At 44.7% G+C, this 144,179-nt stretch overlaps 1 protein-coding gene across 1 annotated transcript; it reads right to left on the reverse strand.

Moving 5' to 3' along the window:
• Positions 1-18,759: 18,759 nt before the first annotated feature.
• On the reverse strand, positions 18,760-90,756 carry TET2 (tet methylcytosine dioxygenase 2). The gene is made up of 10 exons (XM_074147396.1): positions 90,665-90,756; positions 37,236-40,626; positions 34,887-34,977; positions 31,416-31,509; positions 30,084-30,292; positions 29,118-29,268; positions 26,885-26,974; positions 24,262-24,399; positions 22,411-22,771; positions 18,760-21,137 (listed from the first exon to the last, which is right to left on the reverse strand). Exons 1-10 carry the CDS (start codon positions 90,692-90,694, stop codon positions 19,726-19,728), a joined length of 5,967 nt encoding a protein of 1,988 aa, XP_074003497.1. The 5' UTR covers positions 90,695-90,756; the 3' UTR covers positions 18,760-19,725.
• Positions 90,757-144,179: the final 53,423 nt, after the last annotated feature.

Genomic DNA, 144,179 nt, shown 5'->3' on the forward strand with positions numbered 1-144,179 from the left:
ACAGGGAACTATGTTTAATTCCCACATCCTGAATGAGTGCTCTAACCGCTAAGGAAGGGTGAGGAAACTGCTGCTTCCCCTGGCCACGCTGTGTAGTAAAGATGATGTCCTTCCTCATGAGAGCAAAGGGATAGGCAGGGCGACAGGGCAGAGCTACGTGCTGAACTGCAAATGAAGAGGAGGGCCTCCTGTTGCCCTGCATGAAGAGGCTGAGCCCCCAGAAGAGGTGGTTTTAAGGAGCTTCTCTCTCCTCAGTGCTTCCTGGTGCCGGTTGAACCAGCTTACCATGCAGTGATCTGTTTTGCATGGATCGTGCTCTGCAGCATCAAGCCCTTTCCTGCACATTGCACGGGGAACCTACTTGCTGAAATCACAACTGTTGCTTCTGCTGCAAAATCTAGAGACTAAAACAGTTAAGTGCTCTCGTGTAGCACTGCTGTGCTAAAAACCTGGGGCCACACATAAAATAGTTTGTACCTTAGGGAGCATTAACACCACAATACTCTTGAAGTATGTGCTTGTACAGAGAAAAGGTAGCATTTGGTACTACTTTCTTCCCAAACCTTCCTCCCAGCAGTCTGCATATTAAATATACATTAACACACATCCCACACCGCCCCAATAACTACACAATTATGACAGCTGAAACAGAATTACAGGAGCTAACATGAAGTCAGACCCTGTGTCCCACCTGCACTGCAGGCTGCTCTCAGAGCACCTGTCAGTCAGGATTTGCATCTGCGTGACAGTTTCTTTCCTGAAAAAAGGCAAAACAAAAAGCAGGCTTCCTTCCAGCCTGCTACCCTGATAAAGCTTATCAGTCATAGCGACAGCAAAGGCATAGCGAGGGTAGCTTATAACGCTTGCATCTCTTTGCTCTTAGAAGTATAGATGGCACAGCACTGAAAATCAGTTCCTTGCATCTCATTGCAGTTTGACTGCTGGTGGGACATTTACCAGGACATTTACAAAAAAAATCCAGCTGTAGCATATGCAAAGCCTGTGCTGACATTTCTGTGGACCTAACAATCAATTTCTCAGTGTTCTGCTTGTATATGAAATACATAATAAAATATTCGTACAAGAAAAAAACAAGTACAGTTTCTCTGGAAAGCTCTAAGCTGCCTGGGGTGGTCTAACCCCCAAAGTCCTGGTGGTCTACGCATTACCAGAATTCAAGAACGGAGGGTATCTTTCTCTTGAATAAGCAGCATGCTTAGCAGGAGAAATAAGAAAAAAGCACCTTTCCAAATGGCTGGTATAGTGCATTGGCATTTTCAAAGGTTGTTCTGGACTTTCATCATTGACTCCAGTAGCCCTGGACTCTGAAATTTCAGTGTATTGCATTAATTGCTTTGGATGGATGCCTTCTTTCTTTCTAAGCTAAGACCAAGCACTGAGGCCGTTGTAGTTTCAAGATAATAACGTCTTTAGTTAAATAAACCCAAAACTCGGCCATTTTTTTAAACGTAGCTCTAACCCATTTGTTGCAAATGATGGCTTTCTGTGTTTGCACTGCTGTGACTACGCTGGTTCCTTATGTGGGCTCATTAATAGATTATTTCCATGTTAGCTGTAGGTAAAGCTTTGACCTAGAGCTGATTAGGGAAAAGAACTTCTGTATCTATTATCTTTTCTCTCTCATAATTAGTATAATTATGCTTCTGTGCCCTAGACAGAAATCTCAGACAGTCTGCTGTGGAGCCACAGAAACCGTCTGGACAGCAGGAATGGGAATTTGCTGTTGAGCAAGGGATGGCCGGGTTCTGTAGTGTCAGGGAAAAGCTGAGTTATGGCATTACACAGAAGGTAACCAAACCAGCGGAGAGAGAGGTCCCTTCCTCCCCACCCAGTTAAATTCAATTAAGTGGGAGGAATGCAAAAAGCAGGTTCTGTCATTTCCACTTTTTTTTTTTTTAAGATAAACTGTCATGCCTATGAGACAGAATCATTTAAGGGCACAGTATTTCAATTTATAGGTGGAAATCACAGACACCTTTGAGGAGGAAAGCATCCACACGAAACCACTCTGGTTTTGACACAATACTACAGCTTTTTAGTAATGCATTCACCTGCTCCTCGGTGACTGGGGCTGGTTGGGAGCGTTTGCAGCTGTGCAGAGTGGGTGTGACTGGGACTAATTGAGCACTGGGGTGGGGGCTGCTCTCCACAGGTGTAGGTAGGGTTCCCCTTCCCAGGGTGACCTGCAAAGGCCAGCTGCCTCTGGAGTTCGGTTATAAAGCAAAGGAGGAGAGGATGCTTTTCAAGGTAGATCTTAGCAGCCTTTAAGGGGAAACAAGTTGAGAAGGTGAGTTCAGTTTAGTACCTTTTTTTTATAAAGCTTCAAAGTTTTTTGAATGTAGTGCTTTGTTTCTGAGTTGTTGAATCAGCCTAGTTAAAGTTAAGGCTCATTTTAAAAAAGAACATGAGCTACCGGTGTGTCTGGAAAGCACTGAGCAGATTAACTGGCCTATGGGAAAGATGAGAACAAACGTTTTATCAGGGCCTGTTGTGATAGGACAAGGATTAATGGTTTAAACTAAAAGAGGGTAGATCTAGACTAGATTTAAGGAAGAAACTTTTTACAATGAGGGTGGTGAAACGCTGGAACAGGGTGTACAGAGAGGCAGGTAGTTGCCCCATCCCTGGAAACGTTCCAGGCCAGGTTGGATGGGGCTCTGAGCAACCTGGTCTAGTTGAAGATACCTCTGCGTGTTGCAGGGGGGTTGGACTACATGACCTTTAAAGATCCCTTCCAACCCAAATTATTCTATGATCCTATAAGAAAACTTGAAGCTTAAACTTGAATGAGTTTAAGCTTCATGTTGGAGAGCACCAACTGCTGTCTCTGTTGCCTGTTACGCTTCCCGCTGTGTTTGTACCTGTGTTGCTTTTCCTTGTAGTGCAACTGGACTGACAGGATTGAACAGGATTATTGTTCTTTATGGCCATCTCAAATATCATTGCTATGGCACTATGGAAGTGTAATTCTTTTCATAAAATGGCAGCTCTATCTTGGCACTTCCCAGTAGGGCTGAGATGCAAAGCTCAATAGAAGGAGAAAGGAAATGATGGTAGTAGATAATTGTGTGGGTGCAGCAAGCATAATTATTTCCTTGGACTCAGGGCTTGGAATCCCGGAATCCCCACCTCATGCCTCGCAATGGAGATCTCTGGTGAGGAGAGAATGGGTTGTTCTTCAGTAGAAGCAGCCTTCATCCATCCTTCTGAATTAATCTTGCAACCTGGGAGAACTGCAGCTAAGTGCCTGTATCTGATGTGGAGAGGGAGGTTCTAGTCTTTCGTGCTCTTATCTGTATAATGATAAATGTATGAGCAGCCCTTGGAAAAGAGGAAGAAGCTCAGGCTCTGGGATACTGTTAGCTTAAGTGTTAGGATGCTTTCTTGGGAACTAAGAATTATAAATCTGGATCCTTTCCAGAAAGAGAGGAGCTTTAAGGCCTAATTACCGCACCTCGACTAAATGCTAAACTAGTTGTGGTCTGAAGACAATTACTCCTGCTCGAAGAGTAGGACTAGAGGTGCTTACTTTTAATCAGAGGATGTGCATCATGAACCAGTGATACTGCTTCTTAACCCCTGAAGGCCCCGCACAGGCTGTAGGAGCTTCTGCCAGGGATCCTGGGCTGTGTCACTTGTCTGCCCCTGCATCTTCTCTTGAGGTACCTGATTGTCCCTGGGCTTTGGGCAAGCTCAGTGGTTGTGTTAACACAGTCCCAAGTTCCACCAAGGCTTGGTGATCAGTTAGATTCTGTAACGCTGCTTGTGGAGCTGCTTGAGACCCTCCTTGGGGTAAATTCCTTGCTGTTAGCCATCAGCCCTGACAGGAAAGAAATCACTGAAATGTGTGAAAATACTTTGTGTAGTGGAGTTCATGGCAACTGACAGGGGATAGCTGGACTTCTTTTGTTTGTTTGCTTGTTTTCACTATATTGCTTAATTAAATGAAAAAATAATTCAGTTATAAATGGCAAAAGCATTCTGGATTGTGCTGCTGCATCCTGTGGTGTAACTATCCATGTTCTTTCTGTGTTCTGTATGTGATAAAATGATTTGGGAGAGAGTGGGGTGTCCATAATCCCATGTCCCTGGCTCCCTGCCTGGAGGTGTTCCATAAGCAACACCAAGGATGAGCCGTGATGTGGGGTGTGTCATGTGTTCTGGTTTGATGTGGCAGGGGATGAATGTGAGGCTGTGATTAAGGCTCTTGTGATATGCCGTGAGACAGTAAAAAGCTTGTATGTGCTATTGGTGGAAACAGAAAAGGAGTTTTGTGATGCCCAGAGAAAGCCGCTCCTGCCTTGAACAGTTTTCAGGCTGTTGATTAAATGCTCTTGGAGCTAATGATTGTCTGAATTTTTAATATAGCATTAATATAACTGTTGTGTTAGTGTAATAATTAACACATTTTGGAAGTAAATACGTGGTTGAGCACAAGAGCTTGTATGTCTAAACTCGTTTAGTGGCTTGGGGCCCAAGAAAACAGGTAAAACCTCTTGTCAAGAGGAATGATACCGTTTAAGCTGGTGTTACCAAAGAGAAATTTGAGATGGTAAGCAAAGGAGAAACTCCCCACATCTGGAAATGTTTCAGGCTTCAGCTAGGTTTTTACTAATTTTAAGAGACTGAGTTCCAGCTAAGAAGTGTAATTGGTTTATTAACTGGCTGTTACTGACCTTTCTCTCTGTTTACCTGCGTTGCTAATGCTTTCTGTGCATTACAGCAAGAAATCATAGCTTAAGCTTTCTTCCTGTGGAGCTTGCGAGCATTTACTTTGCAGCATGAAACCTCTCCTTTCAGCTGATAAGGAGCAAACTGGCGTTGGAAGTGTAGCCGTTCAAACTGAGTCACAGCTCCCAGTTGTGCTGGGTGAAGGCTTAGGACTGCTAATTAGCAATGGTTGAATAGGCCCACACTTCAGTGGGGACAAGCCCAGTGTGAGCAAGGCTGGCACAGAGCAGGTGGAGGAACTAGATGATCTTAGCTTGTTTAGACAACTCACTGACAGTTTACCAACCAAATAAATAAACTTGGATGCTGACTGTATCCAGAATGAGTCAGGTTGTTTTACAAGATGTCTATTCTGGTTACAGAAGTGTATGTGTTTTCTCCTTGTGAAAAAAATATTGAAAAAGAGTGAGACTTTCTTTTAATGTGTGTGGAAGTTCTGGCATTCACTCCTGAGGTTTCCTTACCTCCTGTTTCCTTGTTAGGTTAAAGTGTATTACTTTTTTCTAGACTTTCTGAGTATAACTTCTTTTTATGAGCGATCCAGTCATCGTGCCATCTTCCAGCCTAAGGGAATTAGTCATTCCCAACTCCATTTTTCCTTTCTCATTTTCAAGGCACCTTAAAATCAAATATAAACCCCCACAGTTCGGGTGTGGCTCCCATGTGAGAGTACTTCATTAGATTAATTTGTTGTTCATTTGACTTTCCTTTGAAAGTATCCAAAGTGAGGGGCTTTAATGTTCATATTTTCGTGCTTCTCTTAAAATGAAGAGATGAAAGGCTCAAAATGCTTATCAATTAATTTTGAGTTCTACATACTATCTCAGTTTAGATCTCATTCTTTGCCACTCTATGAGAAAAGCCTTTCTATTAATTTCCTTACTGGTTACAGCTAATAGTGTTGGCTCCTATAGGTATGGTAAACTGGTTATTGAGTTGCTATGAGGGGATGTAGAAAGGATTTAAAAAAAAAAAGAGGAGGGGGATAAAGAGAGATTATAGGTATATTTTTCTGATCTTCTGGAAATGCTTTGAGTCACAAGCACCGAGAGCTGCGTTTCAGTGGCTGCAGAACCTGGTAGGATGTTCCCTGCCAGAGTCACGTGTGAGCTCCTGTCAATGGCAGTTCATTGTGTGGAATTAATATAGGTGGTCATAGTAATAAAGCTCCGTGAGACAAAAATACATGAAAGCATAAGCAGGTTGTTTTCTGGACCTCTCTAAATTTCTTTGCCATCTAATGCTGTGGAGTCAGGGTGGTGAACTTCATAGAAGAGTGGAGAGCTCTGAAAGGGTGCTATGGCTCCTGCAAAGCTGCAGTTGGTGTATGAGGGGGTTTAAAGTGCTGAGACTGTTAGGGGATGAGGAGAGCATGATTTCATAGTACAAAGAAGAGGTCTTGTTACTGATGCAGGAAAGTCTGGGCTGTTACAGAAGTAACAGCCTGGGTAATGGTGCTGACTTAATTCTGTTTCTAACACGTTGAGCAAATAGATCCCTTCAGCACCTGAAAAAATGGACGCAGAGAAGCAAATCTTGAAATTCCTGGAGGAATTTGGAAACTGCAGAAACTCATGTGGCCCCCAAAGAGCATTGAGACTTTTTGCAGTCATTATTGATGTCTTGGTACTGGCACTCCGGGTGCGGTGCCAGCTCTGAAACCTGTGTTCTGGCTGCCCAGATCGATTTCTGTGCTGTTCCTGGGGATTCACTTTACACCTGACCTCCTCGTGCTCCATTCCCAGGAGTGCACTCTGTAGGTAGTATTGTCTGGTCACGGTTTGCATTCAGGTCCCAGCTTGTGGAGCCTATCAGATATAGCCTATGTTATAAATGAGAAACCGGACACTCTGTAGATTACCTTGGCTGTGTAAATGGTCCTCTTTGCCTTGGCCTCACTTCCTGCAGCATTGCAACAGGCAACTGTAAAATCGCACTCGCAGCAAGAAAGTGTTGCAATCTCTCTCCTCAGACTGTCCTTCCTCCCTCACCACTTCTGTATTATGCCAGGATTATGCTGCTTTTCACTATATCTGTGGGGTTTTTTTATTTTCTTTTAAGGAGGAAATTGAATGAGACAGAGCATCTCCATTTTCTGTCTCTCAAGCTAGTCTTTCCTCTGTCACATATATGTCCAGAAATCCTCAGTCCATGTCTTGCTTTGATTGGTAGCAGTTACAAGGTGGTGCTTCTTGTTCAGTACAGCTTGTGTGCATCTTGGAGTAAAAATTGTGTTGAGCCTGGCTGGAGTTCTGCAAAAACTGATAAATAGGGAAGGGTGAGTGCAGTTCACTTGCTTTTGTGTCATTTCTTACACCTTCACAGTTACTCTGTAGTTCTCCGCAGAACGGCTGCATTGTCTTGCCTTGAACTTTCCCACAAGTCCTGTATCCAGTGTAATCTCAGTGCTTTAAAACTTTATGAATTGCCTTTTGGGAAGGACCTTTGGAGAACGAAGCTGTTGTGATGGTTTCTTGCATCTTGAAAGAGCGAGAGGGTCACGGCCAGCACTGTCTTAAATAGCTTTCACAGCCTGAGCCCAGCCTTGTAAGCAGGGCTCTGAGAAAACAGCACATTTTATAAACTACCTCCCAGAACTTGTACTACATATATCCCAGGTTTTGCAGTGTACCATAGACTATTTTGTGAGCAATCAAAAATTGTATAAACAAGGTCTACCTTTGTAAATATGTAATTGGAGAAAGAGGGGAAAAAAAAAAAGTCTCAATAAGTGTGGAAATAGATGTTTATGTAGTCTGATCTACAGTTGGTCTGCACTCAAATACCTTTCAAAGTGGCTCGCTGAGTGTTGGATGGTTAATGTGAGACATTAAAAAGAAGCTGAAGTACCTGCCTATGTTCCAATAATCAGGTGGCTTTAAAAGGTTTCAAGCTGTGCACTCTGAAAACCTTGGAAGGCTCCAAGAGCTTGTAGCTAATTTGGCCACATACTTTCTACAGACTTCAAGACATTGCTTCATTCTTTCCCTTAAACCATAGTGATAAGAGTGGGGGAGGGGGAAAGAAGTGGGAGGGTTGCTTTCTACATACTTAAATTCTCTTCTTTAGTTTTCATATATCTTCACCTCTGATTACCTTACCCCTGATGGTCTAGAGCGTGTTTGAATAGAAAATACCCTTTGCCCCAGGGCCATTTGAAATCCCCAGCAGCTCTTTCGAGATCCCTGCTGATTAGTTGGGATACGGCCCTTCTGCCTGCAGAGCTATGAACCAGTGGTAAGAGGCACTTCTCGCCTTTACACTTGGCAGTTCACTGTAGATGGCTTGGAAAAGTTTTGCACGGCGGGCTGTTTTGTTTAGTGTGTTGTGTGGTTTTTCGGAACAAGTTATTTCCCAACAAGGCAATGCAGTATGCCTGTGAAGCTGAAAGCTAGGTTTTTTTACATTGAACCTGTTGTCCAAGATGACTAGAAGCATCATTGCTGAATTGCGTGGCGCTTCTATAGCTGAAAGTTGATTCTGACCAGTGGGTTTGGGTTTTTTTTTCCCTCTTGTAGCCAGTACTTGATGTGGTATGATTAGAATCAGAAAAGAAATCATGGTGTATGGATTTTGACTGGAAAAAAGTAGTCAGCAGATCTGCACTTCTGGGGGAGGGAGGGGGGTGTGTGGTATTTTTTTTTTTCCCAGACATGACAGCATCTTTCCCATCTCTTGATGATGCAAATAGGATTTTATGGGTCATAATAAAATATTTTATTGATCATATTATGAAAAATCAATGAAAAAGTTGCCCTGGCTGTCGATTGTATGCTCCCTACTATGTGTGCAGTGACAGGTTTGACTGCTCACCATTGTGGCTGAGAAGAGAATACCTCGGGGTGCCCAATTATAGCAGCAGTGAGAGGAAATTCAGAAGAGTAATTTTGGTTTCCTTCATTGCCTTTATGTTGGCCTCCAAACGAGTGGCCATTCCACTCCTTTCAGATTTCACAGCAGCAAGAGCACTAATGGCAACTATGTGCAATTTTGACTTCTCGTGTCCGTGAGATTGAATCAATGCTTTTCCTTCCACATCTAGTAAAACAATTTTCCATGCACGCTGAGCGACTATTCTTGTCTATACCTGCTTTCAGATGGGCTAGATGAACTGGAAGATTTTATAGAAAGCCTTCTCTTTCATTCTTTCTCCCCCAGTCCCCTTCTCTTTCTTTTTTTTTTTTTTTTTTTTAAATAAACTGCAGATTGACAATGGAACAACTCTCTAAAGGGGAGGTATTTTTAAGGCAAAGATGAGGAAAAGCCGAGTGTTTTAGTAGGGCTTATCTCGTAAGGGGTGGAAGTTTAAGCAGGAAAGAAGAAAGTTATCATAAACAGAAAAAATAGCAGCTGAGCTCTCCCAGTTCAAGGATATGTAATTCAGGTGCTGTTACCATAGCATCTGAACATTAAATTTTTAATGTAGTTATTGTTATAACATTCCTGTGTGGTTTAGAGAAGACCCTTTTGCAAGGGAACTGCGACTAAGAAACCCAGTTAAGGTGCATGGATACTTAAAGCAGGTTCCAAGCAGAGTTTAGATGCTGAAATCCAGAACTGTGGTCTGTATATTCCCTGTTCAGTCACTGCTTACCCCTGGAGGTGATGCATCTTCCTGACATCTATGAACAGCTGGATTTTGCTTTCAGACTCACTCAGGGCTGCTCAGAATGGGAGTCCCACAGAATAGCTCATAGGGAAGCGTGACCTGACCCTAAAACGAAGTGTTTAAGTTCTCATCAAAGTGGGCTCATTGCTCAGGGGAACTGAGCTCCCGACAAGCATCATGCCTCTGTTTTGGCCGCTTCTAAATCGAAGCTGGGGAAAGAGAGAGCCTACTGGGGAAGGTGCTTGCCTATGAAGAGGAAGGCAGGGGTCAAGTACTATCTCTGAGCACTGTCTTTTAATGTGCTGTTTAATATTAACATCACATCCATAAGCAGAAATGAGAACAGGCAGCAGAGCTCTCCATTCCCGTACTACAAAGTCACACTTCCCCTTAGGCATAGTTCTCTCCCTCTGGCCCAGCAAATACATTATAATAATTTGGGCTGAGTGGCAGGAGGAATCCCCTTCCTTAAGAGCATTAGTTCAAGACATGCTCCTTCTCATGCTCTCCTCCGCGTTAAAGGCTTCGGTCTCTTCTGGCAGTTGTTTTAAAATGTTGGCCATGCTCCTGACAGGAGCCTAGATGCGGTTTTGGAAAATGTTTGCGTGTGTGGTAGGCAAGAGATCTCTTTCCAGCCTCTGTGGCAAGAGGTCATGTGCAATGTATAATCTCTCAACTGTAATTGATTGATCAGAGTTAACTGAACAAGCAAGAACTTTCTTTGCTCTTTACCAGGAACTGTTTGGGAATACTTGCTAGCAGCAGGGCCCTCCATGGATCAAACAATGTCTGCTCACTACTTATTCTGTGCTCTAGAGGCAAGCAGGCAGACAGCAAATCCCTTTGGTGTGTTTTTATCAGCACAAGTATAACACAAACCCCTGCCCTTCCCCCCCACCCCCCCCCCCCCGAAAGAGGGCAGCATCTTTCCTAGAGTGGTAGTCCATAAATTATGCTGTGGGGATCTACCTACGGACACATCTAACAGCCATGTGTAACTGTTGACTGTCAACTGGCAGCAAACTACTTTCTTAGGAAAAGGAAGAAAATGGCTGCTAATGTTCCCAGCTATATGTCAGCTATATATATTTTTATATATATAAATAAAAGTGTCAGCTATACCACTTAGCTATGTATTTGAGTAGTTCTATAGTGTCTTACTACAAACGCACAAAGAGAGCACAATAGCAATACTTGTTGGATCCATGGAAATTTGTGAGGTCCTCTACAGACTTTGTGAAGTTTTCTTTTTTTCTCTCACACTTAAAACGGGGAGGTTTTTTTGGGGGGGTCTAAGTATGTGTAAGCAAGCTGCTTTGCCTGCCTTTCCCAAGGAAGCAGCTGCTGCTGTGTGGCAATAGTGAGTGTGGAGGAGGAGGAGGCAGCACTGCTTTCTTCATGTAACAGGCACAGCTGCTGGAGCTCTGAAACCTTGTGGCTACACTTGACCTGGTTTCCTTGACAAAAGCACATCTGGTTTTCAATTTGATTTAACCTGGAAACCAGACCTCTGCCTGCGCTGGGGCTAGGAAACCTGCGTCACAAATCCGTCTGTAAAACGCCAGGCTGCTGCTGGGAAAATTACCAAGACAGCAGATCTAATACATTCCCTGTGTCCTCTTGGTAGTCCTGTGAGAGAGGTTCACCTTTTGTCTTATCACCCTATGTGTCTGCGATCTGCAGCTGGCAATCTGAGTGCTGTGGGAACTGTCAAACCCTCCTTGTACTGCTTGGGTTTGGCTGGTATCGCCCGGCACCTCCTGGCAGTGTCACTGTCTCGGTACAGATGAGTTCCCTCTGTGCTGCCATTAGATAGCTGCCATTTGTTGCCTGGGGTTTTGGACAGGAGGAGCCCAGGGTGTACTCTGAGCAGTGTGTGTTGTGCCGTGGCCTTGCTCCCTGTCTTCCCTGGAGCTGCTCGGCTGAGGACTTTCTGCAGCTCGCCCAAGGGTGAGGCGGGAGCCTGGGGCAAGGCGGGAATGGGCTGCTCTTGTTCGCATCCCGTGCCAGAGACATTGGAGCAAACACACAGTCGTTTTCATCTTAAGAGCCGGGATAATAAATGTCTGCAAACTACAGCCCTCTGACAAAATGCACGATTGCTTCTGGTATGGAGAGTGTTAACAGCAGAGAGACAAGCAGAGGGGAGATTTGCCAGGGTTACTGATTATAAGACTGTATAAATTCTTGAAGAGCAGGCAGGCAAGCCTGAGGTTTTAAAATTCTGCCTTATACGGTCCCTTCCAGTATCCTGTCCTGCCCTGGGAAGGCTGCGCGGATGCTGTGAGGGTTCAAATACAGATCCAATATGTGGAGTCTTGATCGTTTTAAACCAGGGCCTGAACTGAAGGGCTGTCATGCAAAACAAATGTGCTGGGGGTGGTGATGGAGGAGGGAACAGCTAATAGATGTTTTCCCCTTGCTTGACATCTGTCACCTCCCCCCATGCCAACCCTTCCTCTGTTTATAGCAAACCATTTGCTCCCATTAATTAGAACTGGATTCCTGCCATCTGACCAGCTTTATGCCTGTACAAATGTCAACAGAGCCAGGACTACACAGGTGGGGAGAAGGGCTAGTCAGAGGAGATCTGTTGCATCTGTTTGCGGAGGGATGGATGGGGGGGGGAAATGCCACACACACGCACCCCCCTTTCCAAATCAGGCATGTTAGCTACAACAATAATTGAAATGCAGACTGGGAGCCCCAGGATGCCACTTTCCCCATCTCTTTTCAGAGCAGACTGCACTTTAAGCCATCCCCTCCAGTTAAATCTCTTTACCAAAGTGGTCTGTATGAAGGCTTACATACAAAAAGATAATGGTGCTGTCATTTTTACAAATAATCACAACAGGAGCAGAAAAATAAGAGGAAGATGATTACGCCTGAAAATCCAATGAGGTTCCAGTTGCTAATGCGGTGGAAGCTAAAAGGAAGCTAAACCACAATCCCGAGCTGTTCCTGCCAAGCACCGGGCTGGCTTTTCTGCTGTGATTTAGGAGCGTACAGCTGTGTTGCCATGACATTAGAAGGAAATGTGCTTACCCTGGGATGGTTTTCCATGTGTAAAATACTACGAAGACAAAGTATTTAACGTGCTAGTTGAAGCAAATCCTGAGTGGGAGAAGCAGGTTAACCTTGATTAGCTTGGCTGGATTGTAAAAGAAAAAAAACCCCAACCTACAGACCCTCTCGTGGCCTCCTCCAGCAGCGAGTGCCATGTTTCTGCTGGGGTTATGAATCAAGACAGTGGCATTGTTTTTACATTGAGCATTAAACCCCACCTGAAAAGGAAGTGGAACGGCCGGCTATCCCTCCCCCTGCTCCTTTAAATAATGATTTGAAGTATTTTTTTTTATATGATGCGGGAAGGAGGGGGATGATGTGATGAGCCTGTGTGTATCCCAGAATATTTTAAGCCTTTTACATCCTGTAAGATGGTGCTCTGAATTTGTTCAGGCAAGGAGGACCTAAACATCAAGGTTGTGAGTAATCAAACTGAACTAATGGCAAAATTATCTGGAGGAGAAAGTAGGGGTGCCTTCTTCCTGCATCTCAAAGAAACAGGTGCAGGCTCCAAACCTGGAAGCAAACCTGTTCCTATTGAAGTCAAGAGTAAGGAGATTTCTAAACAGAAAGGCCTTGGGCGTGTTTTTATACCATGTTGTAGGAAGTATGTAATTCCCTTCCCCATGGCCTGGCATCTGAGGATTCCTCCCTTGTGTTGCCCTGGGAGGATGGGGGCCAGCGGGACCCCGCTCTGCTGCAGGGTGGCTACAGAGAGCCTGGTGTTTGCTGGGGGATCGAGTGCCTCGTGCTGCAGCGTGCAAGTCAAGTGCACAGCTTTCAAGCCCCAGTTTTCTCTGTTGATCAGACAGAGTAGAAAGGACAGCAGTAGATCTTTAACAGACCTTTTTCTTCTTCTTTCTCACTTTCTTACCCCAGTGCAAGGTTTTTCTTTCCTCTAAATGGAAGGATTTTCTTTTTTCTTTCAATCGGCAACGCTTTCTGTCCTGACTTCAAGCACATCAGATATTCCCTTTGCTGGTTCGAGGCGAGGCAAGTAAAACATGGAGCTGACTGACTCATTTGCAAGTTCTGCAACAATCCCTCCAAGTGCAATATTTGCCCTAATTAACTTAGGGAATAATTTACAGGACAAAGTAAAGGGACGGACTTAATACATAAACTTAACTGAAGAACAAACTCTCTCATATGGAGGGAGAGCTGTCATTGTAGCTCCTAGGCGGTGGGGGTAAAATTGTCAGTCCTTTAAGACAAAATGGTCATTTACTGAATGCCTCAATTATTAGTTGTGTCTGCGTTGGGTAAACATAGTGAGTCTAACAGAAACTTGACAGATGCATGTTTTTCAGGAGGAAAAAAAAAGTTACTGTGTCAGTTAAATAGCAGAGCATTAATTTACTGCTGAGATGATGATATCTACCAATTCTAATCTCGGTGCTGCTGGACTATCGGCAAGCTTCGGGGAGCTCAGCGTGATGCTTGTCACGCAAGTGTAGAAGTAAGAGAGAGCCCTGCCTTGCAGCTCTGCTGACGGGCATGGTGCCCTGCTCTTCTGAGCAGCCTACGGGCAAGAGAATGTGCCTTTCTATAAGCTCTGTTTTGCAGGTAGGTGTAAACCACAGGGTTCATGTTTAAATCCAAGGTCTTGCTCTCCTGCTTGGAGTTTTACTTGAGTGAAAATATTTGAATTTTTAAAAAATATTTCCTAATTCGTGTTTGAAAGCAGAGGTGAAAATGTGCATGTGGAGAAACCACCATTACCCACCACTTCTTAATCCCTGCCTTCTTCTGTGAGGTGCTTTGCTTCTCCAAAAGAAGCCCCTTTGTTTAAGTGTGGTTTTCCTTTTCCCTGTTCTTCCAGGCTGGATACTTTTCAGCATGTTTGAGCACAATCACCTGTTGCTCTTAAATTTTGCCTGGGGTTTGTTCACCCTTGGCTTGGCTTGTCATCACAGGCTTTTCAGTCGTTCCCATAAAAAGCTGTATTGTCATCTCACAGAGATGAGAAAAGGCAGAAAATGACAGAGCAGATGGGTAAGAGAAGAGGAAAGGCAAGGCAGAAGCTACCTCTGGGAGCTGGATGCCCAGCGGGGCATTAGTTACAACCCCAGCTGTAATTAACTTATCAGGGCTAGCAGCCAGGGGTTTGGGTGGAGATGGGGAAGTGGTGCCTTGGTCATGGCCACCGGAGGCACAGGAGCAAACTTCCCTTGTCTCAGGGAGAAGCCTGTGTTTTGGGAGAAACATGGGCAGCAAGTATGGTCTGACTTCCCAGTGGCACGGCTGGGAGCGCCTTGTGCCAAAGTTAGCAGGGGCTCTGAAGTGAGATCTGTCGAGTGCACTGAAGGGAGAGCGGCTTATGTTAAAAGGGGGCTGGTGGGAATGTTCATTGAGGGCAGGATTTTTTTCTGGGGAAGGCTAAAGGGGTGACGGACCTCTGTTAAAGCGAGTGCATCTGTCGGTTCCAGCTGTCTGATGCATTAGAGTGCACCTGCGCACAGAAAAGAGCAACACTTGGCTGCTGCCGTGTGCTAGCCTGCCTCAGGACATTCCCAGCTGGGAATATGCTGGGAGCTGGTGTGTGTGTGTGTGTACATTACAGATTTTTTGAGTTTTAAATCACTGCTTCCCCAAGATGCTCAGCTCTAAGAATGTACGGAGTAGGGGGGCTGTCCCGAGGTGCGTGCCATTGATGGATGGGGGGTAACCAGGCCTGGCAACACACTCAGTATCTTCTAGAAAGCTTGAAAAGCTTTCAAGTAGCAATTGTCACAGAAACATTTTGCAGCCGTGGAGAGAGCAATTTCTGTCTCTTCCCACAAAAGAGAATATTTCAGGATTCAGTCTTGATATCCCTTGAAGTTAAAAGAAGGGACCATGAAAACAAGCTTTTGTCCGGTGCCTGCAGGAATGTATGTCCTGGTATTGATTCAGACACGTGTTCGTATTGCTTCTGCTTGTCTCTAGATTATGTGTGAGTTAGAGTGTAAGGTTTTAGGCTGTTTATAATTTTGTTTTTTCTTAATTGTAGAATCACTTAGGTTAGAAAAGACCTTTAAGATCATCAAGTCCAACTGTCAACCCAGCACTGCCAAGTCCACCACTGAACCGTGTCCCTAAGCACCACATCTACACTGCCCCTGGGGATGGTGACTCCACCACTTCCCTGGGCAGTCTGTTCCAATGCTTGACAACCCTTTCATTGAATAAATTTTTCCTAATGTCCAATCTAAACCTCCCCTGGTGCAATAATACTATCTATTAGAGCATCCCACCATTTGGGAGTAATTTGAAATTAACCGAAAAATGCATAAACGGGTCCAGGTAAATACCCTGAACTCCCCTTGTCCTGCCTCTGCCAGGTGTGCATTTGTGGCTGTTACTCGAGTGGCGAGGAAATTCCAACAGTGAATGTGCCACATTCATCTGTGTCCACAGACACCAGTAGGAAACCAGCAGTGATGCTCTACACCCTCTTCCTGCCCATAAAAATGCCTCCCTCCTTCCCTGTAAACACCACACACTTTATTGAGCAGCTGCCTGGGCTAGGTATTGATGTCCCAAAGCAGAGCTAGGAGTAAATGTGATGCCCAGATCTCCTGTTCTGAAGTCCCTAGTGATGCATTTCGTTTGAGCATGTTGGTTGGGTCAGGGAAGATGGAGGTGGGTGCGTGGGCCTGCTTCATTGAACAACTTGGGTTGTCCTGGTGTGTCAGTTGATGCATTCAGTTTCTAAGCTGCTGAAGTGAGCAACTTCCTCCGTTTCTCATAACACAGTTTTCAATGTCAGTTCCCCAGGCTAGTGGTTTCCCCAGCCCTCTAGCCATTGCCCGGTTCCCTGGGGGCTCTTGACCCATGGCTGGTACTAGGGGCCGCATTTCACTGTGCCGGCTTTGATGTCAGCTGATAAAAATGACAGAGAAAGACAAGTTTCTGCAAGACAGACTTAGAGTGCATTAAATAAATATAAATTTTATTAAAAACACCCACATCTCAGCGTTATCAGGAATGATATAATAATAAACAGCTTTCAAATAACCTGCATTACATTACAATACTTACAGTATTTATAACCATCCTCAGATTCTTTTTATAGACATACCAAACATTTCATGAAAATGAATGAAACTAAAGTAAAAAAAAAAAAAAGTAGAACATAAGCATAGAAAATGCACACAGAAGTTCATTACCTTAGTGTCAAACTGCTAAAGTTTCCTACACAAGTTAACCACTAGCTTTAGAAGTGAACTTTTTACCACTGTGCGTCAATCAAGATGAAAAATTCATTCAAGTAAAGTTGACACCACTCAGAAGCATCTTCAAGTATGGCTATAGTCAACCTGATAATCCTATACAAGCAATTTTATGTCTGCTTTGTCATTCGTTCCAACTGAGGCAGGGTTCTGTACACCAAAAATTACAGTTCAGGTATTTACAATACAAAACTGATTCGCCAACTCAGTTCCTGCTCCGGCTGCCAGCAGTTTGGCAAATGACGGTGCATGGCATATTAACCAAACATCTACTATGGATTACATGAATAACATAGGACTTAAAAAAAAAAAAAAAACCTAAACCAAAAAAAATCACCAAAGGATGAAGATTTATAAGGATTTAATTAATCTGACACATAACCATCATTAATTTTTTTTTTTTAAAAAAAGACGAAACTTTTGTTTCAATGCAGTGGGTGAAGTCACAGACTGAGAATTAAAAAACAAAATTGCCATAATAAATATTTGACCATTAAACCCAAAGGCCTCCTTTGATTTACTCGAGTTAGGTTGTGATTCTGTTAGATAAAATTTCTTTCGACCAAACTTAATCTTACAGTATATTGCACAAGATATATCTGGGACATGGAGGTTTGCGTGTTTAGGGAAGCCCTTGTACAGACTGTACCTTTTTATATTCTATTTTATTCATTACAGTATTCAAGAAGCCTTGTTTAGAGAGTGACTTGAACAACTCTAGCAAACAGTCACTTGCCAAACCCCTGCCTTACATTTTTCCCTTTAATCAGCTCAGTGCATTCTACTTTCTTTTTGTTTATTCGTTTGAAACAGGCAAAACATTCTAAATCTCTTAAACACTTTCATTACAATAAAAAGAGCTAACGAATTTACAAAATTAGTTTTAGTTACATCAGTACATGTACAAGAAAAATTAGAGAAGGGATTCAAAAGAAAAGCATTAAATCCCTGAAAAAAGAAAAAACAAAAACGAAACAAAAAGCCCAAGAATAATATATTTAACCTATAACAGCTTTACATACACACAGGTGACACGTTGGCATAGGAGAACATGAGCTGAAATATCCCTGAATTTTTAGAACCAAAAAAAAAAAAAAAGTTGAAGTTCAAGTTATACTTGCTAAAATGTCAAGTATCGAGAGAGTTTTTTTTTGTTTTATTTTTTTTATTTGTTTTTTTCAAAGGCTATTGGGGGAAAAAGATGGTATACAATATATAAACTTTCACACTCAGTTCAATATCCTATTGCCAAACTAGTGTTGAGGTATATGACAAGTAGGAACATCACTCAAACCTTTTAATGTATTTTTTTTTTAGCTCACATTATGATATATTTGTAGCAGGCTGAGTAGCACCATGATGTGAATTCAGCTCAAAACCCAAATATATATAGATTTAATATTTTTACAGTACTAAAATACTAAAGCATTGCGTTAAAAAAAGTTTTGTTTACAATTTAATTTACTATACAACTCTCCTGCTTTTTTTTTTTTTAATAGAAATTAATGATTTAAAACCACCACAGCAAGCCAGCTGCCTATTTTTTTTTTTTTTTCTATTTCATCAACGGAATCACACAGAACTAACCCTGTTTCGTTCATCTTGTGTAGGCATCGGTCTGCTCAATCTTCCTGGCAAAGAGGACACTTGCACCAAGAAATGACTTACACCACAATGTACATAATTATCAACACAAAAGCGATCTGCCATTCAATATTTGAAGAGCACACAGATCTTTAGAAACAGCAGAAGCCCAAGCTAACTAGTTGTAGTCTGTCGCATGCTGCTAATTATTACCTGTGGTTAATATAAAATTCTTTCCTTAAAACTGTACATATTTGAGCAATGAACTTGTCATAATAATTGTAGAAAACAGTTTACAGTATAGCTGTGTGAGATGAGCACCAGAAAAACATGTGTTTTGTGTACTAAAGTATTCCCTTATATCCAGTAAGCCCCATTTTTGCCATAACTGACTGTATTAAAAATGGATATGTAGCCCACTAGCAGATGCATGGCTAAAACAAAAGTATTTAAAAGCTTTTTTAGTCTAAAAAAATTATCTTTGCATTTTAAAATCAAAGTAAACTTTTTTCCTTTTTTTTTTTTTTTAATGTCTTAGTACCTTAGCATTGTTCAAGTTGCCAAGCTTAGGTAGACAAAGTGCTTTTGAAACACTATTTAAAAAAAAAATATCTCTCTCTCTCTCTATTTTATTGTCCTTTTCTAGGACTTGACTGGATGAGCAAAATCCAGAGGTCTTTGTAATTCCCATATGTTAAAAAGTAAGCTTATTTTAACACTAGGTAAATTCAATACATACATGAATGAAAAGGTCCTCCCTGTTGTCAAAGAACATTTGACTACATCATTAACATTTTGTTATAAAGGCATTAACTGTTTGACTGTTAAAATAAAGACACCATTCTCTTAGATAGCACCATGGTTTTAGAATATCCAAACAAATTCAGTGTTTTGCTGTCTATTCATTATGTTTTATACTTATCTACTTTGTTAAATAAAATCAAGAGACTAATAAGATTACAGTAAAAACTGCATGTTAAAAAGCCATAATTCCAGTATTTCAGTACATCGTAGATTCAGCACCAGATGTTATTTTAAGATTCCTGCAGTTGTAATACTACAGTATTATTTTTTTAGGGTTTTTTTTTTTTTTTTGCTCCTGTTCCATGACTATGCAAACTTGATGACATTAAAAGTGGCCACAGATGTGGAAAACTGTAAGGAAAAAAAAAATCATCTATCTGCAGATTATCTCTTTCAGTAATGGAGCCAGTGTTTTCAAATGTAAATTGTGAAACACTTTTTTCTTTTGCTTTTGTTTTTGCATAGGATGCTTTGGTCTTGTTTCCTACATGCCATCTGTGACCACTTAAAAATCAGTGGAAAATAAGTGCGCTAGGGAGATTACCTCTTGTTGCTGGTGTGCTGAGGCTTTTTCCACTGACGGGTTTTGTGAAAACACTGTTTTCTTCTTCACCCTTGCCTTCCCCAAAACCTAAAGAAGAACTACCCTACTGACAAGGTGTTTTTTCAAATGAGGTAACCAACAAAGGTGTGAAGTTAGATATATCGGTTGTAAGGCCCTGTAACCCGTGTAAAGGCATATGGAGATGTAGTTACTGTGGAGTCTGTGGTGACCGACAGTGTCCTTTGTGCAAGAGACTTGATGAAGCGCAGGTACGTTGGCTCTGAGGGTTCGTGTGGCTCAGCAGGCTCCCGCTTTGCTTTTTTGCCGTAAGATTTCTGAGGCACGTAGTCTGGACCGTACTTTTCACATTCCTCCTCTTTCTCTCTTGCCTTCTCAGCCATCTTTGCCTCCCACAGAGCCAGACCGTGTTTTGGCTCATTCATACTCTTGTGCTGGTAAAAGACAAGGGATATTCTGGTGGGATGGTTCCTGTTGGGGTTTTTTAAGGGAGTCGTTGCGTGGAGCTCACGTTTTGCGCACTCTATGAGAATTGACCCATGAGATGGAGCAACTGCCACTCCTCCAATTTCTGGATCCAGAAAGCTCTGCTCGCTATCTGACCAGACTTCATCGGGATCCTCTGCTTTTTCTGGATTCACCACTTCAGTTTTATCTAAACCACCCTGGGGAGTAGTCCTATCATGGTTTTGACCTGGAAGCATGTTAGACAAACCATTAACTGCATGTGAAATCATTTCGCTATCCTTATTTTGGAGATGCAGTGAATTAGGAGGACCACTAAACATGTTTTGAGCAGAATGGTAGTCGTGTGCTAAATGTGGAAGGGGTTGCACGTGATGATGTTCACTGCTTTTACTCATGGGGGCATAATCCATGCTCGGATTACTCAAATTAGATTTTAACCTTGAGGCAACCTCCATAAAATGGCCATCAGCCTCATGGGTGGAATAAGAGGAGAAAGACCCCACGTGGTGTACATTTGGTCTAATGGTGCAGTTACTGAAGGAGTCTACCTGCATATTTTGGTTTCCGTAATTCAAGTACTTGGGACCAAAACTCTGGTTATTCCCGAACCTATGCTGGTATAATGTTTGAATGGGTGGTAGACTTAGTTTAGACATATGGTCTTGGCTCTGGCAATTATACAAGTCCACGTGCTGATGCTGAGAAGAGTAGGATCCCAAATAAGGGGGGCAGTTGTCCATAGGCATGTTTCCATTGCATTGGTAGGGTGGATATTGGTTATTTTGACTTAATGATCCTGAATAAGGGTTCATGGGACTGGAAGAATTCAAATAAGACCCCGCAGGCTGTGATGAGGTTGTGTAGAGGTTCATGGGACTGGACCCTCCATAGGGATCTGAAGTGTATGAAGAGCTTGGATAAGCATTGGCTGGATTAGGCAACCTTACATAGAGATTTGCAGAACCTGAACCCGAGTAAGAGTTAACAGGATTTGACTGAGGGTTGTTAGGGAGAGTGCGCTGTGGATGTTGCTGCTGCTGTTGTTGTTGTGTGGCTGGTCCTGAAAGACGTAAAAGATCTGTAGAAGTGAAAAGAAAAAAAGAAAACCATACAACAAACAAGCTTTTTTTTAAAAAAAACAAAAAACAAACCAACAAACAGCATATTTATAGACTTTCATGATACATATCTATGAAATTTCTAAGAAAAGTATATCATATGATACATTAACAGAGGTTTCCTTTCTCATATCTCCAATACCATCCTTTAAGAAGCTGAATAAATACTAAGGCTACTCATTCTTTTTGGCATGTATCCAGTGAGATCAGATGCTAGCGGCAATGGGGAAAAAAGAGGACAGCGCAATCTGTTCAGTCACATGCTCAAAATCCAAAGAGTTGAATCATCATTTAAGTAGCCCATGAAATGGAGCATCAAAGTCCTCCCAAACAGCCGTGCACAAGGTGACCTTCTTTTCCCTAAGAATAAATAATTCTTCTCATCTATATTAATAGAACTGTCTCAAAAAAATGTCCCTGGCTTTATGTAAAAACAAGGGCGACATTCACTGACAGAGAGAACAGTTCAGTAACAAGTGAGATTAACCAAAGACATGAGAGGAAAACCATCATTCATTAAAGTGAAATGGCATCGTTTAGTGGTTACAACCCTAGCCTAGGTCATGGGACAGCTGACTTCTATTTATAGGTATTTCAGTGACCTTCTGCGTGGCCTTGGATATATCGCTTCTTTCCTCTCTGAGAAAGTTGCTGTAACAATAAAATAGTCATGATGAACTCCTTTGCTCAGGACTCTCAAATCTACTGATGAAAACTGCCAGGGGTTGTTAAGTGGATTTTTAAACTCTTACTCCACTATGGAACCACCTGCTCTGCTTTTGGTCTTGAAGCAGAGTATACATAGTGGTAAAGAGGTTAGGCTTGAATCCCCTCAAATTAGGAGGTTCTCGGTAACAGTGGCAGACAAGTGAGTGATGTGTAGGTCATTCTTTCTTTGGCAGCAGCATCACACGCTTCTTTTTGTGGCTTCTAGGACTACTAGTCCTTTAAAAGTACTTTACAATACCCTGGATGGCAAGCAGAGTTTGCAAAAGCACCAGATTTCTACCGGTGTTAACTATCCAACAGTAAAGGATTTCTCATACAATTTGCCAGTCAAGTATTTATAAATATACAATATTGGTATTTACTTTCAAGAATTCTCTTTCCCTTTTACTTTAAAATGTTCTTGGGCTGAGAACAATGGTTTTCGTGAGACTCATTATAAATAGCCCCAATTTCTAGGAAGTTCCCCACTGTTGACAAAGATCCCGATCAGGTTCATGTGTTTACCTGCTAGCTGCTTTGCATGACCTGCCGCCTCAGAGTTGCCTTGCTTGTTGCGTGCTGCAGCAGACTTCTCCCTTTCAGCTTTGCTAGACCCGTTCTCCAAGGAGGAAAGCTTTTCTGCAGCTGCTTTCTTTGCTTCTAGCTTCCTTTGCCGACATGTCTTGACGGGCTCTGCTAACATCCTTACTTTTCGGCGAAAGGAAGTAAGGACCTGGATGCTGCCATTCCTCTTCTTCTCCTCCTGGCCTTCAGTGCTTCCGAACTCATCCACATCAGAGACTTTGTATAACGGGAGCACGTGGAGCTGCTCGTCTTCTGGTGTTTGGCCGATTTCACGATTGTCTTCTCTCGTTAGTGTGCAAACCTGTTGGAAAGGTGTGTTAGAGTAACTCTCTCAAACCAGTCTGAGAAGAGCAGCTCTGAAATACTAGCCTGTGCTTTTTACCTTGCCCTGCCACTGTTGGCGTTGGCATCCGGCAAGCTACTTGTCAACTGTAAGCTTCTGTGCAATTTATGCACATCACAACAAGCCTGCAATTTCATTTCTTCCATTGCTCTATTGGACAGTGTCAATAGAAACAGAAGGTGCATATATATCTATTTCTTGTGCTGAAATGAACAGTATAGTTAGGGATTATCCTAATGTGAAATAAACTGTGTGACCCATTGTACTGTGACCAGGGAGCTAAAACAGTGGAACCTGGAACTTTGTACTCACCTGAAGATTTTTTCACTAGAATATATTAGCTAGCTAGCTATTAGAAACAGCGTGCAATATAACATACTGCCATTGTATTTCACACCTCCTTACAATGGCAACTTCCAGGTCTTTGCAAAGGAGCAAGTCACTGTAATGTTAATAATAAGATTTAAGGAAGTTACTGTTGTGTCATGCAGCACGCTCATTGTGTTTGCTCCAGCTAAAGTAGGTGTTGGGAGGATCTCAGGGGTAAAAGATGCTGATACAGACATATTCTGTAGCAAAATCATTGCATCAGCCAGTTTTTAGGAAGAAAGCTCAGCTAGAAATATGTATTCTATTGGTGGTAGTTGACTTGTCAATTAAGTCATATCCTGGAAACGGGAAAAAGTTAGTTGGTATTAAAAAAGTAGATATTCCCTTTGGTTGTGAATTGTTTTTTGAAATTGAATTTGCACTGTGAATCTAGGTAGTTGCTTCAAATTACAACTCTGATGATTATTCAAAACTGAAGATTATTCTTTCTTACATTTACCCCAATTGTATTGTCACAGAAAGAGTAGGCAGGGAACAGAAATAATCCAATACACATCAAAAATCAGCTCGCTTTTCTGGTATCTTCTACAGGCCTTTGCTGTACGTGCTGGAGACCAGAACGTAAGAGAGTAAAGGGTGCATGTACAGTACAAAGGATGGCAGGGCTTGCAGACTTTCTGCTCATCACAAGCAGGAATGAAATCCACAACTTCCTAAACTCTTCTGGAAAGAAGTTATTTGTTCCCATTTTTATTTTATTAGAAGATATAATTCAAAGCTGTTAGAAAAAAAAAAATGTTTCAAGAGGACAAATATAAATTATTTTGTGCCAGGAACACTGAAACAGGGATTTCAGTCCTGCTGGGATCTTCTTTCCATTGTCTCCTCAGTTTCTCTTTTACCCGTTCTATATTAAACCTTTATTTAATACACCATAAGTCTCATTCATTTGAATGAAAAATTGTGTAGGGGATAATAAGTTAGCTCAATTACTGCTTAATGTTTCTTTTTTTAGCAATCTGCGTTATGCAAGTATAAATTTAAACAGATGGGAGATAATGAATTAAATATATGAAATTAGTACTGGAGTAAGGAGGCTGGATGTATCACAGACTTACCAGTGTACTCCCGTTCTGCATATTGTGTAAGTCTCTGTGAGCATGAGCGCAAAAATCCAGGCAGGCAGTGACCCCTGAGAACGGGCGACCTTCTTTTAAACCCAGGCGACACTCAGGTGCTCTGTGTTCATACTCGATCTGCAAAAAGATGACAGGCATCACTGCAACCGAGCTGGATGCTCCGATACACAGAATTAGCACCAAATGCTCCGCTATGACAACATACAAGTTTGCTAACATCTTGGAGGTGGCAACATACAGATCTTGAAGACAAAAAAATCAAGCAATTTGATAGCAATTTCGTGTCCATCCTTAATTCCCTGCTGTTTTGTTCCCCGTTACCTCCTGTCTCTGGTGTGATTGTGAAATTGGCCAATAATACTTTTCCTTGTGTATTACTTCTGATTCGCTGCCAGTGGTTGGTGTTTTTACATGACAAATGCAGTGTATGGTTTCAGCGTCTGGCACCGTTAAGAGTGATATGTTTGTGTAGACTGGAAATATACCAAGCTATTAAAGGAAAATGGCTTTAGAAAACTGACTTCAGAATGACTTCATGAAAAATAATAATTTGCTTTTTGATTTGTAATATTTTGGCGTGCTAAACATATATTTCATTAGCTTAAGTATGACTCAAACTCCTGACCAAAAAGAGAGAGAATTCAGCCAAGACAGTACTTTTGACCCATGCACTCATTATTAAGGAGTTTTACAAAGAGTTGATAAGGCAACAATAAACCTTACACAAAAAGAAAGGATTTTGTAACGGAAGATCAAGCCTTAGACAAAAGACGGCTTCATATTTTATTTGGAGAATTAAAAATGAAACCATGTTTGTAAAATGCTTTGCTGAAATTCCTGAACGTTTAAAGTGAATGCAAAAAAATCTTAATGGAACTTAATGGACGCCGTTTTAAGTTAAAGTGAAATTAGAAGTTTTGCCAAGTCTTGATCCAAGATCACTAAAAGGTGTCTGGTTTGCTCACAGACCTTATTTTTAAAATTTGGAATATTTACTTGCCTGAAATAAATAAAAGCAGAACAGAACTTGAAACACGTAAACTTCTTTGGAATTAAACTAGAGTAGTCTGAATGTTAGTCAGACTGTAATTGTCTGATTAAAGTATACCGGTGCAACTGCTCTCTGAGATGTTCTGTTGGGTCCAGTTGGAAAAAACAAATCCTTTCCAATTCTAGCTTTTAATCCACTAGCAATTCAGGCTTGGATTAGAATAAATCCGGGAATCTGGAATTTCTTTTCAGGATTCAAAGGGGGATCGGTTTTAGGGGTTTTTGGTTTTAGAACCTTTTACAGTACCGTACGAATCGGGCCTCGACCATCCCTCTTTAAAGCCACTGACAGTAGCCTGATGAGGGTTTCCCCACAAATGCAAGGTCTGCATGAAAAAGTCTTGAAGGAGGCAAAGCTATACACACGCCTCATTACACAAGGTAAAAACTGAAACTTGTAAAAGCATGCATTTTCAACAAGTGTTGGGCAGGTCCACAGCTTACATGGAGAAAAGTTCTTTTGTGAATTTTTGTGGGAAAAGAAAAGCAGCCCAAGCAAAGAACCATCCTATTGTTCACCACCCCCTCATTTTTTCTTCTTGCTCTTCCTTTCTTCTCTTGCAGAACGTCTCTCAGATACTTCGACAGATAACCACAGCTAGTGGGCACATGGCCACAGTTTCCTCCATAACGAGTCTCCAAACACTATCTGATCAGGTAAGTGAAATTGGGTAGGTCTGCTTACCCTCTCTAGTTGCTACTAAATGTGCAGGAGTGAGTTTTCTGGCAAATAAAAATGGACAGTTTTGTGTTAGTCTACTGTTTCCATTACAGCTGAAAATCTGTCTTGTGCTGGTTGCTACAGCATAATGCTGTCAACAGGAAAGAAAGGAGATGTCATAGTTTGCAGTCGATGCTGATAGTTTGGAAACTGTAAGTTCTGTGAATGTTTGTAATGATACTGAACCTAAGCAATGAAAATGAAGGCCAGCAGTTATGCATTTCCAAGGGATATTTTGTCAAACTATAACGCAAGTATCTGGAAGAGTTCTAGCAAAGGAATGCAGATGAGAGACTGCCAAACTGGGAACCTCATAAAAGCTTTGAATGTGCTAGTATCTGTGAACGCTGCTTTACAGAAAATATGCGCACATGATCTGCTGGTGCAGGCAGACTGAGTGTGTTCAAACATGAAACTGTGCTTTAAAACTTTGGTGAAAACTAAATTCGTCTACCACTTGAGAGAGCAGAACTGAAACTATGGCAGTATGATACACTGCCTTCTGGCACTGCTGCCAACCTCACACCATCTTCATGGCTATTTTGCTAGTTTAGCTGGTGAGTCATGCTAAATCCAGGAATTTGTGTTGTAAAGCTGAAGAGTTCTGCTCAAATGTGAAGGAATTTTATTGTGTTGATTTAGGTGAAAAGATTAGTTCTATTCAGTGGACCAAATTGTTCACTTCCATTTGTCTTTACCCTGATGTCAAAGGAATGCTGGCATAAACTGTACCTAATGGTTTGGTGCAAAGTTGAAGCATTGGGAAGTGTGGTAAAAATCAGGTTATTTGCATGACTGCTCCAGTTCCTTTTTTTTTTTTCCCCAGCATACCTGGTTGTTATATGCATCAGGTGCAAGCTTCTTGTAGGTAGGTGCCATCAGGGTTGACAGGTTCTGCAAATTGGATTCTAGTTTTTCTTCCTGTTAGGAGATGAAATAGAGTTCAATGACGTTTCCATACTGTATGTATGGGGTCTAAGAAGTTATGGTCTTTACACAATTATGTTTACACTGATAGTTGTGTAAAGGCCCAGACCGTTACCATTCTTGTTAGACAGTAACTGTTGTGAATCTCCTTCTAATTTTATTGTTTCACAGCCTTTAAAGTAATGAAGTAGTAAAGTAGTGTAGTGTTATCCTTGCAAGAGGACATCACGTACTATAATCTTAATTTGTTTTATATTAAGAAGAATCACATCCTTCAACATGGAGATGTTTTAGATCAAAACGTGATGATCCTCCTTATTTTCCCTACTGGAGTTTTGGGAAAATAATACTCTTTAGAAAGCTTGAGAGAAATATCAGAATGGTCCATCAAGTAAATCTGACTAAGGGTTTTGCACACTGCAATGACAGCACTTCAACACACTGAAATATCTTTTCATGCAGCAATTTAAAATTACTTAAATACTTCAGACTTCAAAAACTTCCCAACTCTTAAGCAATGAAGAATCGTGGACGTGTCCAGTAGTTGGTGATATGGAGGTAGGAAGGACCACGGTTCTTTTTTTCTATAGGGAGCGGACACATTCTCAAAATGAAAGGCTCTTTAAAAATGAAGTACTCTAATAACATACTCCAAAGTTGTTCCCCATCCTCTCAGGATGAGAATCCCAAATTCAAACCTTGCTTACATGAGGCCCTTATTTTTAATTTCAAGTGCATAAGGAACAGTGGCATACTGGAGTGGTATATTTGTTTTTGGGAATATATGAATAGCTGTGGAAAACCTATGGGTTTGAGACAGATGTGTGTTTGATGCATTAAAAGTTTCTATCTTCTTCTATGGGACTATCCTAGTTTGAGACTCCGAAATGACATTATGGAATTGTCAAAAATATCTTGCTGTGACCTTGTGGCTGCTGCCAGAACTTGGAGCTCTTGTATGGCCCATAAGTTACCATTTGTGTTACTTCTAGTTTTTATTGGTGAGGATCCTGTTTCTGTTGTCTATAAACTGTGTCTATGCTATGGGACCCAGCCCCTGGTCTGGGCTTTGGCTGCCCCTGACTTTATGTGGGAAGAAGATTGGAGGGTAAAACCATCTTTCCCGCCCAGCTCTGGCTTCCATGGGAAGTAAATCCAGGAATGCAAGTTGGAAGAGTGCCCTGGTGGGCTCTGGCCAGGTATCCAGCTTAGAAAATTTTGGGGGTTTAGGATTGCAGGCTATGATAAAGAAGGCTTTGTGCCACAGCATGATTGGAGACGAGCTATTCTGTAATTCTTGGGACCGTAGAAGAGCAGTAGGGAGGAAAAACTGTATGTTAATTATGATGACATTCTAAATAGCATGCCATAGGATGCAGAAGTGGCTGGCTCTCTGATCACGTGAAAGAAATGCTCAGATTTGCATAAGACACCAGAATACAGTGAAAGCTGTGGACCTATGCGGCAGTACACAAGCAAGGGACTAAATTTGCACGTGCTTGCCAAAAAACAGACTGGGCCTTTGGAGCCTCCCAGACACATGACCAGCTGGAGGTGTCCAGGAGTCACTGCAGTCATGACTCAAAGGTATCTTGTGCCCAGGCTAAGGTCAATGTTTTTTTTATTGCTCTGACTCGTTTTAAACAGTTGCCAGTTTGCTGTAACACAGAGCCCAGTCTGGAAACATTCAGTGGAGCAGGACTGTACGTAGAATGAGTCTTCCTATCCTCATCTTGGAGTTTCATCATGTTTGTCTCCATGCAGTCTGCTCTGGTTTCCAGTTGCAACGTTATGTCCATTCAGTTGGTAAACCTTCCGCTTTGCCACCAGGGAATGCCTGATTGCAGGCCTAATGCAGCCACAATTACTCAGGCCATGCCCTCTCCCCTAATTGTGAAAGCCTGCAAACATGGCTTCAAGTCTCAGGGCTTTTACCAGCTGTCAGAATTTGGACAGTCAATTCAGCTGGCTCAGTGACTGGAATCAATCAGTTTTGACTGGCAGTTATTTAATTACCCTACATGTATGCCATTCAGGCAGGGCTCTGGTCCCTGGTCTCTTGTACCGTGACTCTATTTGCAGAGTGACAGAAAACATTTCCTTGCAAATGAGGCTCATTTTAGAAATGGACACCAACCTCTTTTGGGTCATCCCCCATCAGCTTAAACTTTCTTGGAATCTTGCTTCTGGCAAACTTACAACCGTTGTAGTACATGCTCCAGGAGCAACCAAAGGAAAATGAAGCACCACAAGTTTCAGGGTCCAGCCCTTGACATGCGCAAGTCCGTCTAAAAAATAAGAGAATATAGCTGTTAGCAGGAGGCGGGTCACCCCGGGGCACTCCCACAGTAGGCACTGGCATTCTGCTGACGCTCTGGGGCATCACTGGTCTTGCATTGTCTTCCATCACTAAATAATGAAGGAATGAGAGAGGCATACACATTATAACAGAAGATTTTACGGGAGTGAATAGTTTTATGGTTGCAAAGCAAGGACTATGGGTTTTCTATGCTTCTGTGAGAAACCTGGCTTTGCTTAAAAGAGGTTATGTTTGCATGGTGCCTTGTTAGGTAGCGATAGTCATGGTACCTGAAAAGGGCATATGCTGACAGCACTGCGAGAACGTGGGAGCCCTCTGACAGGGGCTAAGCAGCAATTCCTGAAATACGACTCTACCCATGAAGCCAACGTAACATACAGTGATAGCTATGTTAATTTTGGTCTAAATGTTCTTCGCTCTCAGAAAGACATGGGAAAACGACATAGTGCAAACTCTTTAGATTCAGGCTAGCTTCTGTAGGCTTACAGTATGATTTAGTTCATCTAGTTTTTATTTCAAGGTTGAAGTATCTGCTGTCCTGCGCCCTGCTGAGATCTCTTCCTTTAAATATACTGAGATGCTTCACAACTCCGTGAAGATGTTTTTCTCTGACTTATAAGAATGTGTACTTTGCTTTTCTCACAGGGTTTGTGGGTTTTCAAACTGCCTGAAATAGTTGGAAAGGTTATGAGTATTTCAGGGTAATGGCATGAGCGGAAGTGCCAGGTCTGAGGGTGAAGGTGAGGTTGCAAGTTTGGGCGAGCAACCCTTTGTTCCACTTACTCTTCGTTGAGAGCGCACCGCCGGTTCGTGAGCGTGCCGTACTTCCTCAGGGTGTCGGTGAGTTCGGAGTAGAGCTTGTCGGCCAGGCTTGTTGGGATTCCCTCCCAGACCAGGATGAGAATCACAATCACGGCCGTCTCGCACGTGTGGCCCGCTCGCTCGCGCACCAAGCAGAGTAGCTTTTCCTCCTGACTGCTTCTGCGGACTACCTGCATGCACAGCAAAACACACCCCCAGAGCCCCAACACAAACAATGCATTTCTTAATGTGAAGAGCAAGAGAATAGGAAACCTCAGCATTAGTGCACGTGTGGAGAGGTTACTTCTACTTCTGTCTCATTAGTGATATGGGCCGGGGCTACCCCTTCTGTTTAATGAAGCTGACTCTAAGAGGCTAAGCTTGACTGATGGCACGGAAAGCCATGGTGGTAGCAACCAGCCTTGTAAAGGTATCCCCTACGCTCTGATTCAGCAGGAAATATTCTCATGAATATTTGCTATGGTCCAGTTTAATTAGTGGGCAAAAGGAAGTGAGCAGTGTGATGCCTCCCCACACAGAGGTGGATGGTGGACACTTGGGCCTAGGGGGCAGGAGCCATGTGGGGGAAGGGAGATGGCTAAAGAAAGGGACTGAGTAACTGGACGTGGGAGCTCTCTCCCTTTCCCTCCCAAACTTAAGCAGCTAAACTTGTGGCCACTCAGCTTTGTGACCTGCCTTTACTACAAACAAACACTACAGTGATGAGAGGAAAGCAGTAGATGTTGTTCAAATAAAAGCGTCTTTGCTTCTCGGTGCTTGTGCTACTGTGGGTATTTCTGAAGAAAAGGTGCAGTCTGGCACACATAGAAACTATAATCATGAATTCAGTTTTTCCTCATCCTGTCTTTCCCCAGCCTGCCCAAACAACTCAGTAATTTGTGCCAAAGTACGACGGTGTTTGCTAAGAGAGTGTCCTAATGCCTCTCTCAAACTGGGAGTGCATTTTAAAACCATCACAGTGGTGCACTTACTGGACTTCTTTGTAAGCTAAAATTAACCAGCAACGAGGATGTCTGGTGTTGTGAATCTTAAATCTAAGCGAAACCACCTTCCCTCTCAGGTTTTCATTCCTTTAAGCCAAATTTTATTCGTTCTGCTCTCCACGCGACAAGTAAATGGGAGTGTGAGAGACAGGGGTGGGAGCAGGCTACAGGCATCCTGCATGATACTGCTGCTGCTGAGCTATTTTAGGTTTCAAGGTATCAGCTAGCAGAAGGACATGTCACTGCTGTCTGCTTACGTGAACCATCATACTGAACTAGGTTAGTCTTACCATTTGTGTGCATCACTTACCCATTTAGCAATTGGACATCCTTGAGAACTTTTGCCTTCTTTCCCAGTGTAGACAACCCTCTCAATCCTTATAGCTTTACCCTTCTGTCCAAATCTTAAACAAACAAAAATATGTACAATGAGCAGATTCATTTGGAGCTGTGTGAACACTGAAAAGATGGAGCATGTTTGCCAGTCTTATCTTAAGAAATAAACACTGTGAACTAGAGGAAGGGATGCGCAATGCGGTTTATCTTGCCGATTTTATTATAGTGAGGATTGATATGTTAAGAGAGGCAAATGTCTTTAATACATCACAGATGAGTAAAAATTATCCATAACACTCCCAAAGCTTTTAACTGTTTCTATAGAGAATTTGTTATAAATTACATTTTGAAAAGTGGACTTGAAGTCTCTCTGTTTTGGGGAGGAATGTGACATTTTTCTTTAATTTCTGGGTTAAACTTAAAGTTATTACTCTGAAATGTATATAATCAGTTGTCACGGAACAGCTGGCATGCAGTAGTCACTATTAATTTTCAGTGCTTGTTTCTGGCTTAGATACAGTGTGAATCGGTTAAGTCATGATTAATTTGCATCATATCTATTTCCTTTATCATCTGCTCATAAATTGTTACTACTTTACTTCTGCCTGACTTCTATACTGAATTTGGATCACAAGATACCCTCAAATGATGCCATTTGTGCGTGTCTTTAACCCCACATGCAAGTAGTGCTGTTACCCAGAGCAAATGGGATCCACTTGCCACGTCCTCTGATGGACCAGGTGGAAATGTGTGGCAAATGCTAAGTGAAGCAAATCTTGACTCAATAAAAAGCATTAGACCTGTTAAGGTCATGCATTTCCAGGCATGTTGTTGCGCCAGGCCTCTCCCAGGGCTGCTGCAGCTGGGGGGTGCCCCCACCTGCCGAGCCCTCGAGCACATCAGGTCTCAGGTGAGGCCGTGCGTTAGAAATGTGTGGAGACTAAATCACCATCTCCTTGTTCTTTGCCTGTTACCTATAGAGCAATCAAGATAGTTCCTTCCTGTTATGCAGCCATTTAATGATGTCTTGAGCACTTTTGACCTTTCATCCCTCTTGTTTTTGCACTAAAACCTTGCTGACATATTTAAGAGTAAATATTTGTATTTAAACTTCTGTCCTGTAAAGGAAATGAAAAAAAAGCTTATTTTTAGATGTGATCTCATTGTGAAATTTCAGTATCACAGGAAATTATACAAATAAAATCAAGTTGTACTACACGTGTTCTGCAAACAACTAAGTCACTTTTTCCTACTTAGGCTTGGATGTTAGTATACATTTGTTTCTTTAATTAACCACATTAAAAACAACATTTTAAAATCTTAACATTTTCTATCAATTTGCTAATCTGGATTGCAGGACAACTGTGCAGATGCTCCTATAGAAATACATGGTACATTACACACTGGGAGTGAAATGAACTTTCTCTCAAATCTGTTCAACTGTCACAAAGGAATTTGTGCCTGATATTTGTCATGCTTGCTTTCAGGCCAGAGCTGACTGCCTTTAAAACCAGAGCAAAACTCACTGAGCATGAAGTAGGGATTGGGAGAAGCAAGAGGTAATATGTATGTATCCACCATGGATTCTGCAAGGAATTTGTTCTGCTAAGATATTAACTGTAAGTCTAAATCCAAATCCTGGTTTGTTTGGTGGTGCTGATATCTTAAAAGTCAATCCATGTTCATGGGAAGCCAGTTTAAAAGTGCTTCAATTGTCATTAGTGTCACCAACTGCACATGTGTGCTTGAGAGTATCTTTTAGAGTGAAGTGCTTTTTTTACTTAGGGATACAAAATTAACTAATGAGGAGGAGTTCTGCAGTTCTTCAGTCAGGGAATCGCACAGTTCATACCATATGAACAGTTGAAAACTAGCCATTATTCAAGTGGCTGCTGCTATACTCTGCTGAACCTGGCTGAGTAGATGCATGTTATCTATAATCTCTCAGGATTTCCTTCTGCCAACATGAAATGAAATTAAATGCAAAAAAAAAAAAAAAAAAAAAAGAAGAAGAAAACAAAAAAAAAGAGAAAAGGTGAGGTCAATATTAAGGATGAAAAATTACATTCCAAAGTAAAGAAATGAAAAAAAGTTTCATCTCTAATAATTGACATCATGACATGAATGACTTTCCTCTTTCATTTATTATTTGTAAATACTAAAGAATTAACCGGTCAATGAGAGCTCTGGAGATAACAAGTTGTAAGAAGCTTCTCAGGAGGGTCAGCGTTCACTGCCCCTTTGCAGGAGGAAGCTGATTTGTGTAGGTTACATGCATTTGAGCTGCTCACAAAGCTGAAAACAAGTATTGGGGCAAGGCCTGCACAGGAGTCACAGGGAAGGAGGTGCTAAGAAAAGAGGAAGGACCTTAGGACTTAGAGGTAATCCGAAGGGTTTAATATGCCTTAAGAGGCCCATGGTCATGCAGGGATGAACATAAACTGACAGACTTTGCTAAGAAGCAGTGCTCCTTAGCTTAGACAGAGCACCGCAATAATGCCCATTTACTTTTGGTTCTGCAACTAGCTGAAGCTTCTTTGTAGTTCTGGAGTCCAGTTTTTAAGGTATTCAAATTCCCATTTGTCTCTGACTTACTGGGGAGCTTTTTGTTTGCTTATTTTTCAGAAGGGAACTGAATTCCCAGACACCTCTAAAAAATCTGGCCATTGATGTCTACGCATGCCAAAAGATACAAGGAATGCAGAATTCACAGTGCAGAAGTAACTTTTGTGACAGTTTTTAATTTAAATACTTTAGAAGGGCCGGTGGGTTTTGTGCTTATGCGTATTTTTAAATAGCACAGATCATGTATCCATTCAAAATTCCTGGTTTGGTTAGCTTTGATGTAACAAATACAGGGATTGTCCACAATCAAGATAAGGCTAGTTTTGTGCAATGCTCTGAGGCAGGGGGATGTTTTTTCACAAAACTGTTTATCAATTCTTGGGCTGAAATCCTATCCAACAACTTTATAGTGCTCCTCTGGACATGACCGAGTTAGATTTAGCCCTTTAGGGTTTTACTACGTACTTCGTAATTTGGGTGGGGAAGGGGGGCACTGATTTTGGAGTTTGGTATCCTGCTCTTCATCTTCCTTCTACCTTGGCATTCTCCTACCCAGAGGGAACACCAGGTCCATGCCTGCTTTTGCAGCCATTGCCAACCATCTTGCTTGGCAGGCTGGTGAATACTTGTTCCTGCTTGGGTTTGCTGGCATCTGTCTCAAAGTGCGCAGCCTGTGCCAGCCAGCAGACTATTAGCCCTGTCAAATATTGTGACTCTGGTGAATAGCACAGTGCGTAATGTTGGCAACACTGGAGTAGCTAAGCCTACAAGTAATTACTTGATTTGCAATTGTTTATTTCTTTATGTGCAAAAGCTGGAAAAATTCTGACATCCACAAAAGGATAAACGTTAATCTGCCCTGTGCCTTTGCACTAATTACCTTTCTTCCATGATTTCTCTAATAGCTGCCACATTAGGACCGGCTCCTAGATGGGTATAGAAAGGACCTTCATCTTTTTCAATAATTTGCTCTGTTTAAAACAAAATAAAGGTTATTACTTTGAAGCTTAATTCTTTAATGTAAAAAGTCACATTGCAAAGCTTACATCTAGCTCGTCAGAATACTGCTGTATGGGTCTGGGGTCAGAGTTTTCACACTTACGTCTAAAGTATGCTCACGCAATTTCTACAAAACATGCAAAGCACGTGGCTAATCCTGCAAATAGCCGTGATACGGACTGTGTGCCTTTTGCTAGCACAAACAGTTGTTTCACACCTTGGGCTCTAAACTGAAATTCAAAAGGCATTTTCCTGTTATCACCAAACAATTGTTTCTCCTTCTCCCACTTCCTCCTCTCCCAGTATCTAGAAAGGAGGATAAATGGGATAATAACAGTAAACATTGACGTTAGTGAGCTGTACAGTACTTGTTTTTCAGCAGACATGTTACAGTGCAGGAACCTACAACTTGAGAAAGTGGCCAGTAAGGTTACATAGAGAATTTCTGCCACCCACAGAAAGACTCTCTGAAATGAAAAAAAGCAAGTTTGCTGAAAGAAATCCTGCACAAGGCTGAGTCAAAATGCTCGTATGCTAAGAATGTGCCCTCGGTTTACTGTGTGTAGGTAGGACGATGTCAGCATTCACAATATATGCTGTATGTTTGGTTTGAAACAAGAAGACAGGCTCTGGCAGTGAGAAAGAAATGGCCAGGCTCTGCCTGGGTTCAGGTGGAGATGGTGGAGCTGTGCTGACTTGTCTGAGGGCTGACTTTATGCTTTCTGCCAGGCTAACTCCAAAGGCTGGATGAGGTGATGCTGGTCTTGACGTACAGCCTCCAGAAGAATGATGAAGGCATGCTATAAACCTCAACATGTCAATAAGGGAATGGTTTAATTTAATCTTTCTAAGAACAAGTATTGGTAGAAAAGAGCTATAAACCCTATCGATTTTGCTGTGGCACTGGGTTCTTCAAAGAGGACAAGGAACTAAGTTTTATGCTCCTTTATTTCCTAGAGGGTCTGTTAAGACTGAAGAATTAAAATGCAAGTGGAGGATAAGCTCTATTTGCTTAGCTAGCAGTTACAGTACTGACTAAAAAAATAGTAAGAATAATGAAATGATTGCCAGAAAATCTTGTGCCAACTACACTGGAGAAACCGTCTCAAGACAAAAAACCCTGAACAACTTCAGTGTTTTCAAAAAAACTGTATTTTGTAGGTTGTTTCTTATAGAACAACAAGGAACAGGTTTCCAGTTTTCCTCCTGGGAGCTTTGGAGATCCACTACCTCCTCTTTTTGTTCCCATGGATCATTTCTGAGACAGGTCCAGGTGACTGAAAAGGCCAAAAGGTCCATTTTGCAGTTTTGGAGGAGCATGGTTCAACTTTCCTCTTTTACAGTTGGTATGAAATCTCAGTTAGTGAAACTGTAACAAGGATTTTTTTAAATTTTTTTTGTTCCCATTTTTGGCACTGAATGTTTTGTCTCAGCCTCAATAGTTTATCCAATGGAGTCTGAAAGTGCCTGTTGTGTGCAGTGTCAGTGCTGTATGGAAGCTCGGGCTACACAGCCCTGTCTGTCACTCTACTTTGCTTCCCTCTGCTCTATTCTTCCAGCTTTTGGAGATCGGGTGTGCCATGAAGAAACACTGAGGGTCTCCCTTGCTGCTTTTTTGGAGCTGCTTGCGTAGCTCCTCTGAGAAACCGCTGCTCTCTTTAGCTTTGCAGGAGACAAGTGTGTGAAAGGGAGGATAAACAACAAGTTAATCTTAACTTGCAACAAGTGAGAAATAATCTGCCATCCCTTCTTTGTTTAGGCTTTACTGAGGGAAACTTCAGCAATTTCACTCTTAAAGCAAAAAATGGCCTAAGGATCTAAAGTTCTGGACCCAGGAAATATTTTATAAATGCTATATCTAACCTTGATGAATAAATTAGAGCATAAAGTTATGACCTATTTTTTATCAGCATGTTGTCATTACATGTCTGCTGCTCAAGGAGAATGGATGCGAGGGGATACATTACTGGCCGTAAACATTCTGACTGTAAAAGCAAATAGGCCATTGCTTTATGAAATATTGAGAAAGGGCCCGTGTGTAGGGTTGGATAAGTAGAGTAGGCATATGTATATAAAATTGCAATTTTATAAGTCTTTACTAATTACTATTCTAAAAAAAACAACCCAAAAAATCCTCCAACAGAAACATCCAACTAACCCCGTGATCCTAACTTGAAGGCTCATTTCCTTCCTGTGAACTAGTACATTTTTAGTACATCTCGGCACTTACCCACACAGCTGCAAGATGGGAAATCATACTGGGTTTTGGCAGGTGTGTCCAATAAATTTTTTACAGGAGTATCCAATAACTTGGAAGGTGAGTCTAAAAAATTATTGAGAACAGTTCCAGCTGTTCTTTTGGTCGGGGTTTTCTCAGCAGACGGGTTTGCTTGCTGATCTAAGATTGGGGTCTGAGTGTCAAAATCTGCAGCACTGGTATTTCTTGATAGGATGGTAATAGGGCCTGCTGTTTCAACCTTCACATGTTTAGGTGATTTGATAGTAAAAGTCTTGTGATCAAACAGTGATTTGACCTGTATCTGTTTTAGCTGCTGTTCCATTGTCTCGATGATGCTCTTTTGTTGCATGTTCTCGCAGCCAAAGTGCTGATTCTCTTGTTTAATTGTTTTCTTCCACATTTTGTTTTCCAGCTGTCCAGCTGATGGACGCATGCAGACATTAGACTTTGTGCCAGCCTCGATTTTTATAGGCTTGCGTGCTGGACTGGGACCAATCTCGGGTTTGGGTTGCTGGTATGCTTGTTGCTCCTGTTTTTGCAAGAGATGCCACCTTAAAGCAGCATGCTTTTGAAAATCCTTAGGGGTTTGGGACTGCAAATGAGAGCCTCTCTGGTCTTGGGAGTGTGGGGCAGTTTGCTGGCTGTGTGGTAAGTACCGCTGAGGAATCTGCGTAGCTTGTTGGCTCAAGAGATCTTGGTTCAGGCTACCACCGTAGCATTGTGTTTGCTGGAGTGGTGGTAGCTGTATCACTGAAGCTTGTTGTGTCTGTTGCTCTTGTTCTTGAAAAGAGTGATTCACATCTTGCTTTGCGGTCAAGTTATTTGAAAAATACTGCACGTGTTGCAAGTCCTGCATTTTGTTGGCTCCAAAGCGTTCGATATTTGTGGCGTTTTCTTTCTTCTCAGCAATCAAGTGCACGTTGTTTGGGCAGGGATGCTGCAGACCAGCATTTGCTTTCTGAGTGTAAAGGGGAGCTTTGTTGTTCACGCTCTGTACCTGCTCTAGGCCTAGCTGAGGGTTATGCAGTGGGAATGCAGTTGATTTCATGTACTTATTCCCAGTTTGAAAACATTCATCTGCTTTAAGTTGATTGAAGGATGTCCTGTCTAACCGCTGTTCAGCATTGCTTTGGGAGTGGGAAATGGCTTGGGGCAGGTCTTTATTTTTCATTTGCAGAGCCTGTTGCTGGTTTGGGGTTAGCTGTGAACTGCACGGCAGTTGCACCTGCTGTGCCTGTTTTTGAAGCATCTGTTGCAAAATGTGTGAATGCAAGAATTGCTCGTTTTCCCCTGGCTGGGGATTCAAGTGCTGCTGTTTCAACGGGGCCCCTAAAGGCTGTTTGGCTTGTTGTTCTGGTCTTTGCTGGAAATGGAGCTGCTGCGGAGGGTGTTGCTGCACTTGGGACTTGAGTAGGGAATCCATCTTCGTGAGCTGTGGCTGCGGTGAGTGTTTCTGGAACGGCAGCTGCTGGTGGTCAGCTGTGGGACGCGGCTGCAGCTGGGAGGTCTCGCTTTTGTACAGCGGAGGAATTTGTTCCTGTTGCATTATCTTCTGGCTCTGGGGCTGCCCTGAAGGCCCCTTTAATGCATCAGGACTTCCAGCATACTGTTTTGTATAGGCTGTTTCGGCTGTGTTTGCCTGGAACTGCAGAATTGATCTCAATAAAGCTTCGCTGGGCTTTTGGGGAGGCTCTCCCTGGCGGAACTGAGTGGAAACCAGTTCTATCCAGGCTGGTTTTGAATAATGTTGAGCCTGTTGCACAGGCTCTTTCACTTGGTCCTTTGCTTTGTCAGAAGGAATCTCAGGTTCTCTCTGTCCTGGGAAAGGCTGATAGTGTTGCTGCAACTCACCCTCACTTCCGCGCGCTTGCAGGTTTTGGAGGGGAGGCTCTGACGCCGGCGTCGTTTCTTCTGGGCGCTGCTGAATTGAGGCGGCCACAGCAGCTTGCGGGTTGCTTTCACTAGCATCTTGTGATGTTTGTGCCTGCTGCGGAAGTCTCTGCTGAGGGTGAAGTTGTTGTTGGCTGAGGCTGGGACTTTGTGACATTGGTCCCTGCTGTTGCCCTTCATTCTTTATCTCCCCAGGAAGAGTTTCATCACATCTGTTGTCAAAGGAATGAAGTCCTTCTCGCACCACGACAGACAGTGCACTGTTCATTTCTGGAGCAGGAGGAGTAGAGGAATCTTTGTGAAAAGTTGAGTTCTGTTTAAAGAAAGCACCATTTTTTTCTGCTTGCTCAGAGAACCTTTCCAGAGCGGCACTCTGAGCTTGCAGGTTACTGCTGGAACTGAGAGAGAGGTCTGGGTTGGGAACCTGCCCTACGCTTCCACGAACAGTACTGTTTCCTACGGGTAACTGGCGTGGATCATAGCCTGGAATCTGTTGCTGTAGCTGTAGTTCTGGTTTCTGAAGCGAACAGCTACCTGGCAATACAGGTGGGTTACTGGAGTCTTCTGCGTTGTAGACCTCAGTAACCACTACAGCTGGCACTTGAGGCAGCTCAGAGTTTGAGGTCTGTGGGGAAGTGATCTGCCCTGAGGTATGGGATGAATGTGTTGTCTCATAGGACAACTCATTAGTAGCCTGACTGGTAATGGCATTGATATGAGATGTGTTCTTCTGCATTGCTATGGAAACATGTTCTGGATAATATTGAGACAGTGTTTTCTCCAGGAGTTCACCGTGCATGCTTTCCATGGAAGAGGCAGAAACTGTAGCACCATTAGGCATTGGCACTGCCTTGTTCTTAAGTAGTAAGACAATGTCCCTGTTGTGGCAATGAACGTTTTCCTGCTCCTGCTCATCCTGAATCAGGACGTCATGAGGGTTTTCTGAACCACCACTGTTGTATCTTGTAGACTGTATCAAATCTGAAACTTCATTTTCTTGTCTTGTAAAACTCTCACGTTTCTTCTCACTGTAACAATTGGAGACGCTTGGTTTTTCATTATTATCTTCTGGCTCAGCTTTTTCTCCGTTTACTTCTTTGTCTTGTTTCACTTTCTTGTTCTCATGAAGTCCATACAGAGAGGGCTCACTAAAAGTGCGTTTTATCCCACCGTTTTGCATATATTTGGAATATACTTTCTTTTCTTGTAAAAGGTCAGGGCTAACACGGTTGTTTGGATTTCCCTTCAGGTGGGGCACTCCATAGCTGCTTTTAATAAATAGCCGCTTGTGGTCTCCATTTACTTCAACTTCAGGCCTCTCTGTTGCTGGACTTCCATTCTGTAGCTTCACCGCAGAAGGCTCTGCCGGGCAAACGTGAGAAGATTGCGGTATTAGAAATGGACTCAATCTATTGCCGTCAACATGGTTGGTTCTGTCCTGTTCCATCTGGCCTGCTCCGGGGCCATCCACAAGGCTACCCTCTGAACGTATCTGAAAGAGAAAAGAAATGGGAGAGAATCTAAGTCAATTTTAGTTTCCGTTGATAGCCAATTACCAACAATTCCTGCAGCATTCAAGCACCCATCGTCCTGACCAGCTCCCCCACACAATGTGAGCTCGCAGGTGCACCTGAAGGGTGTTTCACTATCCCATCACATTTTGCAGCCCCGTGTCTCCCTTTTCCTTGAAGGTTTGCTCTTCAAGATGAAAAGAGAGTGAAAATACAGAGCGGCTCCTTACCCCCGTTTAACACACAAGCACATACTTTACCAAAAAATATCTCCTAATGGTGCAAAAAATATTCTCTGCTTTTGAATGATTTGCGTGGACTCCTCTATTGTCACTTTTTCTCCTTGGTCATGCTGAAACTGCGGTTCCCAGACTTGGTGCTAATCCTGTTATTTGATTAAGTGTGCCAAACCTCTTTTGTGTGACTTGAAGGATTACTGCCACCAAGCCTGCCAATTAGAGGGGAACCCCCCCCCCTTTTTTTCTGTCTTCAGCAGTCTGACAAGGTCTTTTAAAATTGGCATTCCTAAAGACCACGCAAGTGGCACGATGCACATGTGAGACAAAGCCACGCATGACTGCTCTCCATAGTTCATCAACATCTTCGTAATGTTGACAAAAACAAATGGAGAGATTTCTGAAAGGTCGGATGGAAGTGGTATTTTTTCAGGTATTAATACCCTTTCAAATTTACATATAGACATCAAGCATGGCTTAAACTATACATTTGGGTTTTGAACTGAGCCCCACAGCTGTGGAGCTAGGATTTTTTTTCTTCTTTGTTTGGATGGAAAATCCCATTTTCTCATATACTCTTTATATTTTATTTATAAAATGAAGTTTTTCGTTGGATAAAAGTGCTGACAATATGCAGTGAACAAATTCCACATAATGACAAGCTCATCCTGTTCACATGGATCTTCCCAGGATTCACAATCCCAGTTAACATAGATGAAGCCCTTGTTTGACTCTGCTTGTAATTTATTCTTTGTTGGCTTTATGGTTCTCAACCAGTCACAAACAACAGAAGACAGACCGACAGAGGGTCTTACAGATGTGAGATTGCACAGAGAAAATTTAGATTCATGCATGTCTCTGTCCTGAAGCTTTTATTTTTAGTTTGCATAAAGGGCAATCTGAAGGGTTCTCCAGTACCGAGTCATCCCCAGTTGGACTGCAAAGTCAGGAGAAACACTACACGTGGCTGTTATTGCCACCGCCTAGGAAGAACTACTATACTGAAAAATCTCTCCCATCACGCTTACTCTGCTTATATATTTATCCTACACTAATCTCTTTTTTTTCTTTCTTTTTTTTTTTTAAATGCTAAAGAACATCTAATTTATACAGTTTTCAGTGCAGTTTTGCCTTACTCAGTTGAGTAATATGATTCAAAAATACTTTTAAGAATAATATTCATTGAAGGGATTCATTACATCCAGCAGAATCGCCTCTCTGCTTGCAGCTCTGATTTCAGTATCAGGACAATTCAAACATCCATTTTGACTGGCACCCACCTATATGATGACTTGTATCTACTTCCTCCTTATCCCAAACTTGATTTTAGATTTACTTTTGACCTCCTGAAGTTTTTTTCTTTTCTTTCTTTTCTTTCTGTACTCAATCTATGTTTTGTATGACAGAAGTAGAAAAGTTGTATCTGCAAGTAACAGTACTTAAAAAAAGAGTTTTTGAAAGGAAGTCTAAGAATAGGGAGATGGAAAGGAATGTTTGTCCATCTTACCTATTTTCTTGACACGGTAAGGTAGGCTTTTTCCCTTCTAGATATATTTCAGTATATTTCCCAACCTAGCTTTGAAGTACTGCAAGACACAAGCCTTTGCAGCTTTCCCAGGGAGACGATATTCCACGCTTAACAGAAAGCAGCGTGAAAAGGATTCCTCTGATGTGTCATTCTAGGCCAGGCGGCAGAATGATGCTCCCAGAGTGTCTCAAAAATAAAATGTCAGCCTAATTTGGAACCCATTCTTTGCCTTCACACCTTTCATACCTAGAAATTGTAGCTGAACCACAACTCAGACATGAGTGTGTAGGCTGCTGTATTTCGCAAGCATGAAATGAAATAAAAGGCACCATAGTAATTAACACTGTGCTGTCAAGCTTCTTCTAAAATATTTATTTCTTTAAAAAAAGTTTTACTCTGTGTGATTGAGTCATGAGAAACTTCCTCTGGCCCTCAAAGTCTGCCTTGCTGCTTGTGTTCTGGTATATCGTGTGGGTTGCAACTAAATTCCTTCCAAGAGTTCCCAGACTATCCTTCTCAACTCATTACTGATAGGTAAAAACACCTTTTTGTTTAAAAGTGGGGGCTGCCCAACTTCTCTAAACTTAGCTTGCAAACGCCTTGAAGGAGCACTTCTGTGCTTCAGAAAAGAGTCTTAGGTTCACGCCGTCCTCAAAAAACACAAGGTTATCTTCACTGTGTGATACGGATTATTAGTCCATGTGGCGTTCTCAAAGACCTCATGGTATGCGTCAACCAGTTCCCCCAAATTCTGATCACTGACAGGCACTGGTGTTAGACATTGCAAAGGACATGGGAGTCATTTGCTTCTTTAAAATAAAAACTTAATTCATCGATTAAAAGTGCCAGATTTGGATTCTTTGAAATGCATCTAGGACTGTGATGACTTTGCATTATATTTATTTCTCTCTCTGTCTGCACTCAGTTATTTGCAGTCCTTGAGTCACACCTGAGTACAAATCTTGCCCAAGCAGCTACAAATCACAGCAATTATTTGTAATTTAAAGCAGGCAAAAGACAAACAGCAGTGATACCTTTATTACCGGTTTTAACTGGGACACCATAAAGATACTCTTAATGCTACTACAAAGCAGACCTGGTTGTGCCTTACAAAGTCTCTGTGCTCTTCTTTATAATTGTTGTGGGGTGACCTGTCTGCCTCTCAAAGTAAATCTACCTTTCCCTAAGCATAGCAGTTAGCCTTTTTTCTCTTTCCCATAACTGTATTTTATCCGGATTGTTTAGGAGCTCCGCATATTTTTCTTCAGCTATAATTCATTAGAAATTCAAGTCACATCAGCAGCATCTGTGAAACAATTACTGCATCTAGGACTGACTCTGCAGTCTAATCCATCATAATTATGACTGGCCTCTTTGAAGATGCCACGATGCGTGACTTAAATATAGCACATTACTGTGCAAGTGGATCAGCATCTCATCCCACCAATATGCATTCAAGTTATAATTCAGTCCACCAGCATTTGACTTTTTCAGATGCAAGCAATGTACGTACATTTATTTCTTGCCACACATGGGACACAAATTGGAAACCAGGTACTGAAAGAGTTTGAGATTAATTTTTTTGTTTGTTTTATGGGCAAGTTTGGCATATTCCTGCCACCTCTATCCGTACGGGAATACCAAAAGACTGTGGAAGGCTTTGTTATGAGTGGAACAAACATTTCTGCGGCAACAGAAGTACTCTTAGTTATGTCACTTTCTTTCATGGAAAAATCTCTCTTTACTTGTTCTAGCCAGTTCTAGAGGATTGTACCCTATTTCATATAGCACCTGTATCTGGGGAGTTTGTGAATGCAAAGCAGCTCAGATGAATGAAGGGACGAATACACCCACTGCAGGGGAGTACAATCTTCTGCAAAGCTGAGCAAGATTCCCAGTAGAAAAAGTAGGTGGGAGGATGCTGTGTTACAGTACTCGTGGCCCTAACAGGACCAAAAGGTGGGATGTCAGATGGGTTGTTTCCTCTTCTGGGGTTAGCTGGGATAGAAATATATTTCCTCGGAGTTTTTTCTCCCCGGCAGCAATATACCTCTTCAGATCCCGACCTCAGCTGACTTGTGCTTGAGTGATTACCAGGATGAGACTTAAGAAAGCAGAAGTCAGACACCTGGAGTCAATGGCTCACTGGGGTGTCCCTGGAGTGCTGCCACAGCCTCTGGCCTGCTGGCACCCTTCTGCCACTGCCAGATGACACAGAGGTCTAAACTGCTCCCGGGCAAGAAACCCCTGTAGCACTTTCTAGACAGGAGGTGAATTTACCTGTATGTCTTGCCAAGCTCTAGTTTGGTAAGTTGTACTTTCTGCTTACATTCTCCTGCTCCTATCGCCTGGGTACAGTAGTTGGCTTCACATCTGGCTTAATTTGCTATGTATGTATGTGCTGTTGTGCTGTTGATTTTCTCCTTTGAAGCTCATGCCTCTGGCAGAGGTCTAAATCCTGAACCTCCAAGTGAAAAAGCTCCTAAAGTGAAGGGATTTTTGGTTTTTTCCTATTTCAAAAGTGACCAAAAACTTGAGAAAAGGCATAAGTAGAGTTATTCCGAAGTAAGGACACTCATACACGGTATTATCGGAAAGCTCAATTTCTGCAGTAAAAATTTAAATCTTCTGGACTCACATACATTTGAAATTATTTCTGATTAACTCTGTGTCAAAGTTTTCTCTTTTTTAACTGCTTATGCTGCTTCTTGTTCTGAAGTTATAATGATGCTCAGCACCATGATTTATAGCTCTGTGGTTATCATGGGATGTAATTTTTCTCTGGCCTATCTAAGTAGCAGTTGCTTCAGCTGTGCCTTTGGTTAACACCTATAAGCAAGCTGCAAATGTCACTAGAGGAGAAAAGATGTGCCGTTAACTCAGATGGCTAATGGGCGATGTAACACATCAAAGCTCCTTATTGGTGAGACACTTCCATTATTGGTGGGATAAAATGTTGCATACATGAAAACAGTGACATAGTTTAAGTATTTCCTATATGTTTTGCACTTAATGTGCACTGTGTTTATACACTGAGAAACAAAGCAAGCTTCCACATGGAAACTAATGGGAGAGGCAAGACCGGGACAATGCGTGCCCAGGCTCTGGATAGTTTGCCGTTTGCAGAACAGCTTCTTCCCAAGCCAAGGTCGCTGGTAGTTTGTAATAAATACAATACCATCAGAAACCAAACCCCGTGTGGGCCTGCTGTTTAAACAGGGGTTTAAAGTGCTTTTCTGAAGTCAAGGCACCCATGAAAGAGAATTTTAACCCTGTTGTCCAAAGCAGATTTGAAAGAGAGATTGCATTCGTGCCCAAGGTGAATTGAGGCTCTGAACCCTGGAACCCACCCTAAGGATTTGCTCTGCTCCCTCCCAGCATCACTGCTGCCCCGCTGTAAGTGTGGTGGCTGAGGAAAACACAGTGAAACACCAAGGCAGATGTAAAGGAGGCCCCAGAAGGACAAGGACACTCTGTTGTTAGCTGGGCTCTATGGCTTACAATGGGGTCTTTTTGCACTGCATTCAGCTGTCTCTTCATTTGGAGAGTATATTTATTCACTGCGTTAGAAATGCTTTGGAAAAAACTCACACAAGGATGCCGTGCCTTCTCTTTCCCTTGAAGGTTTAAAGTTAAGGCTGTATTTCTTTCTAAAATATAAGTATTGCTTTCTCATTGTAGCTTTAAACAGCAGTTAAGGGGTTAATCTAGAAACTACTGGATGAGACTGTTACTGTATTCTGCAGGAGGTCATGTTACATGAATATAATTGTCTTCTCTTGCATTTAGATCTACGAATCATCTGTGTCAAACAGAAAAGAAAATGTGGGATGGCTAAAATCTGTTACCTAATTTATAGCTAATTTATCCTTAATTTACAGGGAAAATGGTGACTAGTGAACATAGATATAAGCAGACATCAGGGAATGAAGAGCATGGGATCTGTGAAATATGAGGATTAATAATTCATTAAATCTTATCCAAGCCAGAAGCCTCATAATTCATGCATTTTTAAATCAACTAGTGCTAAACCCCCCTCAATTTATTGACACCAGTTCTTGCATTTCAGTGATGCAATGATCTAATTGCAAAAGCACTTGAATCAGTTTGATTTTTGACCTGAATACAGAGGGCAAGAGAGTAAAGCTAAACTGGTCCCTTTCCCCTTGCTACATCATATAACCATCAACAAGACTGGCTACTGCATAATGTCTACCCAGACATGAAAAATTACACTATTTTAACAATTGCATAAAATCAAGTGGAGTGAAAATTAAATGCCTCTACAATACGGGTGGCAAAAAACAATTATGTGAAGGAAATGAATTCAGGAATATAAAATGTGAGCAAATAGGAATTATAATGTCCCATCACACAGCTCTCCAGTTCCTATTATTTTGTGATTTATGTCCTGTAAAAACTTTGCACCTAATTGTTCCATGTAGCACTTCTAACAGAAGAACACAACTCTTCAAGTCACCTGTAATGCCACCAGAGTATATTTCTAATCTAGTGATTAGAAATGTTTCCTGAAAGGTTGAACTTCAGAATCAGGTTGGATTTAAGAGACATGAAGACCTTCTTGCTGTTAATAACCAGAACATTCAAGGTGAGGTTGGCACCTATGCTTGTTCTTGCCAGTTGTAAGCTCGTTTCTGTGGTTTGGATTTGGAGTGTGGTGGATTCAGGTGGTTTATGCTGACAGGCCATCGCACAGAGTGGTATTGCTTCCCAAGTTAACCTGTTTGACATTACCTTGGTTGTTTATACACCGACATGCTCTAAGACCAGTATGGCTCAATTTCTCGAGCACCACCTTGACTATGACACATCTTTCACAAATACAGGGAAGCTGAACTAAAACATCTTTTTGCCTTTGCTGTTTTTGAGAGTCGCCGCAGTTGGTAAGTGTAATAGGAAGGCTGTGGGGATGGGAGTTACAGTCTTAAACTCTGGGGATGCTCAAATAAGCGTGCGCCGAGATGCTTCTACGCCTGGGTATAATGGGAAACTTCTCTTGAGTGCCTGTGAAGTTTTGACCAGCAAAATTGTTTCAAATTGTGACCCGCACAGAGCATCATTTGGGTAATTCACCAGTGCCTGTGGATTCAACATCGGGAAACATTTTGGTGTAGGTAAACAGTACCAAATCTCTCTTTTCCTTCAGCTCAGCCAGTTGTCATGCTCGGTTAGGTGTGTGGAGCACAGGTTGACAAGGTAGGGTGGGCAGTACTATTGGGTGCACAGCTAGTGCTCAGACCTGGTTTTGATTTCTGGAGAACTGGTGTAATTTGAGGGCTGATTTTTCCTCTCGGTACTTCAGCTACCCCATGTGTCCAATGGTAATGATGATACTGGCTGCTGATTAAAATCAGCTATCTGAGAGCAACAGCTAACTGCTCACGCTGTTCTGATGGAGCTGTGTAGTGCAGTGTGCTTCTGTGTGCGCACGCCAGAATAAGCAAGCGTTGGTGGCTGAACCATTCTTCAAGATGCACTTGATGCTATCAACCTGCCGTTTATGGAAGGTTACCAGGAGGTCAGTGTCATCATTATCTTCCAGTTTCTATGATCTTTTTCCATCTGGCTTCAGATCTGGATATAGCATGGATTTCTTAGGTTGATGACTTCCTGACACCAGTTGAAGGTCGGTTATCCATGATGACTTCATCACAGCTGTCAGCGGAGTTAAGTAATTTGCTACTAAGTAGTATATCCTCCTCGAGAACGAGAAGCGGTGGAAGAGATTCTCTTGGTTCTCTTCGCCCCATACTATAAAGAAGAAAGGGAGGACCCAAAGGAAAAACCCCTGGCAAGCTAAAGATTTCAGGGTTTCATCATGTTGGGACAGTAACATTAGGAAATAGGAACAAAACCGGTCCTGTTTGGCACGTGGGTGGAAGAATTGATTCAGGAGAGTACAACACTGTGGGCTGCAGCCTCCTCAGAAAGCCTGTTTACACAGCTCTGTTTTCCATTATCCTTTGAACTTCAAATAGGAAATCCGGTTGGTCTCCCAGTTCTGATGAAAACAGAATTTTGGATGAAATGCAGTTTTCTTAAATTTCTTCTCCAAAAGTTGGAGGTGAGGATTGTGCCGAGAGGAGAGTGGGGAGAATGCAGATAGGGGTTGATGACTCTGAGGATTACTCTGACTGTTGTTCCCACGTGTCCAGATGATAAAGCGTAGCTTTCAGTCCCTTCGCTGGACTCGCTATGGTAGCCTTTACACCCCTATTCACATTCCTCCTTTGTTTTTCTCATGCCTCCGCCACACCTAGGCTGGGATGCTGCAGTGAACTCAATTTTCGTCTGCTATTCTTGGCCATTGAGAAATGAGAGGCAGGTGCTGGGGATCCCTGCCGGGGGCGGCAAGCCACGAGATACCCGTGTGTCCGTATGCGAGATGCTGCATGCCACTGCAGCTTCTGCGTGGTTTCCTACGTCCTTCTGGGGATTTACTTCCAGATGGTGAAGTTGGAGGACTTGAGCCAAAGCAAGGGTACTTGCTTTGGAAAGATCTTGTGCTGGTTTAATTGTTGCATGATTTGATTTAAACGTGTGTTTTCACACCCACTTGTGATTTTTTTTTTTTTTCCTGCCTTGTATGACTTACAAACCAAACCAATTGCTTATAAACACATGGGAAAAATAGGTTTGTCAGGAGCTTGCAGAGTTGAGGGCCCTATTGCTCAGCTCCAGGGTAGCACCAGCTAGAACTGTACCAGTCCACTCCAACCCGTTTTCAAAGGTCTCTAATGATGAAGGTTGCATAATAACCCACAGCTACATGCAGTGCTTTACTAACCTTACTTATTAGAAAGCTTCTGCCATCTAAAACATAACTTTAGATCGTCTCTTCCCATCTACCACAGACTCACAGAACAGGTTTTTTTTTTTCTCCTTCTGTGCTATGGCTTCTTTCTCCCCATGGACTTGAAGACTGTTATTAATGCTCACCTCTTAGACAGAATAAACAACCCAGTTCATGACATCTGATCTCCTCCCTGGGTGGATCTATATCCATACCATTTGTTCCCTGACCAGATGCACGGAGGTCACAAAGCAAATGCAACAGTCTGCTCTTTGGAGACCTTATGCACATGCCACATTCTGCTAGACTTCCCCTGAGTTCAGATGTTTGATATACAAGCAGCTATAATATCTGCCTATATAATATTTCAAATAACTGTATGAATTAACTTGGCTTTCCCCCCAGTAACCAAAATCAGTTTTATTCCCTCAGCATGAGAAGGACTGTATAAATTGCATTGAAATCAACGGAACAGGCTCATTACTTCTAGCAGAGCTTTATAGAGGAGGTTGTTTCCTTAAAATTTCTGACTCCAGTATGTTTAAGGCTGTGAGCTACTGGCACAAACATCTCTTCTGACTTCCACTGTTGCTGAGGCACCACAGAAGATAAGAATCTAATGCATTTTTAGAGGTCTATTAGAAGATGCTCCCTGGAGCTATGGTTGCCATTCAGCTTCTTTCTGCATTCGTGTGTGGTCTTCAGGAGCAGTTTTCATGTGGGTTATTGCAATCTACACACAACAATGGCATGGATTATCGTGCTGAAATCTACATCTGAGAAAATAGTTACAATTGCCTCTCCAGATGTACAAGAGATGAAAGACAAGGTGTTTTTGATGACCAGAGCCAGCTGACGACCTAAGAGCAGTCGAGATCTAACCTTGATAAAAGCACAACTTTGGGAGAGAAACGAAACGTGGGAGCCCGTGCTGCCTTGCCACGGTTCTGAGCACACAAGAGAACTCGGCACTGGTACTGTTGCCATCCCCTTCAGTTTGGAGATGAAGATGTGGCACTACATTTTCATTTTCAATACTCAACATATGAGCTTGGAAAGAACTTGATCATTGACTAATCTTAGATAAAATGGCCCAAGGTGCAAACAAATTGTAGGTCAAGAGACACCCACTTCACATCGTGCCGGTATTTACCAAGGAGTTACAGCCTAGCTTCTTAAGGCTGGCTTGAAACCTAAATTTTCTGTAGTTAACATCTTGGGTACAGTCATTTCCCCCCCACTTCTAATTTAAGCTTTTTATTACTTGGCAAGAGAGTTTTTAGCTTTTTCTTTAGAAGGCTACTATTAATCCTGTTCTGAGGATCAAGCAATGGGCTCTAGTTTGTGCTTCCACATAACTGAGGCCATTTCAGAGTTCCTTCTTATCTTGTTACATCCTTGCTTGCGTAGAATGCAGTTTTTATCTATAGCCATTTAAAACTTAACATTTAAGCATAAATGGACAGTATATGTGGATTTTATGTATTTTGGGGCAAGAAACATTTAGTTAGCTACTAGAGAAAAAAGCTTATTACAGGGAGATAAGCATTTGCCCTTCTGTGGAATCTCCCTTTGGTGTTTCAGGGAAACTGGAAACCAGGAAAAAGTCTGGATTTTGTGAACAGGATGTTTGTTTAAAAACACAGCTCTAACATGAAGGTTTCTCCCTTTAACCAAATTACAAGACGGGATAAAAACTTGGGATTGCTATGCTGAGAAAGGGTTGGGATCCCAGAATGAGCTGGCGTTCCTGCTTTTCTTTAATTTCCAATAATTCAAAGCACATTCTTTCTCCTGTTTAAATTTTCTTCTTTATGGCGAGATGCAACATGAAGAGACAGAAAATTCGCTGCCGCCAAGCTAAAAGAGGGGGGTGTGTGGAAACTGGCAGACTGTGTTTTAACTCTCGCTAAGACTTTCAGACTCCTGCAGCTGACACTTGGAAGAGCGGTATTTGAGCAGTCCTGAAGGGAACTGCAACACTTCTCTCTCTGTCCTTCCTTTTCAAATATTTTCAAAGCTTTGAAAACAGTTGGTTGTTCTTCGTTCTGGCACCTCGCCATTTGCTGCCGGCTCACATCAGTTCATAGTCTTCAGAGGTATCCAGTGGCCCGCGTGGATTTGAGAGTTTGAAGCTCTAATGAAAGACCTTTGATATTTGGGGATATTTAAGAGACATACAGAAATGGATGAGTTAAAAGAGCTGTTGTCAGTTCCCGCAAAACTTTCTTCGTATTCTCAGTCATGAGATACCGTTTCACTAATTGATTATTGTCTGTCCGTAACGGAGTCATGCTCTTAGTGCACAAAGAAGCAGTGTGGATGAAAAGCTCACCATTGTAAAGTACACACTCAACTGGATTTAGAAAGCTGGGAACTACAGACAAATCCAAGATACAGGAGTACTTTGAATGAAACTCATAAATCATAGCTGAGACCTTTTTCAGCTTAAGTAAACATCTTTACTATGGACAGTGAAGATTAATGGAAGCATTTTAAATGCCTCTCTTCACTCTTCCTTGAAAGGGTGGCAGGTGAGCTCTCCTCAAAAGGATCAGGTGACTTTTCGTTATTTAAATCCACACCTCCAGCAATGAGGACCTGATCCCGCAAGTCCTGCAGAACCGCTCCTAGCTGGCAAGGTTATGCAAAGTGTTTGCCAGGCTAGTCCTTCAGCCAGAAGTCTAACAGCTGCGGTGGTCCTGAGCTCAGGAATGCAGGTGAAGGGATGAACGCCTTGCATTGTGCTGGTCCAGTTCCCGTAAGCTTATGTACATCCTTGTACGTGAAGTGTGATTGCGCAGCACAGTCGCTGCTTTTCTTGCCAACGCAAACTTTTACTCCCTCTTCCATCCCTCTCCCTCAAAACACATCAGGGAGAGAACAGGGTTGGGAGCAAAACAAGGATGATGGGTATTAAGCTCTGACATATTCAACCAGTTTCGCCCAGAAGAAACTGCAACGCAGTCTGCGCTTGGTAGTATTACTTCTATACAGCCTTTTGGGGTAATGAAGAGCTGCTTCTCCTTTAAAAAAAGGTTGGGGCCAGGGGAGGGAGGCTGGGAGAAGGGAGGAGACAGCTATCAGGATACTAGATGTCTAATGCAGTCATTCAAGCTAACATGCACGCTGCTGTCGAATGAATATAAGGACACTTTATTTTTCGATTGTTAGCAATTTGAGGGTCAGCCAGCTTGATTATGAGAAAATGAGCTAATAAGTTTACTGTGGGAAAGGTGGGGGACAATGATGAATGGCAAAGTTTATTTGCTCATTACACTCCCCAGCAAACAACTCTTCCTAACAGCCTCATCTAGCTCACAAAAGCTTGCGTGTAATTGACGTGTAATAAATCAGAAGCATGCCTCAGCTCCCCAAACCAAAATGATCTTAAAAGTTTATGATAGGTATTAATGATTAAGCAAATGTTCTGAAAAGTTAGTTGCACCTAAAATTAGAACTAAAAATGAGATGGGCAGAAAGAAAAAAATATCCTGGAGTATCTGCAGTTAACCTTTAAAAAAGCATGCGGAGGACTAAAGCAAATCAGGTTAGCACTAGAAACTGGATGTGTGTTCCTATACTGTCGTGCATCAACTCTGCAGCATGCCACCTCCTTCAGAGGAATTATGACATGAAGCTGTTTAGAGTCTATATTCAGGGTGCTGGTGCCTCCTAGCCCATCCTTTTTCCTACTTTCTCCCTTTGGCACCGTTAAGGTCCTTTCACTGACTGGTCCCAGCAAAACCACGCTCCTCTCTTCACACCTGGCACGTGGGCCTGGGGCAGGTGAGCAACACAAGGCGTGTGTCAGCACTGCCCCGCAGGCCCCCAGTCCTGTCCTGGAACTGATGGGGATCCCAGCAGCTCCTGACCTCCCCCTGCCTGAGTTCCCTGCCCCAGCCCTTGTTCCCAGAGGTGTGGAGACAGGGATGTCTTCAGAGCTGTCAGAAGCTTATGACAGATGACCTGTATGATCAGGATGCCGGTTACTCTACGTTAAATATTTGTTTGCTCTTCTTCCTCCTTCCCGCTTCCTCATACACAGCAATATAATCAGGCAGTACAAAGTCTTAGTTTACACTTTAGTTTTTCTGGCTTCATTGAAAAAATTCAGTGTCTTAAAAACAGCTGCTACTACTTAATGATCTTTTGGTAACTAAGGCTGATTTCTTTTGTTATGCTCTCTGAAGATTAAATTTTGTTCTGGACTCTGTTGCCTGAAGGAGGCTATTGTAAAACAAGATACTCAGAAATCGGCAAAAAGATGTTAAAGCTAGAACAGAAAAAACTAAAACACTTTAACTCTAGTGGTGCTGCTGCCAGTAACTTTGAGAAAAGTTCCTGAGATCAGGTTAAAACCAGTCTGGTATTGCGGGCTGATGGCTGTACATTTATAACAATGTACACAGCCTTACAAAAGAATAAAACTTCCATGATGTAAGAGGAGCTTCTTTGATGTTAGGTTTTAAATCCTGAGTTGATCAAACATGCAAATAACTAGAGTAAGCATTGCTGTTGCTTTAGATTGTGAGGGGGGAAATACAAAACTCAAAGATTTGCAGTCCCTTTTACAAGAGACCCGTTGGGGAGAGCCTGCATCTACTGAATACTGAAAAGCTCGATTGGGATTATAAAGGAAATTGCTACAGGAGATTAAAATATGTGGTCAGCAGTACTAACTCTCCCTCTGTTTGTTGTCTCGGATTGTATTTGTGTTGGAGGAAAGATTGGTGTACTTCAGATAGCAGCAAGGAAGAGAAAGAGAGGTTTTGAGAGAGATTTTCCATGACAAGGTTAACAAGAGGAAGTGGATGGGGACAGGGGAATGTGCTCCATGGAGCTGCAGGAAGTTGAAGCTGGAGGAAGGCAGCACAGCAACTACAGACTAAAGCTAAAGACTTTGATGAGTACAAACATTGACAGTAGTTTTTGGAGATGAAATTACTGAGGATTGCCAACAGACCTGGACTTGGAGTCTCCCCTTGTTGGGATGCTCCTGCAGCACCCGTTGGGGTTAGCCTGTCCCCAGGGACTGGCACGCAGTGACCTTCATTGGGTGTTTATTACAGAAGGCTTCCCGCTTGCTCAGGTCAGCTAGGAACCTACTGCATAGTTTGTGGACCTAAAAGTTATCACTAGTTTTATTGGTTATAAAAAAACTTCTGTTTAAAAAAACAATAAAAGGATATATACAGAATACCTGTGTGTGCAAAGGAGTCAGAGGACTGTAATGAAATTCTGGCTGAAATGATTGCAGCATTTTATCTGTACTCAGTTTATTGCTTAGAATTATAATAGTGATTCAAGGGCCCAAAAAAGCAGGAGAATGAAGCTAATTCCTCTAGATACGGCTGATGAGAAAAGCCTTCCTTCTTAATTGAAAGTTTAAGCTCTTGCTTTGCAACTATGGCATTCGTTTCCAAGTAACTGAAAAAACTTTGATTCAAATCAGTCTTTATAGGAACTTGCCCACATGACCTTCTGTATCTCCCAGGGCACAGCAACTCCGTCTGTTTCCCTCGTCCTGCCGACTTGCACTGAAATCCTCTCTTCCGATCTAGCCTGGTACCAGGAGACGTGCTCATTTGACCTGAGATAACAACTGTAGGATTTATGAAGCCATTTCTTTGAGGCTAACCGTCTCTGGGGAGCCCTCCTACTCCCCGCAGAGAGCAGTGGGTTACTGAATGATATCGGGGCTTGCATGTGACACCACCTGGCCTTCATTTGACGTTCCAGCTGAAACAGGGCATCAGCCTTCACCAGTTATTTTGCTCATAGGGGTCACCACTGCAGATACAGATTCACAGGAAATTACAGTAAACAATACCTAACAACTTGCAAAATTTAGGAAACACATTTTGTAAGCACTTTAATTACTCGCTGTTACCTGTTTCTGTTAAAGGTACAGATACATATTTATAATATACAGACCTAGATTAATTAAGGCAAGTACTGCCAACATTATCTTTTAAGAGCAGATTTGCATTTCACACATGAAGACAGTAACTAGTGCACGTGTTCTGCTGAACAGTAACTCTCCTTGAAGGATTCGGGGTGGCCAGACTGCCGCCGCATCCCAGACTAATGTGGCTGGGAAACCTGGGCACCTTTTCCATCCCTGGGGAATGCAGCTTGCAAAATGCTATTCCCACCTTTGGCTCCCCTTCGGGCACATGGTAGGCACTGTGTCTCTATCTATGTACGGTTCTTTGTTTGAACACTTACGACCTAACAGGAGAAGTGGGAGGCTGTGCATCTGCCTGTTGAAATCACAGCTCAGAGGTGTGTAAAACAGTGGCCACAGGCCATGCATCGTCTACAGCCTGGCACAGCAAAGTGTAGAGCACACAGTACAGGATACAGGGTGGATTTTTTCTGACCAGTAGTTCAGGGATGAACTAAACTATTCATAGACATTGTAAAAGAAATAGCTATACTTTTAAGTTTTAGATTAACTTTGTTGACTTGAGATTTAATGGGTGGAAAGAGAAGCAGCTGTAACATCTGTTGTTAACTTTTGTACTCATTTGTGGCCATATTTAGGTTTAGTTTTAGGTACAACTACTTAAATAAGTGCAAAGTGATTTGTTGTTTTATTTATATTTTCATTTCCATGTACTATACATGGAAAAGGTGGCCATAAACTTTTGCACCCATTGCAATGGACAGGAAAACTGGTATTGACTAGAACAGACACCAGATTTTATGCAGAAACATCAGATTCTAGTAACTTAGAGGTGCTACTTTCAATAACAGGAAAAGTAGTCGGTCGTGGTATTTTTTATGTTGGTCATGCCCCAGTAACTCCCACAGTGCTCTTCTTTTGTAATACTGAGTCTTTCATTGCTTGACAATGTTTATTTGCATTCTTTGTATTTTTTGCTCGAAGGGAAACTGTTCTGTGAGCCTTTTTAAAAAAAAAACAACTGACAACCCCAACCACTTTAATTTTGAAGTCTAGTTTCTGTATTTCTTGTCTTCTCAAAGGGGAAAAAAATAGATTTATGATATCTGAATGAAGAAAAGAAGACAGATAATATTAAGTACCTGACACCTCCAAAGAGCAAAGATCATCAGCTTTTTCTTTCGGTGTTATAGTTAGAAAGTGCATTTGGCAAAGTTATGCTGTCAAATAGATCATCTGCTGGGAAGACTTACACAATTCTCTCACTTGTATCTTTTAGTCATGACACAAAGCTTCGTTAAAGTCAAGTCACTACAGATGACAAAGGAGAAACTGTGTTTCTTCACTTAAAATCCTTTGTGATTTTAAAATGCACAAAGCAGTTGCATTAGAGTTTCCTGCCCTGTACGATGTTGATCCTGAACGTCTGTTCCAAATTCCACTCATCTGTGTTGCTGCGTTTTTGCTCATGACAATTCAGCATCTGAGTGTTTGAGTCAAAGCTCAGGGAAGTCAAAATGACATTGCAAGGTCTTAGATAAGAAGGATATTTCTAAAAGACATCCTATACCCAGAAAGGTATGTATTTTCATATCCCGTATGACTTTGGTCCATGGTCAGTGTCTGTCTTAAAAGCAGAATTGCAAAATGCTTTACAGCGGGAAACTGAATCAATAAGAGATGGGCAGAAATCTCTTTCTTTCCCTGGTTCCACAGTCCTCACAGTTGGTTGTTTTTATTGTTTTCATTTCAACATTAGTTGCATTTGAGAGCTGCTGAGGAAGGAAGAAAATCTAGGCAAATCTCATGCTTACGCTTTTTGTCCTACAGAAAAAGTTCTTATATTTCTTTTTCTTTTATTCTTCCCAATTTTAACACAGAGCTAAGATTTTTCTTGGCTGTCTTCAGCAGTGAGGGAAAGGGATTATTTCTTAGCTTTAAATGGCATTTTAGCAATCCAGAAAAACAAACCTCTGTCATAACGAAGAGCAGTATCTTCACTTTGCAGTAGGTGATACAAGTAGTGTAGCAAGATTATTGTTTTTGCAAGGGTAAACTCGTTCTGTAGTTCAGACATAAAATAGGAATCTTTCTAGATTAGGAGAAAAAGGAGTTACAGAAATTCATAATACTTGTCACAGTTGACCTTTTCTCTCCTTGAGCTTATGGGTGTTTTCTCTAGTAGAAGTTCTTGTTCTTGCTGTGCATGGAGGAGATAAGGACAGTATCACACGGGGAGGCAGTTGTGTTTTCCTAAAAGGTAAGTTACTATTTAGGGTGGGAGGGAAAGAACAGAAAGAAACTGCTTGGAGGAAGATGTTTGCCTAGGGAAGGAGAAAATACATAGTATCAGAACTGTGATCAATTACACCTAAAAGACTGTAAGAAAAAGAAATGGGGAGAGGGGGAGTTTCTGAAGTTTATAGAAGGAAAATGCATCCACCAAGGGTGGAATGGTAGAGGCCAGCATTCAGATTTGAAACTCCTGTTTTTTTAGAGAAAGAAAGGTTAGGATGAGGCTTTTTTTTTTGGTATCATCATCTGATGAAATGTTTATTTAATAGAGAAGAAAAGAAAAATGCAAATACCGGAAATCTTCATGTGCCTGGGTTAAGAAAACCCTTAGAGTAACTAATGCATAGAATAAATCCTGTTTTAGGCAGGTAATGACTTGAAGCTCCCTGCTGAAAACAAAGGTGGTTCACAATGAAGCGTGACAGATGCAGAAGCAATGTGACTGTGAGATGGCACAGTTATTCCAGTTTCAGGGATGATGGGAGTTTATCTAAGGATAAAGGAGGGAGGGATTCCCTGTGCAAGGTCAGTGTGGGGGAGAGATCCATGGGGAGACCAGCTGTCTGTACTTACTAACCTCTAATCCAGCAGGACAGCTTTGTTGTGCTGCTCCAATACAGAACAGGTTAGATTGAATGCCGATGAGGTACCGGCCATCTAGGAAGTCATTTTCTGTTTCACTGATTTTGGTTCTTGTTGTTTTGTTTTCCCCTCTCTTTGTATGTAAAACAAGTGTTCAAGGAGTTCCTGAACAGAGGTCGCCCTGCTCCTCTGTAGTAACAGCACTGTGAGCAATGCTGAAGGGTTCACCAGCACTTCCCAAAAAGCCCCGATAGTACATAAATTCAGATCTTCACCAGATAGATAATTTTATGTGGTCTGCAGAAGAATAGGCCTTTGTCAGAATGAGATGATAGCTGACTTTGGTTGGGGGGGGAGGAGGGAGTTTTCTCAATTTCTGCGTATTTCTATTCAGTTGCTGCAGAAACATCCCCATCTGCTTTGAATCTACATTTTAATTCCAAACCCTAGCAAGAAATGAAGCAAGTTGGCTTGCTCTGCCTGGCAAAGTACACACATAGCAAGTTGCTGAGCTTAAAGCTGTTCTAAAACCCAGGAATGTAATGAAGTTAAAAGCCAAGTTACCTGGCTTTGTGCTGTTTAACTGGACGATGATGATAATCAGAAAATGATACTCACCAGTCAGTCCTTTAAATGTTGTCACTTACTCAGGAGTACGTGCTTTCTTTGCTATCTGCTCTGTCATGACAATTTGGTTTAAGGAAGTGACACTGTTAATAAGAAAACCCAAACCCATTTCGTTTCTCTGTTGTAAGCAGGCAATGGAGCTTTGCCTGCTCTCCTGCATGATTAATGGGTAGTGAAACAGGGTGCAAATGAAATTGTTGATTACCCTCATTTATAACACCGATGTCTGAATTCGTGTAGTATGACATGATTTTTGCCACTAACAGCAGAATCTTGCATATTTATATACATATGAATGCTCAACAGCTTATTTTAGCTTTATGATCTGCACAGTTTGAGTTTTTGCTTGTCCTTCCTAGTGCAGGAAATTTTATCCCTAACTGTCAACAGGTGTCAGAAACAGAAGCAGCTGGAGCCAGAGCTGAACAACATTTCTGTTCTGATCTGATAAACTTGCAAATAAACCACATGTAACTTCTGTTATGGACGCTCAGCAAGAGCTAATCATGATGCAGACCTTAAGTTAATTTCTTTGCCTGTTTCACAAGCTGTAACGGGGGATAGTGAGTGATACACAGACTAACTTGCAGGCTGATAGGAAGCAGAACTGCCTCTTAAATTGCTCCTGGCTGAAAGGAATCATAGAAATGCAAGTTATTTGCATCGCATTCTAGAGAAGAATATAATTTAAGGGATTTTTTTTTTTGTGATGGAAAGAAAATGGACAAGCGAAACTGCTGAAGCAAACATAAGCTCTTGTGAGAAAAGACAGAAAAAGAGAAGAGGGTTTACTGTGAGCTGAAAGGGAAAAGAATTGAAAGATGCCCATTCAAATGCTTCATCTGCCTGCTAATTTTAATTAAGACTCCTCCTTTGTAACTATGCCACAGAGCCTGAGTCTTTAAAAAAAAAAAAGTTGTCACTAGGCAGATTTCTGAGTCTCCTGATTGAATCATCATTTTAATCTCTACACTGCCACCCCCCTCTCTGGAGCAGAAGCTACCGGCTGCATTATCTGACAATTAACATACTGAGAAATGCTACTGCACTCCTCAGGGAGTTTCAGTGATGCAAAACACTGTTTTGCTGCCTGACAAAAACGCCAAAGCCTTTAAAATATCCTGTGTGGTAAAATATCCCGTGTTTCCTGAAGCCTCGATACACACCTTGTTTTCACCAGGAAAAAATATTCCTCATGAACTTTTTCTGAAGCAAAAAATATTCCTCTCCTTAATTCCCCTCCCCTCCCCCACCAATATCCCCTCCAAGTTTGGAGAACTTGATAAGTACAGTGGTATTTGCAAAGAAATACTGGTCAGTGACACAAACTGCTGCCTGGGTGTGCATGTCTTTGCTCGGTCTCCTTGTTTTTCTCAGATCCTTCCTTGTCTTACTGCTTCGCGTTTCACCTCTCTTCCCTAACAAAGCACTAGAAACAGCTTCTTGCTCCATGCCTGGTGGGGTCCCAGCCTGCTCTTCTGCACAGCCCCACTCAATCCCATAGAAACCAAGCCAGGTTTATCGAACTGGGTCGCTGGTCCCAGTTAGACGCCACCCGCTGTACCAGTCTCCTCTCCTAGCAACATGAAAGGTAGGGGGGTGTGTGTAAAAAAAGTGAACAAATCCTTTCTGCGTCTTCTCCCTCTGCCACCTTTGTCAGCCACAGATCAGCCCAAGCAAGGTCTGCCCAGAGGGACAGGCTAATTGAAATGCTGTTTGGCAGCATACTCTGTCCTTGCACAAATGTTCACAAAATGACTAATTAAAAACAAGCCTCTTGCCCTGCTTCCTTCCCTCGACAAGTTAACATAGGCACGTTTTTCCTTTCATTATTTTATGGACAACAATAACGAACACGCTAAGGAAAGAGCACTTCAGGAACAGTTTTGTATGCAGCAAATACCCAGGGTGGTTGTCCTTTCTTCCCCCACGCCCTAGTGGCTGCCTGCATTGCTGGGAAGGTACAAACCAGGAGGAAGTGCAAGACGGGGTGTGTGGGGAAAGGCGGGTTGTTCCAGGCAACTTTTAATTATGAAAAAGGAGGAAATATGCTTAAGCCTAAGAGTGCTGTTTCTGTTGTCCCAAAAGTACTTTGGGTATTCGATCTGAGATTAAACAGATTTTCTGTGAAGCCAAGCAGGTTAGGTCTTAGTAAGGAAACCCTTCAGGTTCTGCTGCTCAGCTGAGCGTCTGTCCTCCCACGGCCTTGCTTGGAAACCAGAAGGCACCAAGTAGGAGTGCCGAGTGCTGTGTTACTCCAGAAAGCACACATGATGCCAAATGGGCAGAGCTCTCAATTACATCATAGCTAATCATGGTGTAATCACGGAAACATGCAAGGAATTGGAGTAACTTTAATTCAGGAAAAATAGCTAGCCAGGTTGTGTAATGGGGAAAACCAGCAAATGCAGGAGAAGAACGCAATGGTGAGGTGACTGCTGCAAAGGAGGGAACGGAACGATTTCCACGTTGATCGGAGATTGTGAAGCAACAGGCTGGATTTTTATCTAGCTGTTGTACGTGACTAACACGAGCTCTGTGCGTACATGAAACGCTGAGGAACTGCTTTCACTGTTAACTCCACTGCATGTGCGTTCATTGTTGTCTCAGCTTGGGAATAATTGCTGTGAAACTTTCAAGCACACAAGAGTTTTCCTGTAGGCAGAGTGGACAAAACCCCAAGGGAGAAAGGAGTTGGCTCCTTGTGAGGACCTTGATCTCTAGACTTGGAGAGGAACAGCTTTGCTGTGCTGGAAAAAGCTGCATGCACATCCACGTGCTTTGGAGGCAGCCTTCTCGCTGGGCCTGAGCCAGCTGCCCGATAGGAACATGCTGAGGAAGCAGCTCTCGGCTCCCTGCGCGGCCAGGCTGCTGGGCGAGCACCCGCAACGCACCGGGACACGGAGGGGAAGCCCTGTTTATTCCTGCCGAGGTGAGGAAGGGATGACGGTGCGGCACAGGGACCACCCTGCAGGTGGCTGGTGGACGTTGTTCTTCCCAGCAACTGCTCGGGAAACCTTAAAACTTGAGCACGAGACTGAAGAAATGAGCAAAAGATAGCCAAAACGTGCAATGACGTTCAAGCACATAGACATGCAGATGGACACCTCCTGGGGTTAACATAATTAGAAACTTCGCGGGAATTACTTTTTAGACATCTAAGTGCCTATGCAGAGACAGTCCTTAACACCTGTTTTGCCAGAATTCAGGTATGCAGGTTTGGTGACCACAATACGCCCAGATCAGATGCTTGCGAACGCAACTCTCCTGCAAGGTACCTGAGCTCTGCTGTGTACTGCTGGGGTTTTGGTAGCCAGCTCTCCGAAATGCCTGTCGCTGGCATTCAATCGACAGTCCCGTACGCAGTTTGTGGAACTGCTGCTGACCTCCAGAAGATCTTGTCAATATGTGGACAGTCGCCAGAATCAGCCTTGTGAAGCTGAGGTCAAAGTGTTGTGCAGTAGCAATTCCACCTTGAGCTGTGACACTGGACCTCCCTTGCTAGGCAGGTAAATTAACTCAGTTACACGGAAAAGCCAAACTCTGCAGGAAGTAGGGCTCATATTTCCATATGTAAAACCACTTTCCCCTTATGTTAATACCAAAACCTCAACACAGAAAGACAAAGTAGCTTGATTTACAGGCACAAAAAACTGTCTTCCTCTAAAATAGTTACCTACATTTTTGTTCAGAGTAAAGAGAAGGCAGGGACTGAAAGGAGTGATCTTTACATGTTGGGGTTTTATTTATATAAACTATACAGAACACCTTGACAATCTTTGGGATACACAAAGCTATATATAGAAATGTGAGTAACTGTATTAGTGAGCGTGACGCTGTATGCAAGCCAGAATATTCCCGAGTGTTTTCACTCATGTGCTTTCCTTCTCCCCTCTAGCCTTGCACAGGTTATTCTAAATCACTTTAGCATTATCTCAAATATTTTTTTCTTGCCTTTTATGGTAGTTCTTTCTATATGATTACTATGTAGTCTGAGACTTCCTCAAAACCTCCCAGTTTGTCTTCCAGTTTCTACTAAATAAATACCTTTATTAGGATCTTGTAAAGCTCTACCCCCATCCCATTGGAGTAGGTTACTCTGCAGTGAGCAGGTTATACCAAGACCTCATTGATGGAGAAGTAAAAGAGCTATGACGTTAGAGTCAGTAGATCAATAACCCCAACAGGTTGATGATTCCTCCAGAATTGGTACATACCTGTTGTTATCCTGAATTACGTACAGAGCTTTTTAGACCTGAATACTAAGCTAAGAAGTAAGATTTTTCCAGGCCATGCAATCACACAAGGGATTTCAATATTGTTACCTGCATTTTGAGGTTGAAGAACACAATGCTGTGAACTAGTATTTGTTACTCCTGAGCTGAAATGCAAATGCTAAATGGTTCTGACTGGAGCGGGAACTATTCCTGATTTGGGACCCATGTCATGCTTTCCAAGCAGATAGTTCTGGGAGCAGCAAGCCTCAGGAAGCCTGAGAGTCCCATGGGTTTGCTTTTTTGGGCAACTGTGAGTTTCAGCAGAAGCTTTTCCCGTGGCTGGAACACGTATAAGGGCTCTCTCCCATGAGGGTTCTCTGGCATTTAATAACATGTGAAGTTATGCATTTGTTGTTCCCTTGCTTGGGATGTTTACAGAGTTTTTCTCCTTTACCCAGCTTCCGATCTTCACAACAGTTGGAGCACTAAATCTATCACATGTGGCTGAAACCAGGCAGTTGACTCAGACTCTCTTTGTGGGGGATGGACAAGCGCATATGCACAGTATCATCACATATTATTCATTTTGCTGGGAAACTATAACATATATTTTTCTAGTCACAAGAGGGATGTGTGACAGCAGTAGCTTGTGGTAGTGAGCAGAATGGTCACTAGTAATCATGGGTAAAGGAAATCTGTTCAAACCAGAGAGCAGAAAGCTGTCAGACATACCACCTTGACTGCAAGTCAGAGGACACCAGGGAACACTATCTGTAAGAACTGGAAGTGGAGAGGAGACAACAGAGAAGGGAAATTTTTAAACAAGCCTGGACAGTAGTTGACTCCTGGACCCTGCAAGGTCAGTGGAGATTATGTCAGGAGCTCCTCTGGAGGCAACTGGAACAGATTCATGGAAGACACTCACTGTTTGGGATCACAGAGAGAGGTGAGAAGGTAAGAAGTAAAACCAAGCAAGCCTTTTTCAAGCAATAGACTTACTGCCATTTGGGACTGGAGGACGGTACTTAGGATTGATAGCTTTTCTTGTCTTCTGTGGAGAGAAACTTGGTAATTGATGTTTTGGGGAAAGCAAATCAGAAGTGTTTGACAGAGCACCCATAGCAGTGCTTCAGAAAGGGGCAGGGCAGGCAGGTGGTGCAGTTTAGAAAAATTCTGGTTTGTTTTAATGCATGTTAAGTCATGCAACTGCAGGGTAGGAATTCTGCGCCAGTCAACAAGTTTTCCCAGAGAACAATTTCACACGCATTAAAGTGACACACATGTGAAAGGCTGGAGAGCCTCAGAATCAAAAGGGACTGGAAGCTGTGAGTGTGTTAGAGGAAGACTTCCTAATATTCAATTTAGGAAGGGAACTGTTTCGGAAACAAAGTTGCAGGTAGTTGCAAAGTTTGGTGGTGGGAACCGAAGAGGGAAGTTGAAGGATGTGAAGGGAAGCAGGGTAGTAACAAGCAGAAAATGTGTAAGTGCTTTGGGAGCGAACATGCTGCAAAGAACGAAGTAAGGAGAGTGCTGTGTGTATCCCGATCCATACACAGACCTTGGTTAGATTAGAGAAATCGGATGTCTGGTGTTCTTTGGCTAAGGGAAAAAAAGCAGTGAGATAAAAGGAAGAATCTTAAAGGAGAGCAAGAATAGATGAGTGAGAATGAAATGGGGAAAGCTAGAGATGAAAAAAGAGGTTCTGGATACAGTGGAAGAAAAAGCTTACAAAAGCAAGTTTTGAAATAAAGCAGTGATGCTTTTCAGCTCGTAGAAAGTGAACAGAGCAAGCGAGAGGTGAAACAAAGTTTATATAGCCAAGAAAGGAGATGATAAAGAAATAAGACTTTCTGTTTTTTTCCTTTTAAAGCCATACCACTAACAAAATTGTGAGGTTTGGCTTTCTGTGAATGAAGATCGTTGCTCTTACCTACTTCTTGATCTAGCATGGTATAACCAAATGGTAATAGTGACGGATATGATGACAGAAAGGTCTCTAGTGACTACACAGGAAAAAATACACGTGAGGATGAATTTACCAATCTAGCTAGTTCGTAATAGCTGCTATGAACATCCCATTCAAAACGATCAAATGGCTTATACGATATCTTTCCTGTGACCCGTGGAACCGAATCTGTGTCACGGAGTAAGGTCACTACACTGTCAGCTGGGTGACAAACCTAGTTTGAGCATTGACTCAGGATTGCAGGCCATGGGCCTCGGGCCAAGGGATGTCGAGCGTGCCACAGAGGTGACGCGCGTACTCCCGGCGGAAGGCTTCCAGCCGATCGGCACGCCGCCACGCCGTCCCTGCGCCAATTCATGGAAAGGCAACCGGGCCGCCTCTGAAGGGAGCGACTCGTCTGGCTGTCCAGATGGATGTGGCGCTGTGCTGGCAGCAGTGAAAACCTGGCGGAGAGGAGGAAGGAAGCCTGTTGGGTAGTCGTTGGCTGTTCATGACTGGCTTTCTAAGGAGACTGAACACTTGCCGAAGATGCCCTGTCCGCTGTGGCCAAAAAAATCTGGTAATTTTGCAAGAAATGGAGGAGACAAGGGCAGATATCACACTGCTGTAGATCAGGGTAGCTCCACTGATGTCGGCAGAGCCATACCAGTTGAGTTTTGGTCCAAGGTCTGAACAATGGCATTAGCAAAATGAAACTGTGTTACCTACGCTGCTGTGGAACAGTACTGTTCCAGATATTTCTAGTGTAACACAGATGTAAGCCTGTCCCCTCATTCACTACTGCTAAGATACGTTGGCGCTGAGAGTTTGTTTGGCGTTCCTGTGTCGGTTTGAACAGTTAGCAACCTCGTTGCTGCAGTTTAATCCTTCAAACAATGCCATGACAACTGTACCACACGGTGCCTGCCAGGTTCAAGCAAGGACATAGTGGAGCGCACGTCAACAGTGGAGCTGCAAATGAGGTAATGTGTTATCAGCAGACAGGTCAGGGCTCTATGTATCAACTCTTGGAGCACAGAGTGACTAAAAATAACTTTCTGTAGAAAGTACCCATTTCCCGAAGAAGGAAATGCTCTTGTTTAACACCTTCCACCCCGAACAAACCAGGAATGACTTATCACAGTTCCTGCATCCCTTGATATCCCAGTGGTCTAGCTGGATGACTGGCTCAAGTGCTCTGCTTTCACCTCCAGAAGGTGACTAGGAGTCAAGAGTAATATTAAGACCTGAGCAATCCCAACCACATCTCCATCACCTGACCATCACCATGGGTAATATTACAGTTATGCACCAGCCTCTCTCTCTCTGGAATCCGAGAGCAAGTGTGGGACTGAACTACTCCTCGTGCCTTTTGAGGCACACATCATCAGATGAGGACCTAGACTACTAAATAATCTCACATGTCAACTTGCCACTTGGGTCTGAACTGTGAACAGAGAAGCCTTTGGCTTCTGTTATTAAGCCAGACTTTATACCCATACACAGACACCAGAGAGATCCCAAGCAAATAATACTTCTATTCTTAAGAAAATTAAAAATCACTATTAATTCGTATCCTGTAGTGTGTCCCAAGAGGTTTATTTTATCCACTAAACTGTAGTGGATGTTTTGGACCTTGCCATGTATGAAGAGGTCTACAGCACAACACTTCAGTGCGAAGGGTGTGAGTCTGTTCGCCCTGGCACTGTGGAGTAGTAGCAGTTCAAGTCAAGGGGAGAATTGAGTAAGGTTCAGCTTCTCATGAACACTGGGCAAAAAAAGTTTCAAACTTAGTTACTGTAGATGTATTTATGCATCTTCACAAAAAAGGTTTTCCTGATTTCTTTGGCAGCACATTTCCCTACCTTGTCCAACAGCTCTCATGCTTTCACTGCTGGCCAGCCAATTTCTATTCCCCCTGCCCTCCTAATTATTGCTTTTCCAGATGTTTACATTAGTAAGTCATGGAGTATGCTAATCCTACCTACTGAAAGTGGCAGACTTACAATTGTCCCACTACAAGCCAATGCAATCTTCTCCTGAAGAACCCGTAATAGAGGTCAAAAATCCCAATACGTAAATAAAGCAAGCTTCAAATGCTACTTGCATTAATAGAAAGGGAGGGATCCTCTTCAATGAAAAAGCAAAAGCATTTTGAAAAGGCACATACTAATAGATACACCAGAAACAAGCCTTCTCTGAAATAATCCATGGCACATCTCCTAGTGACCAAAACTACAAGTGTTTTATTAACACACATAAGCAGTGAGCTTTAAGTGGGGCCATTGGATCAGACAGGCCAAAACTCCTCTGCATTTGCATCAGTTGACTCAAGACTGGGCTTTTTTTTTTTTTTTTTTTTTTTTTGCCTGACTACAGACAGTGCAGAGAGTATAAAAAGGACAATTAAGCACCACTGCTGAGCATGTCTCTTCTTCCCATGTTGCACACCCTGGCAACAAATCAATTTTGTCTTTTGCTGTGAGACTTTCTTTCTCTCTGCTGGCTCAAAATTACTCTCCCAGAATCCTCTAGAGCAACTTTTTTTTCTTCTCTACAGTTCATCCTGCCAGTTGCCACTTTAGTAAATAGCATATAGCAAGCAATAACTTTATTTTTTCCATTCCCTCTAAAGGTTAACTATAGGTGAACGTTTTATTCTTTATAACAAGTAATTGACATGCATGAGCCAACTTTCTGTTCAGAACATAATTTGTATTCTTGAGAGATCTGTGCATATTCTTGTTCATATTGCTTCTTCCCTGAAGGGATCTGGGAGGGGGAGGAGAGGGAGAAGCTTTTAAAGTTTGGCTCACAAAAGTTACAGAGAAAGATCTAGGCTTTCAGCTCCATCAGATAAATGGTAATGTAACTGCACAATGTACAGTACAGTGGCACGTACTGATAGGAAAAGAACAGAGTAAATAATGGGGAGGGAGAAGGGGGAGAAGGGAAGTCAGCAGGCAGAGAGAAGAGAATACTCAGCATCCAGGCAAGCTTGCTGTTAAAATATAAATTGGCAGAAACTTTGATCCCAAAGGCTGGTGGGCTTACTTCCCTCATTACAGACACAATTCAGGTGGGGTTTTAATGGGAGCTTTCTAATGAAAAGTCAATGCAGTTCTTCATATCCTTACACTTGGGCAGCATTTGCTTAATGAAACTTAATGATTCGATCCCAAGATCACTGAAATCAGATTTGTCTCAGTCACTTCAGTGGGTTTAGGATTAAGTTTGAGAAAGCACCATTTTTATGGGGGTGCAGTGGGGGTGTTTAAAGAGCATGGGGTTTTTTTGTTTTTTTTTTTTTTTTTAATAAATCAAGAGTCTTCTCATGTGGTTACATCTTCTTGTGAGAAGGTCTTTTCAGAATTTATGTATATAAAAAGAGTGTCAGCACATGTGCAACGCCTGTAATTTAGAACATAGCTTGCGGGTTGTGGTCTCCTCGGTCAGGCTGGTAGGTGTGGTGGGTACAGCTGCATAATCCTTGCGATGCCATAATCTGTCAGCTGCCACTTTAGGCCTTTAATTTTACCACAAAACAGTGAATTTTTATTTTGTAGTAAGGATTTTCAACCCACGTACGTATAATTTTTTCAAGATTAAACAAATGTAAGACCTTCTTTAGCAAACACAGAACGTATTGTAAAATCAATGTGAAATCACATTTAACAACCTGATGTTCACACTTTCACCTCCGAGGGTAGGTCCTGCCTCTCAGAAGTGACCTCCTTAGGTTGTAACATTCAAATTTGTGGTTTTAGAAGAGTGAACAGTGTATTTTTACTCTAGAAAACACAATTTACAGACAGAACTGGGACAGGATTATATATTAGTCGCATGTTATCATGGCAATTTGCGAAACTTAGCTAGTGGAGAATCTTCACGCTACTTAGGTTACAGTATCCTCTTGTAGCATGACCTGCAGCTGCCCACTGCACCCACTAATAAGAATTCTCCATACACAGATCCCAGTTGTCCAGTAAAAAAAAAATAACTCTAAATACTAAGTAACTAAGACAACTTGCCCAGACACAGCCACCTATCTTGTACAATGAAAGGCCGAAAGAACACCACGAGGTTATTCTTTCCACTCACACTTTATTTCAAACAGGTGTGCAAAGGGAACATATCAGAGAGATTTAAATAGAAGGTTAAGCAGACTGTAAATTTCCATCTACGCTTGGTCTAATTAAAGCTATGAACATACTTGAGACTGAGAATTTTGTTTAGAGTAATCCCTTTATCAAAACTGTCATATGCCAGGAAACGTTAGAAGCAAGAGTTTCTTATTTCCCGTGTTCTTGAGCTACTGTGTCTGCCATTTAAATATCAACATTTCTCAACAGCTTTCAGTTTAACCCACAGAGGTTTCCCACAGTAACTACTGGCTGACTTATGAGCCCCTTACTCATACCGGTGATTAGTTAATTCCACAAATAGCTCCACTGACTGCAATGGGATCACATTTAATTATGACTGCATCAACGTAAAAGATTTCCAGCCCTTTAGGACTAACGCAGATAGTGCTATGAGATAATGGCAGCAGCAGTACTCCCAGAGGTTGTGATCATCACTCTGTTTTGCTGCTTCTGCTTGTGTGAAGGATAAGCCACTGCACCACAGACAAGTGGCAAAATGTTACTATTGCAGGTTTGTGCTAAGTCTGGGTTGTTTTTTTTCCATTAGTTGTCCTCCTACAAAGAGCTCTTTGCTGCTTCTGACTCTTGCATTCTACTCTAAAAGCAGTATTTTAAGCTCTAGGGTGCAAGGATTTTCTCAACTTTACACTGTCTCACTTGGGGGGATCCTGAGTTTTTTCGCTTCTACCCAGTTATTTGCACTTACAAATAATTAACATATTATAAAGGAAAAATATTTATGTCCTTTATATTATAAAGGAAAAATATATTATGTACCACAGCAATGTCTTCAGGCCTCAGCTGAGCTAGAGGCCTCCTAGTTAAGCACTGTAAGGACATATAGTGTGCTTTTGAATCCCCTCACTGTTATCTGTTTCTTCCCAAAGGCTATATTGTGAGTTTCTTACATGGATGCAGTTAAAACTACATGTGATCTCACTGCAGTCAATGACATTATTTGCGAGATTAACTAGTTACGGCTGTGGAAAAGTGCTCATGTTCAGGTCTACAGTTAATGAAAGGAAAAGGGGAAAAAAGCTTTTCAGTGCTGGGACTACAATCCTATATGGAGCAGCAGTCAAAAAGCTAGGACAGGAAACAGGTGCTCACGCATCAAGCAAGCCCTCCTGAGGCCACCGACTGGGTCCAGGGCTGAATCTACACACAGACCACAGGGTGTTACCCATTCTCCCAGGGCTCCTTTTGCTGGTGTCCCAGGGACAGATTTCCCTGCTAAGATTTTGCCTGCATGCTACAAAGCTTTCTTTTTTTGGGAACTGCTATGTAATAACCTAAAATAGCCTACCCCATCCATCCTGAGTGCAGCTGGGCAGAGTTCCTTCATAATATCTGTCATGCCTAAAAATATTCCTGTTATGAAAATAGAGACACAGATACTATGTCTGTTTTTGTGTGCTGTGCCTGGGTGTTTAGGTATGTGTAGGTGCATGTGGGGTAAGTCTGAGGGTGAGCTTTTTCATCCATGGAGCATGAATGCTGTACTGAAGAATTATGTAAAACAGTGAGCTTCATGAATAGGGACTTGATATTTGTTTCAGAGTATTTGTCTATAGCTCTACTGCTGCACTATAAATACATCTGAACCAAAGCAGACAATATGTAAAGCAGGGGAGGGAATACCTCTGACTTCTAAACTTGCTGAACTTGCAAAGCTGTGGGCAGTGCTGCTCACAGTAATACTTCAGAGGGGTGAGAGAGAGAAAAATACAACCAGGAATGAGGCAGCCTGAGCGTTACGATTGAGATGAGGTATAATATTTGAATGTTTCCAAGGGAAAAACTAAAGGACAGTGCAGAGTAGGCAAGATGTACTTTGACTGGTGTGTAAAGCATGGCAGTGGTGAGGACCATAGTGACAAAGCAAAAAGGTGGGACGTGTTTTAGATGGTTTTCTGGATGTGGTTTTCTTCCTCTGAAATTTTTAAGTCATAGAAAAAGCCTGTAGAGGAACCAGACATGACCATATAGAAACAGGAAACGATGAAACAAATTAAGTCACAGGGTAGAGGAAAACCTTATTATTTGAGTGTTTCTCACAGCTTTTTTCCCTTCTTTCTTTTTATTTAAATGATGATGTGTTCAACTTCATAAAAGAGGCAAACCCTGCAACTGGGCCTGCCCAGCTTAGGTGTTTTAAACTGCAAAGGGAAGTAAAAAAAATGCAAGCACAACCACCTGCTGAGTTTAGGAGAACAGAAAGAAACAAAAGAAAGGATGAAGCAAAGAAAAATCCCAGGTTGTCTCTAGTTCCCTCTGAACCTAGTCCAGGTCAGCACTGTTGCTAGTTATAATACAAGATACAAGTTCCAGATTTTATAAAAGGATGGATATTTCTCACAAGTGCTATCTTTACATCAAGTTACTCTTGCTTTGAAACCTTCTTTATTTCATAGTTTCTACAGTTCTGTAAACCAATATCTCCATGTACTCATCCTCTATGACTGATGAAAACTAGTTAATTCCCTGGAGGGAGAGACACAAGCAGATGAGGCTGCACTTTCTTGTCCAGTTCTGCACAGGAGAACCAGTAACCCTTCCAAAAAGACTGCCATTTACACCACCCCCACCCTGAATATCCTGATTTAGTGCAAACTCATATTCATATATATAATTAACATTTTAAAAGGATTTCTAAGGTCTGTATCATAACCTATAAAATTCTTTGGCACATACAGAGGAATTTAGGTACTTTCAGGTTAAAACAGTTTTGGCAGAATAAAGAAAACCAGAAGCAGTAATAAAAAGCCCAAATCCCTGAAAGTACATGATGTGTCCTTCCCTATGCATTAGGCTGCAACAAGTGTGTTGATAGGCAACATTAGATATACAAGGATGAAGTAAACAAAAAGCCTGAGGATTGCAAAGTAAATATTTGGGTGTATTAGCTAACTGTTTGTGGGTGTTTTGTGCTTTTAAATTTGTTTGTATTAACGTTTGAGTCCAACTCACCTTCCAAAAAAAGATAACTGAAATGATCTGTCTCCTGCCCACAGTCCTCTCCTGCATCAATATTTTTGCTTATCTCTCTTCTCATGTTTCATGTAGTTTCAAGCAGCTCTTTAGCAAGCCACAAAAATGTTAGCTATCCAGTTAGGTTTAAGTGGACCCCAGCTGAAGTAAATACTCCATGCAGGCATACTATCTTTCTTTTCCATTTCTTGGTCAGTCCTCTTTGGGTCTGCTACATGTAGATCAAGAGTCTTTAAAATGTTTAGTGAGGAGACCATGCATTACAGAAACTATTGCTTTCACAGTGCTGTGTTTCTATAGTAACCATCTTATTAAAGCACTGCAGCCATCTGCTTTAAATATTAACTTCACAAGACCATCAGGACTAGCTTAAAACAATATCACATGTTCATTAAATATTAAAACTAGAAACAAAAGGAGAGAGCTACAGGAGAGTGCTTTTTCCTGTTCCTTCAATCTAATCTTTTTTAAAAAACCCAACACTGATTTGCTCTTTTTAGATAATTTTAACAGTTCATGCCATTGCTTTAGAAAGAACTTTTTAAGTGACCACGCCGGTGGCATAAACTACAACTTTCCGAGTGTTGCAAAAACAAATGAAGAGAATAGCTTCTTGGGGTAGGTGGTCACTTTGTATATGTTCCTCCCAATAACAGATTTCCTTGACCCTGCTTTCATAGCAGTACTTTCAGACATACTGTGGCGAAGTCTTTAGAGGGGGTAGCACACAGGGAAACAGCCAGCAGCAGCTGAGAAGCGCCACACTGGAACAAACAACTGTTTTTATGGTAGTCTGCTAAAGGGCAGATGCCTCAGAGAAAGGTATAAACAGTAATGCATTCAGCCAGCCTCCAGTTCACAGCCAAAACCATGAGACTTAAAACCCGATAGAGATTGTATCCTAAGGAGCAGGAGCCTGGATGCTGTTCTAATTCACAGAAATGCCTGCTACTTACAAAAGAACCTGCATCAGCAACAGGTTGTGCCAGCAAGGTCCTTAGATTAAGCACACCCAATCATATTTGTTTCGTTTCAGCAATTTGAAATACGTTGGTTGTTACTTCTTCAAATACTCTCTCTCCCTTCAAACTGTGCTAGAGAGCAAAAGGTAAGCTCCTGAGAGCCCTGCTCTGCCTTTTAACATATGGTATCTAGCTCACTTTAACTGTGCATAACTTCCTGCTCCCTCCTTCTGTGCCCATTTTGAGTCCCGGACCCAGCACAGGCTATTGTATTTGGAGCCGGAATACATGGAAATGTCATAACTTTTGCAAATTTCATCTGAAAATTTCACTGGAACAAGAGAAGGAGAATTCAGATCTTTCTATGGCAAAACCACTCACCGTAGCTCACAGAAATCTTTTTAAGTATATTGGGTTCCCTGAAACACACTTCTGCCTCCATCCACTACAGCTTACTAAGATCAACTACTGTATTGCATCTGGTTTTCCCACTTCTCTTTACTGCCACATTGAGCAAGTGCCTACACTAAGCTGTTCATGATACTGTCCAGATCTTCTGTGGGAGACAACTCCTTGCATTATGCATGGAATAGCAGCAGTGTGCCCAGGTAACACAGACATGGTCCTTGTCCAAGAAATTCACAGTCTAGTGGATCACCAGACCCTCAGAAAAATGCATAATTACTTATTTTAAGATTCCCCCAGTATGCATTTCCTCCTCCTTTATGACACCAACTTCTCTGTTTTCACACACCAGCTTTATTTCTGAAGTTCTTCTGGGGTTTCTCATATTGGTAACTCAAGGGCCATGTCTCAAAAGGCAGCAACAATCGTGAGCACAATCACTGAATGAGGAACAGCAGTTCCTGGAGTTACAGTGAATATTAAGCTGAACAGTTGATGTCAATCCTTTTGAGAAAAAAGGCAATTTTTGCACAGGCTATAGTCCTGTTTGTGTGGCTTTGTCAGACATTAAGTTACCTTTCTTCTCAGCCTTGGCAAGGCCTCAGCTGAAATGCTGTATCTGTCCAAAAAGAAAAAAGTTGATCAAAACAAGACAACTTGGAAGAATGCAGAATCTCCACTAGCAGAGGTCTTCCAGAGCAGATTATCTAAGTATTTGTCAAAAGTGACAGTTATGATTTATCTGTCTTGGGAGAAGAAGATGGATTAAATTGTCTCTTCCATGGCTATTTTAGACAACTTTTAGGAACAGCTTGTCTGTCTTTCTCAGTGCTGTGCACTTCCCTGTGTGCAGGGAAACTCCATTTAGTATACCCTGGAGAGAATCTTCCTGGATGAGGGCGCAAGCAAATTTGCACAGGCCATAAGCAGCTCACAAAGGGAAGATGCTGCCCACTCTTCCCCCCAAAATTAAACAACCCCCAGTTTTCCGCATCAAAACTTTACTCCAGAGCATGGAGTTTCATGGTATTTGCCATGCTCAAGACACCCATTCTCTCCACACTCATGGACCTACAGCAAGGAAAAATAATTAGATTTTAAAAAAAAACAAACTGCCAGGTAGTGGAACTTGAGTAGAAGAGAAGGCCTAATTTTGCTGCTTCTGGTGTATCTCTATTGAATTCATAAATCAGAGTTTCTGCTGTTTGCCTGTTACATAATAAAGGCTGTTCTCTTTTGTTGATATGTAATTTGGCTTCTAGAAATGGGGGTTTCATCATATTTTGAAGCTTTGGAGGTTGGCCCTGACCAAAGGCAGGCTGGTGGGCAAAGCATAGTAGCGTTTCTTGTAATACTGAAAGATGTGGTAAGAAACATCAGCACCTCACTGATTTAATCCTGTGAACATGAAGAAGAGCCATTGCTGGCAGGGCTCAGTGAACTTTTATCTTTTTTAAACTTACTCTACAACATGGGGTTTTCTTGCTCTCCTAAGAACACCTCTGGGCATTTTTTCCCATACATTCCCCAGCTCTGTAAAAATCTAAAATACTCCTTGTTCCTTTCACTGTTTTTGTTCTCTTTTGCCACACATTGTAGTTGTTGTGACTCTCAAATTAACAGGACTTGCTTTGTGTTTAAGTAGGGTGATGGGAAGCGTTTTCTGCCTGTGGTTTGTGCTGAGCAGATATTCTGCAGGCCTGTTGCATGTTCCTACCTTGCCTTTGAGTGCTGCGGGCAGTTGTTAACGTAACTTAATGTATTGTCCAGCAGGTGTTCTGCATGTTTTCTCCTCTGTGCACAAAAAGAATACGCAGTCGGTCTGTTAAGGAACTGTGTTCTGCTGAGAAAGCAGTGAGTAAGAGAGACAGAGGAACAACCTGGTCCCTGTCTGTCTGCCTCCTGGGCCAGGGAGTCCTCCTGCTGCCCCATTCAGAGCTGCAAATTTTGGTCCCAGATCACAATTCAGATCCCATCCAAGATTCCCAGCTCCAAGAAACATCAGTGAAAAATCCCTCAGGTAAATACTACAGGCGCTGTTATATCTCTTCTCCATCTTTTAAAAATGCTTTTCTAGTAGAGTGGCTTTTGGAGGGGGCAGGGGAGAGAAGGGGATTGGCAGGTAATTATAAATTGGTGAATAATCTCTTGCTCTCTCAGACACACGTGTGGCAGAGAAAGCTATGGTTGGGGATAGTTTTTTATTGTGCCAAGGGATTATTTTCCCCAAACTATGCACTGACATGATTATTGATCGGCATATGTTCTAAGTATAAGAAAAATCAAAAGTCCTGAGTCTGTTCTCTGGTAGTTAGGCAAAACTCTTCATTAAGAATTGCACCCATGCCTCTGAAGACATAATTAAACTTTAGGTGTGCCTTTCGCTGAACTTGTTAAACAAGATTTCCATTACTTTTTTACCTAGAGGACAAACCCATGACAGAGTCTGTATTTATTTTGAGATACTCATCTAAACTGACACAATGGCGGTATTCACCCTGTAGCGTACAATGGTAATCTTACACTACTCGCTTCCATCCTGCCCCCAACTAAAAGCATTGCATAAAATAATCTCCATCATCAGCAGCATTTCTTCCCTTATATTCTCTTCATTGGGTGACTAAAAGAAGCTCTTCATATAAGGTAAGAAAATAAATGGTAACAATGAGAAGATTCTGAGTCAAAGATGCACCAGACACATTATTTGTGTATCTGTATAGATCTTGTGCTGCTTAAGTTAAATGTACTGGTAAAGCCCAAAGACATCATAAATACTAATAAAAACAGTCCCTGTAAACCTCAGTACTTTCTGATTCAGAACACTTTGAAAAGCGCTTCAGCCCTTCTGGAGAAAGACTCCAGAAGATGTGCAATGATGTAGCCATGAAAAAAGCTATACACATTTAGAGAAGATTTTATAGTAAGGCTCTCTTTCTCCTTTCTCTGAGTCTGCCCATACTTGTACAGTTTCACAGTAAGGTAGATTTGCTTTCCTCAGGCAGGAGAAATGCTACAAATAACAGCAGTGACCCATTTTCAGAACTTCCATTCTTATTTCTAGGTCTATTACATACAGTGTAATGAACACTGTAATGAACGTTCAGCAGTGAAAAGACATCAATAACCGACACAAGCACATTTGCGCTCATTCCAAATGCAACATTAAAAATCACCTAGGAGACTGGACAAAACCAGCGATGGGCCAGGGGCTGACCTGCAGAGCACTTTACCTGCTCAGCTTAGAGCTACCCGATCACATGAAATGAGCTAGTGACCAGGCCAGAGTGGACATGTGTTGGCCCCTCTTATTTTGTTTACACAGTGAAAAAACTCTGCAGGAGCTTTAGCAACTCTAATGCAAAGCTGCCATGGGTATGGATAGAAAAGGTGAAGACTATGGACTTAAAAAAGCTTTATTCAGTAATGGGATTCAATTGCATTAGAGAAGAGGCATGGAGAGCTCGTAGTGTATCTTTCCGAAGGACTTTGTCATTATGATATGTCAGTGTTTACAAACACTGAGATGTATCATAGTAACTAATATAAAATAGAACTACCATCTTTCTACCATCTTGTCTGCTTCTGAAAGGTCAATCTTTCTACTTGGGAGGGCAAAAAAAAAAATCCTTCACCATTTAGTAGGCTTCTGCAAAGCTGGGATTAAACTCTTTGATTCCAAAAGTAAAAACTGGAAGTGATTTATTAAAAAGCATGGGTTATTTTTGCTAGTTTAGCAGCTTTTTCAAGAAAGCTCTGTTTATCTTTGGCAACCAGTCACAGTTATATAGCCTTTCTTCCTCCACATACATGTATTTCTGAGAAAACTTCAAGAATGCTAGAATCTGTCAAAAACTAATCGCCTGACCACCTACTTCCATTTTACAAAAAACTGGTAACTTCTAGGAAGGAAACTGCTTTAGAGTAACCTGGCATACAACACAAACTTCTTTGAAGAACTTCAAGGGTAAGGAGGGGACACTACTTTTTTTAAAAAAAAAAAAAAAAAAAAGACATTTACTGTGTCCCAAAGTGATTTTTAAAAAATATATATCAAGATAGAATGTGGACATTTGACAGTTGAGCACACAGTGCCTCGTTTGCTAAAGGGGCGTTTCAGCTATGCATTTTTTTCTTAAGGCCCATGTCAAGAAAACAAGTCAGCCATACAGTGGTATTCCTATTTTGTAGATGGAGGTGTGTGTCATTTGGAACTACTAAGGCATCTTTTCCCTAAATGGATGGTCACGACCTGACTACAAAGCATTCATTAGTGCCTGAGTACAAGTGTTAATAAAGGAATAAAAAAGGAACTGTCGATCGGGAACCACACGATCACGCAGTGTTCTGTTCTTTTAGCCAAAGTAAGCCAGCTTTGCAGTTCCTTCCTGCTTTGAAAATTGTATGTACTTTCTGAGTCAGTTGAACGCAGAAACAGACTTACGGTGCCGAAGAACACAGTCACTTTTATCCCCGAGTTGCTGAATCACTTACCCGCCACTCCTGCTAGTTAATAGTAGCTATTTTTAGTTTACGGTGGAAAACTCTCTCATGGTAGCAATGATATTTCAAAACAGTTTGGGAGCACAATCATCTGCCTCGACCGTCTGATGTGTTCTCAGAGCCTTGCCTTTGGTACGAGCGCCTCGCTGTTCACTCCCGGCACCGGCGATCTAGGTCACCCTCGCGGGCGGGATGCGGCACTCGCCGCTGGCTCTTTCATAAGTGCCCGTAAGAGTTCTGGGGTCATGTTTGTAAACACTGCTGCCATGTGCGCGTAAGCACGTGGTGAGACACCAGCGTGACCTGGAGTGCCGAGCGGAGAGGTAAACCTTGGCGCCGGCGTCGACCGTGCTAAGCCACTGAGCGCCAATGCTCTGGCTGGCGCCCGTGCCCCTCGCAGCCCCGTCAAATGCCGCTGTGGGTTATTTGAAGGGCAAACGGGAACCTTTTTCCTACATGTGGCGCACGTGGACGGGTACTAGTGTTGATGGCATCCAGGCAGGTTCCTTCTCTCAGCCATAAGCAAATGGCAGCGCGGAACTGTTCTGAAGAAAAATAAAACTCATTTCTGCCCTAAGTCACTGAAATTGGAGCCAGTGTGGTCCTACAACACAATGCAAAACTATGGCTGTTAGCAAAAAGAATTGTATAAGGGCACATTGCCAAAGTCTCCAAAATGACTTCAAAGACAGATAACCAAGACTTCGTGTCTGTAATAGCTTTTCACTGGCTTTGCACTGATGAAATTTAGACCACGTTTCAGGCGTTTGAGGAAGTAACTCCTAAATTATTTACGTTTATCAGTAGAGGTTGCATGAAGCTAGATACGGCCAGTACAAGCAAAAGTCACAAGTCTTTCATTTCCTCTTAACGAGAAATTAGCAGATACAGCCACCCAAAGCTTACGGCAGGGGACGGACAGTCTGTGGTTGCCGACCCTCCTTCCTACAGCAGCTCTGTTTCAAGTGCAGCTGTAAGTCTGGCTTGCTTTGACCTTTGGTGGGAGAGCTGAGAATAGGACAAAGAGTTAAAGTGTTACCAGTCGCTGCTGAGTCTGCACTTCTGGTCCCGGGGAGGGAGAGAGGCGGCTGGAAGAGGGCGTGCAGGCAGCAGCGGGTAAGCGGGAGGGGGCGTAAAACAAAAGGAGAAAAATAAACAGTGCACACCCCAAAACAAAACAGGGGAACAAGTACAGAAAAATGCTCGTCTTTGAAGAACATGGGCTTAACTCCGTGTAGTTTTATCTTGTTATCTGAACTCAAGGTACAGTAGATACACGAGTCCTTGAACTCTGAACTCATGAGGAGAGCAGCAAAAAGTAAGTCAATACAATTTTAGCTGAGCGGCTGGAAAGAAGCATGCTTTGTCTTTTTGTGCCTCAGCTATGGGAGGCCATTTAATGCAGCAACACCAGCTGTTCAAACCTCTTTCTTGCTGTATGCCAATGGCCTGCTAAAACAAAGCAAAACCAAGGCAGTCTTCTGCAAGTCATAATGCAACTATGGTTTCAAATACTAGCTGCTCCAAGCTACTGGTGTTTCATTGAGACCCATCTCTTAAACCTGGACAAAAAGTGGTCCCCAGTTTGTTAGCGGGAAATAAATTTAAAAAAAATAAAAATGTCCCCATTAATTTCCACAGACTTTCTGAAATCGTGCCCTACTGTAAATGTTACCCAATTCCCTAATAGCATCTCTGGAAAGCAGAAAAGTACCTTCCTTGCTGGTGCGTGTATGTCTAGCTAGCACTCTCCAGCACTACTACTCTATCGAGCAATAAAGTTTCTATTTTTGACTCACCGTGGACGACCTTGCTCTAAACCCCTGGCCTGAATATTGCTTAAATGTAAAACGAGCAAACCTGAACAAGCTAGCAGACTCCGCCAGCCTGGCGTAGCCCTGCCTTTGGCTACGACTGCTACCAGCAGCCGCAGACGTGAGTGAAAAACAGGGGTTCTGGTGAAGGGAGCGTGGAACCCTCTTGCTGGTTACGTGGCGCCTCGGGGACGCCCAGGAGGGTGTTTGTAAACAGTGTGGCCACGTGCACGAGAGCCACGTGGGGACTCGGCTGGCTGAACCTCCAAAATGCGGTGGGGAGAGCAGCGACTGGGGGAAGCAAGGAGGCACGTCCGAACACTCATGCTCCATCTTTTGTCCCCCCCAAGTAGTTTGCAGTACTATCGGATCTCTAAACATGGCAGAGAAAAATCCATCTGTCCTTCACGGTCAAGTGCCTCTGTCAGCATGCAGAGACACTTCATGAGCTAAATTACCCATCGGATTTTATTTCCAAAAGCATTTCATCATGGATTGTATCACGAGCCTGTGAATGCCCTGAAGTTACTTAGGGTAGGCTCCCGGTTAAATGCACTATGTACCAAACCAGGCAGCCTGAGCTACAGCTACTGTCCACAGCAAAAGAACTCCAGAAGACTGGAGAGAGGCAACATTAATTACTGTTTCTGATTCAGGTCTAGAAGATAACAGGTGACTGTTGCATAGAAAGCTATGAATGCTGCTAATGTTGTGTCACCTGCACAGCTTTGCACATCCTGTCTCCAGCAGAGAGATTTCTGATGACAAATTAAAGTTCATTTTGGTAGGTGTTTGGGTTTGGGGTTTTTGGGGGTTTTTTGTTTGGTTGGTTGGTTTGGTTTTTTCCCCTTTTGGCTCTGCTAGCAAGTATGAAGTCAGCATGAGGGTTCGTGAACCCTGACAAACCTTTAATTGATAAAACAGATCAAAACGGGAGTCATGTGGTAGGTTGGAGCTGATGTACGGGAACAGTTTGCAGGCTGTGGGAAATCTTGCCTCAATGGATAGGAGGATCAAGGGTATTAAAGGTTAATGGGAGTTATTGGAGTGAAATGTCATTGAAATGACATTACACAACTTGGTTTCACACACCGCAATTAACTGACACAACACACTATTTTTAATTATTACTAGCTCCTTGTGAGATTTTGCTTATTTGTTTGAAGGTGCAAGGAGACATCTGCAGTGCCAGTAAAACTGAGATGACATCCTTTCCTGCACCCTTTCTCACTTGGAGTGGAGGTTTTCAACAGTGCTGCAGTCAAAGCAGTGCACAAAAAGCCACCCTCTTCATCAAGGAGATAAACAACAGTATTTAATTTGCTGTGTTGCTTTGGATGAGCACTGCTGGTTTAAAGGTCCGAAGGCTTGTGCAGCAAAAAAAGAACATGTCAATCAACAGAAAATGCTACTGAAAACCAACTTCTGAAAAAAAGTGAAAAGCTACTTGTTTCTGAGTCTAGTTTCTGTTTCTTAAAATTGATACTTCTGTTATCTTAGTAAGCAGAGAAAACTATCTGTAAACCTCTGAATGAGCAGGAAGGAGGGTATCATGGGTAATGCACTGGTGCTCAGGAGATACGGGTTCAGTTCCCAGCTATACCACAGCTTTCCTGTATGTCCTTTAAGATTTAAAAAAAAAAAGGCACTGAAACAAATGGCTCCAGCAGGGTTTGTACCATGTTGCATGATCTGTGTGTGCTTTGGCTCTCGGTTGTTGCTGATTAATTTTGTACCCTTTCTCTTACTCTTTGCATGTTTTGCCTGCTCATTAATATTAGCACCCTAGGGAAAAAACTAGAGCAATGCTGGTTAGGAACTCCTCTTAACACACACACACACACACACAGAGCAGGTAGGAATAGCAGCTTTGCTTTATTTACTGCAAATATTTAGTTTTCTGGAAGGGAGCTGCCTGCCTCTGCTTTGCATTATAAACAAGAGTTACTAACACTGGCCCCTAGTGCACTGCCAGACCCCTTTTCTCTGTCTCCTTTACTGAATTAAGTAGCAAAACAGAACAAAAATGGCTTATGTTTGTACAGCCCCAAGCACAGTGGCGTTCTGTTTCGTGGCTGGAATATGAGGTGCCTCCTAACGTGCAATAATTAATTTCTCTCTATCCACTCTCCTTATATTTAGAAGCATCAGAGTTGCCATCCTGAATTAGACTCATGCTCCAGCTTGTCCAACAAAGTATCTCCAACCAGCTAGTAGCAGTTGTTTCAAGAAAAAGCAGCTATTCTGTAGGTACAGACTCACTCTTCCACAGGCAAAACTTTCCAGTCCAGCAGCTAGGGTTTATATTTTGTAGCAAAAATCATGTTAACTTGCAACTGCTTTGGGAAGTTTGGGGTTTTAAAAGTAAGAATTAGTTTCTAGCTTCTATACCTGCCTTTAAATCTTTCCATCCATTTCCTCTCCCTCCCCCGCTCAAATAAGAAAAAATACCCCCAAACCTACTTTTCTTTTTTTCAGTTGCTACAAAGTATGTGACTGACTAGGTGCCTCACTCCTGCAAGTGTCTCTACGTAGGCAGACTGTTACAGCTCTGTGAGCTCAAGGAAAATGAATAGGGCTTTGTGAAAATGGCAAGGGCTGCCATCAGTCTGCAGGATCACAAGTCAGCTGACAGCACTGGGGAAAAAAAAAAGCCACCTATACCTAATGTATTGTCAACTGCACAACGCAGGCACAGTGGAAAAATACATGGAAATCTGTGTTTTCCTACCTGGTCTCTCACTTCTCAGGAACCACACGTAGTAATACAGAAAACAGATTAGCTCAAACCTTGTTTTCCTACTACTTTTTCACACCTACAAAAGCTGCGTCTCCACATTAGGGATTACTGGGAAGCAGAAAAGTACAGGTACAAACTTATTTAAAGAGATCGAATGTTCTGTGGAAAGTATGGAGAGTGCCATAGAAACAAGAGAAGAGAAAGGCTGTATTTTTCCATTTTGTGCATTTTTCATGTTTATAAATATTAAGAGTGCTTTTCCCTATTTGGTCAGTATTTTCATTTGCTCCTGGGTATGTGATGTGTACACTCTCAAACTGGCTGTGTGTGGAATGGAGGCTCACTAGAATAGATTTACTTTCCCCAAAATGTCTACTGGTTACATGAGTTAAGTAAGTGTTAAATCTGACCCTTTTCAGCTTTGCTCAGCTTTTATGTTTCTGAGTTTTATTGTTGCCATTTCAGTAATACTTCAGACCTTTTTGGGCAGACAAACTTGAAACCAGACAAGCAAGCAAAGGAGTACAGTGGGAACAAAAAGTTGGCCATTTGAAAAGAAAGTCTGTTAAGGTCTGTTAATACATACACACACGTACCCCCCACTTCTCCAAATCCCAGGGAGATGCAAGCCCAATGTATTTACCAGCTCTCATGTGTTCTCTTTCAGGGACAAAACGCATTACTTTTTAAAAGCTATACATGCACTCTAGGCTTCAAGGAAATATCTCACTTCTGTGTTACTGTGAACTTCAGTAACTTTTTGGGAAGGGAAGCAACTCCTGCTTTACTGCAACAATTCCTCATTTTATCATCAGCAGGACAGTAATGCTACTTGCACACAAGAGGAAATATGCAATTATTCTTTTCTCCTTTTTGCTTACATAAGAGCTGAAAGAGTTTTGTGTCCTTTGGCAAGTATAAAAATTGTATAACTTCAAAGTATGTGACTTCAAACACAAGTGGAGTAGCACTGAAAGAACAAACAGATTAAACAAAGATGAAAAAAAAAAAGTATCAGGGGCATGAAATGGGGGCGAGTGCTGCATGAACAGTTGTTGCCTCTCATGCTAAGGGATGAATATGGAAAGTTATTGAAGGACACTAAAGTTGAGGACCAAACTTTCCTGTCAGCATCAGGCCTAGGGTTAACATCTACCCTTTGATCTCTCTAACAGTACTAAAAGTGGCAAGAGAAGGAACAAATAGTCAGTGCAAACTCAGAAATGCCTTTTTTGCATATTCTCTTATATATTCTTTATTCTTGCCTGCTGCCTTCTGCTACCCAGCTGCTACAAAAGTAATGGGAACTGTGGGTCAAAAAAGTCAGAAAAGAAAACAAAAGGAGCTGAAGATCTTAGTGAAACAGAAGCAGGTTCTGGATATGACCCAAACAATTCTACCTAGCAAATGAGAGGACAGGGGGGAGAAAGAAACCACCAGAGTTTGATAACAAAAATACAGTGATTGTAATCAACATTAATGTAAAATGGAAGCAACCAATGTGAACATACAAGTAATAACAGAAGTCACATATATAACAAGATCTGCGGACTGGCCTTCGTACTCTGTTTTATGACAGTGAATACCATGACTCATCTTGACAAATTCAGCATATGGAATATATACTTGTACCAAGTGCTTCCTCCCTATGTGGAAGAACCAGTTCTTGGGATTCATTTTGTAAAGCAAGCAATGTGCTTTGCACACCAGCCCGAGTGCTTGCTGCAAAACTGCATGAGAAAGTCTGAAAAATGCACATAGGACTGGAAAATAACGTTTGTGGATGAGGAGCAGAACCTCTGCTAATAAGGCCCCCAGTGCACACATAGCACAGGCTGTCTCTGGAGACCAGAACCTGTCTGACAGCTTTGGTTTAGGTCCACAGGGAAGGGCATGAAACACATTGTCAGTTGGGCACTTCTGACCAGCTACGATATATTTTCATCTGTGATTCCTCAACCCATTTTGGCAAGACAACCCCAATAATTACCACCACTTCTTCTCTCTCCTTTTATTTTATTTTATTTTTTTTTTTAAACAACAGATCAGTGGCATTATTTAGTTGAGTAAATGCACAAATCTCCACCAAGCTTCTTATGTCTAATGGAGATCCAAAACTTGCCTTGCAGTGGTATTAGCTTTCGTAACAGTAACGCCTCTTTGTGTCAACACGTCTCATTAAGTAATAAAGACTTTCAGCTATTTGATTTTACTTATAAAGTTAGGAGGATTCATGATTTCTTTTTTGTTCTTTAAAAAGGGAATTGTTCTAGTATTCTAACAGGCAGTGAGTCATGCCTAATTAAGGAAAAAATATATAACCATTTATAGTGGGATTCTTGTATTGCAAAGAGCTGTTTTGTCATGAAAGCTTTTGGGGATTGAATTCCATATACATTTTTTAAAAGGGGAGAGGGGGCAGGGAAACCATCTGAAACCTTTGCAACAATTCCCTTAACCCCCGTCTTGTACTTAGGGTCAGTCCGTTCCAGGCAAACGCGTCAACACAGCCCAGATTGCGCTGGAGCGGGGGGAAAAAACAGCAGCATCTGACAAAGGAACCAATGACACAGAATGCAATACAGATGCAGAAAGCTCAGCCAAAACCCAAACTACGATAAGTTTTCTTAAACTCCACATTTTTTATTTCTTTCACCCCACTCTGCCGCCCGTGAGGACCAGGGACATTCCTAGAACTCTGTCCTCGCTGGCTGCGTCAAGGCAGCTGCTGAGGATGCTGGGACACTGTTTGTAAACACTTAACCACGTGCGTGCAACCGCATGGAGAGTCATCCTCCTGACCTAAACATCTACCCACTTGGTAAGCCGGGGTATTATTGCAATGGAGCCAAATCCTTTTCCAACACGATGTGACTTAGAGCAGCTCACGCCAGGACATTGGAAGACAAAGCTTGGACTGTTTATGCGTTATTAGAAACGAGATTAAGCAGAGAAGTCATTTAAATTTTAAGTCATTGAAACGTAAGGATAAGGTAGCTCATGTGGAATAAAGAATGCAGTCATTATCCTCTTTATATGTCTGCGAAAAATTCAACTTAAGCCTGGAAACTTCCCCTCCCTCATGCATACACCTGCTGAAACCAATATTCATATGCTGGGAACCCATGTGGAATTTATCTGAGGTTAGAAGTAATACTGTAGAACACATGAAGATATTCCATGTTGCCTAAATTGCATCATAGTAATTAATCAGAAAGTGCCAAGGCTATTGCCCTGTACCCATGGAAGACACTTGCAAGGGGTACTTGGTTATTTAGCTATTCCTGGTTATCTTAGCTATCACTTAGCTACCACTCATCTGCTCACTTCTTTGACATTGTCTTAAAAGACATGCTGTATTTCATTAGGATTAAAATGCTAAAGTTTTCTTTCTTGCTGAACTTGAGCATAGAACAAACCTATTCCTTTGTACACTGTGAGAGAAATGCTGCCTTTATTTTTATTTTAATAAGAGGAAAAATCCACACACACCAAGAATTAGGTCAAACTGAAGCCTCAATGCTGCAAGCCTTTATTTATTTGTAAGGATAATCCTGCTGGGGTTTCTCACCATACGTATGCTACAAGGAAACAACACTCCAACTTGAAATCCACACCTCCACAGAAAACTTCATTTTTCAAGGACAGTCTGAATTTTGTTCAGGTTGCTAAGATGACTCAGCTTTCTGGAAGGTGTTTGACAGAGATGAACAAGCTTGCTTGAAAAGACAGACAGGAATCTAAACCTTTACAGCTTTTAATTGTTAAAGTGTTTTTCAAAGCATAACAACTTAAAGAAAGTTGCCCCTAGATTTAAAATCCTTTAATGTGAACAACTAGTAGAACACTCTTTCTGATCATCTTATATGGCAGGACATTTTTTTTTTTTCCCCATTTCAAGAACAGTGTGGGATATGTGGGTAAAATTAGTTAGCTGTTCTTCCTATTTCTCAAACCTTGTTTTTCTCTACCTTCCTTCTCTTACTCCCTGCTACATAATGTGAGACACATTCCCAGTATTTAAATCCAGACAACCTTTTCGGATCAGTCATCAGCTGTCTTTGGGATTAGTCCAGCTGATGCTGGAGGTTCAGAATTATTCCTTAACCCCACTACCTCTGTCTCCACCCACTGAGCAATTACTTGGGAAAATGGGTGATTTTTAAGAGACTTGTCTACCCTAAGGGAAGGCAGAAGTGACTTCTTGTCAGTGGGTGACTGAGAAGATGATTACTCATGGTACTTTCCATTTGTAATATTTTATTATCTAGGATATTGGGACCAGCTATGCAAATTGAACATGCAAGCAGTGACGATCTGAAAGTGTAACAACCGGAACTATGGCAACTTGTTACTAGTTACTTGTTCAGTGTTCAAAAAGCATATTTTTCCTGCAGAATATCATTAAATGACTAAGAAGGTATTCACTGCCTTATGGAGTATGGGATCGGAATAATGGTACAAGTGTGATTGATTCATATAATTCCCTTTTTGGCTTTCAGCCATGATGCAGTCATATGCTTTATCTCTGTTCAGACTACAGCTTTTTTTTTTTTTTTTTTAAAATAATGATTCATACTACATCCCACTCCATTTCAGAACCAGCACATTGCCTTTCAAAATGATGTCACAACACTTACTGCTGCTGGCTGACTGCCTTAACAGCAATCAGAGAGCTGGACTAAATAAATACTGTATATTATTTGGCAAAATCATTTGTGGCTGTGTTCTCCAGCACTGTTTCCAAGATAACCACCAACTCTACTTGAAACTTGGCAACTTTGTTCTACCACTTTCAGACTCCAATTGTGAAGCTGGCTTACAGATGCTGCTACCACGCTTAGAGCTACTGTGTGGCAGTCAAGTGAGAGAGGTAGAAGGGTCACTCGCTGTGACAAGCCAAATTTGACAGCTCATCTGAAATTCCACCTTGAAAAATAGGTAATTTTTAAAAAAGGACTTTATTTGGCTCCCAAAGAAACACGAGACACATCTTCCACTCGGAACAAAACAGAGCAAGGGATTTAAAGTCACTGTTTAGGCACACTCTGAGAAAAACACTCTACTGCCCATGCAAGTAACTTAGAAGTGACTCTGTGATCCCAAACAGGGTCAGTAACATTAGTCCAACCCAAACTTCATGTTTTTTCAACACCTGAGCAGCGGATTTGTTCCAAAACATGGTATTTTTTTCTTTAGGGCGGTCTGGCTGTTGGTAGTATTTAGAAGAACCATATGGGAGACGGAGTCCCAACAGCATCTGAATTGCTTGGGGCAAGAGGGAACAGTCCCTTCCAACTCCAGCAGCTGAAATCCCCATTCCAACAGCAACTACAGGGTCTCCCAATTCTGCACACAAAAACGAAAACATTTACAACCTCCTATTTCTGTTACCCAATACAGCACTGGTACCAACAAGAGACCTTGGAAATCTGTCCGTCATAATAACTCCTCAGCGGGCACACATTTCTTGTTCTTTAAACAATGTTGACATGCCAAACTCTAGGACCATGCGTACTATATCAAAACAATACCAGTTTCCCTGGCTAAAAGCCAGGAATCAGCACAATGCCAAAGTCCTTGTTAAAAGCCTTACTACGAACAGTGATAGTTCGGCAAGTTTGGGAGACTCGGTGTCTCCCATTCAACCTTTTCTTCTTTTGAAGATTTGTTAATAATTAGTTCTGAAATGGGCAACACAAAACCACTTTCTGAGGCTCCCTGGATGCCTTCACAAAGTTTTTTGATGTCACTTTCCAATATGAAAGAACTATTTCCACTAAAAGATGACTTTAGAGTTCTTCATTTCATGTAAACAGCAGTTCAGTCCCACCACCTAAGCACTTGTTAATTTTCATGTCTTTGCCCTCCCCTTTTTTTCTCCTCCCTGTGCCCCGGTTGCTAGATTTAAATGTTTTCTGACTTCACTGGCAGGGTTCACCCTACGCTTTCCATGACACTGAGGAAGAGAGACAAAACATTGCCCAACAGTGATTTATTTACATTGGTTCTAAATTGTTGTTTTTCTGCAGGATAAAAACCAAGATATGTACATTCTTTCAAAGCATTAACAGCAGCAGATCTGGCAGACCAAAAGTTCTTGACTTGCTAGGTTTACCAACATTTTCAAGACACAGCAGACATAAATATCATAGAAAGAATATCATTTGGGAGCAGGAAAAGAAATATACAAAACTGTCTTAACACAGATGCAGCAAAATATTATCAGTTTGAGTCCTTTATTTGAGTCTTGAAAAAAAATAATCAGATATTTAGCAACTGAGGACTGAAGTTTCAAAGGACACCACCAACCAAAGTGCCATGTGTTTGAGACAGAAAGAGCTGAAAGAAGTAATGGTTCTGTATGACAGTCTATTAAAAAATGTTACCTGACAATTGCTAGTCACGGACCTTTAGCGATAATAAGCAAGTGGTAATTTATACAGAAACTGCAGAGTCTTACCTTTATTTGGAGGGGTGCAAGAAATTAACTGTGAGGTGACCAGGAAAAGAAAAAAAACCCACCAAGAACAGAAGTAGTTTTGGGAAATGTAATGGTAATTGAGGGGCAAGCAGCCCTAAGGGCTCAAAGAAACATGCTCATTTTCAGTGGCTACTGGTAAAAGGAGACAATACATTCATCACACACCACTTAGACAAATTTGTTTAACTCCCAAAAGATAAGAGAAGGAACGACTTATGATCTATGGTCAGCCTGCCACGCCGAGAGCATCTCTTAAAAGGACACTGCATGTACTACGGTGTTGGTTTTGCCACCTTTTATTCAGTCAGATCCCTCTCTAACTCGAGTTTATAGATGACTCTTGACCATTCACATCTATCTCCCTGTTGAATATCTTCGGCAACCACGTCCTGTTTTGCACTTTACAACCTCCAGAGAAAGTGCCGTAGTGAAATACACATGCAGATACACAAGTGAATGTACATGTTACCACACTCACCCCCTGCTGCAGTTAAGTCAACCTGCCATTAACATGCAAATAGAATGGCCTCATTAGCCGATAAACAACACCCACTGACCTGCTTTCACTAGGGACAATATCTCCTCATCTCTGAAACTCCTAAACTTCACATTAAGAAAAAAAGAAAAGAAAAAAAATGCGCTGAACTGATATTGAGAGCTGCTGATCACTGCTCAAAGCTTGCACGTTTGCATGCCGCTCATCATGGAAAACAAATCTTGTGATGAGATCTTTGGTTGCAACATTTCGATGGAAGCACACTAGACCACATCACTTCTCCCTTCACCTCACTCTCCGAAAAGGAAAATTACTTAGCAGAAATGGGTCTGCTAAATTTCCAAGATTCAAACCGCGAGCCGAAAAGCCTCTTTTTAACTAAGGGCACGAAAATGACTGCTGGTGTCTAAGGGGGTGATTTAACGCCAGTGAATGCCACGATGCGAGCATACAGTGCCGCGCGTCTGAGTTACGAGTGTGGTAAGGTTGTTGCTCTTGTCTGTCATCTGGCGGGGAACAAGTCTGACCTCGCCGAAAGCGTTATTTTAGGGGAACGTGCACGAGAAAGTAATTTCTTTTTTTCTTTTCTTTTTTTTTCTTTTTTTTTTCTTCCCGTGGCCACATTGTGCAAGTGGCCCCGACGGCAGGATTTAGCAACGCGGACAGAACGCGCGTGTAGATCGCGCAGAAAAAGGAAGGCCTCGCAACGAGCCCCCCCACCCACCCGCACACACTTCTTCCTCGCCCCCCAAGACCGGGTTTCGTTTCCCTCTCCCCGTCCGCGCTCCTCAAACTCCGCAAGCCCCCACCCCCCCACACCCCACCCCGGCTTTTCTCTCCCCCTTTCCCCGGGGCTGCGCCCGCCTTTGTGTCCGCCCGGAGCCGGGGAGCGGCACAAAGCCGGGGCCCGCCGCCGCCCCGGCCGCGCTCCACGGGGCTCTACGCGGGGGCGGCCCGGGAAGCCGGGAGCGGGAAGGCCGGTCCCCGCGGGGCGGAGGGGCGAGCGGGGCAGCCCCGCGGCCGGCCAGCCCGGCGGGGGCTCAAAGGCGGCGGGGCACCTCCCGACGCCGTCCCCATCCCTCCCGCTGCCGCCGCCACCGCGCCAGACAAAGGCGCGGGGAGGGGCGGCGAGGCAAAGTTGGGGGCCGGCCCCGCGGGGAGGGGGCGGCGGGGGCCCGCGGCGCCCCCCGCCGCCTCTGTCAGTCAGCCATGTTGGGGGAGCCGCGGCGGCGCCCACCCCCCCGCCGACACCCAGGGGCGCGGCGCGGCCCCCCGCACCCCCGGAGGGGTCGAGGGGAAGGCGGCCGGCTCGGGGTCCCGCTCTGACCTCTGCCGCGTCCCTCAGCCTTGCCGACATCCAGCACGCACAGCCGGGCGCCGCGCTCCCCGCTCCTACAGGGCCGCCATCTTGCTTCCTTCTGCTCCTTGACGAAAGCGGCCGGGCCCCCGCATCAATATGCACGCGGCGCCCTGACGTCGGCGCCCGCCCCGCGCGCCGCACCGCCCCGCGCGCGCAGCACACACACACACACACACACACACCCTCCCACCCCGGCAGCCCCCCTCCACGCGGCGCGGCGCCGCGCGCCCGCGGGCAGCGCGTGCAGGGGCGCCCCCATCCCCGTCCCTGTCCCCGACCGCCAGGCTTTATCTTTTTTTTTTTTTTTCCCGGCCGGTGCCGCTTTTTGATCTTTTTTTGTTGTCGTTCCCCCCCCCCCCCCCCCCCCTCCTTATCCCCCGGCTTTTTCTCCTTTCGCCTCTCGCGGCGGCGCGGGAGCTGGTGGGTCCGTAGAGCACCGCGGGGTCGTCGTCCCGTCCCCCCCCGTCTCCCTCCCCCCCCCGCTTCCAGCGGTACCCCCCGCCACCCGTGGCACACATCCCACCCACCCACCCCCCTCCACTGTCCCCGGGGGCCGGCGGCGCTTTCCCACGGCCGCGGGACCCGCCCGCTGTCCCCCGCGGGCCCGGGGGGTGGGGGGGGTGGGCTGCGGGGGCCGCCACTTCTTCCTGGAGCTGCGGGCGCGGGGAGCGGTAACGCCGGCTGGCGACGTAAAAGAAATGCCAATAAGGGGGGAAAAAAAAAAAAATATATATATATATATATAAAAAAATCACCGCCAAGATCTCCCCAGGTGTCCCCAAAAGGCGGCCGCGGGGCTGCGCGCTGCGGCTGGCTGCCAGCGCGGCTCGCCGGGCGCGGGGCCGGGCTAGTGTCCGCCCGCTCCCCCCTGCCTGCTCGCCCCGCGGCTCGGGTGCGTGGCTGCTGGGGCTGCCCACCGCACCGCTCCCAAACGCCGGTCCCCTCCCACGCCGTAGGAGAAGCGGTTTCGGGGGAGGTCGGTCTGGCTGCCCGGTCTCGGCTCCGCAGCCCCGGGAGCGGGGCTTGGTGGCCCCCCCGGCCCGCCAGCCCTCGCCAGCAGGTGACAGACAGGTCGCCGCCCTCCTTCGCCGGAGGAGCGCCGGAATGAGTCGGTGGCCTCCTCTTCCACCGCGGCACCCCCGCCACGCAAACTACTCCGGCCTGCCCGGGAAACATTGCGGGGCCGGGGGGAGCGGATTTTAGGAGAGCATTAGCTTCCCGGCTGGACCCTCTCCCACCCGTGGATGTGTCCTTCGCCCCCGGGGGCGGCAGGAGGGGGTCGGCAGGCGCTGTGCTCATCAGCGGTGCCCAGGACCGGAGCCGAATCCCCTGCTGTCCCCTGCCTGGGGAAGGCCAGGCTGGTGAGAAAGGGCATCAGCAAGATGCCAAATCCGGTGCGCTCGATGCAGATCAGAGTGATTTCTAGGAAGTTTAGGTCATCGCTGAGTAATTTATTTTTCACATCACAGGTTATTCTCTGGGTTTTGGTTTTGCTTCAATTTCTGTGAAACATTTCAGAAGCAGACTGGAGATAAAAGGTCTTGCTGAAATGTCTCTGCGCTGCCGGCAGAGTGTCACTCCTGTACCGGTGCCAGGCAGCCCGCTCTCCCCAGCCCTCGGAGAGGTGCTGGCCCGGCTAGCCCTGTCCTGTAGGAAAATCCACGGGTTTTCTAGACAAAGGCTTTGTGTTTGCTTCCGCAGAACTGACTTTATCAGCGTCTCGTGCAGCCAAAACCTGTGCAAATAGGCTCGGTCTCTTTCTCTTTTTTTTTGGAAGAGTAACTGATGCAAAGTACGGTCAAGGTCTGTCTCAATTTACCAGATTTGTTGCGCTCTCACAGCACTTGGTTTCCAGCGGGCTTTAGTGAGTATTTCAAACTCTTTTAAGTCTGTGTATTTATGAAAGCCCATGGTTGCTTTTTCCCCTGGAGTGGCACATCCAGCTGACATTACCGGGAGCCAGCACACTCTGCCTCTTATAGCCAGTGCGAAGTGCTGTCTCCTCCCTGAGCTGCTCTCACAGCACCTGCAGAGACACCTCCGTCCTCTGCACCGTCATGTTCTGCCAAACCAGGGCACAACATCGCCAGGGTTCGGCCGGGCCTCTCTGCTTTCCTCCGGTATTTGCATTGCGCTGGGTGAGGTGACGCTCCTTTGCATGGCTCAGGTCCCTCCCGTGCCCGTCACCCCTTCGCGGCTGGAAAAAGCAGGCAGCTGGTTTTGGCAAGACCCTGCCGCGCCAGCTCCCGGTTTCAGCGGGAGCGCAGCCCTCTCTTCCCTTTGCACGAGCAAGCAGCTGCAAAACTGGCTAACTGGCTGGGTAAAATGAAAAAAGAATGGAAAAACCACCCCAAAAAACGATCCCAAAGCCACAAGCAGGGGTTTTACCCTGAGCCGGGATTCTTTTCTTTTCTGTGCTCCTGTGCTGAAGATAAGAAAGAGACAACTCATGCATATCTGACCTGCACGCATGAACGCGAGAGAAGCGTGCATGAAAGAGAACATGTGAGGAAGCATGCTTCCTGTCATAGGTGTGGTTCTCTTCTCTATTCTTTTCTTTATCTTTTTTTTTTTTTTTTTTTCCCCCTGTGAAAACTGTACTGCCCTACTGACAGCCTGTTGTAATCACCAGGCTCCATAAACCCAGGAGCAGTCCTGCTGAACCAGCAGTACTGTCTTCCCTCCCGCAGCACAAAGCACGTTTACCGGAGCCTGCCCTGCTCCCTGGGTTGTGCTCAGCCATCCTGACCTACAAGCCTCCTAATTGACCCCCTGCCCTCCCGGAGTCCTGCCATGTTTCGACAGACCGCAGGATCTTTTGGCTTCCGAATCAACTGCTTTCTATTACACATGCCTCTGTCAAATGCGGCGTGCTCCGCAATGCAATGTTTCTTGCTACCAGCAGCCTAGTGAGAGGGACGTGGATCTAATTTCTCCCTTGGAGTAGCTCTGTCAGCTTCAACGTATTTGTTGAATGCGAAAATTTGACCCATTTTGTCTCGCCGTGTCTCTGCCTATCAAAAGGGGGCAAAAAAAATGCCTGAACTTGACCGTAGCAATGAGTGACTTCGTCCCACCCCCCCTTGAAAAGTTGGGGAAAAAACCCCAACTTTTACCTCTCAAACATGCTAACATGCTGTTCCCAGCCTGAAGTTGCAGGTGCTTTCTTCAAAAGAGGTATCGGCTCTAAAGAGATACGCAGATATGATATCCTAAAGAACGGATATGCAGCTTCCTTGGAAATGCACTGAAATGCACGTAGCTCAAATGGTATTTTGGAGCTGTTTCTAGGGCTATCCTAGCCTCACCGTTTTTCTTCCCAGTCAGTTTTTGCATCTGAAAGCAATGAAAAGAAAAAAAAAGAAAAGAGGGACATTTCAGCTGATAAACACATCATGAATCCTACCAAAAAACCCTCTCCAGACTATGTGTGTCTGCTGCTATCCTTGTCAGGAGCGGCTTTTGCTCCTTCCAGGATGGGCTGGGAAGATAATAATCTGCTTCAATTTGACTTTCTGAGCAGAGGGTTAATAGGGATAACGTCCAGGGTGTGACCGCAGGACAGGCGCTCGGGGGGGAGTCACCCCGGGTCCTGGCTGGAGCAGTGTTTCTTAGTTCCCCAGCTGGCACTGCAGCGAGATGAACACATCATGGGCAAAATGTCAGGTAAAAAGCATCCTGTCACTTGGCAGTTAGAGCGTTGGTATGTGTAATTGCACACAATTAGGTCAACGGTTTAAAAGAGCGTGGGCCTTACCCCTCTGCTAGAGGGAAGGCTTGTCCCCTGTGAAGGACCTTGGGGCAGCCAGGGCACAAGCCACGGCCAGAGTTTCCTCCTAACTCTAAAGCTGCAACAGGCAAACCCGACTTGACTATCTCAAGGAATATAATATACTTGGCCCCTTCAAACCCCTGCATGAAACATTCAGAAAGACATACAGCGCAAACAATTTTTCACCTTTTACCCCTCGTTGGAGGATAAGGGAGTTTATATTCACTACCTGCTTCACGGAGCTTGCTGGGCCAAATTCAACTCTGACTTAGAATTTCTGTGCAAAACTGGGTTCAGAGCCATAATTAAATTGTTTCTACTGAGACTGCAACTCTTCATGTTCTTTCATTCATGTTTTTTCCCTCTTGTGATAAAGTGTGAATGGCTACATGAGGCCAGGGAAAACAAATTTGCTAGATAGCCCGTTTCACCTCCTTGAGCAAACCCTGGCAGTCTGGAGAACTGGCAACTACAACACGGTAGGCCTGCAGAAAATTTCTTATGTCCTTTCTCCATGTGGACATTTAACTCTTGTCTTCCACCAAGGGACACTGTTTTCTCACAGGGCCAGGTCTGGATCACAGTGGCATCTGCCAGAAGCCCTACAGGGACAAGGTGTTACGCTGCTGGTGGGAAAGGTGACGGGACCGGTTCAACAAGACATCATTTTGCTTTAGTTTATACTCTCGGCAGGGCTTTTTTTGGGTCCCGAGACAGCTGTCTGTCCCTGTGCTTGAGAGCCCAGCCTCAGAGCTGAGGGATCAGACTGACATAGGGGCTGCAGCCATGCTGGTGGGCAGCAGGAGGGTGACCCTGCCAACGGGGCTTGGTGGTGGCCCAGGAATCCAACACAACAGGACACGGCTTTATGTTTTTCTCCAAATTCCTCAATGGTCGCTATTTGTCATCTCTTGGTGTTCCTTCCCTGGGCAGGAAGGGGCTTTTCCAGGACTGGACAGATGAGATGGTGCAGAGGAATTGTGGTAGTTTGTTGTGAAGTTTGGGGAGCAAGGTGCCCAGTGGCTCATATGCCTGCTGGGATGACATGGAAGCTGCAGTGTATTATCAGCCCAGCGCCGTTGTTCTGCTGGTGGGAGGCGCATGTCACTCAGTGATGGAGACGTTGCTGCAGATGGTTCAAATTTTCAGCCCTTGGCTTTTTGCCGATGGTTGTAGATGTCTTTATTCTGCTCTGCAGCATTTGTGGCTCTGAAGGTGACCATAGCCTCGTGATTGTTTGGGCATTTGTGGCTGGAAGGCCTGAATCTGGGCACTTCAGGCACCCGTTGGTCAGCACCCACCCCCAGGACCATGGCCGGGACACGCGCCCTGGGGCAAGGAAGCCCCTGACCTGGAGCAGAAGTAAGGGAGGCTTAAGGAGAGGTGAAGAGGGAGAACCCTCAGGGGGGGCTGAAGGTACAGTTTGTCCTTTCAGGGCTCCAGGCATGCTTTTCCATGGCTGAAGCAGTAAAATCCTGAATCCTTCATGCAAGGGAAGCGGAGGCTCCTCTCAGGAGCTCATAGGAGAAGGTGCGACCTGAAGGATGGAGACCTGGTCTCTGGTTTCTCCTGAGGAGTGGCTCTTTGCTTTGTTGACTGCTGGGAATAATCTCCCCAAAAAAGCTCAAAAGCTGACCCACAGAGAAAGGGTTCTCAGCAGTAACTGAGTTGGTGACATTTGGGATCAAAGTCAGCTCTCCCTGCTCTGCTCACCCACTCCTCAGCCTGCCAGCATCCCTTAGGCATCTCCTCTCCCAGACTGCAGGACCTTTGGGAGGGCAGCAAAGCTGAGAAAGCAAACAAATCAACCTGCTACCGCAGACCAACATACACAGGGGGACGAAGCAGAGCGTGTGGGCACTCTTCCCCAAAATACCTGCCTCTGGGAGCAGAAGGACTGACCAGCCTTGCTCCGTCAGTCTTGCTTGCCGTGGCTGAATGATCTCCCACACACAAAAGCCTGGTGTAGCAAAGTGCGGTGAGCTGTGCTGCATTTCTGTCAAGTACATTACGCAGCCATCAGGAGTCTTGAAACCCTACTGTCACCATCAATCTGGCTCTGGGGAGGAAAGCCCAGTGCTGAGCTGTGCCATTAGCCCTCCACGGTGTCATTAAAGCAATGACGTGAGACTAAGAGTGCTCCTTCCTGGTGCCACCAGTCCACCGGTGTTGGGCTCTGTACGTAACAGTGTGCATCTCTCACTGCCTTTCCAGGCTAGAGCAACATCTGGTAGCTGTATTCATTGGTTTTCTGATTGTTGGAGGAATTAAAATCCTGTGATAACCCCCAAGCTGTGAGCATTTTACTGCTGCGTGAATAGCTAAGGTCTTGGGTGGACTGAGCAGAAGAGGCAGCTACAGCTGTCAAATCCCTTTACTGAAATTTTTCCCTGCCTCCTCTACTGACGTTTGGTTTTCTCCTCATCCCTAAAGCCCTCCACAGCCTTGCGGTTGGCATCCTGGCGTGCATCCTTGTGTACTGCCCATGGGGTCTGCTGCACTGCCCGGCGTCACCGTGCTTGCCGGCAGCCCTCCCCCTGCGGCTCCCCAGAGGTGTTACAGGAGCAGCAGGCAGGCAGACAAGGCCATGGAGTCTCCTACACACTCTCCCTGGTCTCTGCCAGTGGCAGTGATGGAGAAGGATCCCTTATGCACAAGCCCTTGGTAGCGGGGACAGGTATGGGAGGCTTTGGTGCTTCTGTTTCCAGTGCGGACATCGTTAGCATTGGCTCCGGCCAACACAGTGTTGCTCCTGGGCCCTACCTTCTCCTCAGCTTTACCAAAAGGTGTCTCAATTTGAAAGGTGGTTTGCTTTCAGCGGCCACTCTGCCCTCTGTCCCTGGACGTGACTTTTGGTTGACTACGTATTGAAGGGGAATGATGGAAGGCTAAATTCCTATGGGTGCTGGATCCCGGGAGGTGTTCGATCTCTCTTGCAAACTGACTCTGGCTTCCTTGGAAAACTGGGGCAGAGAATGAAGGAGTGATCGAGCACTTATGTCCTGCAACAACATTTTCAAATTACATGTCTGAAGAAAGGCTTCCTGTGTCTGTAGTTTAGGTACCAAGGAAAGGTGGCTTTGTTTCAGATGAGCTTGATGCCTGCTGGTATCACTAGTGACAGTCTAAGAGAATCAATACTAGTCACTTTTATTTAGATATTTTCCAATATATAGATTAAACATACAACTTTAGATTTCAGGAATCTGGTCATTTTCTGCAGTTCATCTCACAGGTAGAAAGGAAAAAGTCTTGCTGTTGACTTGGACAAGCCAAGGAGGTTTGCCACTTTTTGCAGTGCAGTCGGTGATTTCCTGGCAGATACTAAAGTTGGCTCCTAAGAAAGTCATGCAAAGGGAAAAGCACTGAGGGAAAACCATCAGGGGCTGATGGAACAACTAAACCTGGTGACACACTGAGACCTGGGCTGCAATATGGCAAATGCCAGTGCTTGGAAGAAGCCTTAGCTGTGTGCCCAGGCAGAGGTTGGGAAAGGCAGGGGTTTCATGGTTGGACGACTCATAACAATCTTTATCTTTCTTCATTTTTAATCATCATTTGCCTTTTTAACAAGCTTCATGGGACTTGGCTTGTTGGTTTCACTTCTCCCAGCTCATCCACATGAGAAGCCCAAACCTAATCACGGGGTTGCCATTGCCCCCACGATTCGGAAACTCTCAGCCTCAGACCAGAAGCGACTGTGTCACTTTTGTTCATACCCTTAGTGCAGGCACAATTATATTGAGTCACATTCTGCTTAAATCAATGTTGCCCTATAAATAAAAACTACGTGCAAAGCTAACTGCTTTGCAGCATGCATTTAAGCAGCTATATGGTGTTCAAAAGCAATGTAAATGCTTGTGTACCCGTGATCTCGTTAGTGCAGGTTTTCTAGTCTAGAAGCAATGTATAAAGAAGATAAATGTTATAGCTGTCTTTGTCTCTTTTGATTTCCTTCTCTGGCAGAACAGTTAGTCCGTGGTCCTAGCTGAGCTGTCAGCTTGCTTTGATTTTTTCTTGCATGCCTGCTACTGTTTTCGGCAGAGAGCCGGCACCATGGCTCCTCAGGGGCAAGAGGTCTGGGTTCGGAGACAACCTGGCAATAGCCTGGGGTTCTGCATCTTAGGGAAGGAGCTATGTGTTTGGTCTTTTTTTTTTTTTTTAGGTGAATGTGGAGATGTTATATATGGCCTTCCTTCTTCCCTTCTTCAAAAAGCTGTTAAAAAGCTCTACTGAAACATGCAGACATACATCAGACACACCGTCACCCTGTTATATGTATTAAAAGGTACATTTTTGTCTGAGGATTTGAAAAACAAGAATAGTCTGGCAGGGGTCTGCAGCTATGAGGCACCACCAGAAGCCCTCGCCACCCCAAGGAACATAAACCACCCACCCCCACCCCAAATTCTGACTTCTTTCAGGGGGCTTGGACAGTGGGGAAAAGCTGTAGCTTTCACAGCTCATTGGTGCAGCTTTCACTCTTGCCAGCCTTTCTCCCTGGGAAAAATGTACCATCCTGCACCCCTTTTTGGCAGGTGGAGGGGTGATGTGGTGGCAGGTGGGCTTCACTTTCAGTCGCTGGCATCAGCAGGTGCCTCAGGGCAGGGCTTGGGTCTAGTGGCCAAACCATGGCTGGTGGTCAGCCTTTGACCAGTGTCATGCACCTTTCCGTGCAGCCGGTGCCTCCAATGTAATATGCCACTGGCTGTCAAAATGAAAAATAGCTGCAGTGCTGCTCCGCGGTGACAACCTGCCCTGTTTTCTCCTTCCCTTAATGGGGTGTTGAGAGACAAGGAAAAAATGATTTTATGAGGCTGGCAAAAAGTGAAAATGTAACTGTAGCTGCTGGGACAATCTCTGCCTTGCTAATTCCATCTCTGAAAAATTAGAAGATGTATTAAAAAGTGATTGCTGTGAGAGAAGGAGATTGTCTGTGGCCGCAGACTCTGATTGCCACAGACTCTGCAATGTACTTATTTTATTTCCCTCCAGGAAAAGCTGTGGATGAGCTCTCTGCCTGCATGACAGCATCCTCAGTTTTCTGCAGTGCCAAGAAAGTGGGGGGTGCAACCGATCAGAGATCCCTAAACTGAAGCAGCTTAAGGAGCACACGTTTTAGAGAATAGTTACTTGGCATTTTCAGAAAACTCAACTGCTGGATGCTTTCAGGGCATCTCAAATTAGGGACCTGCTTTATGAGATTTTTACTCCCAGTCCCACTTTGCCTTGCTTTTCCGTTTGTAAATAAGACCACTAATACCCTTATCAGCAGAGGGATTTAGCAAAGATAAACAGATTTGTTTTTAATTCCTTCAGAAATCATGCCAGAAGTACAGACAATAAACAGGAAGTATTTGGAGACTCAGCACAGAAGCAAACCAGGATTTAATAGGCACCACAGAGGCTCTGGGGGAGAGATCACAGCTTGGAAAGACGGGTAGGGAAGGGCATGGCTGATTTAGGAAAACTAAGCAGAGAAAACAGGGGTTAAATTTTGCAGCAAATACCAAGAAAGGCTATTCTTCATCTGACATTCAGGAGGAAGCAGAAGGAAGATTTATTGAATGAGTTTGGAGATGGATAAAGAAGGAAAAGAGGAGGGTGTCAAGAGGAGGGTTGTTACAGCCCGCTTGATCAGAAGGGAGATTTTGGGAAGGTGCTCCGTAAGCAGCCGCTAAGCAGTCACCCACGAAGCGCCTGGGCAGTCACCACCAACTTAACCTATCACGGGGGGACAGTCCCCGAGGGGGACACGGGCTTGTTATGCCTGGGGACACCTGGGATGTACAGCAGAAAAGGCTCCAAAGGTAGAGTGGGTGCTGCTCTGGAGCCAGCAGCCAGACGGTGCCGTCCAGGGGCAAACTGTGGCCATGGTGTGTTTGCCACGGGGAGGTCTCCGCTGTTGTTCAGAGCTTGGTGAAGCCTCAGATGGAGAGAGGTAGCCTGCTGGAGAGCTGCACTTTCAGTAACACATTAGATGAGGGAGTTCAGAGGTGGTCGGCAGGAGTGACAGCTTATACGGTGAGGGTCTCCCCCGAGCAGAAGGATCTGGGACTGCTGAATCTGGATTTTGGCAGACATGAGGACGTGGTAAGTCTTCTCCTCCGTGTTACATTCTGTTAAAACACTGAGCGTCCGCTGCCCTTCACATCCACTGGAAATAAAGCAAGGAAAATCTGGGGTAACTGGCAGCAAGGCACATCCACAGCTACTATGCCAAGACAATAATTTCTGACTGTAAAGATAGCGGAGTCTGTCAGGGCACGTCCACCCACACAGGCCAAGGGTGCACCAGGAAACCACTTGCAGTCCTCAGACCCACGTTTCCATCATGCCGTGAAAATTACGGCCATTTTAAAGAGTGTCAAGAAGAATTTTCAGTCTCACAACAGCACGCCAGTTGGAGAACATACAGAAAATAAAATCTAGGCGGAGTGGAGATGTGCCATTTGCTGGGCTACCCACCCTCATAGAGTTACAGGCCGCATCGTCACAGCTGAAGAAAGGGGCACAATTTACGTTACTTTTTTTCTGGGGTGCTAGGAAGTGGGCTGAACCTGGGATATTAAAATATGCATTGAAAAAATATGACTAGCTGTAAACTGAGGAGTGACTTGGATGGAAAGCATTCCTGGATTTATAGAAATGGCAGTCCAAAAAAGTCCAGCTTCAGAAGTATTTTAAATGACTTAAATATGATAAAAATGATAAATGTGAAGTCAAATTAAGAAAATAAAATTCTGATGGGATATACATAGGGAAGCAGGGACATTCAAAGTATTACTGGAAGGCTATACCTGTTTGGGGGAGGTAGTGAGACGCTCAAATGGTGCTAACGTGTTGGAAAGTGTTTGGAGATGACCTGCCGGCTTGCCATCAGTTCCTGACCTTTTCTCTGAGGTGAGAAAACCTTGCCTCCCCCTGAGAGATGTAAAGAAGCTCAGCCTATTTATTTTAAGAAAGTCAAGGTTAAGATCACAGTCCTCAAAGATCTACAAAGGGAAACGTTTTTGGTAGCTGCAAGTTCTTTAATAGGACAGACAAATTCAGTCTGGAAGATTCTCGTTTTCAGTAAGTGGCATTTTTTACCTAAACTGTGGAGCAGGGGAACCAGAGCCATCAAGGGTCTGTCTAAAAGACACATCGCCGTGCTTCAGCTGGTTACCTGAATACTGTGCTGTATGAGAGGTCAGGCGAGATGATTGTGTGGTCCAATCTAGTCTGTGGATCACGATTTTGTGTCATTTGTGCTTTACTGTGACTACAGCGTGACAGGAGCAGTTAACCTGAAGATGCCTGCCCTGTCGCTGGAGGTCTCTCCGGTGAGCAGACGCCCGGAGTTCAGGAGCGAAGAGGAAAAAGTGCAAGATGCCCCCCGCAAAAGAATTGTAATGGTATTAATTGCACAGCCCTTTCAGCGCTTTTGAAGGCAGGGATTGCTGCAGGAGTCAAGAGAGGCGGCTGCTAGCTCACTAGCGAGTCCGTGAAGCTCCTACCCATGTCTTGCTTGGTAAAAGAACCTTTGTGGGCTATTGCCGCAGGCCTCCTGTGACTGTGGCTGTTTCAGCTGGCTGTCCCTCCCTGCCAGAGCTCTTCTTAATTTTCAAGCAACAAAAAAAACCCAACAAGAGTGCTCCATCTGAGGGAGGTCAAGAGAGCAACAAGTTTGTGAAAAGGGCAGGACTCAAATTAATAAATGCGGGTGGGACAGGGATGGTGAGGTGCGTTTGTCTTTCACATCTAGTCACCCATGTTAATTTGTTCTAATTGCATTAGAGGGAATGAACGGGCAACAGAGCCGATGTTTGCGGAGGCCGGTGCTTGTAGCAACTCTGGGCATCTGCTGGGAGATTTCACTGGGTCAGCTGCACTGAAGGCAAAGATGCCTCTCTCAGGTGAAGGTAGACATCTTATATGTACGTATGTGTCTACATTAGATTAGTGACATGATATGTACATAGACATATGTATGTGTAAGTGCTCTCAGGAAAGGCATATCAGCTTAAAAATTTGCAGTTGATGAACATAATACCCCTTCACACTAAACTTAGGTGAGACTCACACTTTCCACATTGAAAAACAAGGTCTTAATTTCTCTTTTGCTCCTCCTGCATTTCGAAAGCAACGTTTTCCCAGGAGATAACATTCATCACGTCTTTTGATGGCTCTTTCATACTGACCCTCTCCAGCAAAGCTCTTGAGCAACAAATTATGTTTTGTCAATGGGGATTTCAGTACAGATCGGAGTCTGAGTCTTACTGAGTACAAGCTTTGCCGAGGTGAGGAGGGCAGGATCTGGTCTTGGAGCTGAACATCATCTAGAATTGATGTTTTTTGCATTTCAGTCTAGTTAAACTTGTTAATATTTTTCTCCCAACTTCATGGTTTTGCTGCATGCAAATCAGCAGCAACAGAGAGGTAAAAATCCCTGTTTGAAGCTTGCTTATACCATCACTGTACCTGACGTGCACAGCCCGGTGTCCGGAGGGGACAACCTGTTTTAATGATGTCTCCAACCCCTTTTGGCTCTTGCGTGTCTGCAGTGGCATCCAGGGGTGAGGAGGAGAGAAGAGCGACGTGGGAGCGCAGAGACCCCGTGTGCCTGTCCTCTTGATCCAGCAGCTGCAGGGAGTTTGCATTTCTTAAGTGATTCCCTCATTACCTCCCGTCTCGCTTCCCTGGCTTGTTTTCAGTTCCTAGGTACGGTGCCAGCTGCCCGTGGGCAGAGTGCCGAGGGGCAGGCAGGGAGGGTGATGCCGCCCTCGGGCGCGCAGCCCCAGCTCCCAGCTGGTACCCTTGAGGTGACAGTGCCAGCTCAGGGTACAAGGTGGCATCGGACGGAAAGCCAGAGCAGGGAGTGGGCCACTGTGGGAAACCGTGCAGGCAGGGCTTGCCTCTGTTTGCTCTCTGCGGACAATCTGAAGGGAAGGATCAGCAGTCACATCATCCCTGTGGGCCTGGCAAAAGCGTTTTCCCACTCCAGGGGTTTCCCCATCCTCTCCACAGGTGGTCTGGTGCCCCACGGGCTGGTGTCGTGCGTGTCCCTGGCAGGGTCACCTGTGGTAGAGGCCACAGGGAGAGAGCCTGGTGATGTATCTGCTCTGGAGGGGTAGGCATGTTGAAAAGGGTATTGTTTCCTCCTGGCTGTGATGGATTGCAATGGGAGACCGTGCAAGTGCAGGTAATGTCAGGTGTTAAAGTGTAAGGTATTAAAAAAAAAGTACAAAACCCCCATAATCTGGTCAGCGAAGACCTGTGAGATTGGTTTAAAAAAAAAGATTATTTTTTCTTTGTGACAACTTCTGCGTTCTTTGCGTTGAACTCTCTGGGTTTTGAGTGGGTAGTGACCACTTGAAGTTTGTCCAAAACCAGCACCTTGAGCTGCAGCTTTCTGGGCCCAGGAGAAGATGCTGGGAAAACAGGCAACTCCAAAGCCTTGGCTCTTGGCGTGAGTGTGGGTCATGGGTGGGTGAGGGTTGGTCCCAAGGTGGCTCTGACCAGGCACACTGATGTGGGTACAAAGGGTGAGGTTTAATGAAACCTGCTGGGTGAAGGGCTTGTCCTGGCCTCGTCTTCCCCTTGTCCTCCCTCCCTCCCTCCCACCCCCTGCTGTCTTTCCCAGTCACCTTCCCAGTCTGCTCTCTAGTCCCACAGAAAAGCAACAGCCTTTTCTTTGTGGGGGAGCTGGTTGGCAGCCCCATCACCACAACCATAGCAGCATCCGCAGGCTGCAGCCGTGGAAAGCTGCTTTTTAAGGCACAGCCCATGCACTGCAGTTGGGGAAGTGGGGGGGCCTGCATCCATCTCATTTTCCTCGTGCTCTAAATCCACCCCTGTTTTAAGGGGTCCCAAATTTTGGCTGTCCTGAGTGTGGGGCAAGCAGGATGCTGTTGGTGCTACCACCCAGTGAGAGGAGGAGAAGCAAACCAGGTGCCCTGGGTGGGATGCTGAAGGCTCCCAAGGGGCTGGGGCTGTCTCTCCTAATAGATTTATTGCTTGCCGTATTGTTTTCCAGGTTGATGGGGTTTTTTAAAATTGATTTTTTTTCCACTTTTCCTCACTTAACTTTTGGACTTTCCTTCTGCCAGTGGATTTTGAAAATATACTTGCAATATGCCAGGCCTCATCCCAAGGGAAGCGCTAAATGGGAATTAACAATTAACATCTATTTCCGAGGCCCCGAAAAAAAAAAGCGTTGACACTCTTCCTGCTGTTAGGCGCCAAACAATAGGCGCTGAGCTGTCATTACTTACCTCGTGCACGCTAATTAGTCTCATACGTGTGGCTGGGATTGTACACACAACAGGGCGGCCGTCCCCACGTGCCTGCTCTGCTTGGTGCTGCTTCTCCCGAGGTGAGGGTCGGGGACCTCTTTCCACAGTGCCTCTGTGCATCTAAAGGGTGAACCGTAAGGGCAGAGCATCCTTCAGGGTGGGCATCCTGAGGAAGGACGGGCACCCACTGGCGCAGCTCAGCGAGCAGCAAAACTCACATCCCAAGCACAGAGAAATGCTTTTAGTTTGAGTACATGGGTTCTTCAAAGTCAGAGGAGAAATGTCAGGGAGCGACAGCATGGCCCAGCCACCCTGGGCTTTAAACCCGCCTAATTTAAGAGGGCAGTGCAGCTTGCTGTTGCAAGAGGAGAAGTTTAGAGAGAGGTTTCCCCGCAGGAAGATGTTGCCCTGCACAGCAGAAACCTCATCTCTTCTTTTGGTGCTTTTTGCTGGATTTCAATGTCACTAAATCCTACAGAGTCCTGCAAGTGTGTTTTGTCTCCCGAGGTAATGCTGCTAAGTAGGAAATTGCCTATAAAATGCCTATCCTTTGAGCTTGCAAACTCTTTTTTTTGGGGGGGGCGGGGAGGAGGTCATTTCCTCGACATATTTATTTAACATGAAGGTGTTGGAAATATATATTTATGAGAAAGCAGCCATCAGATAGTCAGTAAAATCCCTGATGGTCTCTGCAGTTTTAAACAGAAAGTGTTGCTCTCTGCATATTGAAGCCAACACAAATCAGCGCAAACAATCGTTAAGTCATTAGCAAAGGCTGTGAATGCCAGTAGTCCTAATATTAAGCCTTCTGGTGCTTTCCCTGGAATCGTCTGACTCAATTGCATCCTGTTACACTTGCAATCTGCTTTCTGCTATCAGCAGATAGGCTGGCAGCCGTTTAAATTCTTATTTAGAAAAATCTGAGAGCACTTGGGCTGGGGCTTTTTTTTTTCCTTTTTCTGGCATTTTTTTCTTGCTCTGACAAGACCATTGTGGTTCCCAAAGGGCAGCCTGGGGAAGGGCTTGATCTCCCAGGGGGCTGAGCACTGGCAGTCCAATTTTGGTCTGGTGTAGCCCACAGCAAGGGCAGCTGGGAGGGAGGGTGAGCCTTGTTCTGTGTCTGGAACATCAGCCTGCTGCTTCCACCTGCCTCTTCATCCTCATCCTCTGTCCCTGTCCCTTATCGGGTTTGTTTTCCAAGGAGACACAGGAGAAGGTGATGCCAGCATTCCCACAGCCTGGGGAGGCGCAAGCCTTTTTCGGGGGGTTTCCTGGCACGAGGGACACGGTAGAAGCTCTACTCTCATGGAGCTGGGATTTGGGTCAAGCACGAGGATAAAACAACCTTTTTGGGGAAAGAGAGGTCAAGAGAAGGTGTTGTTCTAACATGAACAGGGATATTGTTCCTCCTCAAACTCTTCCACTCCTCCTCTTGACACAAAACAAGGGGGAGCGGGAAGAGCCCCCTCTTCCCACCAGCCCTTACTGCAGTGCTTTGTGCAGCCCTGGCCCTCGGTGGCACATCCCAGCGCTGCAGTGAGTCACTAGGACTGGGAGCGGACGGGGCACCTCCCAAGCCTCTCACTCTCCTCCCTGTCCCCTCCAGCTTCCGAGGGCAGCAGAGATGAAACGCTCTTTGCTGGAGACACTTGACAGCGCTGGCCCCCGGAGCCGCCGTTCAGCCTCGTGAAAGATTTCCCTTTGCAAACCTTCCCTGGCTGCCCGAGGTATGAAGCCACTGGCTGCAACTGGCACTGCTTGGCACCTGCTTTTTCGGCATCCACAGGCGTGAAATGCTGCCAGGGGTGCCAGCTACTGACACTGCCTGCGGTAGCATTAAGCATTAATTCATTTATGCCGTTTAGCTATAGGCAACACAATTTTAAAAGCTTTTAAAATGTGCAGGGACATAAATTCACCCTCTAATGCTTGTGTAAAAGCCTCTCTCTCTCTCTCTCATTTGCATAGCTATGAAGATGTCAGGAGGTTTCCTATAGGATTTGGCTGGGATGCTGGCCCTGAGGCCAGCTTCTACATCCCTAGGTCTGCTTTGTAGGAGGGATCTGCAGACGAGGGCAAAAACCACCTGCCTCGGTCCTGGCCCCCCAGGTTTTGGAAAACCTTGTCCTGAGGGAATATTTTCTGATTTTTGATCATGGCTCCATGATGTGGTGAACTGTAACCACCTCTGAAAATATCTTGTCAGCGTGCAAACCCTGGTATAACTGTGTACAGATCATTAACCTAGTGCGAGGAAAGTATCTTGCCCAGCAAAGTTTAGCTCCTTGGTGTTACTTTACACAAATGAAACCTGACAACCCCACTTTTGTCTGTAATGAACCACAGTAATCCCATTGACTGCCTCCTGAGAGAGGCTGCACACATCCCCAGCCAAGGAGAGCCATTGGATGTGCCTAATTCCTGCTCTAGGACTTGAGGGATGCTTTGGCAAACAGTTTCCTCGGTGGAAGACTTTTTTTGGGGGGGGGGGGTTCTGGGAAGCCACCAGAAGCAGATACACCCCTGGGGGGCGGCACATCCTTTGGCCAGCTTCCCACCAACATGTGAAAACCATCCTCCCTCGTTCCTTCATCTCTGAGCACCGGGGATGGACGTGGCCTGGGGGCTCGTCCTCATGTGCGTGATGGGGCGGAGGAATGCTGGGTAGCTTGGGGGCCATTTGGTTTAATCTCATCTGCCTAAAATGGTCTCAAGGGAGGCTGAAAGAACAAATGAACACCGGGCTTGCCTAGTGGCCATACTCCCAGGGAGACACTCACTGAAAATCCTCAGGCAGACATAGGAAGCCTAGGAAAACTGAAGGGTGCTTCAGTAGATGCTCTGAGATGCTCCTGGACTAAAGTCAGGACCAGAAGTTGGACACCAGGCCAATATGCTCTTCCTCGATCAACTCACTAATCTCCTGCGGGGTAAGTCTCTTCATCACTCTGTTACAGAGAAATGTGAGAAGTAGGTTTGATCTTTCAGCTTGAGAAAAATCAGCTGGGGTGGCAGGGGCCAGGGACACCAGTCCTCCCTGGAAGCAGCAGAGACCCCCCCCCATCTTCAAGTGGATGGGACTACATTGCTTTAGCCCAAAGCAGAAACTGGCATGAGATCTGGACACCCCCTGCCCCATGAGCTCCCATACCAAGAAGCCCAGCCATTGGTGACACTGACACGGTGCTATTTTTAGGAAGGCTGTTTTTGCAGCGTAGGAGGGGAAACTGGAAAGGAAAAGGAAAATCTGCAGAAGTTAGACAACTTTCCTCCAGGAAAGCAGCAAAGAACACCACCACCTGTGAAAGAGGCAGCAAAACCTTTCACAGGACTGCAGTGTCCCAGTGCCAGCAGGAGAGGTGTGAGCTCAGGGATGTGCCCCAGGGATGGGTTTTCTTTCCTTGCCCTCCCGCCCTGGTTTTGCATCCCCTTGCTCAAGGACACCAGCAGTGACAGCAGCACCTGCTAGTCCTCCCTGCAGCAGCTCTTTTGGGAGGAGAAGATGGTGATGGAGCCAGCAGGAGGAAAGGGTTCCATGCTTGGGGCCTTGGCAATGGGGAACCTGAAGGCAGCTCAAGCAAGAAAGGTGTATATATAGATGTGTATAAACATACGTGTGTATGTACGTGCATGATTTTAGCTGGAACAATGAGTCCAAGGGTTTGCCACCTGGAGCCTGCCTCAGCGTTTCCCTTTCCCTGCTCCCTGGGCTTCCTCCCCCTGCCCTGTGAGGGACCAGACTGCAATGGTGGCTTCCTGCACCTCTCTCTCTCTGCTCTTTTCCCATCATCTCATGCTTTTGCTGGGGGAAGAAGGGTGCTGGTGGTGCCTTTCCTGCAGCAGCTGAGCCCCCGGCTGCACGGGCAGCTGCAGGGCATTCACACCTGAGGCTGGGTTTGTTCCTCGCAGCATCTGTTTGGGGAGGAAATGGCTCCCAATGCAGAAAAGGGCCTGCCTACCAGAGGGAAGGGGCTTTACCTCGCTGCTGGCTCCCCTTTCGAGGAAGCGAAACCTCCGGAGCACCACAAAATGCTGCTGAGGAGATGAATCCCCTGTGCGGAGACAGGGCAGGGAGGGGTCAGCTGGACCAAGCCCTCCTGGGAAGGCATGGGATGGAGACAGGGTGGCATGGGGTGTGGGCAGCCGTTTGCTCAGGGCCTGCTGGTGAGGACACATGGGTTTGGGTCATTTTGTGGTTTGCTTTTTTGGTAAAGATGTTAATTTTACCAGAGAAAAATTATCTCCTGGAGGAGAATTATTTCCAGGGTGAGTGTCCCCTTGCCACCGCAGACAGATTAGGTCTAGCCCTGTAGTTCTGCTGACAGCCACCAGATCTTCATCCGAGCTTGGAGAGCAGCTTAAAGCCACTTGCCTGCCCCAAGGGGAACCCCCTCCTCCCGCTCCGGGTGACAGATTTGTGACACACACCTTAAGGACGTTTGATTTCTCAGAAGTCACAAACGGCACTCAGTGCCAATAGCTGTCAAATCACGCATACGCCACTTTCTGTGGTATACATATGACTATATAGGCAGTCACACACACATACATACGCACATATATATATACACATGCAGAGATGCACGTAGACAGCATGTGCACCCAAAATATTTATCAGCAAACGGGGTCTAATTCAGTGACACAGAAATGAAGCGGGCCACGTCCCCCGCCATACCCAGCTCCCTCCGTCCCTGGGGGTTTAGGGTGGTCTCCTCCCGTCTGCGGGCACAGGGGCTCGGCAGCACTGCTGTTGGCACCGGCTGCTTCCCGTGGTGCCCGGCTGCCACTTCTCTGAGTCAGCGCAGGTGGCAGATGATTCACCTCCAGTGTCAGTACGATGCTCATCTGCACAGTCTCAGGTTAGATGGTGGGGGGTTTTTTCTATTTTTTTTTTTTTTTTTCTTCAATGCCCAGATGATTCATTTCCTCGTGCCAGTGCTTCAAAAGCTTCAGTCCCAGGGGCACTGTCTTCTGTGGTCGGTCTTCTAGGAAAATAGTGCGACCACTTCCCTCCCTCCCTGGTGAGCAGCACCATCTGGGCTTTTTGCACTCTTTGCTTTCTTATTTATTTACAATTGGCCTTATGTGGCATGCAGGCAGCGTTAGCTCCCTGGGAGTGACAGTTTCCCTTGCCATGTCATCCCTAATATTTAGGAGGGCAGTGATTACCACGGCATCTTCCAGTCTCACTCCTGCAGGACTTGGCTAAAAGTGGTGAGATGATTTGGCTGAAAATGTCTCACATTGGCAGAAGAATCTCCCCAAATACCTCTCCCTGGAGTGAGTGGGTATGTCCCCCCTGGAGGAAACCAGAACACCCACCTGGGGTGACATAGCACAAACTCAGTTTTTAGGAGTGCTGAGGTGAAGCTCTTTCAGCTGCCAGCAATAAAGCTAGTCAGGTATTGGTCCTCTGCTGTACTTCTTGGCCCATGAAGTGGTGAGAAAGACCTTCTGGAGATAATGAGGGTGGGGGGACATGAGGGCTTTAAACTGGGTGTTTGCAAGCACCAGCTGGAGAGGATGGGAGATGGGCAGGTGAAGACCAAAGAGCTGTGAGATCAGGCCAGAGAGCGAGAGGAATTTGAAGGTAGAGATATATCCAGAGGAAGGAAGTATCCTTCCTTCTGGGGTGGAAATATCCCCACGGATGCATGGAATGGGAATGGCAAAGGAGAGTGGGGGAAAGTCCAGTCCCCAGCACAGATGTGGCAGAGACCATGTGGGTTTGTGGCCTAGATTTTGACTTTAGTGTTTCTTGAAAAATAGTAATAGTTTCTCGGAGTATTCTAGCAGGTGCAAATGTGTCCTCACTGTGAATACGTTTTCACTGCTTGTGGATGTCCCCTCTGAAAAGAAGGCGGCTGTAAAAAACCTGCCTTTCTAATTGAATGTGTGTGTCGACAGAGAAGGTGCAATCTAAGATAATTAATGCTAATTAATTATTACATGGTCAAATGAGCAGGAAACGCACATGGAAAAAAATTAATTATATGAAAATAGGATAATTGCTTGTGTGTTCAGATACACATTTATCTGAGCAAGTGTATACTCAGCATTTTAAAAAGGGTTACTATAGGGGAAAAAAAAGCTGTGAAGAGAAAACGTTTCCTACAATACTCCCTACTGCATATTAAAAAAAAAACCACAAAGCTAGCAAAAAATAGATGAAGTGAAGAAAAAGAGACTAGTTTCAGTATCACTCACCTTCAAAGGGGAAAATATTGACATCACACAGCCTACTGCACTCTCGCCGTACAAATACACCTGGCCTGTGAATTTAGTCATTGTTAAAAAAAAAAAAAAAACCAGAGAGGGCTAAATTTTGCTAATTATCTTCATGGTGTGCAGTGTTTTGTTTTGCAAGCCACTGCAGTGAGGCTGGAGAAAGCAAGGTGAGAAGGCTGGCGGGTGAGAGACTGAAACCCGTGGGATGGGAGAGCGCAGAGGCAAACTGATGGTTTTTACATCTGCCACAGCTTGGCCCGAATAACCATTACAGCTGCATGCAGACAGAAGCTGATTTCCTTACAAATATAAAAATACTTGCTTAGAAAGTCTCCAGAGCTATCAGGATCCAGGTTTTCTTCCCATATGGCTTTTTCCCTGTTGGCTCCCTGGCCATAGCGTGTGATGAAATGCTCTTCCTCAGCAGCCAAGGCAGGGCTTGTTGCTGGTGGAGGCAGGAGGAGATGGTGGCTGTGTCCCGGGAAACTCTGGGGTTCCTCAAACTGACCTGTGGGATCACCTCCCTGGTCTCCTCATGCTGTCACACATCAGGCATACGGCGTGACATTGCTAAGCAGGTGCACCACCTCCTTCAAGCACCACCTCCAGGGTTAGTGTTGGGATGTGTGGGACAGTCCATCATGGAAAATACAGGAATATGTCTGCCTGGGGAGCCTGAGAAGGGGGAGGCAGCAGCGCCGGAGAAAAAAATTTCAGCTCCTGTGAGAATGTTTTAAAATATAAAACTTTATAGACAAAATGTCTCACTTTCTCCCTCCTCCTCATCCAAGGATTCTGATTTTAGATGTTTTAATGTAAAAGCAAGCTTGCCAAATTCTTGCAAAAAAATTGCTTAGTGGAAAATCTAATTTTATCCTAAAACTGTGTTTGATTCAGAAATCTATCCTAACCCTTGTCTGAAGACTTGCAATGCCAAGACACATGTTCCCCTGCTTAAAACTTTCCTCTGAGGAGCAAGTGGGAGGAAGATGAACAGAGCTTGGACCTTTCTCCAAGGAAGAGCACCACAGTTTGGTGTTGATGCACCTCAGTACAGACTTTCTATCACCTTTGAGGAAAAAGAAAGATGGAAGAGCTATCCTTGGAAATGGATAATGGTCTGTTTCCTGAGACCTGCTCTTGCACAGAGGGTTGGAGGACGAGCTCAACGCTGAACCTAAAGGCATAATCAAGCCCTCACAAATATGCAACAGCTGGATTCTTGTCTCTGAAAGGCAGCAGCAACACCGATTTGGGATTCATCAAATATTTTATCCAGGCACAGGCATCAGGTCAACCTCCAGGAAGTGGGTGGATGAAAGTGTGAGGGGGAGTGTGTGATTTGTATTAAATGAGAAATAATCAGTTAAGCCAACAGCGGTTCCAGGGAACCACAGCAGACCATTTCCAGTAATTGATTTTTTGGGAGCCCCGCAGATAGAGCTTTTCTTTTTTTTGTATAATGGATCTGTCCCCTGATGATTAACTAAGTAATTCCTCTAGCAATTACATCCTCTCCAAAATGACAGTTTAATGGCTTAGAAGGTACCAGGAGCAGCTCTGATCCCCACACCCATGCGGTTTACCTCACTGGGCCAGTCCTTCCCTGCCCCTCCAACATCCCCATTCCTCTCAGACCTGGCTGTTCCCCATGCTCCAGCCCCACTCCATCCTCCGAGCTGCCCGCTTGCACGCGAGAACTCGTTTCTCACCCAGGACCTTGATGTTCACTGACACTGGGGATCCAGCAGCACTGTGCAGTAGGTCCGGCAGGAGCAACTTGTCTTCCCTCAGCAGCTGTAGGGTGTTTGCGGTTGGAGGCGCAACAACTCATGGATAGCGGCACAAATGGGTTGTCTGGATGTCGATGTTGTACACTGCCCACGCTGCTCTGTTTCAAGATGCATTTTGGGCATACCTAGGAGATAGCAGCCAGATTTCTTCTATTCACTTTAAAATTGCCTCCTTAATTCTAATACGGTTAGCAGAGGACAATTAACCACGTTCATCCTTGAGGGGGAGCTGCACAGGCACAGCTTTTCCCAGAAGAAAGCTGTAAAATTGAGGGCATACGATGAAGGCAAGTCCTTATGGCCACTGGCCAACGGCAAACGATTACAAACTAGCAGGGGCACCCACTTCCTTCAGCTTCGTATAAACCGGATAATTATCCTTTGGCTTTGATGCTGGTGTCATCAGTGCAGCGTTGGCTTGTAAAGTTGGCAGGAGCCCACACAGTCTTAGCAACAGGAAGTCTCTTCTGCGAATGCCTCAGACTTCAATAATTATTTATTGAATAGGTAGGATGAGAGCCAGGACATAGCAGAAACACGAGGAGTTTCCCAGGAGACCTTCCAAAGTCTTCAAGATACTAGCAGGTCCAGCTGTAAAGTTATTAAAAGGAAAGAAAATCTTCTCTAAAGAGTTTTGGCTATTTTTCTTGCTCTCCTTCCCTCCCTTATTTACCTGGACAAATCTCTTCAATCTGCCTTTATTTAGCAAAGTTGAGGAAACCATTTTCTTTTATAAACTGAATCCTTCCTGAGTGGTCTTGGTGGAAGACACAGAAGGAGAGAATACAAATCACAGCTCCAAATTTATTCCTAACAAAGGTAGCGGTTGCTGCTAGTCTTGAGACAAACAGATAAGTCCAGTAATTATAGATAAGTGTTTTTGTTTGATCTGTATAACAATTTCTGCATTTTCAGGTAATTTCCTTTAGGCGTTCACAAGCAGGTGGGAAGTTGTTCTTATACAGGCTGTATTTTAATTTCTTTTCAATTGACTTCTTGATGAGCAAACAAACAACTTTCTTCCATTTTTAGGACTAAACCTGTTCCTGAGTCTTTGCGTGAGCTGAAGTTATGGTTGGTTTTTAATATTATACTTTCTGACTTCTGCCCTTTCCACCAAGTAAGCCAGCAAATAAAATAAAGCACCCCATTCCTTCCTTGATTTTCCCCAGTAAAAAGAACTTCAAAATGCCCTAGCATCTTGCATGGCCTTATTACAAGGTAGGGGCCAACAGTGCTGGCCGAGATTTGTCCTAACTCTGCTAGATGCTACTCAAACTTCTCCAGAGCAGTGAGAATAGTGTGTGAATAACTCAAAGTTTTCATTTTCCCAGCCTTCAGATTCCTATGAAAGCCCACTGGGACATTTTCCAGAGGTATAAACAGAGGCACAGATGCCTTGCTAAACCCCACGTACCCCACGCGCTTAGCAAGCAAACACACAACCAGGACTTTCAGGCTGCTCACAGGAACATTCCCCTGGCCAGGATGTTTGAAAGTGGACGTGAGCTGAAGCCAGCTCCATAACTGAGCGATGAAGTCAAGTGTTTGATATTCCCAGCTTCAGCTCCCTGAAACAAAGTCAAAATCACGGGGCAGGTTGGTAAGCTAGCAGCGTGGCCCACACAGTTGTTCAGAAAACGCTCCTCTGGCTGAAATCTCCCCACCCTATTGGTGGTTTTAGGTGATTGTGAGAAATTCCAGAGGTTTCTGCTAGGGAAGGATATATTTTTTTGATGCGCAAAGTAGGCTTAATAGTAGGCTGCTTGTCAGCTTGACTGGAAAATGTTCTTTTAGACCCCACCTGGAATACTGTGTCCAGCTTTGGAGTCCTCAACACAGGAAGGACATGGACCTGTTGGAACGGGTCCAGCAGAGGGCCACGAAGATGATCAGAGGGCTGGAGCACCTCCCCTATGAAGACAGGCTGAGAGAGCTGGGGTTGTTCAGCCTGGCGAAGAGAAGGCTCCTGGGAGACCTCATAGCAGCCTTCCAATATCTGAAGGGAGCCTACAGGAGAGCTGGAGAGGGACTGTTTGTCAGGAAGTGTAGTGACAGGACAAGGGGTAATGGTTTTAAATTGGAAGAGGGGAGATTTAGATTAGATATTAAGAAGAAATTCTTTACTGTGAGGGTGGTGAAGCACTGGAACAGGTTGCCCAGGGAAGTTGTGGATGCCCCATCCCTGGAAGTGTTCAAGGCCAGGCTGGATGGGGCTTTGAGCAACCTGGTCTAGTGGAGGTGTCCCTGCCCATGGCAGGGGGGTTGGAACTTGATGATCTTTAAGGTCCCTTCCAACTCTAACCATTCTATGATTCTATGATTTTAGTGGTGTGAGAGCAGCTATTTGAGAAGGCCTAAAGCAAACCAGATAGGTTGAGCATTGCATCTTGTTCTTCCTCCTCTTGTTCACTCTTTCTGGCCCCTGAGCAGTAGCCTTGGTCCAGAACAATAGCATTCGGTGTTCCTACCTCCAGGCTCAGTTTGGCCCTGACAGCAACTCCAAAAGGGGTGGCCAGTGGGTCTGGCTGAAGATGAAGGTTGGTGAGTGGTTTAACTTTCTTTTTTTTTTTTCTTTTGGCATGCTGATGCTGGGGGTAAGGCTGGACTGACAGGCTGAAAGAAGGTCAGTATAAGACGAAATTGCTGTGAAGGTCTGTGAAGGATGGTCACCGCGGCGTGACAAGGATATGTGCACCGTATAGTCAAGTGGCACCGCTCCCGGACAGTGGTGAACGGTGGTGAGTTTCCCAGGTGGAACCCTGGTCTGTGTCCCCAAGACAGTGCTCAGGTATGGCTGTGCTGTGGTGCTGTGCTGCCTGGTGGAAAGGAGAGCTCAGCTCGTCTGCCCACGAGCCTGTGCCCTTTGCCATCAGCCCTTCACTTTACCAGCCTGAACGTCACCTCAATGTCTCCTCGAGAACAAGGCATACCAGAAACCTCCAACCCAACAACGGTGATTTCAATCTTTGTCGCTTCTGACACTGACCTTTCACCGATGGTTTTGGCTTCCTCTGGGCATACTTATCCCAGTCTGACCACTTCCCATCAGACTTTTCCTGGTTTTCTTCTTCTTGGACAGTTTCTGGGACCAGACAAACGGAGGATGATAATGTCTCTGTCCTGCTTTCAGCTGGGAAAGAGTCAATTTCTCTTTCTAGCGATCACTGTGAAAGGAATGCCAATAATACCTATTTGGTTTAGTTGTTGCTAAGTGATGTTTACATTATTCAAGGACTTTTTTTCAGCTTCCCATAGAAGAACAGACAGAATGATGGAATGGCCAATGAAATATTCCATACCATAGACATCATGCTCTGTATATAAACGGGGGTTAGTCAGGGGGGCAGAAATCTGCGATCACTGCTCGGGACAGTGCCAATTCACCAGGCGGTGAGAGTGTCTGTTGTTACTATTGTTATTATTAATGTTACTTTTCCTTTTTTGATATTGTTCCATCAAACTGTCTTTATCTCATCCCACGAGTTTTTTTTTTTCTTTCACCTCCTTTTCTCCCACTTCTCCCTTGTGGGGGAAAAGGGGGTGAGCGAGCGGCTGCTTGGTGGGGGATTAAAACATGACAGTCTCCCACTTAGGAGCAAGGAATAGCGAGTGGGATGGTATTTGACAGCATGATTGTGCCTGGCAGTGAGGGAGCGCTGCTGTTTAATTGTGGGCCATGTTAGTGTCAGCTAGGTGTAGAGGGAACGAGCGTCTAATAAGTATTTGACACAGTTCATTATCAGTCATGGTAGATTAAATAACAAGACATACATTAACTCATTTAATAATTAGCTACCATCATATCAACTTGATAAAAGAGTACTATTAAGTAAGTCTGACATTGTATTAATACAGTCTTTAATTTTTAACATGGAAGATTAAGACAAAGCAACTGCCAAGGATCGCATTGTAGCACCTTTTCCAGCCCTCTTGGGGTAAACATCTTTTTGACAGCATTAAAGCTTCCTGAGAGCAGTTACTGTTAACTCCTGTGTCTGGTATTTTTCTGAAACCTTGAGAATTTATATTAACTGCTCCCTTGCCTCCCATTCCTTTGGGAAAGAGCAAACTGGAAACGGGCACCTGCTGGGAGAGAGGGTTTCAGGGGAGGGAAGGCGAGGATGCGGTGAAACCATGCAGAGCAGGGGAGCACGAGGAGGAAGGATGGATGAAGGAGCCGGCCCGGGTCTGTTGCAGGCTTCCTCTGTGCTGCTCGAGCTCCTCCTTCACCTCTCTGCGCATCAGTTTCTTGCCTCTGCGAAAATAGGAATACTGATCATCTTTTTTCCGTGCTGTTTCACTTGCTATGTCACTGCTAGCGTTGCCGTACCACGTGTAGGGTTAACCACATTTCCGGGGCTGGTTCGGCAGGTACTGAGAGCGTAATAGGTGCTGTGCGTGCTGCCCCGTATGCCTTTCTGTTGACCATGTGGAAAGTCCAGGTTTACGCTAACGCGGCACCAAAAGCAATGTGTGGTTTGTTAGTGGCTTGCGCTGCTTACATCTAGCAGATATCTTCTTCATAGTGAAACACTAGTGGGAAGTGGGATGAGAAACAATCGCTCTGGTTACAATCATGTTTTAGAAATTTGCTGTACGTATAGTTTGTCTTTTGTTTTGTTTCTGTTGTTGCTGGGGAGCTTTGTGCTAGCAGTGCTTTTTTGAACCACTCGGGTAGCATGTACCCTCCAGCAGGACCTTTGATCCTTTGCCTTCACTTCTGGGTTTAAAAACCAGGCAGGAGAAGACCTGCTGGTGGGAATCACACCCAGCAGTAGGTGGAGGCGCAGCAGCAGCTGTGTTCTGGCCTAGGCACTGGTGGGCAGCCAGGGGAAAGCAGAGGTATAGAGGGGTTTCCCAGCAAGATCTTCCCCAGCTAAATCTGCCGTGTAACAGTGCCGGAGGGATTTCTCTTGTCGGAGTTCATCCCGTCCTTTTTTGAACCTCTGTAAGCTTTTGGCACCCATGAGATGTGCTGCCAGGTGTGGCCAGCCACCGTGCAGATGAGTATCTTTCCCATTTTCAATGCACTGCGTGCTTGTTCCTTTCCATTTCTGCTCAGCTCCTATGTTAAAATGAGTGTGAGCAATCCCCACCTGTTGGTGTGTACCAGCTTGTTGCCTTTGCTATTTCACTGGGTAAGTCACTGCATATTAATGTGGGAGTTTTAGGGGGGTTTAATTTCGGTTTAACTTCAGAAGCTAGATTTAAATTATTTCGGGGAAAACAAAAACAACCCTGCTAGAAGACGAGCATTTGGTTTGCAAATAGATATTAACTAACTTGAATATCAATTTCTGTTCTTTATTGCTGTGCTGATGTGCAAGACTAAGTGGCTACGCCATAGAGGGGCTGCAGAGGTCTTTATGAAAGGGGCTTAAATACTGTTATACTGGTGCATTCCTTGTTAAATACTGCAGTAACGCCAATGGTCAATGTTAAAAAATAATGGTAGGCTCAGAAAAAACAGAAGTTAACTTAAAATCATAAAAATGAAAAGAATATATATACATTTAGTTCTTATTTACCTTCTGTTTTTTGTGACTGCTGTTTGTACTTGCAAGGGCTTTTCCTACACTCTTATGCTGTATCAACACTTTTTTATTATATTGAAAACCAGGCTCCTATGATATTACTCAGCTGAAGGGCCAAGGGTTTAAGAAAAGCAGATATGACAAGATACTTGATAAAATCGTGGAAGATGGCAAGCTATTGTGGCTGCTTAAAGCATCTTTTCTGGTGAAACAGGTTGACTAGACAGTTGGGAAGGAGGGAAGAGGCAGATTTATTCTGAAAAATCACATTAATAGTGTTCATGCAGGAAAATGATCTCTTGATGGGAGGTGCTAATTGTTATTAATTAAACAACTTAAGATTATATGATTAGTATTGACCCACGATATTAAAACAGTAAATTACTTATAGAGTGGACAAGACTACAATATGGGAAATTGAATAAGTTAATAAATCAAAATTAATGGGTGTCTGGAACAATTATAGTCATTAGTGGAACTACAGTTGCTTTAAAATATGTAAAGGGAAGTCCATAAAATCTGATAACATTACTGTGCAAAGGGATTTCTTAGGATGAAACAGAGGTACAGGCTACCCCAGCCCCCATGTTAGGTATTGAATGTTAGGTAGTAAATGACCCTAGGCTGCTACGCGCTCATGGTGCTTTTGCTTTCTTATCAGACTGTGTCGGTACGGCCCCTTAGCCCTGGCTCAGAGCCGGGGCCTTGGTCCATAAGCCTTCCTTCCCCCTCCCCCTGAGCACAGTGACCCTCCACCTGGAGAAATGATCATTTTCTGCACCGTGGAAATGTTTCCCTGTCCATCACAAGAGGGGCCTCTCCTTGCAGGCATGATCTGGGAGAGGGTTGCGATGTGCGTGAAGCCCTTGGCTACAGCTGGAAGATGAGCCCTGAGATCTTAGGTACCTGCCCATAGTTGGCGTCTAAGGATGTCCATGCAGGTTGCGCCATCCCACACAAAACGAGCGTGTACATCGGCCAGCTGGCTCCTGCAAACCTCCCTTTTTGAAAGCAGAGTCGCAGCTACTCGATGCATCAAATTTCACGCACGGCAGGGCATGTTGCCCAGCCTTTCTCACCAAAGCCTTGGTAACTTCAGTGGAAAGACATTTGGTCTCAAACTATGAAATCTCATGTACGCCTGTGAGGTTTCCACCTGTGGAAGGGAGAAGGGCTTGCACTTGTGGGATGAACTATTTCCACCACTAAGGACACAGGACTTTGAAAAGCAAGAAGATTATCTTTGAACACAATCACAGAATCACAGAATCTTCTAGGTTGGAAGGGACCTTCAAGATCATCTTGTCCAACCATCAACCCAACTGACAAAAATAAACACCCACAAAACAACAAAATGCAACACCATCACTAAACCATGTCTCCCAGCACCGCGTCAACCTGTCTTTTGAACACTTCCAGGGATGGTGCCTCAACCACCTCCCTGGGCAGCCCATTCCAATGTCTGATAACCCTTTCAGTGAAAAAATTTTTCCTAATATCCAGCCTGAACCTCCCCTGGTGCAACTTGAGGCCATTTCCTCTAGTCCTGTCGCCCGTGACTTGGGAGAAGAGACCGACCCCCGCCTCTCTACACCCTCCTTTCCAGGTAGTTGTAGAGAGCAATAAGGTCTCCCCTCAGCCTTCTTTTCTCCAGGCTGAATAACCCTAGTTCCCTCAGCCTCTCCTCATAAGACTTGTGCTCCAGACCCCTCACCAGCCTTGTTGCTCTTCTCTGGACCCACTCCAGCACCTCGATGTCTTTTTTGTGGTAGGGGACCCAAAACTGGACACAGCACTCGAGGTGGGAAAAAATATGGAACGCTTCACGAATTTGCATGTCAAATGTCAATGTGAAGCTGCGGGTCCTGGTCACCCCTGGAAACCATGGCCACAAGCTTCTGGTGTGCAGGGACACGCAGGCTCTTACATAGGGCTACTTTTGAGAAGAGAGAGGGACAGGAACTCACTCTGAACCCACAGCAGGGCAAAGGAGGTAGCATGCTATGGATCTGATCTTCCTTATTCATGTCAGCTTACCCGAAAAAGCAGCGAAGTCTTAACACCCAATCACCAGGAAGCTGAAGATCTCCAGCCATTTTGTATCCAGAAGCAAAGTTGTACTCTGTTACTGAGGCAGATTTAATCAACAGGAACCAGTGCTCGAGGGCAGTAACAGATAAGCAGAGAAATTAGTTCCAGAGTTATCGTAATTAAAAACATCTGGGTGATGTCACCCTGCCTAAAAGGCCATTTTCATGAAAAGTTTGCGAGCGCTCCTAAAATCCTTGTGCTAATTGGCAAGAGCAAGCCTTTGCATTACATGCCATGCTTTTTTTCTGTGTGCATGTGTGCGAGCCTGTGCAATATTTATGGGTTTGGATATTCCCACAAATACTGTTTCCCTTTTTTCAATGTTGGAAAACCAATGTCACTTAGGAATTTACAAGGACAAATCGATGGCCAGAATCCTCAGCAGATGGAAATGTTTAACAAATTTCTGTATCCACTGGAGAGACTTACCGCAGATGTATCTTACCCAGAGACTTCAGCCAAGTCTTTATTTGTACACGGGGAAATGTTCTTTTTTTTCATATGAGACTTTTCTTTTCACTGACACCGAGCAGAAGCAAAGAAGCTGTACCTCTCATCCCTCCTCCGGCGCAGCAGAGTTGGCTCTGATGGATGCAATTCAGATGGAAAAAAGGGCAGAGTTCAGCTTTCCTTCCTGGGATGTGCAGGAAGACTTTCAACATCAGTACCCTTCAACCAGAGAATACGCCCTTCACTTCATTATTAAATATTATTATTAAATTATTAAATATCATTATTAAATAAGGTGAAGATGAATGGGCTACCTCAGGGCTAACGCTGGAGCAGAAGTGAGTTTTCCAGTGGGAGCAGAAGTGAGTTTTCCAGTGGGACATCAGAAGGGTTGAGCCAGGCACTGGGCATGGGAAGGGACATTGAGCCGGTGCCGATGGGAACTGCGCATCTCTGCTTTTCTCTGGGATGGGAAAGAAAGGGGTGGCCAAACTCTGCATCCTCTCCTGCATCCAAATCCCTGTCTGGAATCCTGGGCGATGAATGTAACTTGGTCTTCTGCATTTCTTGCTTTGCGGCTCTATTCCTCACCTCCGCCTGCATCTTCAGGTGGCACCAAAAATCCCTTCTGTGTGTCCTCGCGTCAAAGGTGCAGACGGGGTGGGGATGCTCTCGTCAAGCCACCGTGGTGCACGGGGAGCGTGGCTTACTGCAGGCGGATACGGTAAGCCTTTTCAGGGACAGGCAGCTTAGGGACGAGCCGGGGACTTCCCCGCCAAAGAAATCTGCCAGAGTAGGTTTAGCCACAGGATGTTTTCCATTTCTGAAGGTCAGTAAGACTTTCTGATGAGGAAGGACTAATACCTGTAATGGCCAAAAGGGCTGTTTTAAATTGTATAGTTTATTATTGAATCTAATTGACAGCCAACCACAATTTTTATTGTTTCTGGGACTTGCATTGCCCCCACCAATAGCTGAAGAGTTTATTGGTTTGTTTTACAGCCTGAGCAAGACTCAGCCTCATTAATGTTAATGTAAGACTGTCAAATAATAGAGAGCTCAGGCCTTTTCCAGATGCTTTCCTTGTTGTTTTACGGGATTTAATGCAGGGGAATGGATAGTTTGACACAAACTTTCTGCTGCTGCAAGGACTGGTATGAGAGGGGGCGGCAAGGGTCACTGGGAGTTTCTGCAAGCCATGCTGTACAGTAAAATGTCACCAACATCCCCATTAATGGACTGCTGCAGGAAATCTTAACTGCACTAAAATTAACCTGGGGTATTGTTTAAGCATTTTATCAGACTGATCTAATCTGCTTTTCCAGGTGTTTATAACATAACCGTAGTTGTAGTATGTAGGCATGCTACGAAACTCTCTGAAACTCTGCAAACACGTTCTGCCAGAGATTTGAGTTTTCTCTGTGTAAACGTCTCTCTGGAGCAGAGGGGGCTGGCCTTTGCTGTACAAAAGAGCATCATGGTGGTATTTTTAGGGTGAGGGCAGTGTTAGAGGTCCCAAGCTCGCTGCAACTGACTTTATGGTTGTCTGCTATAGAGAATTTCATCCCTTTAGCCCCCTGCTCTCAGGAGCAGCCCCTAACACGCGGTGCTGCGTGCATTGGGGATGGTTGTTGTGGGGAAGAGGTGGGGAGCTGCGGCTGCCCTGGGCCCCGGTGGGATCCTCTGCATCTCCAAACAAGCCCGCGGTGCTGAGCACGCCTCGACTGATGGCTGAAAAAAAAAAAAATAGCAGCGGCTTTGTAGATGTTTTAAACAAAAGGGAAGAAAAGAGCCCCATTCTCTGACCTCTTTGCTGCAATGTGCTCACCATATTGTTTCTCCCAGCCCAAAGGAGGTTGCATTTTATAAGAAGTGCACAAACAGCTCTCCCAGTAGCCGGGGCTATTTTGAAGTCACTTTTTTTTCTTTTTATTTTCCCCCTGGGACATAGTGTCTTGAAAATATTCTAAGTTTCTGCTAAATAGAAAATAGGTTTTCTTAAAGAGATACATATTGTAGGAATAGGCATAGAAGGAAACCTCGCCTGGCATTAAAAATAGCCAACTGAACAACTTCGGTTTATATCAAAGTATGTCATCAATACCACAAAAGCAGCGGACTGCGTTCAGGCGAGGTCAGACACGCTGCCTTTTAACCAAGCTTCAAGACAAGCTGTGCGGTGGCAAAGCCCACCTACATAAACCCTCATAAACAAAGAAACGGCCAGTTGGAGGGAGGCTTGTTGCCAGCCCTCCTGCCTGTCCCTGCTCTCCCTTCCCTTGCAGCCCCCGAAAGCCTCTTCTGCGGAGCGGGGGGTGAGGGTGTCCTGTTGGCAATGTCGCCTGGCCAGGAGGAAGCAGGGTTCTCATCTGCCCTGCCCTCCTGGAGCTAATTCCCACCGTGGGTCCCTGGGCTGAACTGCAACGCATCCCAAAAAAATGAGGAGGCCAAAGGACACCCTTAGGACAGGCACGGGGGGAGCTCGTCCGGCTGCATTTGCTGCTTCGCTCCCTCCCAAGGCAGCGGTGGATGAGAGGCACAGGCACCTAACTTTTGTCCGGCTCCAAAGCCTTGTAAAATATAATAGACCAGATCAAAGGCCTCAGCAGCTTAATAGCTGCTTCCCTCCTTCCCTCCCAGCTTTTCGCTAAGGCGGTACCGGGAGCGCAAACCTGAACCAACAAGTTGAGAGTAAACTCACATGTTTTCACGGGGAATCACGTTTGCGCTTCAACAACTGGGAGAAAAAAGGCCCAAGACCAACAATTCACTGAGTGCAACAGGTTACTAGTTAATAGGCATGTACAAACCTGAAGGAAACAGCTGCTCCCACAGCCCTGCACCCGGCTGGAAGAGGGCAGGGGCGGTGGTGAGGCTTTTGCTGCCCTTTGCATCGCTCATTCATAGATTCATAGATTGGTCCAGGCCAGAAGGGACCTCCAAAGGTCATCTAGTCCGACCTCCCCACAGTCAGCAGGGACACCTCCAATGAGACCAGGTTGCCCAGGGCCTCGTCGAGCTTCACCTTGAATATCTCAAGGGAAGGAGCATCAACCACCTCCCTGGGCAACCTGTTCCAGTGTTTCACCACCCTCATAGTAAAGAACTTTTTCCTAATATCCAACCTAAATCTCCCCTTCTCCAGCTTAAAACCATTGCCCCTCGTCCTGTCGCTGCAGGCTTTTGTAAACAGACCCTCCCCAGCCTTCCTGTAGGCCCCCCTCAGGTACTGGGAGGCTGCTATGAGGTCTCCCCAGAGCCTCCTCTTCTCCAGGCTGAACAACCCCAGCTCCCTCAGCCTGTCCTCATAGCAGAGGTGCTCCAACCCCCTGATCATTTTCGTGGCCCTCCTCTGGACCCGCTCCATCAGGTCCATGTCCTTCCTATATTGAGGGCTCCAGACCTGCACACAGTACTCCAGGTGAGGTCTCACCAGTGCAGAGTAAAGTGGCAGAATCACCTCTCTGGATCTGCTGGCCTCATTGGCCTCATCCCCCCGTGCTTTGGTGGTGCAAATCGGTGATACCTACTCCGGAAAGGATCTAGGATGCGCCGTTTCCAACAACAAAGTGCCACAGGGGGTGGTGGTGGTGCATCAGAGGAAAAAAGGGATGAAACCGCACGTTCTCGTCGCTGGGATTCACTAGAAGTGTCTGTGCTGGTATGTGGGAGGCAGGGCACCTCTGACAGGCGTATGGCTTGATGAGGTGCTGCCGTCACCACGTGGTGTGGCTCTTGGGAGTGATGCCTACCTCACGCCTTGCCGTTTTCCCCGCTGCCATGCTCCATAGAGTTATTTCCGAATAACTCAGCCCATTTACCCGGGGGGGGTGGTGGGTGGTGGTGGTGTCGATTGCCAAGCAGCTTGTTGATCATACCGGCTTATGCAGACACTGTTGAAAATTAAAAGTTTTGAACTTTAAAATATCCCAGTATTACCAGTTTTCTTGTCAGGCTGGGCCACATTGAAAACAATGAGTAAAACTCTTAAAAATTACCTGATTCTCACTGAAAATAAAGGCATGGGGTGGCTTAGTCCTTGTCACCTGCAGTGCAAGGTGAGAAATCACCATCAGATGAATGAGATCAGGATTTAACCAAAGACTTGCTCTGTAGCAAGCAGATGAATATGGCATGATGCTTCCCATGAATATTCATTCCCAATTTAAAAACGACTTTACATTGGCCATTCTGGGGTAGTTGGTGTCTCTGGAGAAGATTACCTGCTTATGGATCCTGACTAATTTGTTAGCCTCAAATTTTCTAAAAGCAGAGCTCCCTTGCAGTGAGTTTTCCAAGTGAGCCATTTTTTTAGACAGGGATGGGAACGGTGAACAGTGCCCAGGCTCTGCCCGTAGAGTAAAAAGCAGGGGAGGATCCCATCGATTGCAATAGCCCTTGGCTATTTCGGCAGTGTTGGTCCTGACTTTGGTCCTCGGAAGCACGGTTGGGGTCACTGTTGTGATTTTATGCCTTCCCCCTATAGCCTCCCCCTGCCCACATACCTATATACACGCACACACCCATGTGTATATCACCACAAGTGCAAGCTCTGACAGAATGCAGGTAGTTTTGGACCTATGGTTTCGTGGCTGGGTCTCCGGGGGAGTTTCACACAGGTCCAAGGGGGCTGGCAGCTGCAGGCAAGAAGCTCATGTTCTTCTGTGTTCGCAAAGGGAACTGAGGGCAAGCCAAATTATGGCTGCTACTATCTTTCTGAATATGGAAGGAAATTGTCTTGATATCAGGTGCTTTGTGGCATGCCTCAAACATCCTCTGATTTTTTTTTCAAATTTCATGCAAGAAAGTTTTTTTTTCCAAATATCAGAGTTTAGATTGGTAACAGTGCTGGGTTAGGGCTCTGCCCAAATATCGTGCTCAAGCTGAGTAATACCCCTTGGCTTTGCAGAGGTTTTGCTCCTGATATCCAGGAGTGTTGCACAAGTGGGAAAACCCGACACAGATGAAAGGGCAACCTCCAGGGGAGGCTGGTTGCCAGCATGCAGATGCTGAGGTCCAGCCTGCACACATTGTAGCGAAGGCATCTCCATCACTCCAGAAAAGCTGGAGATCTTTAAAAGCTAGAGGTGCTGACCATCCTCCAGAGGCCCCACCTGGCTCCCCTCCCCACTCCCCCCAGCTGCCTGGCAAGCGGTGACAGCTCTGACAGCCCCAGGGAATACCTTGGGTCTAAACATTTCCAAGCTGCTGTTTAGATCGTTAAGAGCGTGTTTGCATCAGGACAGGGAAAAAGGGGCCACGAAGCGAACAAAAGAGCTCCCGCAAAGCTTCCACTGCTCTCCAGCTTGGCTGCAGGTGGACCGGTTACAGAAATCACCTCCAACGGTTTATGAGGCGCCTCAGGAGTCAGAACTGATGAGCTGTTTCTTCTTCCAGCCCATGAAGCAAGGGGCAGCTCATCTGAGCCCGCTCCCAGCTAATGCCACTGCAAAGCAGCTACACTCCCCCCCCCGACCTTTCCTATACGTTATGTGTAGGGACTCTGTGCAGCGGGGCGATCTGCCTCCAGCTGGCTCCTGTGCCAGTCCTTCGTACCCTCCTGCCTTGCGCTCGGTGCCAGCAAAAGCCAAAAAGCTGGTCCTACCCACCTGCAGTTCTGCTGTCGCAGCGAGGCTGCTGCCCCTGGGACCGGTCCCCGCACTGCGGACTCTGCTCCCGCTCCCTCCCCGGGCTCCGCAGGGGACAAAGGTGGCTGGAGAGAGGGGCGGCTGAACTGCTGGGACTGTCGTTGTGCATTTGGGGAGGGAAATGGGTTGCTTAGGTGAGCACAGTGTCATTAACTAGCTTTCTCCAGGTTTTTGCTGCTTTGGCTTATTCCTATACAGTGTGCCTATACACGACCCAGTCAACTAGGACAAAACACATCATGGCTTACCAGCATGTGCCTCTAGAAATGACACCTTATTCCTTTGCTCATGGGGTCGGGGTCAGGGACTGGCCACAGCCACAGGTGTTGGACCATGGGTGACTAAAAACACAGGGCAAGCCCTGCTCGGGTGCCTGGGAACAAAAGGGGTCTGTGGGAGCTGCCAGCCCTGGGAGCATTTCTCCTTGGCCCTGCCCTGGGCTGCAGCGAGCCCAAGCGTGGGACCCAGGGGGGAAGATGCATGGAGAGGCACCCCAGGACCCCACCACCAATGCCTTTTTCTTGGAGTATCATTGTAGGTTGGCTATTTCAGTTGCTTTTTTTTTTTTTAAAATGTTTACAGCATTAATAAAGAACATTTTGCAGGGCTCAGCTCTTAAAAGAAAACCAAAGCAACTTTGCAGGGTGTTGCCAGCCCTACCCACTCAACTACTTTTAGCTTTTAAAGACCTTATCAAGTCGAACACAACTGACAGGTCATATTTCGAGGAAGTGAGCCAAAAATGTTTTCACTATTTAGTTGGGTAAATTCAAGTGCTGAGCGGTTTAACCCCCAAAGCACCCTCCTCATCTGCTCCCTGCACGCCTTTTAAAATTGGTTTTGTAAAGGACAGAACGTCGCTTGGCTGTTTGTGCACTGAAACGTGAGTAAAACGCCGTGTTTTCCACAGTGTTATAAATAGACAGAATATCATTTGGTAAAAGGTAACTGGGGGGGAGAGGGGAAGAAACCCCCCGAAGGTGATTTCCATCAGTGTTTCCAGGCTCCATTTCCACTGTTGTGCAATTAAGTCCAATTCAGTTGATACATTGGTTATCCGAAATGGAAAGACAGAAGGTTTATATTGCTTTCTATTATTATGGGTATGATGAAAGTACCACAGGCCCCCATCCCTGATAGAGAACTCTATTGTTTGAGACACAAAGCTGAGTAATAAACACAGTCCCCGGGGGAGATTCTCAGCTGGTGTAAATTATCACAGCAATTAATGTGCTATTTTGTAAGTATGACAATTTACACCAGATGATAATCTTCCTCCTGGCCTGGAAGAATTACTGATTTTAGCACAAGATTCGATAAAGCCAGCTACAATTGCAAACCGCTGTGATTTACATGCTCTGCTAAAAACCTTCTTCTCTGCCACGTTCCTCTGAGTTAAGAGGATTAAGTGCAACACTTAGCTTCTCCCTCTTCCTTACAACAGACACCTGTTAAACACTCACCTTCCAGGTGCAGCCAGCAGTTTTTAAGCATCGCTCTTCTGTCAGGGAGCCCTCTCAGCCCCACTGAAGGCAGCCTGGCTGTGCTCTGGAGGGTGCACCCTCATGGTGCTGCCTGGTGTCACGGGGGTCTGTTGCTCTGGAGGTGCCAGGTTTTCCAGTTGCTGCCTTGAGGAGTCTCTGAAATGGCCTTTGGAAATGGGATGGGAATGCAGGCTTTGTAAAGCAGCAGGCAAAGGTGGTGTGTTTCTGCAGCTGTGTCATGGACTGAAGGGTGAGGAATGATGAGGTTAGTGGGAAACCCTTCCTGACCCCCACTTTTTGGCACAGTAGCCGCCACCACTGGCTTCTTCTTACCTTATGGGGTATCCTCATCCAGCACTTTAGAGCATGTGAGCACTTATCAGCTACCACTTCTGTTACCCTGTGTGGGCTTTGGTGCATGGAGGACCCAAACTTGTTTTCTGTCACAGCTGGAATACTCCTGTCTCTCCAGAAGCAGAGATGAAGGCTCTTGAGGAGCTATGCTTTTTTTTTTTTTAGAGATGGATAGAGGGCTTCCACAGCATCTAAAGGAGGAATTTCAGAATTTTGCTGTAGATTTAGGCGCCTAAATTATCTAAATGCCTCTCTAGCAAAATGAGGTTTTTTTCCCTTTGGGGGGCATGGGCTCCTATTTTTCCTTCCCTACATGTATATCTTGACATCTGTGAATTACACTGTGAAAGTTCAGAAGACTGAGGACCCCTCACATGTACTTTACGTCTGGCACGAATATACACTAGGTTGAATCCTGGCTTGACTTTTTTTTTTTAGCCTGGAGATGTTCCATATGCGACTGCTGTTACACATGTGCATTGGAAACAGGATTTCTGTATCTGGTTAAGCACTTCTGGATCCTGCAGGATATAGACATTACTATTATAATAATGGCTATGGTAATTTCCAAGGTAGGTGATAAATCTATCACTTATTCCATCTCTTCCTTAATTAGACAGCAAGCATAACACTGTTATCTGGAATAGAAGGAGACTCAAGTGAGATCAGTGTTTAAAATCTAAAATTCAAATTATCCTTTCCTTTGTGGGGAGGGGCTGTTTAAAAATAACAAACTCCAGTGATTTTATGTGGTATCCTCTTGTCTTATCAAAAAAACCCAGATTCAAATTGCAGAAGCTTTAGTGGACCCAACGGAGAAAAGTCTTTAAGTTTAATCCTACCAGGCGTTTTAAAACCATGAGATGATACAAAGCACAGATTTTAAAAGGCAAAATGAAATGCTTAATCTTAATCAGTTAGAAAAAGGCCACTCCAATAACACAGAAGATTATGTAACTTTGAGGAGAGGGTTTAAGTGGTTACTGCAACCAAACTAAACTGGGGTGGTGAGAGCTGGGAACGGGAGATGTGAGCAGGGGTTTGGCATTTGACTCAATGTTGTGGGGTCAGCGTGTGCGAAACCTAGACCTGAAAGTGTAAGTTTAGATCCTGGCTCACTCAGGGCCCTCTTACACAGGAATAACTGGAAGGGAGCAGGATGAGCTGTGGGTGTCCCCAAAATGCTACAGCAGGGGCCAAAGTGGTGTGGGGTGGTGGCTTGGCTGGTATGTCTCGTATGGTGATGGATTACCAACCTGGCTTGGACATCTCCTGCCCATGACCTGGGTCCCTTGTAAAGAGCTCTGCAGCCTTGCCTATGGCTTTTGGATTAGAATTATTATTATCACTATGCACTTGGCATCAAACCCACATGAGCTGCTTGCTCAAAAGAGCTTGGGAATAGAGAATAAATTACAGTTTTTGCGGGGGGGGGGAGGCGAGTCAATCAGTTTAAAATTTCACCCAGCGCTAGCCTGTGGATACTCTGCTAGTGCTGTGTAACTTTTTATTCCATGAACTTTTAACTGCAGGTGTTTGAAGCTGGGCTGTTGCTGCAGCTCATCCTTACCTCTCCTGTTTTTCACCACTGTAAACTTTCTTTCAATTTAAAAAAAACAAGTGCTTTCTACACCCAAATCAGAGGGTTAGACTCTGTACGCCTATGATGCAACAGGTGGTTTTAAGAAGAAAGAGGTTTGCATCTAGGGTATTTTTAGCTGATTTGTAACATAACAAGCGGCTTATGTCCGTGGCCTTAAATGTGAGTGGCAGGGGCTTGTCACTCATAAAGCCTTATCTGATGCAGAAGATTTCCTCCATCTGGAGCTTCTCTGTTTTGCCAACTTTTATCCTACTGTGGAGAAGCTGTAAGGGTTGGATCATTAATTAATAATATCCTAAGGATATTGTCTTAGTGTCTTAAGCCAGTGCAGTAAAACAAAGCACTGATTTATTGAGTTTTTTCTTTTTTGTGCCTTAAAAGACTTTTTAAAGAAAACTCTTGCATGCAAAAAAACCAAACCCAAACCCCAGAATGTTTCTTGTGGCGGCAAAATCTAGACATAGGGAAACTGCTGCATGGGCTGTACAGTGGGGGAAGAGGGGGAAAAACCCATCTTGCTTCTTCCTCTGCCAGGAACGGAGTGTCTATACAGCAGCTAATCTACTTTACAAAAAAACCCTGCAAACTAGGCTGACAGCAGCACTGCCTCAACAGCAGCACCCATGATGTCCTATGTGGTCTTGGTGGGCCTGGCTAGGATGGACATGTCCAGCCAGGGCCAGCCTCTGCAGAAGCATTGCTTTCAGGAGAGATGTGCAGGTTAATACCAGCCACGGACTTCCTGCCCCAAGTCACCAATTATTTTTTTAAGGGAGCTACTTTTAATTTATATCGGCTTAACTTAGATCAAAATTGGGACCAGTATGTCAATAAACCCACAGACCACTGTCCTGCTGGGGTATAAATTGATGCCCTTTTTCTTAGACCTGCTGGCATTCATTTCATATACCAACATAATCATCTGGTATTAGCATCCAGATGAGGGTATTAAAAGAAGAAAATTAACACGACATATCAAAGGTGACATTCAAATACAAAGTCTCCACCGTTTTCTTGACTCACATTCTGCAATTACAAAAAAAACGAGCCCATTACGTGCTGGGGGTCCTTTCAAGCTGCAGGGCAGCCTGGCAGGTAGGGAGCGTGGCAGTAACGCAAGCCGTGCTTTGTGTTCAAACAGTGTTTGACAGCATTAAAAATAACATAGGCTGATCTAACCTTCACATCTCCATTCAGGTGCCCGACAATGGCAGCAGTGTTGTTTTATTACAGAGTGAAGTGCATTTTCCTTTGACTAGCTTTTCTTTCCCCTTTGGAGAACACTGGAGAGATCTAGACGTGCTTTTCTTTTGGGTGCATCGGGACAGCTGGGAGTATTTTCTTATTGCTCTTGTCTTTCCCATGGTGAAGGCTAGCCCCTGCAGCCAGCTGTGGGGGCCCAGCATCTCTGCCAGGGACTGAGCCCCCCTGCTCCTGTTTCGAGGGCAGTGTTGAGTATTTGGTGAGCAGCGAGAGGCTGTTTTGGGGGAGCGTGAGAAATGAAGGTGCAACAGATCTGCCACAGTGGTGCTGTTTGACTCTTCATGCAACTGGCAGCGGTAGGGAGGAGAGGATACGGGGGTCGAGCTGGCCACGGGTTAATCCTTCCTGACAGCAGAGCTGTCAAGGTATCTTCACTTAATGGGACCCGGAGATAATTGGATTTAGCAGTCGGGGCCAAGCCGTGAACCCCAGGGCGAAGGGGCTGGGCTGGTAATTTGAATTTCCTGCCCCCCGTGGAGGGGTCGGGGTGTCTGCCGGGCTGGGAGGTGGCAGAGGATGAGCTCCCACTATAGCCTCTCTGCTCTGCACAGAGCTTGGGGAAATGAGCCAGAAACCTCAGCTCCCTCCTTAGGGTGAAATCCCTTTTGGCATCACCTTCTTCCCCTCCCCCTTGTCCTTGCTGACTTTTTTTTTTTATTTTTCATTTTTTTTTTCCTAATGGTTAATCTCAAAGGAATATTTTTTTTAAAAAAATCATAGTGATATACATTTGTTTTTTCTTTTTTAATTGTAGTATTATACAGCATTTTGAGCCATCCTTAGGAAATAATAATAATAAAAGTTTAAAAAGTCAGAGTGAAAAGCAAGATGAAACACAATTATACCAAAAAGTAATTTAAAATTCAAATTTGCTGGAGAAACTGCAAACCCCTAATTGCGGCGTTCTCTCTTATCGTTGCTTCAAAAGCTCTGCGTGCTACCTTCCTCCCTCCGGGAAGGGGCTCAGCCGCGACTGTGCTGCCACACTCTGACCTCTCCGGTGAAATACGGGTCACCCGAAATAAAACCAGGAGGAGAGAGATGGGAAGGAGGGGGCTGGGGTACCTTCATCCCCTGAAGCTCAGCGGTCCGTGGCTGGGTGCCTGCCCCACAGACAGGGGCAGGAGCGATGCTATGTAGGGAAAAGGCTGTGAATGTGTAGGTCTGGAGAAAGCTAACCTGCCGTGTGCACCTTTGGGTCAGTCTTTAATGGCGAAAAAAACATAATTACACTTTAAAAAAAGTTTGGCTGAAAAATTTGAAAATACTCCAGCTATTGAGATGCCTTTGCACAGAGCCTGGTAAAGGAAGACCTAACAAGAATATATTTAGTTGTTGAGCAAAATGTTTGTAGCTCTGCAAAGTTGTCCTTGGGGGCTGAAGTTCCCGGTTGGGCTGTGTAGCAGACACCACCAATGCACTGCATGTACCTCCATGGACTCCCGGCCAGCACCTCTCTGCTCTGCTCAGGGCAACTGGGGCAGAGGGGCCTCTCTGGTGACCTCTCCTCTGGCTCAATGCACAGGCGCTGTCAAGTGCTACAGTAGAGGTGCTGGTCTTTGTCAGCCGGCACGTGGACGTCTGGCTGTGGTCTGGCCATCAGAGATGTCCTCAATTGCCTCCATGATGCCCTTATGCCTCGTAGTCTCAGGCAGGCTGGCCTTTCATGAGCATGTCTAAGTGCTTGCTGAAGCTATTTCTTCTTTAACCTTTGTAATAACCCCATGCAATTGATTCCCCATGGGTTTGCTGTGATTTCTTGGGTGCCCTTGGAGGGTTGTGGGCCAGGCTTTAGGCTCAGCATTTCACAGCGAATTTGGAGGAACCAGGTGAGGAATCACTTGTTCAGCTGTACAGTGGCCTTTCCAGCTTGTGGGCTGGGCCACTTTTTATTTAATTATGCTTTATATATGAACATGAGGTGTCCTGAGGCTTGCTGGAGGCAGTGGAGTCATTTTTGAAGCACTAAGCACCGTGGGAGGGGCTGATACCTCGCCCTGAAACCATTATATTCACTGCAGAGGCTGCCCAGGGCAGTGACAGCTAGAGGGGTGGCAGAAGTCACTCAGCGTGTCCCTGCCTGCCACGGGACCATGAGGTTTGCTAAGGCTTAGGAGGAAGCAGCGGTCACAGGTTTCCACTCAGGGGTACCAAGTGGCAAGGGGCCTCTGCCCAAAATCGCAGAATCACAGGTGGGATTTGCTGGCCTCACGCTGGCCACAGTCGCAGGGCCCCCTGTGTTTCCCTTTCCAGCTCCCCCCGTACTGTATCTTTCCTTAAATTTTGGTGTCTTTTCCTGGCAAGGTTTCACAGAGGCCAGGGCACATCTGGGATAAGGGGTAGGATGTCTCTCTGGTGCTTGCTGACGTCTCGAGCTATGGTGGGTCTGAGGGTGCTGGGCCGTGAGGATTTTCTTGTGCCTCTAACCCAGCAGGATGCTAATGCAAGCAGTGGAAAAGCCATGCCAGGGTATCACCTTTTCAACGGTCCTATTTGGGACCTGGAAAGGGGTAGGTGGAAAAGGGGGTGAAGGCAGGCATACAACACCCTTTCCACTGGCACAAGGAGCTCAGGAAACAGTTGAACAAGTTGTGCTGGTTCAAATGCTCACCCAGTCCCACTCCCTGTTTTGCCTCTTTCCCATTGCAGCACGAGCAGCAGAGCCACATCAGCCCTTTTGGTGACTCGCAGCTTAGTTTAAATCCACCTCCACCAGTAATGTGGGCTCAGATCCCTGCATCCTGTGCCTGCGGTGCCGGCATCCAGGATGGGAGCTGCAGGACGATGAGAGGTGGTGGAAACAGCTTCTGGGTGCCCACATGTAGGACCTGTTGTTGCAGTGGCCGCTGGTCGCTGCTTAATTTTGCTTATTGTTGCTCTGCTTTTTGCAGGCTCTGGTGTGCTTCTTAGGGTTGCATTCTGCCCAGTGGCTATTCAGCCATGTGGGACTGAGTTCCCTCCATGATTCCCCACTAAAGGCATACCTGAACACAAGGAGGGCTTAGCAACCTCTATGCTGACTCTTATGGGATACAGTGGTCACTGTAAGGCATCGGGATGCTTTAAAACAGGGAGGAAAGGGGTTCCTCGGGGTGGCTGCTGGCATCTCCTCTGGGCTTGTGTGTGCTGGGTGACACTTGTGGCACAGCCAGTCCCACGCTGCTTTGGTCTGCAGCAGAGAGGGGACAGGGCTTTGCAGGCAGGCTGGCGCCTGTGTTGCTATCCAGGCTGCCCTGGGTGAAGTGATTATTGCTTGGCACATCCAGCTTTGCTTAACGGCGTGAACAGCTTGCTCAGCAGGTACGGCGCCAGCTGGATGCACGGTCACAAATGGAAGCACCAAGGAAGAGGCATTCGCATAATCCTGGTATCAAAACTTGACTCTTAAAGGCCAGGGAGTGGTGTTTTTCTGGAGCTGAGGTATAAATTGGGATCTCGAATTATTAATGCGACCTTATGCTGGAGATATACATTAGATGTGGAAGTCTTTGGTGTGGCCACCTGTGGGTGACATTTTTCAGTTGGATGTTGCCCATCTCATTGAATTGATCAGTACTTTACTGAACAAAGAGTTGTGTTTTCTCTGGAAATACTTATATAGCACTACTGACCTCGTGACCTAATGACACGGTTTAATTTGGCGCATCCTTATTATTGCTACTGTTACTGTGCCCCTAAAGCGCTGAGGCTTTGCCTGGAGTCCTCTCTGTGCAAGGGCCGGCCAGGAGGGCAGCAGCGGCAGCTGGCTTAAGGAGCTTAAAGCAGCAAATTAGAAGTTGCAAAATGAGCTTCCAAATATTATTCCTGCCCCGAGCCTGGGTTGGATGTTGTCCACATCCAAACACAGGCAGCGCCCCACTCCTGAAAGCTTCTAATGGCTTTCATCCAAAGATCTCAGAAAGCCAACCGCTACACACAAATGCTAATTAAAAAGCTGTTTATAAAGCCAAAATGTAGGGCATCCTTAGTTCATGTAGCTGGGTGAAGGCAGCGGGCACTCGCCCTCACGCTAGCTGCGACGTGATGCTCGCATTTTGGAGCTGAAGGCTGGGCGCTTGCACGCAGGCAAGGGAGCCGCAGCCACCGGTCGTTGCTTGACAGTGGCAGAGCTGAGCGAAGATTATTTATTTCCATGTAGCAGAGCCATAATGAAAAACTTCTAGCCTCAGACAGGCGCAGTGCTCACCTGGCTCCTTCTGAGCTGATGGATGGGAAGGTGAATGAGGTTTTACTTGCCTGTGGGGGGAAATCTGCAAGCAAAGCCAGCCCGAGCTCACCTCGTTGGAAGAGCTGCTGGGGACTTCTAAAGCCGTTTTGGGGGGTAGGGCAGTAGCGAAGTAATTATTATCTGAATGCATGCATACAGTAAAATGGGTATGTTTTCTAAATGGTCTCTTTTAAAGCAAAACTGAGTAGTAAGTAGGAACGCTTCCCTGCAGGCTGGCAGAAGGACACAGTTGGTATCACACGTTTTAGCAGCTGGCATGTTAATGAGGCCATTTTTATTGAAATGAGCTAAATACTATTAACATTTGTGGACTCCCAACTGATTTCTGAAGCATTTATTGAACTTCAAAAAGTGCTTCAAGAATCAATTAAAAATAATTTTTTAGATTTGATAGAAAGAAGACCAAAGAAAATTCTGCCGTCACGTTTATGTTTATCTGAACAGATCTTACCTTTGTGTTGCTGTCTTTAAACAATTTCTTCTCTTTTTTTCCTTTCTGTGGTCTAAATAACACTGAAAAATATCTCTTCTGAGAAAGCGATAAGGTAGTTTGTAGCCAAGATTGTTTTGTTGGTGCGGGTTCTCTCCTATGCGGGAAGATGTGGTTGAAAGTGAACATATGACTTCGTTACACAGCACTTGGCCACTTTTACCTTTCACACTTAAAGTGTATTTAAATTATTAATTAAATTATTCATTAAAATATTAAAAAGTTTTAGAAAGGAAGAAAGCAATGAAGAGCTGTTTGGTTGGCATTGCAGGAGGGGTGGATAGCAAACAGCGCTTCCCATTTCTCCTGTCCCCAGGCAGATTTGGGGGAAGCCCTTGAGCTTTGATGTTTTTTTGGGAAGCTTGAGCAGCCAGGTCTGGGAGCATGGTGAGGAACCGCTTACCACGCTGGCGGTCCACCTTGTTCAGCATGCCCAACCCCACCATGGCACGGGGAGGTGAGACACTGCCGACTCCTCGGATGCTTCCCTCGGCTATGCCAGAGCTGCAGGCAGACAATATTTAAAGCGTTGTGACAAGCTCTAGTATCTTCAAGACAGAGTCAATTATTCGGTGCTAAGGTGAGGGGCTTGTTGGTAAAGACAAATGTTTAAAGGAAAAATCAAGCCATGTTCTTGAAAGCGACATTAATCTAAGCGGCGTGTCAGCCCGCAGACGCCGGTGGAGTCATTATCCCAAGCTGAAACAACAACCTATGCAATTTTATTTCCCTCATTTTGTATTTTTTGTCACAGCAGGTATTCGTTGCCTGCAAATACATGTAACGTTCGTCAAAGACAGTCAATGGCAGCCACAAGCCTTGATGGTACGGCAGCAGCAGCCAGGCACCTTCCGAGCCACGGGCTAACCGCGTCCTGTGCAGCTGCTGCAGGTGGGCATGAATTCCGAAAAAGAGATGACGTTTGTTGAAACGGATCTGAATCAGGATGGCCAGGCCAGGCTGCTAGATGGGCTTTATGGCTAGAGCAGGAAACCTGCCCATCGGCAGGGCTCCCAGGAAAGCAAGTGTGTGCATTGAACGCTGTGGGAAGGACTGACACAAAAAAAACCCCACAAACCTGGAGTGGGGATTTGAGCCCCAAGTGGATCTTGCCTGTTTACTAATGAGTCCAGCCTGTGGCAGAGAAGTGCTGTCGGCTCCATTTAGCAGCTGTGGAGGGGAAGGCAGAGCGTTAGAGTATGATCTACAGTTACGTACCAAAAATACAGGCTGTTAGGTCTGCGTGCAGCCGGCCAGACCACAGCACGCCACACATGTACCACCCCACAGCAGCTAAAACAAGCAGCGTTTCTGTACCCATTCCAAGAAGTTGTATCATTGCTTCTAGTTTTATCTCATAATCTAACCTGACAATTACTGGCCACTAGCATGATGGATTTTTTTCATTGGTTTCCTTTGAAAGAAAGAAAAGACAATAAAACAAGCCCTCAAAACAAGCAAAAAGATCCCATGATGAAAACACAGCACGTGCAAAAATAAACCGGTAGGGGGAAAAAAAAAAGAGACTACTTATTGTATAAATATGCCTAGAAGTGGTTGGGTTTTTTCTCATTCAACTTGAATCCTTTCCCAAACTCTAAAAATAGTCTGGACGGAAGGAAGGAGAAGGAAACCAGGAGAAACAGCCTGCCACTCTGGTGCCTTTAATAGCAAACCTGTGCTTCCCCAAGCTGCTGGGCCAGCCAGTGTTTACGTGGTGGGAGCGTGACATGCAAGCAAAGGAGGCCAGAGCTCACCGGGTAGTGAAGGAAGGAGCTTCTCCTGCCTTTAAATGCTGGAGATGAGATGCGTGAGCTGGGATGGTGTGTAGAGGAGAGTAGGAGGCGAGTGGCTGCGGCGCAGGCTGGAGCTGGGGCAGCGGTATGTGGAGGCACAGGTTTGTCCCACCAGCGGAGAGTAATGTCCCCAACCTGCTTCCTTCAGCCTTCCTTGCCGCCGGTGTCCCTTCCGTGCCTGTGCTTCTGGCTGTCAGGGGTAACAACAGGACGCTGGAACAAGCTTGGTGAACTCTACAGGGAGGTTTTGGGGACCCAGATCACAGCTGACAAAGTCAGCAAACTACAGCTGATGTAGGAGAAATTACTCTGATTACATTTCTTTGCTCTTCTGAGTCCAGTTTGGTCACCTGAAAAAGAAACATGGACGATGCAGTTGCTGAAGTTAATTGCTAAACACCGTCATTATTCAGCCCTGTGGCAAAACCCGGTTTACCTGCTGCTTGTCTCTGAGGCTGCACGGTTGCTTCAAGCTTCATCCAGGGAGGACTTTATTCTTTTACCATTATGAAAAGCGCAGACTGTTGCTCACTGTGTGAGAGAGCATCCCTGATGAAGTGCGTTTTCTGTTGGGCACAAACACACATGTGAGCACCAAAGGCACACTTCAATTTCTCACTCTGTTACCCTCTCTGTGAATTATCTCTGTATTTACTTAAAGAGTCCAGGCTTGGTGTTCTGGTTGGCATAATTTTACCTCTTTTTATTAATACTGGTTTTATTGTGATAATATGTTATGGCTGGGATTTTGATCATTCTCTCCAAAATACAGATACAAAATACTTTTAAAATCCTTTACAAGTACTTTCTGAATAACCAGAAACCCACTTTCAACCTATTTTTGCTGAGGTTCACATCAATTTGCAGGACAGGGGCAGCACACAGGTAAGCCTGTTAAATGAGGGCCATGAGCATCACTGCAGCAGAAGTCAGTCCAAGATGTGCTTGTGGCTGTGCTGCAATTTCAATGTACAAGTAATTAAGATGTTTAAATAAAAAGCCTAGCCGAGGGTGTTTAGTGATAAAGGTGACGTTCAAAAGCTCCATAAATTCATCCCTGGGTAGGGGTGGGGGTCCCCAAGCCCAGGGGCTGCTGTGGGGCTGGAGGCTGGGCAGGGGTAAGGGCTGGCTCCAGCCTCGGTATTGTGCAATTGGGCACAAATCCAGCAGGTTATTGTTTGTTGGTTTTAACATTGCTTAGATGACTTGCCTAGGTCTTTTTAGATGCTGAATGGTTTTATGGCAGCTGCTGCCTGGAGAGCTTCATGTGCCAGGGCCCTAATCCTGAAATAGTCATTTAGGTGATAACTCTTACTAATATTAATCATAGAATTATCTTAGAATGGTTCAGGTTGGAATGGACCTTAAAGAGCATTTAGTTCCAACCCTCCTGCCATGGGCACAGACACTTCCCACTAGAGCAGGTTGCTCAAAGCCCCATCCAGCCTGGCCTTGAACACTTCCAGGGATGGGGCATCCACAGCTTCTCTGGGCAACCTGTTCCAGTGCTTCACCACCCTCACAGGAAAGAATTTCTTCCTAATATCTAGTCAAAATCTCCCCTTTCAGTTTAAAACCATTCCCCCTCATCCTATCACTACACTCCCTCCTAAAGAGTCTCTTCCCAGTTCTCCTGTAGGCCCCCTTCAGGTACTGGAAGGCTGCTATGAGGTTTCCCTGGAACCTTCTCTTCTCCAAGCTGAACAACCCCAACTCTCTCAGCCTGTCCTCGTAGGAGAGGTGCTCCAGCCCTCTGATCATCTTCATGGCCCTCCACTGGACTCGCTCCAACAGTTCCATGTCCTTCCTGCGCTGGGAACTCTAGTGCTGGACAGAGTACTCCAGGTGGGGCCTTACCAGCCGAGTAGAGGGGTAGAATCACCTCCTTAACCCTGCTGTCTGCTCTTCTTTTGATGCAGCCCAGGATGGGGTTGGCTTTATGGGTTGCAGGCGCACGTTGCCAGCTCACGTTGAGCTTCTTGTCCATGAACATCCCCAAGTCCTTCTCCTTAGGGCTGCTCTCAATCCACTCTCCACCCAGCATGTATTTGTGCCTGGGATTGACCTGACCCAGGTGCAGGACCTTGGGCTTGGCCTGGTTGAACTTCATGAGGTTCACTTTAATAGCATCATTCAACCAGGATGGGGTTGTTCCCAGTAGTTAACTGTGTGAGAATTTGCCAGAGGATGATGCAGCTGAAGATCTGAAGTCAGCCAGAGGATGTGATAACAGGGGGGTGTTGGAGGAGGCAGAAAGGATAACTGAGACAATGGCATTAGTGAGGCAAGATTTCAATTTAAGTCTTCCTACAGCCATACAGCTTCCCTCCTGTGGTTTATTCTTGGTCTTATTTCTGTTTTGTTTGTTTTTTTGTTTTTTTTTTCTTTCTACAAGTTTCCATTTTCACCTGTTATTCTTCAGGGAAATCCACCTCCGGCTGTCTTGGTGCCTTCACTGCTGTTGGGAGAGTCACTGCTTCTCTGCCCAAATTGGGCACTGCCTCCATGGGAAGCTTTGCAGTTTGGATGCCGCTTCACTTATTTTTCATTTTTTTAAATGAAAAAATGTACTAGTGGTGGGAACCTTGTCCACAGGACCCCAGCATGCCAAAACAAGCAGAGCCAAACAGTGCTCTCACCACACCGCCTGATCCAAGCAGCGCTTGTCAAGGCTGGCCGAGTGCTGCGTAAGGTTGCTGATCTGTACATGACAGTGAGAAATGTTTAAAACTGCGACTGGATCTTGCCTACGGAGAAAGTAGGTGGCTGCTGATGAGCAGCAAAAAAATTAATTGCTGTTTATTGCCCGAGAGGCCAAATAGCTGCTTTCTCTGGCAAATGAGAGCTTAGAGTTGGCATGGGTAAAGATTATCTTTCCCCTCTGCCTCTCGTGTGTGAGGCTGTCTCAGGTGAAGGTCTGGGAGGGAAGGGTTTGCCAAGCGGGGAGTGACTTGAGAGGGGAAATCCCAGAACAAGCACTGTGGCCAAACCCCTCTCCTCTGGGCTTGGCTTTGCCTCCCCATTTGCTGGGAAAGCATCTCCTTTTCTGGGGCAGACAGCCCTTGCTCAGCATGTGCGATGAGGAAGGGCTGCAAAGAGCTACCGAGATGAATGAGCTCCATGAAAGTAAGAATGAAAAATGAGCTCAGACGGGAGCTGGCATCTCCTTTATTACTCACCGGGTGACAGCGCCAGCCTCGGCTGCTGTACAAAACCCAGAGGCTTTAACTTGAGGTGACTTATTCAGGAAATAACATTTTCCCTCCCGCTGCCTCCAACCATTCCGCTTTCCCGAAGCGGCAGTGCCCTTTCCGTCTGCTCGGCCCTTCCGTAGCCCACCAGGCGAGAACACCGGCAGCCAGAGCCTACCTCCCTGACCCTGCCTGCCGACGACTCTCCCTGGGGAAGCAGCAAGGAGCCGGGGACTCCCCCGCAGATGTGCAAGGGAGGTGACAGTCATTTCGGGGAGATGCTCCCGAAAACAAGCAGCCTTCTCGGTATGATGCTGCCAGAGTCAGCGTCGCCCCGCACCTGGCCATACTCACCGTGTCGCGCCGAGCCCCTGTTTTTTCCAGTCGCTCTGGGTCACGTTCAAGAAGCACCTCTCTGCCTCCCTAAAAGAAACCAAAAAAACATAAACCCAAATAAACCTCTGCGAAATGGAGAAAGGGTGTTTCAATGAAATGAGTCACAGGAAAAGTGTTTTCATCTGAGCTCTGCTCTCTAATGTCACAGTGTGGTCAAAGCGAAGAAACGAAAGGTCGGATGTTTTTAGGGCTTAAATAATTAATTTTAGTACGAACAAGGCATAAGGGCTGTCCATGGGACCAGACCTAACACTGCCGGAGTAGCAGCAGGTACCATTAGATGTGTAAAACCAGGGAAACTGGGACTCTTCAAGGAGCCAGTAATCGTCTGTTTGTGGTAAAGCAAGGATTTTATTCTGTCTCCCCAAGTTGCATAGAGTGATTTCCTCAGACAGGGAATAGATGCATCTCACCATGAATAAAGTGCTAATTTTTGGTGCTAACCCCACGGCCAGGGACGCCGCTCTGCTCCACCCAGCTGGGAACACACTCAGCGTTCGGCCACAAAATCAGCCCAATTAGTAAAAACACCTCTTATCGCAAGCTCAGCCTGTTTCAAAAACTGCCTATATCATCCCCCCTCCTCCCCCCCCCCCCCCCCCCCGAGCTTGTAATGAAAAATAGAAGGGGCTGCCTTCTGAATTACCTGACTCTATCTCATTTATATCTAAACACCTTGAAATCACGTGATGGTGCTGTAGCGTTCTCCAGAAAAATGCTGCTTTAAACAGAAATATCTTTGCCTGAAGAATGATAAAAAATGTATGACTCTGTAAACATGAACTAAAAGGGCTGAATTTATCCTTCCTGTAACTTTGATAAAGCTGATGCCATGGTCTGTGTCTGTACGAATGAAATCAGCCTGAACGGCAAGGGAGCCGACTTTATACTAGATTATTGCAAATGTTTGCAGGTACTCTGCTTTGCTACCAGAAGCGCATTGCTGTCGTGCAAATTTTAAGTACCGTGCATCACATAAAACCAGAAATAGGAAGCTCTGTTTTGTTAAATGACTGCATATTAAGTGTTTATTATAAACACCCGGTTTTGTGAGGCATTGGGAAACTGCTATCGCTTACATTTGAAGAGCTCGCTTGCAGACCAGGAAGTCTCTAGGAAAACACAGAGTTTCAACCTTGATTTTTGCAATGGGGTGGCTTCAATGGTTAGTTTTGGTGAATTTTTGCTGTTCTGGATTTTAAGCAAAGTTATTGTTCTGCTGCGGTCTCTTCAGGAATCGTGCTGCTATTTTTTACTTCCCTGTGAATGGCAAAAACATAAAGCAAGCTGGCATGAAGGAGCGTGCTTTATAAGAAAGAAAAGAGGAAAGATAAAACGGCTACATATGGCAATATGGACAGTTTCCAACTTAATGGAAATAAAAGAGTCCGATTTTTGCAGCATATACTGAGAATTGAACTGTATTTTTATGCAAATGCAGTAGAAAATGCAGTTCAGCAAAGGCTGTTTTCCTAACGTTGGCTGGAAAGCATTTTGAGCGCCTAAAGACTTATATTTTCCACGAGAACTTGGTGAGAAAGAGTATAAAGAAGTAATAGAGCGTCTAAAAACATGCCTACCACAGGTTTTTTTTTTTTAAATCCAAGTTTCATCTCAAAATCAGCTGAGAGGAGGAAATACTACTGAGACTTTGACAAACCTAAATAGTGATTATGCCTTGCTATTTTGAATTTTTTTTTTTATTAATGAATGGGATGAGCTCAGAGGAACACTTATAAAAGGAGGCCCTAAATAGGTTGCAAATACCTGGCTTTGCTGTTAAGGGAAGTAAGTGTACTTTGCTTCACCAGGCTTGTTTGGAGCATTGCATAGGTGCAGAAGGAAGCCACTTATTAAAAGGGAAAACAAAAATGACTGAGAACGTACCAGTACCACAGAGTACCGCTTCTGGTCATGTTAAGCTGTAATAATTTAAAAGTTTGCTCCAAATATACTACCTTTGATCAGCCCTGTGTCTGGCTTGTTTAAAAAAAAAAAAAAAGCTTAGTTCGGAAGAATGAAATTAGGTATTTTAACAACCAAGTAGCTTGAGCCCTTTGATACGTGTTAATCTTTAGCATTAATGTTAGTACCTCTACTGGAAGGGCTGGTTCCTGTAATTTCAAATATCTATTAAGAGATAAGTAAAAAGCCCCACATCATTATCTTACTGAACTGGTCAGCATTCATTTAAATAATACTTCTCTGCTTCTCTCCTTTCACCACAAAAATCTTTTGTCATCATTTGTGGATAAATGCTAAAATGACCTGTTGGGATGAAAATACTGTCCTCATCACCAACCCAAAACTCCGGTTAGAAGCATTGAGGCTGAGAATATGTATTTCTCTGCTGGCTGAAGACAGATAGCAGACACTGAGTTCTGTTAGATAAGCATTTTACCAAAATATTTTTTAGAATAGACCCTGAAAAATGCTTTTGTGTACTCGTGGGGAGGTGTGCATGGGAAAGAAAAGCAGTTCAGTGTGTATTTTCTATTCTACAGACTTTTTCTTAACAGTGCTAAAGAAATTGTTCTGAAAACAAGAAATAACTCCATTTTGGTTATTGCTATACACTCTGGACTTTAGGGATGACCACATTACATCACTGGCGGCCAGCTGAAGCCAGAACACTTTTAGCAAATTGACGTTTTTCTTGGTTCTTTGCCGGGAGGAATACTAGGGACAATAAAAAAAGCTTACAGAGAGACACACGGGTGTAAATACCTAAGTAGCACCAAGAGACTATTAAATTGAAAAGGAGGGAAAAAGTAATTTTGCGTGCCTGCTGCTTTACCCCAGGGTAGATGCAGGCAGCAGTTTGTGTCCTTGCAACAGGTTGTGGGACGTGCCAGGGCAGAGCACCCGGGCATGAGGGCTG

Source organism: Numenius arquata, chromosome 5 (assembly GCF_964106895.1).
Source record: "Numenius arquata chromosome 5, bNumArq3.hap1.1, whole genome shotgun sequence".
Classification (NCBI taxonomy): Eukaryota; Metazoa; Chordata; class Aves; order Charadriiformes; family Scolopacidae; genus Numenius; species Numenius arquata.

What these genes read in the sequence shown, in the direction of transcription:
- TET2 (XM_074147396.1), bottom strand. Translation starts at nt 90,694, where the DNA reads ATGTCGGCAAGGCTGAGGGACGCGGCAGAG. An exon ending in AGAGAAATCATGGAAGAAAG is followed by an intron (nt 31,510 to 34,886) that starts GTAATTAGTGCA and finishes TGTTTGTTTAAG; the next exon opens with ATTTGGACAGAAGGGTAAAG. An exon ending in GATGTCCAATTGCTAAATGG is followed by an intron (nt 30,293 to 31,415) that starts GTAAGTGATGCA and finishes CTGTGCATGCAG; the next exon opens with GTAGTCCGCAGAAGCAGTCA.